This window comes from Phoenix dactylifera, chromosome 9 (assembly GCF_051530095.1).
Source record: "Phoenix dactylifera cultivar Ajwa chromosome 9, Ajwa_hap1_PhDact_Kaust_v1.1, whole genome shotgun sequence".
In the NCBI taxonomy this organism is placed as follows: Eukaryota; Viridiplantae; Streptophyta; class Magnoliopsida; order Arecales; family Arecaceae; genus Phoenix; species Phoenix dactylifera.
Window position 1 is genome coordinate 5,735,486 of NC_143198.1, and position 144,179 is coordinate 5,879,664.

At 39.3% G+C, this 144,179-nt stretch overlaps 8 protein-coding genes across 17 annotated transcripts; 1 reads left to right on the plus strand and 7 right to left on the minus strand.

The window, feature by feature from the left end:
- The first annotated feature begins 10,753 nt into the window (after positions 1 to 10,753).
- On the plus strand, positions 10,754 to 13,230 carry LBD4 (LOB domain-containing protein 4). Its single transcript, XM_008789110.4, has 2 exons — positions 10,754 to 11,032; positions 12,841 to 13,230. Exons 1-2 carry the CDS (start codon positions 10,856 to 10,858, stop codon positions 13,228 to 13,230), a joined length of 567 nt encoding a protein of 188 aa, XP_008787332.1. The 5' UTR covers positions 10,754 to 10,855.
- A 1,120-nt stretch (positions 13,231 to 14,350) lies between these two features.
- LOC103705409 (protein FAR1-RELATED SEQUENCE 12-like) lies at positions 14,351 to 25,776 on the minus strand. Of its 8 annotated transcripts, none has more exons than XM_088704065.2 (9): positions 25,629 to 25,762; positions 24,318 to 25,456; positions 23,995 to 24,072; positions 16,010 to 18,059; positions 15,780 to 15,901; positions 15,614 to 15,688; positions 15,476 to 15,541; positions 15,047 to 15,173; positions 14,351 to 14,918 (listed from the first exon to the last, which is right to left on the minus strand). In XM_088704065.2, the coding sequence occupies exons 2-8, from the start codon at positions 25,425 to 25,427 to the stop codon at positions 15,048 to 15,050; spliced, it is 3,627 nt and encodes a 1,208-aa protein (XP_088560191.2). In that variant the 5' UTR covers positions 25,428 to 25,456; positions 25,629 to 25,762; the 3' UTR covers positions 14,351 to 14,918; position 15,047. The 8 variants fall into 8 exon arrangements, with proteins under 8 accessions (XP_088560191.2, XP_088560190.2, XP_038971618.3 ...); XM_088704064.2 differs by having other exon boundaries at positions 15,011 to 15,173; XM_039115690.3 differs by having other exon boundaries at positions 23,995 to 24,093.
- A 2,494-nt stretch (positions 25,777 to 28,270) lies between these two features.
- Positions 28,271 to 40,840, minus strand: LOC103705411 (uncharacterized). Its single transcript, XM_026804007.4, has 5 exons — positions 40,522 to 40,840; positions 40,291 to 40,372; positions 34,242 to 34,372; positions 30,935 to 31,384; positions 28,271 to 29,226 (listed from the first exon to the last, which is right to left on the minus strand). Exons 2-5 carry the CDS (start codon positions 40,315 to 40,317, stop codon positions 28,812 to 28,814), a joined length of 1,023 nt encoding a protein of 340 aa, XP_026659808.4. The 5' UTR covers positions 40,318 to 40,372; positions 40,522 to 40,840; the 3' UTR covers positions 28,271 to 28,811.
- Positions 40,841 to 47,470: 6,630 nt separating this feature from the next.
- On the minus strand, positions 47,471 to 49,425 carry PSAF (photosystem I subunit F). The gene is made up of 2 exons (XM_008789153.5): positions 48,620 to 49,425; positions 47,471 to 47,650 (listed from the first exon to the last, which is right to left on the minus strand). The coding sequence occupies exon 1, from the start codon at positions 49,344 to 49,346 to the stop codon at positions 48,642 to 48,644; it is 705 nt and encodes a 234-aa protein (XP_008787375.4). The 5' UTR covers positions 49,347 to 49,425; the 3' UTR covers positions 47,471 to 47,650; positions 48,620 to 48,641.
- Positions 49,426 to 50,941: 1,516 nt separating this feature from the next.
- Positions 50,942 to 58,197, minus strand: LOC103705412 (uncharacterized protein At4g15545-like). 2 transcript variants are annotated; one of them, XM_008789116.6, is made up of 10 exons: positions 57,491 to 58,197; positions 57,321 to 57,389; positions 53,423 to 53,476; positions 53,182 to 53,245; positions 52,968 to 53,045; positions 52,633 to 52,890; positions 52,009 to 52,054; positions 51,846 to 51,924; positions 51,603 to 51,733; positions 50,942 to 51,239 (listed from the first exon to the last, which is right to left on the minus strand). In XM_008789116.6, the coding sequence occupies exons 1-9, from the start codon at positions 57,779 to 57,781 to the stop codon at positions 51,641 to 51,643; spliced, it is 1,032 nt and encodes a 343-aa protein (XP_008787338.3). In that variant the 5' UTR covers positions 57,782 to 58,197; the 3' UTR covers positions 50,942 to 51,239; positions 51,603 to 51,640. The 2 variants fall into 2 exon arrangements, with proteins under 2 accessions (XP_008787338.3, XP_008787337.3); XM_008789115.6 differs by having other exon boundaries at positions 53,182 to 53,248; positions 57,491 to 58,003.
- Positions 58,198 to 62,054: 3,857 nt separating this feature from the next.
- Positions 62,055 to 77,008, minus strand: LOC103705414 (membralin-like protein At1g60995). Of its 2 annotated transcripts, XM_008789117.5 has the most exons (14): positions 76,600 to 77,008; positions 73,380 to 73,442; positions 72,620 to 73,054; positions 71,313 to 71,394; positions 70,952 to 71,013; positions 70,608 to 70,702; positions 69,266 to 69,345; positions 65,762 to 65,845; positions 64,905 to 65,021; positions 64,703 to 64,788; positions 64,142 to 64,248; positions 63,606 to 63,697; positions 63,368 to 63,444; positions 62,055 to 62,788 (listed from the first exon to the last, which is right to left on the minus strand). In XM_008789117.5, the coding sequence occupies exons 1-14, from the start codon at positions 76,762 to 76,764 to the stop codon at positions 62,327 to 62,329; spliced, it is 2,007 nt and encodes a 668-aa protein (XP_008787339.4). In that variant the 5' UTR covers positions 76,765 to 77,008; the 3' UTR covers positions 62,055 to 62,326. The 2 variants fall into 2 exon arrangements, with proteins under 2 accessions (XP_008787339.4, XP_088560193.2); XM_088704067.2 differs by lacking the exons at positions 63,368 to 63,444; positions 63,606 to 63,697; positions 64,142 to 64,248 and having other exon boundaries at positions 62,193 to 62,788.
- Positions 77,009 to 103,203: 26,195 nt separating this feature from the next.
- On the minus strand, positions 103,204 to 103,796 carry LOC103705415 (uncharacterized). The gene has a single exon (XM_008789121.6). The coding sequence runs from the start codon at positions 103,597 to 103,599 to the stop codon at positions 103,390 to 103,392; it is 210 nt and encodes a 69-aa protein (XP_008787343.4). The 5' UTR covers positions 103,600 to 103,796; the 3' UTR covers positions 103,204 to 103,389.
- Positions 103,797 to 108,062: 4,266 nt separating this feature from the next.
- On the minus strand, positions 108,063 to 108,748 carry LOC103705416 (auxin-responsive protein SAUR71-like). Its single transcript, XM_008789122.6, has one exon. It carries the CDS (start codon positions 108,685 to 108,687, stop codon positions 108,316 to 108,318), a length of 372 nt encoding a protein of 123 aa, XP_008787344.2. The 5' UTR covers positions 108,688 to 108,748; the 3' UTR covers positions 108,063 to 108,315.
- Between the last annotated feature and the right edge of the window lie 35,431 nt (positions 108,749 to 144,179).

Here is a 144,179-nt window from a genome sequence, read left to right on the forward strand (position 1 = left end):
AAGGCATCTCACGGCTACTGTTGCTCGGCAAAAAAATTTTAATTACGAACTAAAGAGAACCAATATTAAGCTACTAAGAGCTCGATGTAGAAATGTGCTAAGAGCTCGTTGTAGAAATATTTCTTTTTTTTATATATAGGGTATAATTTGATCTATAGCCAATGAGACTGAGGCCTTCTGGTTGGCACCTCTCTTTTAAACCCATGTATCAGATAGAGAGCTTCAGGATTCTCATATAAAGTAAATGATTTTACTAATTTTGTTAATTTAACTGAAGATAAGTATAAGTTTTATAAACTATTAGATATAAATATATATTTTTTAAAAAAATAATTTATTTTAAAATAATATTACTTTGTGACAAGATCATTGCGGGGACTTGAGTAAAGTTAATGCTAGGGATCTTACTTTGTGGGTAGGAAAATTTCTCTTTTCCATAACGAGAATTTACATAAATTATAAAAAAAAAGAGTACATATAAAGATGGTTTAATGATAAATTATCAAATAATAATAATATAAAGTAGGGTTTGGCATCAAAAGAAGGGATCGGAATGATTCATGCAAGTTATCAGTAGGTTCTGATGTAAAGTGCCAACTCTTTTATAATAAGCGGTGCTGAAGTTTTCTCTCGGTACGAACACTGGCATCATAAAGTATTTCTGAGATCGGTAAAAGAAAGCTTGGAAAAAATAAACACGCTTTCGTGTGCACTGGCAGGAACCTCCAAATATTTTTCTCTGAGAAAAATGAGTGATGTTAGAGAAAGGTAGGATATGATGCCCATGCGGCAACCCCACACGGATATGGTCTTGGTTTCCTTAAAAAATAAACACACTTTAACAACTTCTCCACTCTTACGTGACATATAAGATTTTGACTTGGTCAAGAGATTTTTTTTTTATAGAGATTAAGAGATAATCTTTTCTTACGTATCTCTTTGGATGCGACCCTTTATATCAAAGAAATAGATTGAACAGGTCTTGTCACATTAAAGGAGATGAGGTCTTTTCACTCTTTAATACACGAGTCCTTTTGTGGATTCATGAGTCCTCTCCACCCTCTCCCATGTGAGGAGGCATAGTTTTTCCTGCTGGTCATGTGTATGTTGAAGCTACAAATGCATGCATGGCAGGAATCCATGAAAGTGTCCACGCTTTCCGAAGGGAATCTTGTTATTTTAGACAGATCTCTTCACGTTAAGACCGTAAAAATGATAAAGAGTACTGCCTTGGTGTTTGATAGGCACCCAACCAAATAGGCTACTTTAATAAAGAAGATTCTTCAAGAGAACTCAATGATCAAGCCATATGAACACCGTTATAGGTGGTCAAATTTGTAGGATAGATCCAAGAGCCTTTCTTACTTTTATAGGCGGTGAAATCAGAGCTTGTAGGATAAAACCTGCGAAGTTAAAGAGAGGAGGACGGCCGGTAGACTCAGGATCTTTTATGATGCACATCTTGAGTCATGCTGTATAATGCTCGGTGGCTGCCGTCAAAAGATGGACAGCTATCAATAGCAATGCATTAGAAATAATCCATAGAATTATTTTCTTCGATATCCATCTATTTTCATAATCTAATGATGTAACAACTATCACTACAAAAAAACGGAGCATTAGCGACGCTTTTTTAGGTAATTAGCGATGCTAAGGAACAGCAGAGAAACTATGCTCATGTAGTAAATGAGAGAGAGAGAGAGAGAGAGAGAGAGAGAGAGAGAGAGAGAGAGAGGGGGGGGGGGGGGGGGGGGGGGGGGGACAGCCAATTGGAGTAGACAGGCATGATCTTGTTGCTAGGAGCCAGTGAGAGGCTTAGTTCATTGTGGATAGGTCTCACAGGCTGACTTGTATGGCTAAGAGAAGTCTACAAACTCTTTATTCCAGAAAGACTTGGATTTTATAATCTTTGGTAGCTCGTGGAAGTAGTATCCTAGCTCTTTTGTGTAGTTTAGCGATATCAAAAACTGCCCCACGTCGTTGGTCTAAATAAATAAGCCAAACTCACATTTACTATTCCATTAGTGGAGCTTAATGATTTGGTCGAAGTATAAAGCCAACCACTTCCGATGATAATTTTCCCCTCAAAAGTTCTTTTGTCCTCACTCTCTGAGGTCGCTAGGATACGGCCTCTTGCGCACACTGATGGCCTCCGTTCGCCAATCAAAACCTTGCGGAGGCATGCAAGTTTCTTTACTCGTTGTACCATAGTTTTTAGAGTGAATATCATCAGATAAAGGCTTAACCAAATCTATCTTTTAACAAAAAGAAAGTAAAACAAAATAAAAGCCATCCCAAGCTCCAAATAAGTTTCTGATACTGATCATAAATTGCAGGAGGAACCTACCTTTAAGACTTGGAGCTTTATAACCTCGTGAAGATACAAGATTAATTGATATTTCTGAAGGATAGGGTGACTAATTTATTTTTTTAAAAAAAATAAAATGACATTGTTTTATTTTAGAAAAGGATTCCTTGATGCATCGATCTCTCTCTATCTCTCTTTCTCTCTCTCTACATATAAATATGAATATTCTACTCAGCATATTTAATTTAGTATTGCCACCGCACATGACTTCGAGAGTCATAATGTTATTACTGTGAAACTTCTTTATTAGAATATTTTTGTTTCTTCTTTGGGTAGTTAATGATAATTTTTCTGGGTCGTCTGAAAATCTGTTTCATGTAGGACTCTTTACAGAAAAATCTATTTCTGGGCCGTCTGAAAATCTGAAAAGTTTTGAGTCATGGACATAGGACCACCTATTGCTCATGCAAATTGGGATCCTTAATTATTTTGGTCAACGAACTATAGAAACTTTTACTCATGAGAATATATCTATATGTGTGTGTAAATATATATATGGACATGCATGCACATACATACATACATACATACATACATACATACATATATATGGATGTGTGCGAATGCATGCGTGGTAGCAAGGCTTGGCCACTAGTGCTCTGCCTCGTTGGGAAGTAAAAACAGGTACAAATAAAACGAATTGATATCCTATGAGAAAGACATCGAGCAAGAATTATTTAGCCTACACATATACTCGATCATTATACCGAATGTAAAGATACATTTGTTTGTAAAAAGCTAAGCAAGTAATGCCAAAATATACCCATAATAAGTCATAGCACATATTGTCGCAAGCACCTCCTATATCATACTCAAGGTGGATTTTTGAAAGATTTCAACACGAATGGCATTAAGTCATAAATTTCTTCTACCAATACACAGGAAATGAACAATTCAAGGTTGATACCACGCGGCACAGGAGTGACAAATTTCTAGATTCATTGTGACTTTTGAGCCTAAATGATTAGTTGAGATGCTAAAAAGCTTAAGATGCTAACAATATGATTCTTTACAGTATCTTTTCCTCCACCAACTTCATTGCTCATCAATCACATCCAACACGTTCTGTCCCCACAGTATCTTCTTACTAAAGTCTTTTGTTTTTTTTCTACTTCATCTTTAGTCTCGCTGAGATCAGCTTTGTATATAGTTTTCTCTTAAGGTTCCCAACTTCGCGCTGTCTAATTATGCCAAAATTAACATTAAGCATGATTTGGTGTCTAAGATAGTTTGGCAAATTAAGGCGAAGCTGAAACATGGTGAAAGATTGCAAAAAAGGGATGATAAACAATAGCATTGAGATTATCTTTCTATTTAGATTTTAGGGTTCACAACTTTACATCAAGTCTATTCGTGCCGAAATTAATATTAAACATGATTTAGTGACCAAGACAGCTTTGCAAAGGCAAGTTGAAACATGATGAAAGTGATTGCAAAAGTGAGTGTTCAGGGAAAAAAAGGCTTCTTGGGTCTAAATAGTTGTTAAATGGTGTGGCCTACCAACACAAATACATTCAAAAATAATAAGGCAGTTTTGCAAAGGCAAAGCTTAAACATGATGAATGTGATTGCCAAAAAAGGGTGGCTAAATTATTTGTTAAGTGGTAGGGCCTACCGACACAAATGCATGCAAATTAATTAAGATGATAAAATAAAGGAAAATATCCAACCTGCCAGATTCGAACTAGCAACTTAAAGATTAATCTACACAGCTACAGTCCTCCACACTACCGGCCGAGAAAAGATCAAAAAAATAATTATTGTAAACTTTAATTAAAATAATAATCGTGTTTTATATATATATATATATATATATATATATATATATATATATATATATATATATATATATATATATATATTATTTTTTACCATTCATTATACAATGGATGATCCAGATTTTCTTCATTGCAACCGATGACAGCCAGTGAGAAGCCCAGGTAAGCATGGCAAGTATCATAATTAAGGCCGCAAATAGGTCGAATTAAACCAAGGCATGCTTGACCTTAACCTGGCCCAATTTTCATGTATGTCTTGATATTGGATTTGGACCCAATCTAGTAGATGATCAGGTGGGTTAGATCGAATCCAAGGCAAATAATTTAGACCAAATAGGTCGTTCAGATCGGGTTGAGATCATGTGTGATCGGGGCCTAACACAAATTATTTGTGTTCGGGTCGGATTCAGTTCAGATCTAGGTCTATATTTGTTTATTAATAAAATTTCATAAAGAAAATTTTTCTTTACTTCTAAATTAAATTGAATTTTGATTGTCCCAAAATCGATTGCTAATATGATGAAAGCTTCATGAATTAATGTTTATCTAAAACTACAATCTGTTTCAATAAATAAACTCAAGAGAGCTTTTTTATCTTAATAGAAAAAAAGAAAGAAATGTCTTGAAAAACTTTCTTTGAGTCAATTTGGATTAGGTCAGGTAACCAATAGAAAGACCTAAAATAGATCTATATAGTATATAGATCGGGTCAACTCAAATCGAGTCGAGTCAAGGTTTTCCAGACCCAACCCAAAATATAGAACAGACCTAACATTTGATCCTATTAGCTCCATGTGTCATCAAGAACAAGTTGGATTGGCTTTAAACAGGTCAAGTCGGGTCGGGTCATAGGTCAACCCAACCCATTTGCAACCTTAGCCACAATTTGGGCAAAGTCTAAGAGTCACAATTGATACACTATAATGAAGTCCCCCTAGATGGTTTAAAATATGTGTAGATAATTTAGTAATTTAGGAAAATTTCAAGGGTCCTAACTGATACCCTATATCCAGTGGTTATAATTGATAACCCTCTTCCAAAATCCTTCTTCCTCCCCTAATGGTTTATCTGCTCCACCCATTAACACCTCATTTTCCTATCACTGGTTCCTCCCACAATCTCAGTTGGCCCTTGGTTTTCACCAACAAAATGGACCATGTCGAAGCTGTGAGATGAAAAGAGGAAGAGAGGAAGATTTGTTTCCAGTTCAAAAAAATTATTCATATACCCATATAAAATGGATGGACAGGATTATACTTAACTTTTTTCGAAAAATAATAAAAAAAGTAATGTATATATAGGAAGTTGAGGCTCCATTTTATGATTTGTTCGGTAGAGATCTAATTGCTCCAATCCATTTTTTATTCATAGTTACAAAAAAAGGATTTCGGTTATAGTTTTCCTTGCGACGGCCCAGGACGCGGCGGTACTTGTGATATTTCTGCTTGGGACGCATTTTTTTTGGCAGTTTTCTGGATGTTAAATACCAATGGATGGGTTACTTTTTATTGGCATTGGAAACACATCACATTATGGCAAGGTAACGTTTCACAATTTAATGAATCCTCCACTTATTTGATGGGGTACAATAGCAAGTCCCCAGGAAGATTAGCTAGAATTATGATTTGCTATTTCTATACAGCTAATCAAAATGGTAGGATCTTTTACAAACTTAGCACATTTCTGATTTCTCCTACCACATGTTGCTTTGTTATAAAATTCGATTTCAGATCATGCAGTCTTTCATTTCTTTTACTTTGTGTTGCTTGCTTGATTTTAATGTAACTGGCTGTGCTCATACTAGGATAATATGAGCAGCCGATTTACCAAAAAAATAAAATCTAGATAACTATAGTACATCTGCATTCTCTCCCTTTCTTTCTAGAAAAGAATTGCTTCCTCCCTATATTTTCATATAATTATATAATTTTCTTAGTTTTATTTGATATATGCAGGTCCTAGATTTATTGATTACACCTCTCTTCCTTCTATATAGACCTTGGCTTGAGAGTGTTACATGGCAGCAATAAAATATAGACAAGTTTGTATATCAATTTGGGCACGCAGAGTCTGCGAGAGAGAAAGGGAAATAACTTTTTGAGTTTATCATGGAGCACCCTCTCTCACTTGCCCTTTTTCTCAAACGATTGGAAGGCATGTGGCTGCTGCTTAAAATCCAATGGCTATCCAAGATTCTTTGACTCTCTTTTGTCTCCCCGTATGTTTTTCTGACTTGACATCGCCCGTTGCATCATGCCAACCTTTCACTCCCCACGTTTTATTGTCTTCACCATTTTTTGTCTCCTAAATTCCTAACTTAAAACATTGATTAAATTCTATGGAGGAAAAAGAATGGAATAGGAGTGGCTGGAAGAGGAATATCTTCCTAACATGATGCATCTGTTGCATTAGTTAATTTGCTTATTTGTCATGTAGAGAACTTATTGTGTCACTACTACTTTGAATGTGTTAATTTGTAGTACTGGGGCATACTTCAACCTTGTTCTTCAAATGCCTTCCATATTAATGTCATAAGATTTTCATATATTACAATCTCTTGCCTACTCAGTCTTGAGTTTGTCTCTTCCAATTCCAATCCATTCTATCAACCTCTTAGTAATATAATTGATGACTCCACAATGCCATTTGCATTAAAAAGATGCTTGAACATTCAAATAACATGGTGAAATTAATGGAAATCTGCTAACGCGTGTCAAAAAAAAAAAAAAAAAAACATTTTCATGAAACTAGATCAATTTTCGAATGAGCATGCAGTAGGAATGTAAATTAGGATAGAGATCTAATGTGTTGTAAAATTGTAGGATGTATTTTTAGTTTGCTATACTGGATAGATTAATGATTTTTATAATTTTATTCAGATCTTTCTTGTTTCCTGAATTGTATAAAGAATTTTATCTGCTGTTATTTTTCGTATTGTTTTTTGCACCATTTCCCAGCATGGTATTTATGATTTATTGATGTCTTTATGCTCTTAATTTTTTTTTAAAAAAAAATTGCTGTCCTTATATTTCAATTCAATAAAAGGATGTTTTTGAATTTTATTGTCAAGTATTATAATACTGTTGTTATTAACCTAACTATGAGGGACAATAATAAATATTGAGACCAAGCTCTTGAAAATGGCTCCTAATTTGCAATCGGTAATATAAGAAAGCTACGATTCTTATTGTTGTCCTGAGTAGGTTGTTTGAAGACACATACCAATTATGCATCATTTAGCTGCATAATGCAAGATCGTACTATAATTAGCATGTAATCTACATGATTGCATCCAAATATTGTAAAAATGGATATATAAGATGGAAAACCCATGTGTGGGACTTCCTGCATCGATAGTTGGATTAGAAATTAAAATAAAAAGATGTCGGAAAGAGATATGACAATAGTTGTAATGAAAATACATGATAGTGAAGGGATGTGATTGGTAGCCATATGATTTGAAATAATACACACCTATTTATAAGTGAGTGTTGATAGAGAGATATAATAGTGGAAGGATGCATCTCTTATAAGTGACTATTGGTAGAGGGACATGATGATGAAGGGATGCACCTCTTCACAAGAGACTGTTAATTAAGGGATGCACCTCTCCATAGGTAACTAGTGATAGTTTATAAAAATAAATGAGATTACATCCTGAGTCACTCACTTTTCTTTCAAACACCACAACTATTATTCATATTATCATTCTCTTCCCTTCTTCATCTTTATTTCTTTTCAAGAAAGTTTGTATTCCTAAATTCCTTAGCATATTCAATTAGATCATGGTCCAATTTTTTTCAAAAAAAAATCTATTGTTAAATAAAAAAACCTATGATGAAAAATTATGGAAGGAAAAAAAAAATCATTCCTCATCTATCATAGAACAAAATTTTGACCCAAGCTCTAGGTTTGTAGAGTGAACAAATCTTCTTCTTTTTTTGTCCATCTTTTCAAATATGAAAGAGGTTAAACCCATCCTTCCCTCACAATAAGTGAACTCTTATTTTTATGGATAAATTGTAAAAAGAAATACTTCATTGTATAAAAAAAATACTCCTTTGCTTTTATTCGGTGTTAGTAAATACTATTTGCTGATGTATGAGCATACAAGTGATTGTTAGACTGGTCCACTGAACCTAATCTATCTAATAATTTCTCTTCTTGTTCATTCCATATCCCTTACATGTGTAATCCAATAGCGATCCAATCTAAATTCGTGATCCATCTCTCCATTTCTCTGGGTTCCAAAATTTCTAATCCAAAGTTCCAAACCCAAATCTTTTTTTTTTCTTTTTTTTTATGAAACTAATGGCCTAAGATAAATGTGGAATTATCTAAAGGTAGGCTTTGTCCAACAAACCGCCAGCACTCTATCAAATGATAACCTTCCCCTCCTCCTCCTCCTCCTACTACTAGTAGGAGGGCCTTCCACCTTGTAGATGGATGCAGTTGACTGGTTTTCATGTTACCTCTTTAAAAGATTTCCCGACATAACAACGTGGCCCCCAAAAGGCCAAAACCACTCACCTATGCTACCTTTTTCTTTAGCACCGTTTCTAAGTTTTTCAAAGAAATTTTCTTTGCCATTGCTCACTTCACCAAATTTGATGTTATGTTATAAATTACAAATTATAAATATAACAAGAGGTTAGCATGAACCATGCATATGAAAAATATAAGCATGAATGTGTATGCTAATTCCATTTCCTTTGTATTATATTATTATAATTGAGATTCTTCTATTTCAATTCCATTTCATGATTCAACTCTGTTTATTTATTTGTTTATTTCCAGCCCCACATAGAGTTTCAACCCGGCATCTTTTTTCATCTCTTCTCAACATATTTATCTTCTTCTTTCTATCAAGGGCTCACGCACAGCACATGCAAAATACTAGTTATTGAAAAAGGAACGCTTATGTTGAACTCTATACTGAGGAGTAATCAAACTTTACTTTTATTTTGCTGCAAAATATATCCCTGTTAAAAAGTGCAGATCAAACTATCTTTGTAGGGCACGATCTAGTTTCTTTTTATTATTGTTATTTTCAAAGATCATGAACTCAATTTCTCTTTTTTTTTTTTTTTTTCTTTTCTATCCTTTTATTGTGGAGCTTGCTTGCAATATTATGTCCAAAACACTGGTCATTATAGTAATACAAAGTCTGTGCATATATACATCTTCATCCCTTGAGTTCTATTCTAATTAGGCCAACATTCCATTCAAGATCACCTCTCTCTCTCTCTCTTTCTATTTTCTTTCTGGTAAATCCTCCACCTGGAAGCCTATATATACCAAGTTCTCCATGAGCTGATGGCCTTCTCTCAAAAATCTAACTCATCTTGGACTCCATTTTTTATATATGTATTTAATGGAAGTCCCATGTTCTCTTGCATGCATCAAACATGCTAAACTCTAATATCTTAAATTTTATAAGGTGTGCTTTCCTTGCTTCTCTCCTTAAAAGTAGCACTAAGATAATAAGATAAAATAGGATATAGTTATTTTAAGCGAAAGCAGTTATAGTAGCGAGAGATGTAAATATAAAATTTAAGATAAAATAGGAACGTGGTCTTACATATAACGCCCTGGAGTTTGGATTCAATATTAAGTACATGTTGCTTACTAGCTAAGAGTGCAACTAAGATCAGATCATGCCTAGCTCCGTCCCACTTGACTAGGGTTGCAAGTCTGCTAGGTGAGACGAAATCTAAATCTAGGATGCTATACTTGGTACCTCCAACTAATATTTCTTGGACCAATTCAGATCCAAGTAGGTCACACACAACTACTTTATGAAACTTACGTCCAATTTGATTGGGGACCATGTCTGTCTTTGTGACTAATGCTTGATTTAGTCTTAACTTCAAAAATAGGTTAAAGTTAGAGTTGGATCTTGCTGCCGCCGAAAGCCGGCCGAACCAGACGAGTCGGTGGGGGTTTGGCCGGTTCATCTTATCAACAGAGATCGGTTCTGAAATGTAAAAGATCTAAACCTATGCGCTCTTACTCAGCCTAATCCACATCAAATGACTGAAAATGGGATATCTGTGACCTACTAGCTCTAAGTTCATCAGACCAGATTGATCAAAACTCAACGTAACCAGGTTCTAGCTAGCTCAAGCACCAGGGAGACAGGCCCTAGAAGAGACCTTCTTGTAGAGGTTGGTCAGTGCAGTCTATGGCCACCCGCCACCCCGAGTTTGTACTCTTTTAGGTACCATTGCAAAATTTTAAACACCAGAGATCGAGAAGTAGTAGGTACTAGAAGGAGATAGAGGATGACATGCAAGGGAACAAGAGGGAAGATTTCTCCTACGGAGTCCAGTGTCTTCACCATACCATGTCTGCATGTACAGTATATAATACACACACAAATATATATGTAGACAAAATAAGTACAACTGGGACGCTACAACATCTTGTCAACAGGGATGTTCTTGTCTTGCCAAATCTACACTAGCTCCCCCACCCACCCCTCGCTTTATCCTCCCCCTCTTCCTTTTGTCCTTGGCTCTCACTTTTTCCCTCTCCTCCTTTATTTGTCTTCTAAAAAGTTCCAAGGCCAAACTGCCGAGTGTGGGTGTTAAGGTGCAGTTGGCCTTCTAGAGGGGCGGCCAAAGAGTGCCCAATTGGAAGTGGAAAGGAAAGCAGAGAGAGAGCGTGAGAGAGAGTTAGGAAGTTGGGAGTTTTTGTGATTGAGAGAATGAGGGAGTTGGGGAGGAAACAGGGGACGGTGTCGCCCTGCGCCGCGTGCAAGCTGCTACGGCGACGGTGTGCGCAGGACTGCATCTTCGCGCCGTACTTCCCGGCCGACGAGCCGCAGAAGTTTGCCAACGTGCACAAGGTCTTTGGAGCTAGCAATGTCAGCAAGCTCCTGCAGGTCTCTCTCTCTCTCCCCCCTCCATGACTTTGATGGCTTTTCTGCTATTAAATTTTTTGAAGTGTTTACTAAGAGGTTTTAGTTGGAGATGTTTAACGGCAATTCTCGACGTTAGTGATAAGAAATACGAGCTAAAGAATTAGGGACATTGTCAATTGTCTTCATGGGTTTTTTTTGGAGGGGAACGAAGTATATTTGTGTTCAATTATGATTGCTAAGTGCAGTTATGTTTTAAGAGCAGGGATGACCGTTTCATTTAATTCAAAGTCATTTTCTATTTATATATATATATAGAGAGAGAGAGAGAGCAGAGATGGCCTGGTTTTGCATTTTTAAGTCAGTCTCAAGTGTAAAAGCCTTGAACTCGAGAGGTAGACTGTTAGAGTAGAAGAGGCGTTTTTGTGGTTTTTATTGTTTTCGAAGGGTGTTTTCGGGTTTGGAGGACATTTAGGCAACTTGCATGGTTTGTCGTATGTCACATATTTAGAACATTATAGAATAATATCTCGGTCGCTGTTGTTCTTTTAAGAAAATACACTCACAGATCTGTGAAGAGGGGCAGGAAACGTCAAAAGCTTTTGTCGGTCTTTGTGGAAGCACGAAAGATCTTCCTTACCATTATTTTTGCGTTACCAGAACTCCACCCTGCCCGTTCTTTTCTACGCTGCAGCACTGGGGGTGCTGCCAAGTGCTCATTATTGGTTATGTGAGCTAATGAAAGGAGGTGTATGCATGTATGTGTATGTGTATATTCTATGTATGCATGTATTTTTATATTTATATTATATAGGTTGGGGGATTGTTGAAGAAAATTGAGGTGGGATGTTGCGGCAATCCCATGCATGATCCTATAGTTGCCTATATATAGTTGCTAGAGATTTATTTGGTTCGCAAGGAGAAAAAGAAATATACATATATAGTCACCAAAAAATAAAAAATATTTTATTTAGTTTTATTTAAAAAAATAAAAAAGTAGAATAAGATTTTTATATTTTATAAAAGAAAATTATATAGGACATAAAAGATCTCGGGCCTATCGGTTGAAAATTGGGATAATTTTTTTTCAAAAATGCTCTTAAACTTTTAAAAAAAATAGAATAAGATCTTTCTTTTATTAAAAATATAATAGATATTTTATATATTTTTTTAAAAAATAAATGTTCAATCTAACATAAATCACTCTCTGCAATGTGCCACTTTTTTATGGTCAATTAAATATACAAAACTTAGTTTTAAAAGATTATATCCTCTAGAAAAAAATTATTAATTTATTCAACACTCATCCGCATACAACTATAGATATAAAACCAAATTAAACATTATAAATTAACAAAGCGGCGATTGCTGTTTCCACCTTTTATTGACCCCGGTGACAAACACACTTTAGAAAACAATACCATTAGCATAAATGTTTGTAGTTTGCAGAAATTTTAATTGTGTATGCTCGCTAACGTAACAATAATGTGGTCTTGTATTGAAAATTTCATTAAGATGCAACCTGATCAAATTTACCTGTCCTGGTATCTTATTTTTTTGAAAAAAAAGAAGTTGAAAAAGCTTGTAGGTTGAATAAAGTGGTAGTTTGTAACTTTGTATGAGACAATGTTGGTGCTTGGCTCGACCCAACTTGTTCAGGTCGCACCCGCGAACCACAATTTCTGTCAGCACCAAGAGCCATCCACCCATTGCTCAATATACCCTCATTGCGACGCTTATGATGCATGCGGGACTTCCCCAAACAATCTCGCTGCACAACTTGGATGCTTCGCAAAAATGCCCTGAAACAATTGCAAATTGTACAAGTGCAGGAGCTGCCGGCGCACCACCGGAGCGACGCCGTGAGCAGCTTGGTTTATGAAGCAAATGCTCGTGTCCGAGATCCAGTTTACGGATGTGTTGGAGCCATCTCCTCCCTCCAGCGCCAGATCGAGGCCCTCCAGACCCAATTGGCCATTGCACAGGCTGAGATGGTCCACCTCCGAACGCGCCACGCCGCCTACCTCGCCCACCTCAGCTCCCGGAGTCCCATGGTGGTGGGGATGACGAGCACCGGTGCCGGCACCGCCTCCTCGTCCATGTCGTTGCCCAAGCAGCAACTGATGAAGCCTGACCAACATGGACCCAAGCCTCTTTTCGCCCTTGACATGGTCATGGTCGACCAGACCAGCTTGGGCGAACCACCGATATGGTCTTGCTAGTCTGACCATCTCATTTCATTGTTTTTTTTTCCCCTTTGCTTCTGCTTCTGGGAGAGTATCTAAGTCAAATTATCAGCAAAAATATGCAAGTATTTTGTCCATGGAGGCCATATACTGTCTTACATGAAGCCATATATATATTATATTATCCTCGGTATTGTTCAATAGGTACCATAATATTTTACTTGGAAAGTTTAATTATGCAAGGCTTTTGTTGGGTCCAAAGTGGTCCTTTTTATCTATAAGCATGAGTTTGTCAATGATACCCATCACATGAGCCATGAAGCAGAATTTGTTGACTCTTGAGCTGTAGAGTAGAATCTAGTAGCCCCAAAGGAATTGAACACCCCAGGTGATGAGATGGGCTGCTGCATTTGGCAGCCTTTTCCATGGCGCATGTGTTCGAGTGCCACCTGCATACCAGGATGACAAACTGTATCAGTTGGATGCCAGGAAAACTTAAAGAGTCAGTAGATTGAAAGAACAATGTAATTTCTTAATAGTTTGTCTTTCCTTTTTTTCCCTGTCTCTTAAAGGTGCAACCAAAGAAGAGAAAATTAAGAACTTATTTAACGAATAAGGATTGCCTCCTATCTTCCTTCCCCAATCTGTCAATAAATAAGCAAAGTTCGCCAACAACCAAAATCATCATTGAGGAAGAAAAAAAAGAGCAGAAAAAAAATTGTCCAAAGTACCTGATTATTTGTTTTAAGGCAATACTTACTTGCTACTCCCTTAACATGCGCAAATTCATAAGTATCCAATGAGCTGGTCGAGCTCAATTTAGCCAACACCTACACAAGCTTCCACAATATATAAACGTGGAGTCCCAAACAACTTCACAGTTGGAATCTTGATTCACACCTTCTTGCCTTTCCAGAAATAAAATCTGCACCCAAAAATCAGATCCCCTCCATTTTTGGGTTGAAACTACTCTGACAGATTCCTCAATCCAGCAGCATCAAATTTTTATGGGATTCACATGCAGTGACTACCTTCCATCAGCAACAATTTTGACATTTCATGAATCAAACATTCAACACCCGCTAATATATGATACCAAAGATCTCCCAATCTCTTGCATAATTCGAAAAACTAAAATATTATCTGCACAGCTGCATTTCAGAACGTACATTCTCTACTGCATAGCACAACCCCAATTTATTAAGATTCAACATGGATAGACTACTTGAAACTAGATGATCAAGTAGTGAGAGATCAGCATCAGGCTCTATTATAGATATAATGACGACTGGAAGAGAATGGAGGAGAAAAATAATAAACAAAAATAGCACCAATGATTTGGTGAGACAATAGGAAATATTTATAATAACCGAAAACGCAGCAGATCGAAATCTTACAACAGCTACGAGCATCCGTCAACCTATAGGCCTTTCTTTTACTATTTTAGCACTCTTGACTGTTGATGGTTCTGATTGTTTTGTGCTTCACATCTGAAGTTGCAAAACTGTACAAAACTTTCAGTTGTGGTCATGTCAGATGTTCGTTATAGTAAGCCAAATGAGTCCTGAAATGACAGAAACTTCCCTGCGATATTGCTTGGCATCTTAACCACATGTGAAGTTGGGAGATAAATCATGCCTGTAGATTTAGGAGAATCACATTGCAGATCATCAATAATCATCATCGTCATCTCCCTAAAAAATCACACTCTCCTCCATTTGAACCTGAACAACCAATTGATCATTCATCACTGACTACAGTCTTGCTATGGTCCACCATCTGGTGCACTTATATCAATTAAGGAGACAAAAGAAACCTCTTGGGCTATGCTTCTCGCAGCAGTAGAGCTTACTTCATAGAAAGTCCCATACTGGTATTGAATAATGGCCCTGATCACTGCTCTGGTGGCCCAGTTGCGGATTGCTCCCAACAAATTGCAGGGAGTGCATGTCCGAAGCTGGGCAGGCCTGCACATCATTCTTTAAAAAAAAGAAAAGAAAAATGCCAGTTAACATATTGTTCATCAAAAACCTAATGAACAAGCCATAGAGTAGAAATAACTCATTACTAGTTTCAAACCAAAGTTGGCAGTTATCATGTCACAATTCAAACCAACACTTTGTATACCATCAATGCAAATGTCAGGCATCCCTTTGCGGAATCATTATCTTGACACACCATACACATGGCCTGATACTAGCGTCTGGCCTCTATGGGACTTACTTGAGAACAGAAAACTAAAAATCCAATTTTTGATGAATTAATTTGACAAAATCATTACCTGGCCTAACTCAGTGTTGCCATGGAATGGTTGTTGCTGCAGCACAGTGGCCGGAGACTCTTGCACCTGTCATGAAAACTATCAACTTTAGACAGGCAATATAAAACAGTTCGAAACACATGCTTCCATTAAACTTACCTGACTAAATTGTGTCATGTTATGAAAACCTTGAACAGAACTTAATCCAAATTGATGACCGGAAACATAAGATCCCTGTGCAATATTAAGAAAAGAGGATTCTAAATCAAAATTTCACAAACAAATGACAAGGAAATATTCAAAATACCCATAATCAAAAAGCTACCTGCATGAACTGACTAGGTGCAAAGAACTGATTTGGAGGATTCCTGGGTTGAGCCGGCATCTCATCTGATGGTGCAGGTGGTTCATCACTCCTAGTTGTAATTTCTGCATCACCAGATAGTCCTAGAATCCAGGCAACAATAACGTTATAAACAAAGACCTACAATTTTTTTGGTCCTAGAATAGCATTAAAAGAAAGAAGAGTACGGAAGCATCTATCTTTATGCAAACCTTGTCTTCCTTTTTGCCGTTTATTTGACTCAAACCCGTTCTGATTCTTACGACGAGCATCTCCATTCTTCTTCTTTTTCCCACCTGCCCTGGGAGATTCGCCATTATTACTTTCATTGTGAACCAGATTGTGTGGTTGACCCTTCGAAACAGTGCTTGGGGAAGACTTCTCAAGAAGTCTTGCTTGCAAAATATGCTCAACCTGTTCCAACAGCTGATCTGATTGGCTTTCCATGAATGAATATGCCTCTGCATTTTCTGCAGCTCTTGCTGCAAGTTTGTACAATATGCCGCATAACGAGCTGTAACGCTTAGGTAGAGATGACTTCGGGTCACCATCAAGTGCAAAGCTATGATTCTCTCTTGCCGACCCAACTTTTGCATCCTTTGTCCACCTCTTCAAGACATATTGAAGTGGGAGTTCTTTAGTATTTCTTAAATCAAGTATTTTCAGCACATGGAAGCATTGAACCCCAGCAAATTCAAACTTTTTGCAGCTGCAAATGGCCGAACCATCTGCAGAGTCAAATCTAACAAAATGCTCTTTAGTTTTACCCTTGACAGTAACCACATACTGAGATATTGTCCCGACCTCACCACAACTATAAACCATACAATTCATTATCAATTCAAATTCTAATCTAAACATTTCAAAAACTGCAGGAGTATAAACATTTGCAGCTTGCCACAGTAAGCGCAAAGGAGGTATTCTAGAAGTCCCTTGATTTGCATGATAATCAGCTTGTTGTTCTGCATATCGTCGCTCTTCCAGTAATCTATCATACTGCTTGAAAAAGGATAAAAGATCTGTCTCTAGTTTCAAGTATTCCTTTAGTACACTGTTCAAGTTTTCATTTCTTATTGTATTTGCAATGTCTGCACAAAAAATTTCACGTGCGTGCACCAAAGCCCACTTCTCCCTTTCCTCATATAACTTACGCAACCATTCATTGTCCTTTAGATCATACTTCTCTAACATTGTTTCCCATGCTGATAGGAACTCCTCCTTATCTTCACAATCATACAAACATCTACTAAAATCTAATGCAAAAGTTTCTGAGCCTTCAAAAACATGACTTAAGTTCTTCATGGCATCTTGGTGGATCTGCCACAAGCATAGGCGATGCATTGTGCCTGTCCATATAGCAGCTATTGCATCATACACTGCAGCAGACCGGTCTGTCAAAACTGTTCTCGGTTGTTTTCTGCACATTGCAGTCTTGAAAGTCTCAAACAACCATTTGAAGGATTCTACAGTTTCATCGTATAGTAATGCAGCACCAAAGATAGTGATTTGTTTATGATGATTAACACCAAAAAATAATGCAAAAGGCCTGTCGTAATCATTGGTTCTGTAAGCTGTGTCAAAACATACTACATCACCAAAGTAGTGATAGTCCATCATAGATTGTGCATCCGCCCAGAATATGTTTGTCAATTGATCTTCTTCATCAACTTGTATGGCATAAAAAAAAGATGGGTTTTTACTTTTCATCTTTTGCAAGTATTCGAGCAGGGCCCCTGCATCACCATTCTTCATGTCCTTCATTCGCTTTGACCTGAGATAGTTTCTGTAATCAGCAGGAATTAGACTGGTACTTTGACGGCCTCCAGGTTGAACCTTAGCTAAAAGTCTCTGTGACCTTAACATTTGAATATCCAATGGAGCTGCAAGCTGATGATTGTGGTCAGCTACAAATTCACTGATGCAGTATTTACCACTAGGTGTAATTTTGATTGCCATGCGTGCAGGACAACCAGTTCTGGTTTCTGGACGTGTTTTTTTTTCATCATTTGTCACAGTCTTTGGGCGGAATCCTTCTCTTGAGCACACATAAACTCTTGATCTAGTTACATTTCTTGAAGATTTATCCCACCAACCTTTTCTAATACTGAAACCAACAGTTCCAGCATATTTAACATAGAACTCGTAAGCCTTATCTTCATTTGCAAACACCATGCCAACATTTGGCTCCCCTCCTATATTTGTAGCATCTTCAGCAGGGACAGCTGGATCTGCTTCTGTCTTTTCATCCTGTCTACTAGATGTCTAGAAAAAAATAACGATTTCAGAAAAAAACAGTGTGCTATGAAATTAACAGCATAAGATGCAAGGAAAAATGTGTAGGTAACAAAAGGAAGAAGAGGCAAAGAGGTTCCGGTTAATAGTGGCTTGCACAACAAATCACTTTTATAGTTACTTGTATATTCTAAAATGTAGAGACTTCACAAGCCATGCTATGATTTCACTTTTTCCGTCCAGTTGAAGCCTTGAACACCATTTTAAGTAATAACCGAACTGTAACAGTAGCCATGGTTTAAAGTAACCAAATATATATCATAGCATACTTCTTTTCCGGGATCATCCAGAAGATCTCATATTAATATGAAATTATGAAGCAAACAGTACCAGGACATTCATGTGCAATATTATGTAATGATATGAAACAACTTTACTAATGCTTTCATGACAAGAATCCTGTTGGGATATTGCATTTTCTCAGAAGAGATCCATATAAACATAGTGCTAGTATTACTCAACCATAAAATAATTCTTCATAATAATATATGGTTCTAGATAGAGATATATCAAGGTTATGTTATTTTTGAATGAAAATGTAGGTCAAAATACAATAAATAAAAATAAGTTTTTTGTGAATTAGTCCCCATAATCTTCTTTATTTGCATATTAATCCTTCTCTTTTCTCTATTTGTAGTTTAATCCCTAAAATCTTGTAACTTATTGCTTATATACCACTCACGTTAAGCTAGCTAAAAGATAATGGTTTCTGGTTATATTCTTCTAATGGTGTTAATTTCATGTCTTCTAGATTTAGTTCCCCTGAGCTCTCACACTTAATCAATCCTTTAACCCATGCCCATCTACCATCGGTCTCCTAGAAGCCAAGTGCCAAGTAATGAGAGAGCAAAGCCAGCAAGAACAGATTCAATCTAAAGCCCCATTTGTTGTTAAGCTATGGGCATTTTTGTCCTTTTACAACCCTAGTTAACCTTAACCAGGGTTCGGTCAATGAAATCTAGTGGAAGGAACGATTTATATAAATAGAGAACTATACGAGGATTTTTATATAAATATGAAAAGGAAAGGATTAATATGCAAATACGAATGTTTTTAGGGACTAATATGCAAAAACTCAATAAAATGTTATCTTCTTTTTAGGATAAAAAATAAGATTATTTTGAAGAGAAAACGTGTAAAAGAGTCAACTTCTTGCATGCTGCATGGATTAAATATTTCACGATTTCAAACATGTCATGTTTACTGATGATCTTCACGTATATTAGTGATGGCTTTTGCATGTTTCTAAAGTTTTAACATAAGTATTTGTATAACAAGCCAAATAAAGAAGAGATATTCCTAAATGTCTGTATCATATGATTATTATTTTGCAAATCACCATACATGTAATATTTGAAGAAAAGTATTTCGACATCATCACTATCACTTTTGTTGTCAACATCAGTTAATTAAAATATGAGTGTTGTTAATGGTATTCATTTTAATTACCCTGATAGCATGTTTGTCTTCGGTTAAATATCCATCAAAATTGCTCTAACAAAAAAAGGAAACTCTTAGGCATGCACCCTAGGCTGGACAGCATCCTAGGTGCCCGACTTAGGATCCAAGTGTCTCAGTCACTAAGCAAGTGTCTGTGTGGCTGCCCAGGCTTATTACGGTTGAGTGAGGCAGGTCTGAACATTGCTTGGCAGGTTGGATAGTGTTGTCAGAAGAAACAATTACGTTTTAAAGTACCACTTCTTCCTGCATTAAGTATCTAACAGAATAAGAGAGAATCTAGAACAATTGCTGGATGAATTCTAGGACATTAGCAAGCGAGGTAGAAATAGATATTGCAGTAGCAGCCCCGAAATCTATATGCAAGCCTATTCCAATACTTCTAACCTTCAAGGATTAAAATACTACAGATCAATGCAATATCAAGAAAGGATGGGTACAGTATGCTAGCAGCAAGGATTGTACTGACAAAGGGTATTGATGGGTATACATAAATACGCCCCGAACAACCTTGGTATGGCTTTTTTGGCCACCAAACTCTAGTTTTGAATTCTTTTATCATGTTTTCTTACCAAATGCTATATTTTCAGAAAAACTATGATAAAGTCGAGGTTTCTTGGGTGTGTTAAAGTCTTCTTCTTCTTTTCTTTTCTTTTTTTTTTTTTTGCTAGACCTAAAGGGGAAAGGGGGAGGAAGGGACAAGCCCATCCCTGCATAGCAGCCCCCACTGGGCCCCCGCCCCGCCAGGAGAATGTTCGATGCGGGTAGAACTGACTGTGTGTTGGGCACGCCGGCCATTTTTACTCATACCTTCCCCACCCGTGGCCCGACTCAGTTACCCTTCTGGGCCCCGACCCGAACCTCCGTGTGAGTACGTCACACCCGGCACCACCGAGGCTACCAGCAGACCAATAAGCCCTCCCACCCCACGTGTCCGAGCGGGGGGCATCCGGTCCCCTCATTTAATCGACGCCCGCACGTTTCGAACTCGAACCGCACATGTGGAAGTAATGGCCCAGTTCCACTGAGTTACCACCTCAGTGGCTGTTAAAGTCATTAACATGCATAAATATCACATAACTTGCAATCCAAAATACATTTAAAAGAAAAGACGCATTAAAGTTAGAAATTGGAATGAAAGCAAATAAAGAAAGAATATTTCCATAACATCATTTCAATCCAAAATCATTCAAATGACTGTTACTATCATGACAATAGAGGAGGTAATTGTGTCAAAGGGCAAATTGAAGGGGTATAAGTGTATTTTTCCATTCAAAATTTAGGATAACTTCATGTCTTGGCTCGAGTAAAATCTAAGCGTGACAAAATCATTCCTATTATGGATCAAATTTTGGTGGCATATGCCTATCATTAGTACAAACATTATTGTAGATTAGATGATTTAGTGTGAAAGCCATTGTAGCAACTCATTTCTCTTCCTGCCACTTGTTTCCACTTTCAAATAGTACAAAATAAGAGAGAATCACACTGTAACCCGCTTCCCAAGAAATGCCCAGGTGTATCACTTGGTCCGATAGCAAGTCAAGGTCAGTTTAGGCGAAAACCGACCAAAATCCACCCCCAAACTACTCAATCCACCTTGATCTAGGCGGTTTAGTCATTTTCTGCCTAAATTAAGCCTCCCTCTACCAACACTTTTCTCACTCCCAGTCACGATACTGATTGAAATGGGTGGTACGAGATGATTCCGCAAAATTTGGACTAAAGCAGACCGGTTCGGCTCAAATAAGGAACCAAATCTCGATACTGCATCGGTACCTTATCAAGCCGATAAGGCAACACTTGGGAGATCATTTAGTGAATATATCCTCTAAGAAATCTACCCCTGCCAAGGTCAAGTTTTAGGACTGGTCAAATGTTAGATCCAACAAGGGATCAGGTTTTTCAAATAATTGAGCATGCTTCTAGGTCCTCTTCCGCTGCTTCGTTGTTTCCATCTGCAATATGAAAGTCTCCTTCAATTGCTCCATCTTGGTTTCCCTCTTCTGTTGAAACTTTTGCTAACAAGTTTTTGCCATGCCAGAATCAAAAGCTCCAATACCAAATGGCATATAGCTGCTCCATTTTATAGACTCTAGAGAACCCTAATAACTCCTGGTCATAGTAGTAATTGACTCCTATGCAATAACTAAAGTATACCTAAAAAGGATAATAATACAAAATTTCCAGAATAACAAAAAGTTTCTAAAGGATTTGGACTGTATCATAAAATCCCTTAAATGTGACTACTAAACCAATTAAGCTCATCTCCATCTTTAGCAGCCCCCTTTCTTCTCCAAAACATCACAAGGTCATATCAGTTAGGATTGTTCTCAATCATGTTTATTTGAACCTCTTCAACTCATCGCAATGTCTTCTTTCACCCCAAGTAGTTTACAACCAATCATTTTTGGTCAGTATCCCTCTCTCCACCCTAACTATGATTCATGCAGTTCTCTTTAACTATTGTTGTCCCTGCTCACTTCAGCTCACCAAGTATCATGCACTTAGTGTGTAGGCTTTCATTTCTTGTGACTAGAGTCTAATTCTTATACATGTACGATACTTTGGACCTGATAGGTATAGCTTGTTGTAAATATTTTCAAAATCAACCATTTCATAAAATAAAACATGAGTGCCAGTACTATGTAACAATCAACATGACATATCAGCCGAGGTCATTGTCAAAAGGGCAAATACTGTAACAATATCTAGCACCATTTGTGCATTCTAAATGAAGAAACTGGAAATGATTTTATTATATTTACGTGGTGCAGATCACTGTGTTTCCCTACAAGAAATGATTTTTGCTAACTAGTATTTAACTAAGGATTCTTAAAGTTATAAGAAATGGAGAGTTTGAATAAAATGTCATTTGCATGAGTTCTCATTTCCTAATATGATGCAGCTCTCTTAAGAGTATTGAATATGTAAACATAAACCAATTTCTGTTCACTGAAATTTCAAATTTCAGGTTTTATTGATCATGATAGGAATATATTAAAATTCTATGCAAATAAAAAAACTTGCATGTGCAAATATAATTCTAAGTTATAACTTATGGAAGGATGATTTCCAGCTTTGCACATGGGAACAGTATGTGGCATTGTTTAGCTTAGTTCACTGTTGGATCCTTTTTAACTAAAAGCTTAACATAATATGTGGTAAATCCTTAAGTGTGTTTAGGATAGGAGACCTTTCCTTTAAGATAATATATATATATATATATAATTTGTTGGAGTGAGATCCCACAACAAGACAAAAACCTCAAAAGCTCCTTTAATGGAAAACTAGAAAACTGCTAACATAAAAATCCAAATTAGAAGTGAAATGAAGCATGTATTTTGACTTACCCTTCAAACAACTTTACAAGAAATAAACCAGTATATTTCCATAAATATACAAGTAACCAAGCAGTACCATGTTCAGAACTGGCTAAATGCGATATATCCATTGTGAAAGAAGGGGACTAGAGAAATAGAGAAGGAGAGGGGAGAATGTCTCTCTTAAAGAATAATTTGTTTGAATACGTTCTTTGAGTAATTATATATAAAAGAAATATATGTTAATAGAAGTTTGTTATCAAACAAGTTAGGGGTGACCTATCCATCCCATCCCATTCCTATGAGAAGACAGGATTTGGGAGGGAGGTTCTTCAAAACCCATCCACGAGGCGAGAGAAGAAGAAAGAGGAAAGAGAGAAAGGAAAGAAGAAGCAAAGGAAAAAAAAGGGGAAAGAATGAAAGAAGAAGAAAATAGGAAAGAAAAGAATGATGGAAGAAGAAAAAGAAGAAGGAAGGAAAGAAGGAAGAAAGGAAAAGAAAGAAAAAAAGGGAAAGAAAGAAACGAAGGGAGAACAAAAAGAAAGAAATGAAAGAAGAAAAGAAGGAAGATAAAAGGCATCCCGTTCTGTAGAGAAACTAAGACACATCTATCCCATGAGATTTAAAACATTGATTTCGAACTTTTTTAACTATAGTAAATATTAACATAATATATTTATTAACTAACGATTGATTGCCAAACATATCATTGTTATGTTTCCTGTGCTACAACAACAAAAAATATTATTTTATATCAAAAAAGTTATTTTGAATAATTTAACTATAATTAATATTAAAATATTTCTCGAATCTCTTTCATGAGAGAAGAGAAGAAAAAGAAAAATGGTTAGGATGATTACTTTTGGGAGAGCAAGATCAGGAATAAATTACTCCACCCCTCCCAGTTGAGTAATTTACTAGGTGGAATCTGGGTTAATCAGATTAAATTTATGTACTATGGCAGAATAGCTGGGTTGACTCCTTTTTATCCTCCCTTACTCCATTTCCAAACATGGCCTTAGATGTTCGTATTAAAAGTCAAGAGTGCAAAGACATGGCAAGCTACTATTTGAACTATGAATATTGCATAAGCTTTGCTCAAGGCCTTAGGGGGGAAGAATTACCTGTGACTCATCTCTTCTAAGAAACCTTCCTCCAATGCCTCGCTGGCGCCTTTCAGCCAAAGCTCGTCGTGAAGAAACCTGCAAAGAAGAAGCGTATTGCTGTGCAACTGAAATTGAGCCACTGAACTATAAAGTGCAGAGATGCAGCCAAAGATACCAGTAGTTTAACACAAAATGCATTTCTGTCATTAACATTCTGATGTCAGAACTACAACCATCTGAAATCTACTCATCTTTCATAGATCCAAACAACATGTGTTTTTCTTTTTTCAAATGAAGTGCATGTATCTGACAACATTGAAGCCAAAAATTTGCATCTTTACCTTAACAGGCCTCTGTACACCCTGCCTATTTGTCCGCTTCATCATGTATCTGATAATAATATCCCTCCTTTCCTCTTGTGTGTATCGAGACACTCTTACACCAAGTTCCCTTAGCAGCCGAGACTCAGCAGTATTGGCTACTGGGATTGCCTTCCCATCATCTTTCTGCTTCTCACCATCCTTCCCAGCAGCAGCTGCCACTGCCTGTGCTGGCATACCAATAGATGGAATAGGAGGTTTCTGCCCCACATCCTTCTCCGCGACTGCTTGTTCTTTTACTGGAGGACCACTATGGACCTCGACCCCATGGTCGCCGCCTGCCACCCCTACCTTCTCTGTTGAACTCTCAACTTGGATGATCTCCCCCACATCCCCATCTTTCTTTGCTGCGGCTGTTGCCAACCTGCGAGCTCTCTTCTTATATGGTCCCCGCTTCTGTTTCCCTGCATTAGTACCTGTGAACTTTCTGTACATAAGATAATTCCCTCTCCAACACAAGAACCTCTGCATGATTAGAGCCCCACTGCCCGCCGACCGCCTGTTGGAGCCCGTCCGAGCCTTAAAGCCGGACTTCTCACCATACTCATAATAGAAAGCCTTTGCAGCCTCCACGGATTCAAACTCCATGCCCATGACCGGCACCAATCCTGCACCATCTTTACCGGCATCCTGGCGTGGCAAGAGCTCATGGTTGTGCTCCACGACGAGCTTTGACACTGTCCACTTCCCATGCACCTTCCCGACCACCTCCATCATCGCCTTACATCGGTGCTCCGCCGGCGACTCCCCCGCCGGCGGCCCCCTCCCGGAAACGGCGACGCCTGCCTGCCGCATATAGAGGTAATTCCGCATGATGCAGGCCACCCGGAGGGCGCACTCATTGTAGAGCGTCTGCCCCGCCGCCGACCCCTCCGTCCCCTTGGCCGGGGATTCCTTCACCTCTCCGGCGGCAGCCACGCTCTCCGCCGGCTCCTCCGGCTCCTCCGGCTTCTCCAGCGTGCCCTTCTCCTCGTCCACCTTCAACTCCTCTTCCGCTGTCTCCTCCTCCTTTCGCCCCTCCTCCTCCGCCTCGTCCGGTGCATCGCCCCTAATCTCCGAAATCAGCACCATTTCCACGAACTGAAATCGAAATCCAACCCCTGGAACCAGAAAGATTCGATCCGTTACACAAATCGAAGCCCTCCGAACTCTAGATTTCCGAATTGTGGGCAAGAGATTTGAAATTCGAAACCCTAGAGGTAGAAGACATCGCAGGAGATGAGAGAGAAGGGAGCAAACCCTACAACAAAGTTTGGAGGGAATGTATCTTACCGGGCTTTTTCTTTTCTATATTTTGTGTGTATTTTTTTTCTCTTTAAAATACGCGACCACGCTTGCGACGCTTCCCGCAGGGGATGGACGGACGAGGAGAGCTCTGCGCGCGGCGAGGCACAAATCAGCGGGGCGCGGCGAGCCGCCCGGAACAAGAGAGCAGGGCCGTTCCGCTGCTGGTGCCACTTGCCTACGTGGTTCGAGCGGGCCCCTCGCAATAACTATTTATTTATTTTTTTGGTACACCGGTTTTTTGCAACATAAATATATTATATAACCATAGTCCATAGCCAGTAAAGCTAAGGAAAAAAAAAAGTTGCCGTAGAAGAAACCTCTAAAATAATACGCTTCAAATGAAGCCGCCCAGTCAACTATTATATTTATCTTCCGGTAAATATAAATAGCTCTAAAAGAGCTATAGTTCTCATTATGAAGTAAAAACTGCCTGTCCGTGTGGTGCATCGTCCTCGAATTTTTTCGATCATGGTAGCCCAATCTCTTCTTCGAATACCTCTATTTATTCGAAGGGCCGATTTGTAGGAAGAACTTCTAATCTTGGTGATGAGTTGACAACGCGGATTAAGAGAGCATTTCTGGTGCCACGTCGTTAAGATTCGGATCGGAGAGAATAATGGTAGGATCCATTACGCTTTACGGGAGTAGCAGGAGTCTTCACGTGGATATCACGTGATGAAGGCGCGCAACGACTCGGTGCACTTAGGGGGCGTTTGGTAATCCCAACAGGATCACCACGGTGATCCGAATGCTGGGTGATTTGATCTCCAGTGATCTAAGATCAATGTGTTTGGTAGGCCATAGTCCAGTGATTAAAAATTTCTGTAACTTATTTAGTATGGTATGGGGATCCAAGATCACCGACCACATAATACCACAAATATCCCTGATATATCTTAGATGGATTTTTTATGTGTTTTTAATTCTCATGAATAAAAAATATAAGTCAATATGCTAATTCCTATAATAGCTCCATAATTTTGTCTCATATTATACTTTTAGTAGCCCTTATTATATATTTATTAATCATATAAAATATACTATAATAAAATAATTAATATGTTTATCAATATATTAATTAATATATTCTACAAAATTATATTTATTACTCCTATAAATTATTAATCTTATAAAAATATGTTATTTTTCATTATAGAATTAATATTTTTATTTACACTTATAATATATTTTTTAATACTAATAATTATTTTGATTAGGAAAATAAGGTAAATAGGAGTAATTCAATAAATATTTTCATTATATAAGTATAAAATATAATAATATATTTCTACTATAGCTTAAAATTATTCTTCAGTAATAATAGGATAATAATTATTATCAGTAATATATTAGAATATAATATATATATATATATATATCATTAATATAATATATAATATCAACATAATATTATATATATATATAATATTGATATAATATATTGATGGTATATTGATATATCAATTTTTCTGCTAAATTGAGGGGCATTTTGGTCTTTAACTTTCAACCCAGGATCACTGCCTTGGGATGATCTTGGATTTCCGACCTCAAGGACAGATATCCTATCACCGAGTTGGGCGGTGATTTGAGGAGTGGAGGTAATTTAGGATCACCGCTACGTAAAATCATCATGGTGCAACCAAACGTGGTGATCTCATCACCTCCATCCATATCACCCTTGATCCAGAGACAGTCACTCCATACCAAATGCTCCCTTAGGGTGTGTATTTTTTTTTATTTTCCCTTTCACGCTTCGCACCAAAGTCGCCTAGAAAAATTTTATGCGTGAATTTGAAGGCCTAAGCACAAGCCAAGATTTTATAGGGACCTGACCTTATGACAGAACAACAGAACCATGAAAGAAGCCCCAAGTCGCAAAGTTCTCAGACTGCTCGTGAGCTCAAACTAGATCCAAACTTTGATTTATAAATTCTTAGCCTCTTCAACCAGGTAACGAGCATTGAATAAGAGTTCTATCCTTCCACATTCTCCGTGGCACGCGTTAGTGTTCCAAAATGTTTGAGGCTGGTTGCCATAGTAATAGTGATAAAGGCCCACTCATTCAACATGGCATGGCCAGAGTGGTTCGACCCGAAAGGATTGATGGTGCAATGGAAGGATTATCGGCTCATCCGACTCCCATCTGTTAAAGATCCAGTCGATAAGGCCATGATTAAATGAGCAGTGTAATCCACAAATGCTTAAATGAACAGTGTAATCTTCAGCCAAATCCTGTAGGAATATCCAAATAAACTCTTAGTTATTAAAAAAAACCCTGAAACACTTAATCTTAATATCTAAAACTGATTCCATATGCATTTCTTCAACTTCAGATGTTAACAAGCCAGAAACTATTTTTTTGGTAACTGTCTTTCAAACTGATGAACTTCCAAGTCAGCTCCATTGTTTATGCCCTCAGCAATCCCACATAATAATCACGAGCAAATTCAAACACCCATCCCCTAGAAACCAAAAACAAAAAACATCACAGCGTAGTCACTTGGCTGATTTTGCTGTGGTGCTGATGTCCAAATCTGTACAAATAAAAATAACTCTGCACTTATGACTACTTCTCCAGAGACATTATTTCTTCCATTTTTTTACAAAATGCTGCCATCATTCAGATATTAGGAAACTGATTTATTCTAATCCGAATAATCCATACTGCAGAGCTCAAAAGCTTTGAAGATGATTCTTCCAGGACCACCAGACATTAGATAAAAACCTCACCTCTCAATAGCACAACATAAATTTTACATGGCAATCTTCACAAATTTTGACAAAGTACTTGCGTGTTGAATCCCAGAAAAACATTAACACCATGTACCCCATAAGTATCAGATCTGTGAAGGTCAGATCATCAAATGGTGTCATCACGTTTTCATTTCATCATAACAAGAGGGAAAATGAAAATTTTAACAATTAGAGAATAAATCAAATAACTGCCATAAAGAGTTCAGATACCTGAAAATCACATCCCCAATCATAACATCTCATTCTCAAGGAGGAAAGGTTTGTGTAATGAGGAATACCAGAATATCCAATCCTGCATCACTATTTTTCAAGCAAAATCGTCATAAAAAATCATCAGTTATTCCAAAACTTAATGGGCGTTCACGAAATACATAAAGATATGGTTACAATAACTGTATTCTTTGATAACCGCAGCTAAATAAGATGTGCTTTCTTCAAAAATCGGATAGTTCTGCAATAGTATGGCCAAATCGATTCGATGTAATCCAGATATTTCTCAACTGCCCACTCTTCAAGTTGTTTGAACTTTTGTCTGAATAGAGCTCTGTAATCTAAGTTTTTGATGACTATTATAGGCTTCCAGAAGAGGGCCCAGAGAAATGCTTTAAGCTTTCCCTCAGCAATGTAAGTATAGACCAACGAAGAGTAAATTGGTAGGTTCTTTACCAGGCTAACAGCTTGCATGAAGAGGAAAAAATACAGCGAACAGAGCCCTTGAATGATTTTTATATAGAAAGCAACAATTAGTGGCCCAAGAACCCATAAAGGTGTCAACTCCTTAGTGACTTCAACTCCATACACCAATTTGACTGTTAGGTACCATGGAATGCTGCAAGAAACAGCACATAAATCAGCTTTCTTTCCTAGCTAAAATCTAATTTCCTCTCACTGGGGACAAATGTTATGATAAGTAGGGTAGCTAAATTGTAGCAAGATAATCCTACTATGATAAGAAGCATAGAAAATCTTTTGCAATTCTTTGATTCATTGATTATATAAAGATAAATTACATTGCATTGGAGAACCCCACACCCTTAAAATAAAATAAAATAAAATAAAAATTCACATGCCTTTTGACAACTCAATGACTGTACTTACCATATATCTTTAAATAATTAACTAAAACAAAAACTCCTCTTATCATAAGCAAACTCTTGAAAACATTCAGGTAAAAGACAAAATAACTGAATAAAGTGTTGAAGTATGTTTTACTGTAGCCAAGTGTTAGCACACTTTAACTTTTCTCATGGTTGATCGTGGCTTAGGTCAAAGGGAAGCTTTACCAGAATGTCCAGGTTCTTTACTTTGCCTCTCATGCAAAGTCTTAAAATTCAATGATAAATTAAAGTGAAAAAAATAAAATACATAGTGAAGAGAAGAACTATATCCAATAAAGCACATGAATTAACCTTCATTCAATCTAAAGTCATACTTCTTTGATACCTTTAATACATAATATTGTTGCAAACAGCAAGATAAACTCCAGAGTAGGTCAGGCTTTCGCTCTAGAGAGGATCCTAATCCTAAGATAACAAGGCTATTAGAGCCCCATTCCCTGTTGATATCCCTGGAGACATGCAAGGAGCTTAGGAAGACTCTTAACTTTAAAAAGTATTCTTGCCTTCTAATGATGCAGAAAATTAGTTTGTTACAAAAATAACTACCTTCCCTGGGGTAGTTTCCTACATTGGTAACTTTCTCCTTGGTGGTTGCTCTTCCAAATAACTTACTTTTGGTAGTTAATTACAAGGATAACTACCTAGACCTGGCCTCTTGCATGGCTTCTTATATCAATGAAAAGTGACCGATCCCAATTTGTCCAAATATCATTTTATATTAACTTAATTAAAATTGATTAGTATTCATTACAATTGGTCAATGACCATTTGTTTATGTTAACAGTAGGTCAAAAGTCTAATTACACATAAAAATGTTAAGCCATCTTTAGAATTTATTATTGAAGGGTTGTAGGAATTGCCAAGCTGCCACAGTAGTATGACACCATCTGTATGGTTGAGCATATAACATGAAGACTTTAGAATTAGCTGAGACAAGGATGCAAAGGGCGAAATAAGTGATCAGAGAGGCTGTTAATAATGCAATCCCAAGATTTTATATTGGAAACAATTTTCAGATACATTGCAATTATCTCAATATTTTTGGGGTTGTGAAATCAACAGCCCCTCCAATCCTTCCTACTCCCTTCACCACCTCGTCTCCTTAGCCAAACAAGAAGCTTCATGATATACTTCCTGCCCATGCAGGGGATACAGAATCCACACAGCCCCTAACAAAGAACGGAATACACTATTAGAGATCATCATATGTGCATATAGCTACCATAGAAAATGTCCCAAAACATTATTGAAATTGTATATTATTGCAAGCATGGAGAAGGCGATCTTGAAACTAATGGCAATAATATGCAGCCGAAAAAAGATACCATATCAAGTTAATATGAGTATATGAGCACATTCAAGTGGAAAAATTGAACAGCAAAGAACAATTATGAGCAAAGGCACTATCTCAGAACTTACAATATCAATAATGGGATAGATATTGCTGCATCAAGTCTCAGGAAGTGTACGAGTGCAACCTTCAGCATATTCACTGCCCGCATTCTCATAGTTACATGTTGACCTTCAGATGTTACATTCTCGGCTGGTTCTCCATGGAAGTTTCCATCCATTCTCAGACTAGATGTCTGCATGCCCAACATGATCAACCACTTTCTGAATACTTCTTGTATTGCAAGAGATCCAGCTGTAGTTTCCTCTCTTCCTTCGGGTGCATACGACAGCAGATGCTTCTGCACATCATGAGAATCTGACAGAATTTCTTCTCTCTCTTGTTGTGCAGAGAGCTGAACTGGTGCCTTGCGAAATTTTGAGCCACTGTCTCTGCCTTCTCGTTCATCATTCTGGGCATTGCCTTTAAAAGATGAGACTTTGAAAGCTTTCCTCTTTGCTAAAATAATAGGTTCGTCTCTGGTACAGCAAGCAAAATAATGCAAGAGAATTTTCAGCAATGTGAAATTGCAAAAAATGATAAAACGACATGCACTTGATATACATGACATCACAGGAACAGCAGAGAGCAAGATTTCCAATAAAAATATACTAAACAAATGAAAACACCACAGAATTTCTGTTCATTCAATATATATTTCAGAAGATAATGAAGGGATAAGTTGAAGGATGTACACATTCTCTTCATAAACTGAAAATCAAAGCCTCATATGTTTGAAAAAGTCTTTTTATTGCAGTTGCACTAAAAAATTACATAGCACTTTTGACAAATAATCCATATTAAAATAAGATAAAGTTCTAACCCCAAAAGCAATATGCACCCTTTATTTGAATAGAAAATATTACCCACATCAAGGTACGCGGAACCGACTGAACCGACGTACCGGTGGGGGCCAGTACCAGCTCGGTATAGGTGGGAGCCAGTACCAGTTCCGATACCAAACCGGCCAACCGGAAAAAAAAAAAACAAAATTTCGCCACGCGCGCGCGCGGACGTGCGCAAGTCCGCATTTTAGCCACGGAGTGGCCCGTGGCATTAAATGCCCATGCGGGGCCGCGTGGGCTCGCTACCCCGCGCAGAAACTGTGCACGGTTCCCTGCGCATGGAATCGCGCGCTGGCGCGAGCAATTCCCCACTCGCGCTCGCGCAAGCGGGCTGCCCGCCGCGCGGAGCCTCTTTTTTTCCCCTTCCCTTCTTCCTCCTTCCCGAACCCTCTTCCTCTCCTTTCTTCCCCTCTCTCCTCCTCTCTTTCCCCCCCTCTCCCGCGAGCAAAGAAGAGGCCGGAACCGTGAGCAAGACGGGTGATCCTCGTCGGCCCGAGGGAGGAGGTCAGCCCGAGACGACAAGTAGGCTTCGTCTCTTCTTCTTCCTCTTCTTCCTCTTCTTCTTCCCCGATGCCAGTACCGGGCTTGTACCGGTTTGCACCGATACGGGCAAGGAGCCATTCGGTTCCGACCCCGAGTCGGAGCCGTTCGGTTCCGACCGGAATTCAATAGCTGTACCGTACTGGTGCTGGCCGGTACCGGTACGGTATAGGCTGAACCGGTCAATTCCGACCGGTTCAGTAGACTCTGACTCTCATAAAAAATTAAACAAATAGTAGAGTGAGACCCTCCAGAGTAACAAGACTGTCAAAACAAGCTTTGCTATAACACTTACAAGACTTACACCATCATAAAAAGCACCCAGAAGTGTATCCATCACATCAAATGGACTCGGATATCTATTTATAGCCCTCCAAAATATCAGTATTAAATTGAATAGGAAAACAGATATTAAAATAAACATGTTACTTATCAAACTTTTTAGATCATAACTTAATCTACAAAGCAAACCCCATGAAGATGGGATAAGGGTTTTCGATTTAGGTTTTAAGATTAAAAAGTCCTAATCTTACTAAATTCTTTATCAAAAAAAATGTCGACATAATCTTGATTTAAAAATTCCTAGTTTAGATAAACAAGATAAAAATAGTAAGTTAAGAAAATCTGCAAAGCCATCATTTGCCTCAGTTGCACTAGAATTCATCCCTGGGTTTTTTTAAGGTGACAATCAATCATCATAATTCTCTGGTTTTCCATTTCATATCTTCTAACACATTCATCTAGACAAGGAACCTATAAGAAATGAGATCTCGCTCAATGAAATTAAAGATGTGCTCTTCATTTCCTGATAAGATTGGAAAACAAAAGCTTGGATCTAGTGGTCGGCACCACTTTTTGTACCACAGTGCTGATGCTTTCATTATACAAAGGAATATCCAATTCCAACTTCAAAACTAAGAGAGCCACCTTAATTTCTTTTCAGTCGCAAAAGGAAATATCGGATACTACAAATACAATACTTATCGGAGAATAGACATCAAAGAATACATGACATAAAGGAACCTCTTTAGTAAATAATAACACCAAGATTTGCTTAAGTTTTGTTAAATATATGATGTGTTTCCCAATTCCTATCAACATCATGATCTATATAACTTTTTTTAAAACAACTCCAAATCTCATAACAATTATTCATTGACGATAAACCAATGATACAACAGTGATACAATAAAAAATGTATTTCTGCTCAAATAGCTTATCACTCTCAGACCCAGTTCAGCAAAGCTTTTGGCCCTCCAAAAAGCCTCTTCCTCGAGGGTCAAAAGCTCCTTTGGGTGATTACGAGGTATTTCGGAAATATTTGAAATAGCTTTCCACCTCCTTCAAAAACTGAAAAAGCATACTAAGGAAAAGCTCCAATTCGAAACTTTTGGACAAAGCTCTACTAAGACACGTCATGAAGCTATTTTAATTTTAATCTAAGTATCTGAGGAGATGAAAATACCTATACTAATAGTTTTTGATAGTACAATATAATATAATAATATAGATATATAATATTATATTATTTTGCTAGTACTATTATATTATAATAACACATTATAATAATATAATATTATTTATTATAGTAATAGAATATTGTATAAAATACTAATATAATATTATATAATGATATTATTATTTATTAAATTATTTAGATTAAAATATCAAAGCGAATAATCTATAAATTAAGAATACTTTATAATATTAATTTTTTATAGTACAAACAGTTGGATAAATGAAAACACTATATGATATCCTTTATTGTCGTTTTCTTATATTAAAAGCGCTTTCTCAGTTTGGTTACTAAAGTTCCACAATACTTCAAATATGTAGTTATCGGACAGAAAAAAAAAATTATTAAAAGCTCTACTGCCCAAAAAGCTCTATAGACAAAAGCTCTACTACCTACAGCCATGCCAAAGTGTGCCTTAAACTTTTTACCTCTCACCTGAAATGGAACCGAAGCTTCAATGGTATAAACTTATCTTTCCTTCCAATGAACTGAAATGCTACAAAAGATCTCCACCTCACTTCATGGGTCAATGCTTTAGCTCTCAAGGAATGGGTTGAATAAGAACCCTGCAGCAAAATACAAACATGGATAATCAAAGAATATTAGTGATCTAGTTTGGTACTACACATGGAAACAATACACATGACATAGTAACTAAGCCATCCACCAATATCGACATTCGGATTTTCCATATCTTTTTTTCAAGCCCAACTTCATGAAAACTCTATTCATGTTAAAAAAGGCAACAAGGTTTGCTTGAAGGGGAACCAAATCTTCCAAGATCTACTTTGCAGGGTATTAGCTATATTAGCTCTCTAGAAGAACAAAATTTTGGCTAAATTTTCTCTACCAATTTCATTATTACAAGAGATTAAAATAGAATTACATGACTACTGGTGCAATGCCAAATCACCACAATAAAATTCTCATTAACTTCAAAATTGTATAAGTTTGAGAATCCAAAATTGAGAATAAAAGAAAGCTACCTAGGTAGCATGGTCAGTTGTTAGCTCACATTTTCAGTAATATTTGCGAAAATAAATACAAGAAAAAAGCCTAGTAGGGTTATAACTCCTTCCCTTCTATTATGTTCATCTTCTTCCCTTAATTTTTCTTCTTATTCCCAATCCCTTCTCTACTGTCTCTGTGAAATTCTGAAAATGAACCAGTTTGTGGAAGCAGTAAGTGTTGTTAAGCATGGCTTTGTTTCACCCCGTCATTGACTTAGAAACCATGTATAAGGATATCAAAATTTACCAAAATTTATTAAATAAATTTATTTAAGACAAAAAGTTACAATTTTGGAAAAAAAATAGCATCCCAATATGGAATCACGAAGCCAAACCATCCCAAAAGTTGAGACAGTAGCATAAGTAGTTTGTGTTTTTGAAGTCTCTAGTGATGAACATCGGAAAGAAAATCCATGATATTAGAGTCCTATTGTTGAATTCCATATGAACTAACATAAATGGAACTGAAAGGATAGTGAACTGTGATCCTCATTATAGAATTTAGTAGGTTGGCTCCCTTGAAGCAGCAAGGTCTTCTTCCTCTTCTTTAAACTCCTCGGCCATGTGATAGTTTTGGCATCAGAGCTAGGTTGTTCCATATATGGCCATGGCTACTAGACTCTCTCAATTAGCAAAGTCAGTGAATTAGTTGCAAGAAACAATTTGCTTGTAACAAAAGGTCATCACAAAGGACTCATGCAACAACTCCATGTTGTCGTAGAGAACTATGAATCCTTGTCTCAATGCCATAACAAAGATCGAGGAGATGGATCAGATGGACACAATAAATCATCACTTCAAAGGCCAAAATTTTAAATCATTGGGTAGCAGTCAAACAACAACTCGCTTGAACTTCCCTAAGTTCGATAGAACAGATCTAACTAGTTGGGCTTATAGAGCAGAACAATTCTTTACATACCATCAAACCAACCTTCGGGATTGGTCTTTACTCGCCTCTTTTTATATGAAGCACAAGGCATGTTGATCATTCATATGGATGGATATCTGTTATTAGTTAGGATTCTTTCACTAAATTTTTGAAAACCCAGTTTGGCCCAACAGAATTATAGGATCTAGCAGCTGCTCTAGCAAAACTAAGACAAACTACAATGGTAGAGAAGTACCAAACCCAATTTGAAATCTTAACAAATCGGGTTAAAGGAATTGACAAAACACTCATAGTGATTTGCTTCATCGCTAAGCTTACGGATGATATTCAGTTGGATGTCCAAATGTTTAAATCCAACACTCTTTCGGCACATAATGGTCTGGCCAGGCTGCAAGAGGTGAAGTTGAACCTACGGAGGAGGCCTATATGCTTTAAAGGAGCATAAACCCAGACTCTCTGGTAATGTCAATGTTACTAAACCTTTGACCATTCCAATCAAAAGGCTTGCACAAGCAGAGATGTAAGAAAGATGTGATCATGGGCTGTGTTACAATTGTAATGAAAAATATGCCCCTGGAATAAATGCAGATTTAGAAAATTGTACCTGCTGGACAGTGCGGAACCCTAACAAGGGAGTGCAGATATCATGGAAATGCCTAACGATATTGTGAATAATGGTTAAGATGAAACTAGAAAAAACACTTGAGTTATGTCTTCATGCCATTGCAGGCGCTTCTACACCATAAACCACGCGATTGGAAGGGAAATTGGACCAACGAAGCTTGGCTGTGTTGATTGATTTAGGCTTGGCTCCTGATTTTCTTCATTCTACAGTTGCTAAAAAGATTGGCCTCCAATTCAATCTAGAGGTCAACTCCAGGTTATGGTTGCCATTGGGTTTTCAGGGGTAACACCAAATCTCCAAGGGCACTCAATCACTATGGTTTTTCCTCGTAGGTTTGGGAGGATCTGATGTTGTTCTTAGGGTTCATTAGCTATGGGCACTTGGAAAAATTGTGGGGGATTTTTCTAGCCTTATCATGCAATCGATTCGGGATGGAAAATTTTGGCTCCTGAATTGGCTGTAATGAATGATATAGAACTCCAAAAGATGGCAAAATGTGACATCGAATTTCATTTCTTCAATTGTTTAACCTTGCTGAAACTCAAGCATCCAATCTGGTGGAATCTTAAGAAATGTATTGGTGGAGTACAGATGGGTTCAACGAGCCAACATGACTTCCTCTATCACAAGCTTGTGATCACGAGAGATAGAGGTAGTTTGTGATGCTCTAGAAGCAAGGATAGCTGGTGCATTAAATCAAAAAGGGCCATCCTATTTCTTATTCTAGTGAGAAACTAAATAAGGTTAGACAAAGTACAAAGGTATTCCATTTGTGACAAAGAATTTTATGCATTTATGCATGCATTGAGATTTTGGACGCATTATCTCCTACCTAAAGAGTTTGTCTTGTATTTAGACCATCAAGCCCTTAAACATTTGGACTCTTGAAAGCAACAAAGGCCTCAACACATTAAGTAGTTGGAGTTTATCAAAGAGTACACCTTTCTCCTACCTGTTGACGCTCTTAGCATAGTGGTGGCTATCTTGCATCTTGCTTATGTCAAGACGGATAGATTTGAGTGCATCAGACATGAATGTGCCTCTTGTCAAGATTTTAACATAATTTACAAATCATTAATGAGTGATGGACATACCAAAAGTGCAGATTATATCATCCATGATGGTTATCATTTTAAGGACCGTCGATTCCGTATACCTAGTTCCTTTAGCAAGAATTTTGTCATTTGCGAGTTACATGATGTGGGTGCTGCTGGTGCACTCTTGTCCAGAGAGGTGTCCAATGGGTGTTATGAAGAAACTACAAGAGAAAAATGAATGACCCTATAAGATTCTCCACAAAATCAATACCAATGCCTATGTTCTAGGTTTACCTCCTAAGTTGGGAATTAGTCCAACATTTAATGTGGAGGATCTCGCCCTCTACAAGAAAGCAACTGGTGATCCCTTGCGTGTTGCTCCAGATCGTATCAAATGCTTTAAATGTGGAGGATTTTTCTTTCAACCACCAACAAAAAACTGTGGCAATGAGAAGGAACCCCAGGCTAGTTCCCAAATATTTTGGCCCATACAAGGTGATCCAATATGTTGGGCAAGTTGCTTACAAACTTGATTGCCAGAAAGTTCCCTTATACACCATGTTCCATATCTCTTGCTTCAACAAGAAAGCGTATAGTGATATTTCTATTCATCTTACATTGCCTCCAATGACAAATAAAGGTGTTATATGGCCACAGCCAGCAGCCATTCCTGACCGCCACATGGTCAAGAAGGAAAGTAGGCTACTACAAAAGTCCTTGTACAATGGGAAGGAGTTGGAAAGGAGGGTGCTACTTGGGAAAAATATCACAAGATAATGAAATGCTTTTCTAATGCCAACCTTGAGGACAAGGTTCTTTAAGGAAAGGGATGAATTTTTATGTATTTGGACTGTTATGCCACTTTTGCTTAGTTTATTATGTAAAAATCTCTTATGTTTGTTACCTTATGGTTGTTATATATTTGTCATTTGTGGTGTTGATAGGCGTGTGAAAAAAATGACCAAATCACAAATCCGAACCAAACCGACCACTTTGGTTCGGTTTAAACCAATTTTTTCATAGTCGATTCTGTTTTAGTTTGAAAATTTTTCAAAATGAAAAAATCGGTTCAATTTCCATTAGGATTTTGAAAAATCAACCCAAATAAAAAAATCGACACACACACACACACACACACACATATATATATATGGAGAGAGAGGTACACTTGGCTACATTTGAGTAGATCTCTACTTAAATTCGTTCAGATTTAGATCAGATAATGAGACTCTTCCATTAGTAGTGCGAACTATTAGATGTAATCTACTATCTCTAAATTGCTTACATACCAAAAATTCTTTGATTTGTAGACTCCTAACCTATGCTCTCAAAAAATTAGACAGTTTAAAAAGCATGAAACAATACATATTCTTTTGACTACTTGATCCACAGGCTAGAAGTCTCTAAATCATAAAATTTTTTATATGTAAATAATTTAGAGATAATAGATCGCATCCAGTAGCTCAGATCATTGTTATGTGACCTCCATCGCCTAATCGGATATGAGTGGATATCCAGTCGAGTGTAGCCAAGTCTAACTATATATAGTCCCTTCAGCTGTTTCAGTCCTAACCTTAATCCTTTCTCACAGTTCTCCTTCCCACTCGAACAACCGCTCATCGCCCCTTCTCCCACCATCTCATCTTCTCCTCACCGCCATAGCCACTAGATCCCCCTCATCCCGCTAGATTGTTGCAACTCTTCATCTCCCATGGACCTTATCTTGCCACATCTCTTCCTCTTCACCACCGCGACCACCAAAGCCCCCTCATCCCACCAATCCAAGGACGACGAACCAATGGTGTCATTGCCTGGTGGCTGGTTCGGTCGTGATGGGCAATGGTGACATCTTTCTTGTGCCTCGGGGGGTATCCCATCTCTTTCAAGCCCTATTATTCCCTCATAAAGTTTGGCGCCAGGAATCTCCTCATCAGATCATTATCACTTTCTTAACTATTTATTTTTTAATCTTTTCTTCTCTTTCTAATTGATCACTTCACTTCCTATCCCAATGCCTTTCTTTTGATTCTTGGAAAGGGAAGTACGGTGAAGAGATATTTTGGAGTCAGATGTTTAGCAGGAATTGGAGAGCATCCAAAAGCTTTCTCTGGTCTACTTCGATTGTAAGTCCTGTTTTCTCTCTCCCCCCTTTTTCTTTTGGATTTGTAGATTTTTTTAGATGGATTTTTGAAACAAAATCTCCAAGAAAACTACCACGAACAAGCAATGCTCGGATATTCTTATCTTGGCACAACAATCCTCAAATTGGATCTCCTCAACCCGATAAACCAAACCGAATATCTCAGTTCAATTTCATTCATTTTTTATAAACCATCAGTTTGGTTACAGTTTTGGTTTTAGGGAATCAATTTTAAGCGGATTGGTTTCAATTTTATCCCTAAACCGACCCAATCCAAGCAGTGCACATCCCTGGGTGTTGAAGTAGTTTGGGCCTTTGCACTCTAAAGTGGTGAATGTGGGTAGGTAGTTATATGATATTGGAGTCCTATTTTTGTAGTCTATTGAAACCAATCTGGTCGGAATAGTAAAACAGTTAAATATTATCCTTATTCTCTAGTTTATGAAGTTGGCTCACTCAAAGCAGCCCAGATCTTCTTCTTCCTCTTCTTCTCTAAACTCTATAGCCACGAAACAAATAACCACTCAAATTGGTGAATAATTTTATTTTTCTGGGTCAGGGAAAGGGGTCAATGCCCCTAAAGGGACATAAATGGTTAAAACCAAAAACAATTCCATTGTTTTCATCAAATAACTCCTAATTAAGAAAACTTTAAATACATTTCCTAAAATAAATAAGAAAGAAACAAATTTCTCCAAGAAAAATATCCTCAACCAATCATAATTCAGTGGAACAAGACAAATCGTGCAAACAACAGGAAGCTGGATATCTGATATCACATACCTGCGCCTGATGTGCTAACAATGCCATGTTCCGAATTAATTTCAGACCTTCATTTCTCGACCCTTGAATCCCTCGAATTCCACTAAACAATTTTCACAATTAAAGATATCCCACCCATTTAATTAATATCTTTGAAAAATCAACACGAATATAAATTCAAAATTACAAAGCAGCAACAGCATAAAAAAGAGAATTTGGGAATAAAAAATCAAGCAAAAGGATAGGAGTTACCTTTAAAGAAGCTTTGCTCCCACCGCCCCCTGCCCGACCGCCACCTACTCCCCTCGTTCCCCACGCCGCCGCCGCCGCCGCCGCCGCCGCCCGCCGCGCAGATGCCGTCCTCCTCTCTCTCCCTCCCTCCCTCCCTCTCTCTCTCTCTCTCTCTCTCACGCTCTTGTGTTTCTCGCTTCTAGGGCATTAATCGTGCCGGAGCGCTTCTCTCTTGCCTCCCTCCCTTTCTCGCTCCCTCTTTCTTCCCTTCTTATCTGGAATTTCCGATATCGCTGCCCTCGGCTGGATAACGGCAGCGAATCGAACGGGAGAGTGAAGGCGGCTTAATTTGGGCCTGGCGTTGGCTTTCGGGCTTGCGGACTTCAGATTATCGGGTATTTGATACCCGACCCTCCCAGCCCGTTAAGAACTCAGTCACCCCCGGCTGAGAAACTTATTTTATTATTTATTTATTTATTTTAATGTTATAAAGGATCACTACCTTTTCTGACCAAATCACTAGTCACATTTGGTGTCTCATGAATGGCCCTACCTTCTTGTGAATTGCAACACCTTATTGTGAACCAAGCTCCAAGATAGTGATATTAATATTATTAGTCTGTTAAATACACCAATTTTGTTTGCTATTGCTTTTCCCTTGATTTACTTGTATTGTAGCTACAATCCTACAATTGTCTTTTGCTTTTTAGATTTGTCACACTAGCTTGAAGTTTTAAACTCACTGTGACAGAGTTAATATGACATAATAATACAATATCATTTACATTGGTCAACTTTGTCTCCTTATCATGCGTATGTTCTATCGTATTCTTGCCTTTTTGAATGTTGTAATCATCGAAAGTTTTTTTTTTGGTGGATCATGACATTGCGACAAGTAGATCATTTGATCTTTCTATTATGTCATTTCAATATTATGGACACAAAAAGAGGTTACTTTTGTCATCCTAAGAGTTTTTCTTTGTTTATAGAGGATAGTCTAGACTTTCTTCATTTTGACAACATTTTCAAGATATTTACAAAGAGACTTTTGCCTGTGTAATTTACATTAGAGTGAGTACTGATAAATAAAATGAAAGGAGAAATGGATCCTGATCATTGCACTGTAGTATGAGTTTTGGATTGCACATAAACAAACAAAAACTTTTACTAGATAACATATGTACCCTTGTTATTTAATTTGCATAGTTCTCCTCCTTCCTGTTTTACTTTTTTTTTTTTTTTTGCTAATGCTAGTGGATCATACATAACGGGTACGGATACATCCAATAAAGTCAAAAAATAGGATACCTCGGAGCACCAAGGGCAACTCCCCATCACTAGTCCACAAGGTGCCTCCGGAGTGATAAGCTACATACAGCCATCTAATCCGCAGCACCATTGGCTTCACGGTCTTGGCCTGAAAGGCCTATCCATCCCTCGCCATAGCCCAAATGTCACGAAGCAAGGGATGGTCACTACCGCCACCCTTTGGACCCCCCGAATCCAACTGATGACGCTGGCTGAATCACCCTCTAGGATGATGGACCTGGCTTGTAACACGCACCGGGCATGGCGAAGGCCCGCCCAGGCTGTTCTCAGCTCCGCACTAGGAACCGAAGTGTCAAATAACTGACTACCACCAGCAGCCACAACCCTGGCAGATGGGTCCCGAATAACAAAACCCGCGCCTCCTCTCATGCCACCATCCAGAACAGACCCATCAAAGTTGACCTTGAGGAAACTCAGGGGTGGGGGCTCCCAGGTAAAAAACACCGTACGGGATACTACCGAAGCAGAGTGAGAACCCCAGATGTCCCAAGCTATCAAAGTCCCTCCAACAGGGATGGTGTAACACAGCTCTGCCGCCTGAACGCGGGCATTCTCGACCACAAATCTCGGCGACATACGTCGTTCGCCGTAAGTACGAGCATTCCTGACCAGCCAGATCTGGTAGGCAGTGCAGCTCGCTCGAACAACCTCCTGACGAAACACCGGGGACTCCGAGCCCTGACGCATGGCCTGTAAGAATAGGTCCCTACAACTCCACACCACCTATGGGACCCCTGTCACACGCCAAGTACCCCTAGCCCATGTGCACCGAAACAGCGCATGGTCCACCGTCTCGACCACACCACAAACCCCACACTCCAATGGGATCCTCACACCTCAACCTCCAAGTACAGCTCTCGTAGGAAGACGGTCCCAGACCACCTTCCAGAAGAACAACGCGACCCTCGGGTGGAGTCCCAATCGCCAGATCCAAGCACAATCCGGGCCAAGCTCGTACTCCCGCCTAAGAATGCGGGAGAGATCGCCCATCCTAGCCCTGGATCTGGTCGAGAAACTCCACACTCATACATCTGGTCCACCACTCCGTGGTAAAGAGAGGGAGCGGACCCGCTCCGCCAGATGTTCCCTGAAGAAACGGGCCAATCAAATCTCATCCCAGCCGGCCACCCGGAGGGTCATGAGATCACAGACATGTAGACCCTCCCCAGCCTCGACACTAACCATAGTCGGCCAAAGATGCAGAGGAAGGCCATCGACCTATGGGTCTCCGGCCACATTGATGCTACGCCCGTCGCCTATCAGCCATCGGGCGTGACTCGACACCATAGACAAGTACCTCGCTATCTCACGCCATAGAAAGGAACATCTCCACCCTCCTCGGGCCCAGCCCTCTAGGCCTGCCCCCCACAACGGACAGTCATGATCCGGCTCCAAAACCCCTGCGGCTCCAGGATGAAGCGGGAACCATGCCGGGCAAGGAGCAATTCTCGTCTCTCCAGGAGAGACAACACCCCTAGACCACCCTCCCTGAAAGAGAAGCAGATACTCTCCCATGCCACCAGGTGCACCCCACGGCCCCCTCCATGTGAGCCCCATAAGAAGCCCCGAAGAAGTCGCTCGATCTTCAATAGAACTGACCTTGGCACCACCGTATTTGCCATAAGATAGATGGGCATGGAGCCCAATACAGATCGAATCAGCGTTACTCTACCCATCATAGACAGAGACGCTGCCCGCCAACCCTCTAGCCTGCTCTGGACCCGTTGCACCAGCCCGGTACACTCGAAAACTCGCAATCTCCTACCTGAGATTGGAACACCCAGATAGGTCCAGGTCCCATCCTGCTCGAGCAACTCCAGAATCCTCCGAATCTCCCGTCGAACACCAAGTGACGTACTCGGGCTGAAAGAGATGGCGGATTTCTGGGCATTCACTCTCTGACCGGATACAATGCAGTAGGTGGCCAAAACCCTCCTAATAGCCTGAGCATCCGCTACGCGAGCCTGAGTCAGGAGGAGGCAGTCATCGGCAAAAAATAAATGTGATATCGGCTGGGCCCCTGGAGCTGGGACGTAAGCCTCCAGCTCTCCGGCGGCGCACGCAGCCCGCAACGACCGAGACAAGACATCAGAACAAATGATGAACAAGTACGAAGATAACAGGCATCCCTGCCGAAGCTCCATAGTAGATCTGAAAAATGGGGATGGAGAGCCATTGACCAAGATAGAAAACCTCGGTTCCCGGACACACCCCAGAACCCACCCAATCCAGGTCTCATAGAAACCCAGACTTTCCAAGTCTAGCCTAAGAAAACTCCACCTGATTCTATCATAAGCTCGTTCCATATTCAGCTTGACAGCCATCAGGCTTCGCCGCTTCGAGGCCCGTCAAAGATCTCACATCATCTCTTGGGCCACCAAAACGTTATCGAAAATACTCCTACCTCTCACAAAAGCACCCTGCTCCTGACAGATAATGCCAGAGAGGAAGGGCTTCATACGATCCATCAGTATTCTTGCCACAACTTTGTATAAAGTTGTGCACAAACTGATCGGCCTAAAGTAGCTCAGCTCGGCCGCGTCCTGACGTTTTGGTATAAGCGTGACAAATGTGGCCTTCCAGTCATCAGGCATCCCTGCCCGACTGAAAAAACACAAGACCGCTTCCACCACTGCAATCCGGACGATACCCCAGTATCTCCGAAAGAAGAAAGGTGGGAAGCCATCTGGACCAGGAGCCCTATCCTCACCCAGTGCCCAGATTGCCTGGCGCACCTCCCCCTCCGTCACCGGTCGAACCAACAATGCATTCTCAGCCGCACCAATTTGGGAATCAGCCCTCGGGAGCTAGCCGGCAGCGTTAGACCCACTATCCTCCGTCCAACGAGAGCGAAAGAAATCGAGTAGGATATGGCTAATCGATGAATCGCCCTCCACCCGGTGGCCTTGCTCATCCCGCAAGGATCGAATCATATTTCTCTGCCTTCTGATAACCGTAGACCGGTGAAAGTAACTAGTATTCCGGTCACCCTCTCTGACCCACTGAATTCTGCTTTTTTGTCTCCAGAAGATCTCATGTTGACGCAGGATCGAGTGGTGAGTAGCGAGAAATCCCCAAAGGCTCATCATGTCGGCCTCGGGGAGCGTGCCCACCTGATCTTCTCTTCTTTGAAGGTCAGCAATCGCAGCCTCCACATCCTCCAACTTTCTAAAGATATCAACCACTACCTCACGGTTCCAACGCCGTAGCCGTCGCTTAGTCAACTCCAATTGGCGTGAAACCCTCTGCATGGCGTCACCGCGAACCGACAAACTCCAAGCTCCTCGGACAATGTTCCAGGATTGAGAGAAAGACAACCAAACCTTCTCGAAGCGAAAGGGGTACTGGTGACTAGAACCCGATACCATCAAAATCAATAAAGGACAGTGGTCTGAAGCAATCCGAGGTAGATGACTAAACCTGTAGGAGGAAAATCTGATGAGCCAGTCAGTGGAAGCAACAGCCCTATCAAGCCGCTCCCACACTCTGGCTCATCCGGACTGGTTATTACACCAAGTGAACTGCAGCCGAAAAACAGGGGCGTCAGGTCGCTCAAGATCGGGCGTATTCTTCTTCTTCTCGCGCCTGATCGCCGGCCTTCTTCCTCGGGTGCTGCCGGTTTGGGTTCTGGCCGAGGCCAGGGAAGCGAGGAACCCCACCTCAGTCGAACAAGAGGAGCTTTGGACGGGGCGTCCAAACCCCGTCTTCTTCTACTCTTTTGTTTTTTTTTGTGTCTTTCCTCTGTGAAGCCTGAGGCCCACAGGATGGCCACAGCCCACAGCAAATGGTGTTTGTTGATGACAGACTCTGCATTTGGCGGTGGCTCCTTGTACGGTTGTGAGCGAAGATCGCGGAGCTTTGGCAACGAAGGCAAAGCTCGTGGAGAGGGAAGAGGGAAGAGGAAAGAAGGAAGAAGAGGAGAAGAGGAAGGGGAGGAAGAAGAGCCAAGCTTCTCACCTGGCTCTGGCCATGGTTTCACACTAGGGCTTTTAAAAGAAAGGAGACTAATTTTCATTCATCATTCATCCATCTAAAACTCTAAACACGAACATGAACCCATATATATAGGGTCACAAAATTAACGAAATACCCCTACAAGAAAAACAATCCCATAAAGTGCTAGAATAACAATATGCAAACAAGTCCATAAAATAAAAAAAATAACATAAAATTAATCCAAAATAACTAGACCTTGTGAACTGGCTAAGCTCTGTAGCAACCGTAGACTCGAGTGATGGCTGACCTGGCACTGGTATCCGCACCACCTTTGCCATCATATACATAGTTACAAATCCACAAATGAAAAGAATTCTTTGTGAATGCAATATGGTTTGATTTTTTTTCCCAATTTATCAGCATATTATTTGATTTTGCAAAAGTTGGAATTTCAGCTTTCATATGTTGCTCTCTTTTCTCTCAAAGAAATAAAAAACATTTATTGTTTACATTATATTATGGACTTGAGTTTTAGATTTTCAAATAAACAATCAGAATCAATGGTATATAGATTCTTTCCCATTCAAATTGCACAATTTTCATTATTATATTGCTTTTACATCAAGTGTTTGGGCTGACATTAAGATTGAAGCTGGTTTCAACTTTCAAGACCCCACCTCTATGTGGCATAATCTAGATCTCATTGCTCTTAGCCATCACTCAAACAAAAAAGGGCGATACCCTATTTTTATTTTAAAGGATTGTTTTACCCACCAAATTAGAAGTGAAACTCCATTTTTCTCTCTTCCTAAATCACCTGTTCTTCTATTCCCACATTAAAGCTTCACCTCCACATATCTCCACTCTGAAGGAGCAAAGCTACCATGGTCATCATGTTCATACCCCTTGCCATCTCCATCTATTCTTCTTTCCTCCAAAACTGCGTGCCCTCTAGACCCTATTTTCTCCTTCCCCATTCCCCTCTGCTCTCGTATGCTCACCACTAGCAAAGAGTCATCTCCTTTGGTCTTCTTAAAATCTCCATTGCCTTTCCTCTCTCACAATGGTATTGACCTTTCTTATTAGCATGCCTTATCATTTCCATCCTTGTAATATCATTTCGGATGAACTTAAATTTGGACATCAGTGCATGGATTAGCATGCTAAGGTAATGGAACTGTAATTACTTACATAGCTTAATGCAATAGTACTCACATACTTCATCATCTACCTTAGCTCTCCACTATAACATAAACATAACCAAGCCTTGTCCTTGGAATGTAGAGTTTGATTCATACGGCAGATTTCTCTATTGGTTTCTAGGCAGAGCCCTCCAAAATTGACTGTCTTGAAATCTCGATGTGCTACTTCCATCTGAAGTTTCACTTTCACCTACTCTATTCTCATCTTCGAAGCTGAATTATGATAAAGAAACGCCCTCACCATTTTATATTCGTAGGTCTTCAAGATCTCTAACATTCTGCTCCATAAGGAAAAGAGCATCATATTTTAGTCCAATATTCTCCATTACAATTGCTTCTCATGATGCACAACCAACATAATGCTCTCCAAGGGAGGGTGAATCCAAGCATGATAATACTTTGGTACCAAGCTAAGTAACTTATAAAGTAATCGCCGATGCAGCTTTCTAACTATATACAGATGAATTATAAACAAACAAATCCTGAGGTTTGCTAGAGAATGATTACAAGAGTAAAATAGTGATTAGTTGGCTTCATGAGATATATAAAGTTACAGAAGATATATGAAATTACAGACTCAGAGTACAAATACAAATCTTAAATTCAAAACAAACTTTTCCCATAAAGGCTTGTTCCTGTGATAAAACCCAGAGAGAATGCCTTCCCCTTCCTTGGATACCCAACTGCAACATTAGAGCAGAAGAGACGCAATTAATTATAGCCAGCGACTTGTTAAACTGTAAAAATACACATAATAAAGACAGACCCTGGAAGAGCTTGCACCCTTTCTTTAAAATCACTGAGAAAACTAATGGTAGAAATAAATGGGAAGAGGATACCTGAACGAATGATTTAGGCTAGCACTTGCAAAAAGTAAAACCAAACAAAGCAAAACATTATCATTATTAAAAGCCTTTCTCCATCAAAATTGCCGAAGGTTATAGAGCTGAATTCTAGTCCTGAAGATTCTACAAAGGAAGGGAGAAGATTTTATAAACAAAGCAAACCATTGACATCTTAACCCATGCAGAAAACTTAAAATCCTTGAAAGATTGAATTACTTGCGAAGAAATAAAAATAAAACCTAAAGTCTCTAAATTTGAAAGAATGATGAGGAGACCAATAATAAAATCCTTGAAAAATTACAAAACTATATTTATACGGTGCTCAAACAAATATTACCCAAAACCAATTAGAAACTTTCAAGCAATAAAACTTGCAGAAACAGAAAACAAACAGAAAGCAGAATCACCATTTAATTTCAGATATCAAAGGAAAAGATTCATCACTATCAAGTAGGGGGCCAACAAAATTTAATCTTTGATGCCTAAACAATAATATCCATTATGTAATACAAACTGATCTCAAGTACTTTTCATCAAAAAGATCTTAACGAAAAAATTTGGACACAAGTTACAATAAAAAGGATTCAGAAGAAGTAAGTGAAAAAAAAAATGCCATTTTTTGATAATTCAGCCTATAGAGAAGCAGAACCAAACCTCAGAAAACAAACAAAAAAACCATCTTTGATGATATTTACCAGAAGAAGGACAATAAAAATCCTATCTTTGACAAAGAAACCTCAAAATAAAAGCAAAACCTGCAGATAATTGGCAATAATGGGTACCAAAACTGGAAGCTCAGTATCTGACCTCCATTCCAGCGGCTGCGGCCTCAGACGACGGTGACATCGGCGTCGTCGACGACGAGATCTCCATTGACGAGCTCCCTGTAGGCAGCCACCGGCCAGATGAAGCCCCTCCAGACGAGGCGATTGGCGAGGGGAACATCGATGATGATCTCCTTCTGCGCGGGCTTCTTCTCGTCCCTGATGGCAATCAAGTAGCTCCGGCCAACCCACCCGATCCATCCAGCGATGTAGAGGAATAGGAGGCCCGGGGTGATGAACTCGCCCCAGTGGCGCTGATCGCCGCTGACGATGAGGTGGGGAAGGCCGTCGGAGCCGCAGAGGAGGCCGAACTTGCCGTAGTTCTCGAACCGGCGCTTGGTCTTCTCCATGGTGGCCTTGATGGCGAGGGCCGGGGCGGAGTCCGGCGCGTACTTTTTGAGGGACGTCTCCAGCTTCTTGAGCGACTGCTTCTCCCGCTTCGCGAAGGCCTTGGACTCCTTGCACGGGGTCAGCCCGGCGATGTCGGCGACAGCCGGCGGCGGCGCTGCGGCAGAGGAGAGGAGGATCGAGGATAGAGCCACGGCGGCGGAGAAGGTCTTGAGAGACGAGGAGACGTCTTGGTTTTCTTGGGTTTGAGAGGAAGAACAGGAGATGGAGAGCCGGGGTTTGGAGTGGAGACGGGCGAGTCGGGGTTTCGAGGTGAATGAGTTGGAGAGGGTGGTGGAGTGGATGGAGGTGAGACTGGCCATTTTGCTCCTCTCTCTCTCTCTCTCTCTCTCTCTCTCTCTCTCTCTCTGCTCTTGTTTCAGATTTGTTCAAGAAGAAGGGAAGAAGGGGAGGGGGGGATAAGATGGAGGGAAAGGATTTGGGTGGGTAGGGGAGGGATAAGATGGGAGGAGTGAAGGGCTGAGGTGGCGGGTGGTGATAGGCTGAGGGCGTGTGGTGTGGGTGGGTACCTGAGATTCTCTCAGCCCTCATGGCTGTGGTGAACGGTCAATCCACAGACACCATGTTATCTGCATTTGATTGATTGTAAGTTCCTAAACTTTGTTCTATATTATGTATGTAGTATCTTATGAAGGATTCAGATTCCCTCCGGCTGCATGACTTTGAGACGTTGGCAATTGAATCAAGTCGGACTAGATATAGAACATCTCGGATGCGTTAAAAAATCTATCAATCTCAATTTAATTTTTTTATTAAACATGTCAAAAATTCAAATATAAATTTGATAATTCTTAATTATCCAGACAAAATAACTTGACCTATGATAGGTTAAAGCAAGTTAAATGGGTCGAACAGATTAAACATTGACATCTCTATCTTGATGGTTGTAGAGGTGATGTATTTATATAATAAAAATACCCCATAGACAGATGTAATAAAAAATGAAGAGAAATGACATGGTAAATCGTAAAAGGGCAAAATGGGCAATGGGGCAGATGGATTCATTCATACATTGAATCAGAACTTCTAAAGGAAACTGCAGGATCCAAGGATATATACATCACAGACACAATGAAACCTCAATGTAAAATCTTGATGACTAAAAACAAGAGTGAAAAACGTGTGTTGTTTCATATAAAATTCAAGAACATATCACAAAATCAATGTAAATAAGTGATTGTAAATGTCCTCTTAGGTCTACAATTGTTTGCTCTTTAGCATATTTGATCCATCATGTAAAACTAATTGTATGAATTGAAAGTGCTGCTTTTCTCATCTAAAAAATTTTCGTATCAATAGGGATATGACTCAATTGCTCACTCTATAACTAGATATAACTAGATATGCAATCAACTAACAATGTTCAACATCATGAAATTATTCCCCTGAATTTTCTGCAATTTTGTTGTATTATAATCTTTTAACAACAAATGATAACAGAGTTTCATACAGGCTGGTTAAAAGAAACAAATTAAGAGTTAAAAGAAAAGCCTGCTAATTGAATAGACTCACAAAAATTACAAACCAAGAGGGTACATATGTATCGCCACTGAATTGAGACAAGCTTAGAAGAGATGCAGAAGGATGGGAATTATATGTACAGAAAAGGGGGGAAAAAAATATAAACTCCAAAGTATTGGAGTAAGACTTGTTTACGTTTGATCATAGGTGAAAATAAATTTGTTTAGCAGGCAGGCTAACAGCAGAACCAGTGGTCAATGTTTCAAGAATAAAAAACAAACAGAGCAGCCTGCTCCAGGAACTGGGTAGTCCACACCAATAGACCGATAAGAGACATTTTCAATTTTTCATACCCTCAAGACTGCTGGCGCCATCTCTTAGAAGTTAAATAATCATCAGAATGCTTGGTCAAATAGCATATATACAGCTCACAAAATTTGAAAATAGCTAGAAAGCCACCATATATTTTCATTGAGAAGCTAGCAATGGAGTTCACAACTACAATATTTTTCCTTGAAAAAAATCCAACAACAAGACCATTCAACAAGACAGATAGGATGAAACTTGCTCTAGTTAACCATGTCATGCCCACAACTTTCAAAGGTTTTGGCATTAACAGCCAAAATTGCATCAAACAGCACCTTTTTCCTTGAACTTCTTGACATCTCTGCAGAGCTAAATGGAACTGAACTCAGTGGACAACCTTTGTGGAGAACAGAATCGAATTCTGGTAGCTGTCAACAAAAACACCAAATGCTAATGAGTGTTAACTTCTCATATATGGCCTATGAATTTTGAAAAATGGCAATTAGATTTTGCACCGAATAGGAAAGCCTTGTCCGATGAAAATTAATAATTATGTGAAAAGGCAGCAGGATCTAAAATGACTTCATAACTCGATCAACAAATGAGTAAAGACATTCCTCAAAAACACACACACACAAAAAAAAAAGTAAACAAATGAGTAAATACAGGAAGCATGAAATAACTTTTCATCACTCCTGTTGGAATTAGTCTCAAGGACATAACATCTAGCATATGGTTTTTGTGTGTGTACGCGCATCTCAGAGAGAAAGAGAGAGAGAGAGAGAGAGCACCAGTTTGATGTTACCAAATCTGTCTCCCAAGAGAAACTCTAACGCAGGCTACGATTAAGCAAGCTTTGAAAAGATACGTATAGATCCTTGTTATCTCTACCAAATATCTCTTCTGCTTTTTTTAGAGTTTCCTGCAAGTCAGTAGAGGGCATGTGACAAATCATCTTACCACTAACTTGACAGGTAAGGATATTTCTCACATAAGGAGTGATCTGCAAGCTGGCAAAGGATGCAACTACTTACTTCCCGTGACTGTTTGTGAGCATTGAGCTCCTTGATGTTCGCTAAAAATGCACCAAACTGCTCATACGAGAGTCGGCTCCTGAAATGCACAAGCATTGGAATAGCCTTATAACAAATTGGCATTAGGTAATCCACTATAGCATGTCCAGAAGCACACACTGACCTAGCTTGACGGAAGAATTCCTTTCCATCAATACGGGGAGTGCGTCCTGAAAATTTGAACCGCATATGAAGTAATTTATCATAAGCTTGGTATTGTAAATGATGCATGTTAAATATCCATATCTATAAGAGCAAAATGGAATAGTAAAATGAGTTGACTGTTTCGAAGCGGTTTCAGCCTGTTTCAGGCGAAAGGCAGATTAGCTTCAAATGATGGTCATTGACTCACATAAAACCCCATGAATTTATCTGAAAAAGATAAACTAGACCAAAAATATTTGGTATTATCAATATATATTGGGCATATATTGCCATCATCCATTATTCTACATTTTTTATGCATTTAGCTACTACTTTGTGAATTTTATTTAAAAATATTGTTATTACCTTTTAAGAATATTAACTACCTATCTAGAGTATACAAGAATACCATAATAATAGTAATTAATTTTAAAATATCTTAAAATTACTGATAATTGTTAAATTTTCCAGCTTTTCATGTTTCAAAGCTGTTCTCCCCTAATCTTCTAACATTAGAGTGTGTAATTCTAGCATTGACCCATTTCGATCCAAGACAGTAACCAAAAGAAAATCTACACCATGAATTTCGCTGGTAATCTTAAACCTGGCATAGAGCGTCCGCGAGGAGGAGAGCTAGCTGCTGAGGACTGCTGGCTTGATGGATACCATGGTGACATTGCAATGTGCCCTTCAAAGCGAGGTTTTGATGGTGAAGTCACACCAGACGTCAATTTTGGCGATCCTGCAGTAGAATGTTGTCTAGGGGACCCACTAGTTGACTGTATTTTTGGTGTAGCAGTTGGAGTTAGATGTGGGGTCATTTGCGGAGAGATGAAAAATTTCGATCCAGCTGGTTTCGTCGCTGTAACAAGATAGCTCAATTTCATCAACAACAAGTCATTCTGACAATGATCATAAAATATAAGGCTATAGATGTACCATCTTGAATCATATTTCCCATTTCTGCAGATACACTTATTAAATTTGATGCAGGGCGGCTAAGGGTCCCTTCATCTTCTGCATAAGTATGAAAGTAGTCATGCACACAAACAACAATAAGAATAGATCTTTTTTTTTTTTGGTGAAATAAGAAAGACTTCAATGGGGCAACACAAACAGTTAAAAGAAGGGTTCCCAAGCCAAAAATAAAAACCTTTCCAAGAAGATGCTTTGGCAACTGACTGATCGTAGGTCCTTATGTCAACGGTTTCTTGTGACTGCTAAGCAGAGCAAAAGGAAACAATATTAAAAGAAAAGAAAAGCAAAAGAAAATGAAATCATCTTAATTCATTAGGATATTAGAGTTTCAATGAGAATGGGGAGGATTCTGTGACAGAAAGCTTCTGAAGAGTATGCATCAGGAGTTTTAATTGCAAATGGTTGGATGAACTTACAGATGAATTATTATCATTCAGTGACTGCATCAAATGCCTCTTGAATGTTTCCAACTGCCAAAGGAAATAGTGTCTTAAACTTTCTAATGAAGAAATTGATATAGAACATGACAATTCCAGATAAAAATGGATAGTATTTAATGAAGCATACAGCTGGCATAAAATAAGTTGCATCAAAATTAATATATAACTTGCCTCAAGTCGTTAGGCATAGCCCATATCATGACATAATTTCTTATGCTATAACAATAGGCTTGCCAGAAACTTAGGTTACATTGTAAAATAAGACTGGAAAGGACAAAAGATACAACACTTACTGGACACGTTACCACTAACAGGCCATTAGTCCAATATTCTGACATGTCAATCAATTAAGAACCTATTGCATCGGTGACATCACATTTCTGTTCAAGAATGACCACTTGCATCATGTAAGCAATACTCTGCCAGTTTGGATGCAGATGATTTTGGTGCAACTTCTTTCAGCCAATCTTCATTTTTAACAGTTGTGCCACATACTCTCCACAGACCATTTCCTTAACCCTGAGTATGCAAAGCTAATCATTTTCATACGATAAGCTATTCCATATATATTCTTTTTTAGACCCTCAGAATCTTATGTCAAGGAGATTTGGTTTTACAATTGAAAAGTAATTAAACTTAATTGAACCAAGTAGAGAATGTTCTTGTATTCTATATTTCTATTTGAAGATCAAATTATTATCTCAGACGGCATTCTCTGTAAAAACTATTAAGAGGCCACTCAAAAGAAATTCATTGGTTCCCAATTACAGTAAACAGCATAACACAAAATTTTCTAAAAGAAACAAAGTTCATTAAAAGGAAGGTCAACTACGACTCACCAAGCAGTCTGCACTAATCTTAAGATTGCATCTTTCTAACCTGATGAAGGAAGCTTCTACTGAAGATGTTTTTTGTCTTTTTGTCACCATGTGCAGGTGTTCTTGTATTAAACCTAATGAAAATAGCAAACATGATTGTATATCATTGACCTATGAACCTAAATCCTTTTAAGTTTTAATAACATCTAAGAATTTACTAGCCATTTTCAGTCAGGTACTTCTCCTTCAAGACTTCCACATAGGTTGTTGAGAACTGTAAGTTCATTTGCAAAAACTTCTTCATCGTCTGAAAACAAGCATCAATGTCTAACATGAGACAGAGAAATCCTCCCTTTTTCAAGAAATCTTAGAGACAATGACCTAATTTGCCACTACCGATGAGAAAAAATGCACACCAATGAACTCTCATCAAGCCCATGATTAATTAGGAAATATCAAAACTGACTTCAGCCAACCAAAAGAAACTTTCTTATTGAAGAAAACATCCAACACCTCAAACCATAAATGAACTAAAAGTACGATCTGTTATGTCATTAATAATAAAGATTAAAGACAAAAGGTGAATATAAGAAACATCCAACATGTCATGTTCCTAACCAAAGAAGCACCAAGCATCATATTTTTGGATAATCCAATATCTCTCGTTTTAAATTCTCCACAAAAGCGGGCAAGGAAAATCCATTTTAGTTTTGCAAGATTTTATCCTTTCTTATAACTACGCAAGCTATATTTGTAAAAGTTGAGGCAATGAAAATATACAGCTTTTTAAAAATTCTTTTAAGACACTGGTTGTTGGTGGCTATCAAGGTGATTGTAGCAAGCCAACAAAATATATTAGTTGCGGCTAGCTCCATATTTATTGAATACAACTAGAGTAAAAATGTAAGAGGACAATATGGAAGCTGATGTGAACAAGCTGTACAGATTTCTTCTTCCAATTGTAGGATCTATGTGGACTACAATTTAGCCCAAAAAAAAAAGAAGAAGAAGGTCCTCTTTGTAGCATAGAATAACAGCAATAATGTAGATGTGCTTCACATTTCACTTTTAATAATTGATCAAAATCAATGCAAGATTTTCTGTACCGACCCATACCACCCGATAGCAGGCATATAAGGTATCAATATGGTACAAGGGCTTCATACCATACAGTAATGACACATGGTACTGCCTCTGTCCTGCCTCCAGCAGCATACCATATGTCGGTATAGGGGTGTACCATGCCAATCCAACCCATTTCAATAAGCTCCAAGTACATGGTCTGGTACCCAGACTAGAAGACTTGACTAGCATGTTTGTTTAAACTCTTAGTTAGGGCATTGATTGAATCATGCCAACAAAATGACTGGGGTGCAAACAAAATCAAGCAAATGAAGTCTCACAATTTTCAATTTTGTAATGATTTGTATTCTAGAACTCCGTAGAAAAATCAGTAGACGGTTCTACAAAATCAAAGTCAATCAAAGAAATGATCTTAGTCATGGATTTGGACATAGGATTTTATGTCGAAAATTTGTCATGATAGCAAGCCTCTCCTAATTATCAGAAAAAATTCTTGGATTATTCATGAATTTTTCATTGAGCATATGATTCTCCAACCAATTCTCTTAAGTAATAAACTAAACAGACTAATTTAAAACCATTCAACAATTCACAAGTGACTTAATCATGGTAAAGAAAACAAGCTATTGAAGAAACACTCACAGAGTACAAATCAGCAGTATTGTCACATGTTGTTGCTGTTGTATTATGTGGTGGTGGTGGTGGTGTCATTATTCATTGTTCTTACATCTTGCATGCTTGTTTAAACATGTGTGGATATATAAAAGTATTTTATAAGTTTTTATTCACATTTTTTTGTTTTATTAATTTTTAACCATCCAAAATCTTTCCAATCATTTGGCAAAACCTGCACATGATTTCAGAATTCTAATAATTTTCCCTCCAGAGAATTGTTCCTAGACCCTCTGTTACTAGCATCACAAGAACCCTGGCAAGATTTAAGCATTGTTTTTGTTTTGAAACCTGACAAGATTCTTCATTGTATTGTTCTTGAAAGATTCACCAAACGGGCACATTTCATACCATACAGGATGATAGCAGATGCATTAAATGTAGCTAACTTATTCTTCAAGATGAGCTCATCACTATGGAGTATTCAAGGCTGCCATTTCCAGTAAAGATGAAGAAGACATTACAAGCTATTTACTAATCTTTGCAGGAGTAAAAAGAACTAAGCTTGTCCTTTCTAGCGCCACACCACCTGATATGGTGCACAGTGACCTGGTGAATAGGAGTTAAGAAAAAGATGCCATCCTTTACCGAAGATCCTCTTACAATATGGCATCAAGTTTAATCAAATCTTTAGTTTGAAGCAAAAGAATATGACTTCAACATGAACAATCCAGTGTTCAAGCCCTAGTCAAACATATATCAACTAAAATGGTGCAAGAAAAGTCTCAAACTAAGATTATTTACTCTATATTGTTACAAAGGTTTTAAGCTTTGCCTTTCTGCCCCATAAACAACATTTTGTCCCCTTCCATGGCCCAAAACAGGCAGGTATAGCTAATTTATTTATAGTGCATTAAGTCATTTTTCCCTTTTCAATTCATGCAGGTATAGCTAATTCATGCTCACCTCCTTCCCCTTTTACTACCAAAAATCGGTATCCATTGCTTCCATCATCACGATCCTGAATGAAAATATGGATAAATCTAGCGCAATTCTACAACAAGAGAGTGAACAAATTCAGATTCCCCACAGAATTCACAAATGTGTTGCTTCAGTAAAAAGATAGGATTTTTCTATCACATATGTTCCTGATTTAAGCAGCAATAGGCCAATTCCTTTGATGGAGCAGGGCATCAGATATTCAAAACTAAATTATGTGTATTAGCTAAAACATTTAGCAGCACGCCAACCAAACATCAAGAACTACTAGAATTGCACGCGTAAACTATTAAAGCAACTTCACTAGAAACAGTTGGATTAAAGAAAAAGGAGAAAAAAGAGGAAAGAAGAGAGGATCGCACCTTTGCCAGATCACGAGCTAACTTCTTCGATGTCTGGGCCAGCGAATCGCGCTCCTTTGACAGCTTAATCTAATCAAAAACATCAAAAAGAATCCTTTTTTTCTTCACACCTAATTAACAAGCTACAAATAACTATCAAATGCAGCAAAAAAGAGGTTTCGAGGTCTCACATTCTCCTCGAGGGAAACTCTCAGCCTGGCATCGGCCTCCTGGAACATCCGGTCGAGCTGCGAGAGCTTGTCCTGGAGTTCCGCGATCACACGATCCTTCTCTGCCACCTTCTCCCGCAGCTTCCCGTTCTCCAAATCCAGCTTCGACACCCGGGAGGCGATCGCCATGGAGGTTACCTTCCTCGCCAGGTCCAGCTGCTCGTAAGGGTCCGTCGGGATCACCGCCAGGATCTCGGCCGGGAGATGGAAGTCCGCCCCGCCCCCGTACCCCCCGGTGCCGCTCTGCGTCATCTCCGCCGCCGTAAAACCCTAACCCTAGCTCCGAATCGAAAGATCAGAACCCTAGCGAAGGCTCAATGGGGGTTTTGATTTCAATCTTTTCGGGAACGAATCCGCTTCCCGCGCTGCCTCGCTCTCGAGTCCCTCCCTCTCCCCCACTAAATTTCTCTCGAGCTTCGACAAGGACGCGGAAGTGGAGGTAGCTTCGATGATATCGTCGCTTAGCCGTAGCTTATGATCTTGGGGGCGTGAATATATCAGTTTTTCTCGTGCTGTCCGCCCTCGGATAGTAGGTTCGGGGGACTAGCGAGACCGTGGAACAGCGAATTCGAATTTTCGCTTTCCCGGGATACGCTGTTCGGCGCAGCGAGTCCGCTTCCGTCCTCAAAATTCAAATTCGCCAAGACGTCGCATTATACTATCACACGCTAGAGAAATATTAGTACTATTGGGCCCTCAAGCCGTCGCCGCGGAACGTATAGTCCACTGCGGATGGATTAATTTACTCCTAATTACTTTTTAAACTTTTGAATAAATTTATTTTATTATACAGAGTAAAACAGTTTATTCCTGTTAATTTGTTAAGAAAACATTGCTTATTTTTCAAAATATTATTTCAATCTTGAAGTAAATAAATTCAATTATACTATTTTCATGGATTAAAATAGAACAAGTTAAAAAAAATATTTCATTTAAGTAATTTTCAACCTAGGATCGATGCAGACTTTTTATATTCATACATGAATATTTCACATATGCACTCCATGGTAGTATGTTATGAGGCGAATAAGCTGCCCGATGCAAGAATATGATTATTATTTATTTTTAAATTAAAATATAAAATAGTAGTATAATAAATTAATTTAAAATATTATATAGACTTATCTAAACCATCGTGATGCCATTATGATATTTTAATAGCCATTACATGAATTCATATAGTAAATTAATATGTATAAGCTAGAATATAGAATATACTAAATTTCAAGACCATAGATGTATTGATGGGTTTATGATTGACTTAAAACTAAATTATAAACATAAAATTATCATATATGATATTAAATATATTTTTTATAATAAATTAAAATTATATTTATTTTATCTATTTCCTTTTTGTTATATATAATTATTATATTATATTAAACAAATTGTGAATGTAACATATATTTATTTCAATTGTTATATGAATTTTTTGGTAACTGTTGTGATGTTCGTATAACAAATTAAAAATTATCATTTTATAGTCTGTAATTATTTGTTTACATTTTCAATATCAACTTTTTTTATCCCATTGATTTAATTAATACATACCTTTCAACTTACTAATAACATATAGAATATGAGAATAATTTAAATCATGTTATTCTCAGAGCCCGGAAAATATAAAGTAATTTTATGAAACTAATCTAACCAGTTTTTTTTCTTTGAAAATACGTAAAGTGCATCTAAAACAATACTCTTTCCAAGCATGCTTTAACTAAACATATCAAATGTAAGTAAGTGTATTATATACTATAAACCTAGTAAGTTAAATTATAAGTGGAATGTATAAATAATTAATGACCATTCCATGACACTGATCGACACTCTAATACTTCCAATCCCTTCGATCGTCTCAACATCGATTGGAAGGAGATTTTTTTGAGATTTTTTCTTATGGCAAATTTAAATAGGGCTAGTCAAATAATAATTAAGAAGAGTTTCTAAATTTTGTAAAATGATTAATAGGAGTTTATATGTTTCCTAAAATGACTAAGAAAATTTTGCCCAATTGGCATATATTCTTTTGAGAATTTTTTCACATTACAAAAGATATTCGTAAAAAAATAACTAAGAAGAGTTTCTGCATTTTTTAAAATAATTAATAAGCTTTTTGTATTTTCTAAATTAATTAAGAAATTTATAGGTGAAAGAAAATATTTTCTAAAATAAATAAGAAGCAGGCTTGTTGAAATAAATTTTACCTCTAAGAAATTTTTAAACGAATGGCTTCAAATAATTTTTTATCATAACTTTTCTTCCTAAAATAATAAGAAGTGCCTAATACTTGATGATATTTCGAACAACTTCCGGTATACATGAACTCTAAATGGATAGATTCAAATATTTTCTAACATTTCTACATTCCTAAAATAATTTGTGCATTTCCTAAATAGTGCTTGATAAAAATTAAATCATAAGAGATTTGGAGCAAGCTTCCTAAAATAATTCTCTTTCTCTAAGAAATTTTTGAATAGATGGCTTCAAATAATTAAAAAGATTCCAATGCATGGTGATATTTTCTAAATGCATTCTAAATGGATGGCTTTAAATATTTTCTAAAATTTCTGCACTTCATAAGGTAATTTATGTATGGGGATAAATAATTTTTACATAGAGACTACAAATGGATGTCTTTCTATTATTGTATATTTTTGAAACAACTTTAGATATTTCTTAATATATTTTCAATATACTTAGATAACTTGAAAATATATAGATACACTCAAGATACTTAGATAATTTTAACATATTTAGCTTCAAATATTTTCTAAAATTCTTGCACTTTCTTAAATTAATTTATACATAGGGATAAATATTTTTTCTCTTCAAATATCTCCTAAATTTTTTGTACTGCATAAAGTAATTTATGCATGAGGATAAATATTTTTTTTCTAAAATAATGTCAGTGTGGAGACTATAAATGGATGCCTTTCTATTATCGTATTTTTCTAAAATAATTTTAGATATTTCTAAACATATTTCTAACATATTTAGATAACTTTAACATATATAGAAATATTTAACATACTTAGATAATTTTAATATTTCTAGTTAACTTTTTTAAAAAAATTGCAAGATATTTATATAATTTTGTATATTTTTTGAATTTTATTGAATTTTGGAGAGGGTAGAGTTTTTTCTTTCCTTTTTGTTTAATAGGTATCCAGGTGGGTTGAAGAAGGACAAGGTTTTATATAAATTTAATATAAGGTAGTGAGGTGGAAGTTGTATGAGACTCGGTTTGGCTGGTATCTTCCTCACAAAAAAAATAATAATTCTTTTTTCGCGACGTCAACCTCCAAATTTCATCTCGCATGGGTCTCAAAGCACTCCTAACTTTTCTTCCTTTCATATGCATAGATCAACGATCCAATGGTTGACATCACCGAGGAAAGTGATTATTCTTTTGCATGAGAGGTACAATATGAACTATGATCTGTTGTACCGCTTGATATGGGTAAGAAAAGAAATCAAATACAAAATTTAACTTCAAGTTGGTATAAATTTCGCACCGCCCATACCAAAGTGGATCGACCTATACCAAAGCATATAAAAGTACATACCGATCTGTACCAAAACATACCAATCCACAATAACACATACTAAGATTAAAAAATAAAAAAATAATTAAAAAGCTATTTTAGTATAAAAATATATCATACTGATAAAGTATCCAACACCAAAATCTGAACCCTTATTTTTCTTGGCTACAAAGGCCACGTGCATAGGTCGAGGATTTGAAGATACAAAGGTGCTCGCCATGATTTCAATCCAATCTTAAAGATAAAGCCCTCTGCTGATTCCAAGATCTCAGAGATGAAGAGACAAGGGGTGGGCCTCAACTGGGAGGCAGAGATTTTAGTTTTTCATTCCTTTTCCTTCGTACACCCTTAAATCTCCAGTCCACTTTTCGCTCGGACCACCTGTATCTCTTCCCATCATGCGTTAATTGTTCTTTGATTAAAGTGGGAAGATATACTCCACCCAGATTTTATTGGAAAGATTATGTACAGATAATTACAACATGAGTTGCACAATTCCTTGACCTGGGAGGGACAGATTGTAGAGAAATTATTCCCTATACCACATGCTCCATATGGCCAAGCACCCGCCACCAATCACAACAGCTCATTCTTATGAGTCCCATTGGTGAATCACAACAGCCATCAAACGAGCAATTGTGATTGGTGGCATGTATAGCTGAGTAGTGCATACAGTGTAAAGAATAATTTCTCCTATTTGTGTTAGACTAGATAGGTTTTTCTTTAGCTGCTGACCAACTAAGGCCTCCTTTTCTCTTGCCACCCTTCTCAACTATTTTTGAGTCTTTAGAGTTGAGGTCATCTCCACGATGGCAGCCTTCTCTTCTCTTCGATAGCATGATGCCCAGCTGCCGAAAAGGGAGATGCTTTTGTTGTGTACTTTGATCCAGGCCGAGGCTTCAAATCTAAGTAGTCTTCCGTTTCGTTCTGTCCATATCAACCAGCAGATGACTGTAGCCGAGCTGTCCCATGCCATCTTTCAAAATCTTGCGTTCATTGTTACTATAACAAGAATTACACATACAGCCAATGATATAAACTATATCCCATACAACCAATGATGCATTAAAACAAAAACAAACTATATCCAAGCCATTCTATAACAAGCTGAAGGTCATCATGACCATGGCACCCACCCTAACCCTTTGAACACCAGCGTTGTACCTTCTCCATGATAAGATTGCGGGATGCTGCCCGGAGAGGAACTGGATATCATTTCCCCTTTAAACTGGACAAAAGTATAAGAACTTTATGTTCCAGTTTCATTTTCATGTCGGGAGTTTTCTGCAAAAACTTGGCCCTGGTCTGGCACATCTCTGAACATAGAAAAGAAGGGTACAATGCCATCAGAAGAAGCTCCTCCTAGGATCCATAGCAGGAGGGAACCGAATGGGTTGAGTAGGCTGGAGCCAGGAGCAGTTCCTGTCTGTCGAGGACCAAGAGCCTGAAAGTGGAGAGTGTTGCTTATTGAATCTGGCCTGTCCACTACTAACTGCTCTTGAGTTTCGGTGCTTTCAGCGGAACCTGGATGATCAGGCACTGAATGAAGTCTGGGTCCATCTCCAAGCTCATTATTTACTACACCACCGTTTCTCACATCTACTCTGGCAATATGCACCGTTGAGGTGTAGATGGTCGATGATGTGATCTGAACACCAGCCTGTTGCTGCATCTGACCTCGGCTCCTCATCACCCTCTGAAGGGCTGGGACCTAGGATGGGCATGCAGAGTAAGGTGATTGAGAAAGGCAAAAAAACACTAACAGGTCCATATAATTGTTCTAGTAGATGTCAATGGTACATCAGCAGGCTAGTAGAGTACCAAACGAAAGGGCCACATTCGACCCTTCAGTGCAGCCCCATTGATACAGGTAGCTTGTCATGCAGCAAACTCTTGAGACACGAGAAAATGCATAGAAAGAACAGAAGCAATGTAGAAAGAAGACAAGCATCTTTTGGATTTTATCATGAAAAAGGAAGAAGATACATTTGCATAAATTCTTATTAAAGGAAAATGATAGTCCTGAAAAAGTATCTCTTCTCGGGATCTTGGTTCAGGTTTTTTCAAACCAATGCCAAATTCAAGTTTCCTTAAAAAAGACTGGCAGTCATGACTTCTTAACATCGAGATCATAGACACAGAAAAGTAAGAAGAGTCTGGCAACAAAGGAACATCTACCAGAATCAATGAATCTAAAATCGAGTTGGCTATGGCTATTGTTTAAATAAATAGCAGGAATTTAGCAGAATAACAGAATGGTACTATCTTATGAAGCTGATAACACAATTACCTCAAAGCGGTTCCAGAAATAAAGAATTAAGTGCTGCATGAATGCAGCAGTCACAGAGAAAGCGAGATACGAAAAACCTGGGGAAGGGTGAATAAGGATTAGTTAGCTTGCAAAGGCATGTATAATTATCTGTGGTGCCTGAAATGTCACTTGTTTCTTTATCCAGGAAATTCAAAATATCAAGCCAGCATATCAGAAAACATTCGTAGAAATTGGAACAGTAGATATAGATACATACCATAAGCATACGAGAAGAAGTAGATGTGAAAAACCAGAAAGTAGAGCAAGAAGAAGCGAGGAAAAAATTGCCTAGATATCCATGTACGCACACTGCAAATCAAACATAGCTTAAAGTCAGGGAAATTTAGGGTTCAAATTCTGGCTAAATTGTCAACAGGAAAGTCCATTAATTGGGCAGTCTTTGTAGGTATTTGCATGTATTTTAGCCAATTTTTACAAGACCACTCCTGCTATACACACTTACAAGTTCATCGTACGCTACCTTTATGAGCTAACATTGCAACACGTGATTGGAAGCAGTCTTCAGGCTGCTTCTAATCATATAGGAATAACACTTCCAATCACGGGCTACAACATCTGCATGTGAAAGGAGCATGTGAGGAACTCTTGCATGAGCAATGCATTTTCCCTTCACGGGTGAACAACTTAAGTATGAAACCATCAACATGGTCCACATGGATCTCAACTGCTACTACTTTGCAGTAGTTTACAAGCATGCTACTCCTTAAGAAAGGAGGGAACTCAGGGAAGTACCTGATCATTGTAAATAGTTCACACAACCATACTAGAGTTAAAACCAGGAATGCGAGTAGCTGGTCGTCATAAAACTCAAATAGAAAAAACAGAATTCCAATCATAATCTGCAGTAACCAAGAATAATTTCTATTAGAAGAGAAGATGCACAAAAACCAACCAAAGCCACAGGATGATATATCAGAGCAGTTAACTAACCATATGACAGAAAAGCTTAAGCTGATAGGTAAAGGATCAACAATATATATCAGACATAACACCACCACTCTCCCTCCCATGGAGTACAGACCATGCACGTGAGGGATAACTGAGTTAAGACAATCAGAATTGGACTAACAAATAACCAGAAATAATTAAATAAATAATTGAACGAGAGGGATTCAAACTCATGGCCCTAACAAACCTAAGCTCTAATACCATGTTAACTAACCAATTGACCCCAAATACCTAAGCTAATAAGAAAAAGGTCAACAATGTATATTAGGCTTAACATATGTATGCCTTGCAAATGCTTTACGTGGTTTAACATTGCATACACCAACAAATTTAAAATTCACTCACCGGAACAAAAACCAAAGATTCAATCACATGCACAAAGATCAATTGGAATGTGGGAAGCTGATGGCGAGCATGGTGTTGGAGCTGCACTGGACAAAGTAAAGAAAAAGAGAGTGCATCAATTTTTCTGATAACAAGTTAACTGTTTAATATAAGCTTTCATTCAGCAAACCAGAATGCAAAGGGGACAGAAGAAGCACAAAACCTGTGAACTTAAGCATGCGAGATTGTGTTTCTCTCAAAGTAAATGAAACAGACATGATTGTTGTGAAGAAAACAAAAAGTGACATAATAAGCACGCCGCATTTTGTAACAAAGTAGTCTGCACAGGCCAAGGATCAAACTGTATTAGACAACATGGATGCAAGGAAACCCAGAAAGCATCTCTTCCATCCAAAGAGATATTAAAGAAATCATAATTTTTTTCATTAACAATTGATTCACAATATTCGATAAACCTCTCTAGGATTGGAGGGTACTTGTCAAGTAGCATTCTCCCATCACTGGTCAGCGGTCACTAATGACAATAGAAGAGAACCATGTACAGCCCAAAGAACCATTAAATAGGTCTGAAATAATTCAGAAGAGGAAGACAGTGGCAGCAGAAATCAAACCAAAATTCACTGTACCTTTCACTTAGTTGCTTATTGTTCAAATCATGAATATCTGATGGCAATTTGATTCATTGGACTGATATGAACAAACAAGATGGTACATAGGCACCTTTCACTTAGTTGCTTATTGTTCAAATCATGAATATCTGATGGCAATTTGATTCATTGGACTGATTTGAACAAACAAGGTGGTACATAGGCACCCAATATCATCCCATGCCTTAAATAACATCCAAAAATTTCAACATAGTTATGCAGGTCCACATGAGAAATAATAAGCAGTCCTCAATCATTAAAGTGCTTATACTTTATATTTGATGTGGTCAAATTATTTAATAATATAGCTTAAACAAGTACACTGATAATCCAAAAATATCATGGATCTACTTAGTAGTTAAACCTAGTGAAACAATACTTTTCTTGATAGAAAAGATTTGACTGGACAAACCTCCAAATCTGGCAGGGCCTTCTGCTGAGTCATGCCCATAACTAAGACCATAAAGTTCCTTTGTTTGAAAGTTATAGAGATATCCTGCAAAACGTTGCAAATCATTATGTATATAATTCAAAAAGCTTCCATTAAGCTTGAAAAAACATTTTGATCTATCCGTGCATTAAAATTTAAAACCAAGAAGGATGATGTTGAAAACAAACATATCAAAGGAAGCTAAGAAGTAGCATCGATTGAAAATAAAATAAGAAATAATTGCCTGATGGTTTAGACATAAGAAATGTAGGATAATAAAGCCATATAGGTAAAGGGTCTCAAATTCACGTAAAAGAGTCAAAAAAAAAAAGATGGGGAGGTCAAACAAAAATTCTGTGAAAGTAATACTAATAAGCAGTAGACACTTTCCATTTCAGCAGACTCTACATTCAGAAGGAATCAATAGCAAAATGGGACCCAAAAGCATAAAATTATTTTTATGGATGACATACACTATCTGAGCTGTACCCAGCATTAATCAGTAGAAGATATTAAAAATCAATATACGTGGGTAAAGATTTATCAGTAAAGCTAATAAAGTAATAAAATACTCTATTTTCAGTTAGAACAATTATAAATAGCTTCACCATGGTTGTCAATCCCACTGCACCTTCAACTGGTTCCAAGAAAGCAGGAAGAACTACACAAGCAACGGTTATGCACTATTTTTGACTCAAGGAAAAGATTTAAAACATTTTATATCAAAAAAAGACCTCACAATAATAGAGAACTTGCAAATACTTAAGTCGTATCAAGTAAATGTTTGATTAGATAGCATATGATGGTAATTACAAATGTAAATATTAGCAGGGAAAATAGCAGGGAGAACATAAACAAAAATGTGAGGTGGGCCGATTTTGAAAATGGAAAGTGTAGCATGTGTCCTTTTGAGAAAATGCAGAAAAAGTGAAGTCAAGCTTAAAGTTGTACCCATTATTAGGTTGAATCACATGGAATGCTATCAATGAAGGTAGCCAAGGAAATCCTCCTATGCACAAGGGAATTGTGCCCGTATGATGCTCGGTAAATGGTCAAAAACCGAAAAGGCCATTTTCTAGGAAAAGCATTAGAATATGAACAATGCAAGCAAAAGGATATGAACAATGAAATGAGCAGAGAGAAAAGTTCGACATTGGAAAAAAAAATTTCTTTTGCATCAGACTATTTGGGCAGGCTATGATTAACTAAAAACTGGCATAAAGAAAGAAAAGAAAACCAGGATATCAATCATATAGAATATGTTACAAATAAGAATCTTTGCTGAAAAAGTGAAGGTGACAAGAGGAAAAAAGTTATTGGAACAAACAGACTCTTTGGGTCTTAAATTCATAGACTCCTACTCAAAGAAGATATAAGTACACCAGCAGCTGATTCATAAAATCTTAGTTGAAATCTATGAAAAGAGTACAGAGGGACATTTATAAAAGCAAATATAAGATATCTCTACAGGCATTATGCTTTATCCTATTTGTTCACACTGTGATTCATAAGGGATTTTTGGAAGGGACATTTATAGAAACAAATATAAGAAATTCGTACAGGCATTATGTTTCATCCTATCTGCTCATACTGTGATTCATATCGGATATTTGGGACTGTATTCCATTTTGACTCTTTGACTTAGAATTGTGCCTCAAAGACGGGCATCTTTTTTATGTTGCCATCTTCCCTCTTCATCTAGGCCTTTCCCAAACCCAGGGGAGGTTCAGAGCACTGCTGCCTTATGGCATCGGCTTAACTTGATATGAGCTTAATAAATGCTTACATAGTTAGACATAGATGCCCTTAACTAAGGGTGTAAATAAGTTTGTATCAAAATAATTTATATGTGAAACATATCTAATTTCACTGGATAATTGTTAGATTTATGGAAAATGTCTCTCAAACTTGCCTGATGTAGCATTATGAGTAATGCATCAACACATAAGTTTCATTTCTCGCCATAATGTAACACAAGGTATGCATATAAATACATAAATATGCGAAAAAATATAGCCATCTCAAATATCTCCGTTTTAGAGTTCAAACACTCTAACAAAGTAAGACACCCATTATGAATATCAAAAGAACACCCTGACCATATCCGTAGAAAATAATTGATGCAATGAATTTCAGACCACAGGGATGAATGCTGAACTGAATTTGGAATAAACGCCAAGACGCTGACTGTATAGAAGTTACTTAAACAACACTGGCATATTTAGATCATGATATTAGTAGAAAAGGAAATGAAGATGCCTCTGCCACTAAAGGTGATGAAAACAAGCTGATGCAAGGAAGTTGAATACATGATGCGTGATCCTAGATTGTTGTCAGATCACAGCATGCTGATGAAACCAATAACACTCAAATGCAGCATGGATTTAAATGTTGTTTCACATAAGACAAATATGGGATATGCAAGGGTGTCGATCTGGATGTGTGGATATTGTAGGAAGAACAGAGTAAAAAATAATTATAAAGGATCTTAAAAGTTGTAGTGGTCAAAAATCAACTAATGACATATGGGCATGTGCATCAAAGGTTGTAGGTGTTTCAGTGGAAAGTGCTCATCCTAGGTAGGATGAAGGAAAAAGAAATAGAAAATTCACGATGAATTCCATTATACCAGGATAAGAATTATATTTATGCTTAATCATATTAAAAGTTGAAACAAGATTATGGAAATTGTTAATAAAAACTGAAATGTTTTGTAAACTATCTGTAGAAGTTGACAAGACAACATAAATATATGGGAAGTTAACCATAATAGCCAGTATATGACATGCATAACTGAGGATCTGTCAGTAATTTTCTGTAATTGATGTAAACATCTGATGAGCTGCGACCATATGATTTGTGCTTAACCAAAATCTAAAGCAATTTACTTGTTCACACACCATAAAATTGTTCCACAGTAACCTAAGTCTCAGCTGGCAAATATATAAGGGAACAAAGCACGTATCTGTGACAAAATTAAGAAATTAGGCTAAATACAGAAGCCATAGATTTTCTTGTAACCAGTCGTGATAAAAAAAATTAAGTATCATAGGCAGCCTCAGATCAAGATAGCGCCACAAGAGTTACTAAGCACTCGTCTAGGTCTATTTGTGTGGAATATCAGAAATACATAGAAATATGAGCTTAGAAAGCAAAATAATGGCACAAAAATACTATATATAAACTTATGTCAGGAAACCTTCACAATTGTTGAGGACCAGCCCAAGCACAAAAGGCAGAATAGTATTCACATCAACTCAAGTGATCACTTCAACTTAACACATACAGCAGCATAAACACTGATAACTCTATAAATGAAGCCTATTTGCTCTGAATGTAAAGCAACTTCAAATAGTATGCATAGTATACAGAAGTCTTTTAATTGTAATATTCTAAGTACCCTTAGTTCCACCTCAAGCATAAATTTCAAAGTGAAAATGCAAGGTGATAGTAAAAAGGGGAAAAAGAAAGGAGGAAAAATCTTACCCTGACCAGGAGAACTCAATAAACTATTTGTAAGAATTGTATCATAACCAACAAGACTGTTGATCAGAAGTTGTTGCCATCTAGAAAAACAAGAAAATATGTACATTTAATAAGTTGCCTACATGCACAAAAACAATGTCTATAGTTTATGATAGCTCAGAAAAGAAATATCGAAAAGTTTTCAAATTGTTCTTGATTTTTTCCTTGGTTAGGATTAAGCTGTTGTACCATATAACTTTGGGTCAAGTTGACTGAGTCCCTTACCTGAATCTACCTCAACATGAAATAAAAGTAAAAGTTTGCCACCATGATCTAAGTTGAAAACTTATTGGCCCATTTCTATGCCCAACTTCTTGTTTGAGTCAGACTGGGTCAGGTCTCAATCATCCCGGAACAAGTTGCTGACTTGCTGCTAGGCCACTCAATGAATCATCATATCCATGGTTTGTCAGTGGTCATTCTACAAGTCTACAGAGACAGTTTTTTAAATATATAATTGAAGTGCATTTTTAAGGAGGTCTGCTTGTAGTCCCATCCGAATTTATAGAGAATGTTGATACTTGATACCATTGTTATAGCCATTAGTCATTCCCTAGCATGGAGAAGTATTAAAGAAAAAAAATTTCATCTTTTAAAAACTTGTTTCAACTGGATCAGTCTTGCCAACTTTGATGCCTCACTTACCAAGATAATTAAATAGCATCACAACTAAGATGTATTGACCATGTTTACAGACATAATCCCTATATAGTTGAATTATAAGAAGAATGGTTGTGTTTGTGGGTTTGTTTTACATCTTCTTGCTCTTTTTTGAATTGCTCAATAAATCACAACCCAGATCAGTATGGAAAGTTCAAGTTTCCAAATATTATAATTCATTATATTCATCAAAATATAGCACATATCCAATTAGATTACAGGTATTAGTTCCAACATTATGTGTAAATTTTTCAGCATCTTGTATTCTCTTCCTTTCTTAAAAGCCTGTCTTCAGAACCTGAAATGCTTATAAATTAATTGAATAATAGCTCAGAATCAGAGTCAAATAAAGTCATAAAGATCAAGTTCTCAATTAGGTCACCTATTCAATGTATGGCCTGTAAGGAATCAGACTGAAATCAAAGCGCTACATGAAGAGTTCAAGTCAGCAATAATTAATATTCTCTATGTATATCTGTTGGGAATCAGAGCTGGTAATATTAAGATTGAAAGATCACAGCTTTGGAATGACAAGGAAGCTCAAGCAACCAGTAACAATCTACCTATGCGTAGGAAATCTACAAATGATTTCCTCCACCTACCACACAAGAAACAGAATCATAGAGGTAGAACCCAACCTAACCTGTTTCCAAAGCAGGGATTCTGAGAAGAAATTGAAATATTAATCATCCGGATGTTATGTCGAGATTTTGCTCCTTCAGGAAGCAGGAAAAATCCCTGCAAATTTAAGCAGCAGCCCAAGGTATCCATTATAACATCTAAGACATCACAGGCAACAAGATAGGTAAATAGCATCCTCATATCACAATACTATCCTCATAACAAACCTGCAACTCATGCAACACTCCAGAAGACATGTTTGTAATTCTTAAGAGCAGTGATGATAGCAAGCTTTTAGAAGAATACAGTTTTCTTTGAAGTTAATGCATGATCATTAAGGAAAAGTGAATAAGCAAAGCAAATTACCTTCTCCGCAGCGTATAGATATGTTGGCTCAAATGCTTTGCTTCTCTTCTCAAGCCACTGCACTGCAATAAGCATCACAACTTAGCCAGAAGTTAAACAAAATGAATGAACATGTAACAAAGGAACCACTTCCTATTTATGAACTCATGCCAAAAGACACAGTATCTGCAGCAACCTAAGAAAGTGAGTGACAAGAATAAATAAAATATGGTAGATTAACACTACATTGGTCCATTAGATGTGTAGAAGTGTCTTGTGAGGTCAAAAAAATACTATACACACACAAAATGGCATATTCTGAAAACATTCACCCAACTAACAAGGAAAAGGTTATTATAGATGAAATAATAATAGTGTTTACCTATCAATGAGCTAAGATGTTCCATGTGAAGCACTTGTAAGCACTTTGAAATATCAAAAGACTCATTCCACCTTGCAGCAGTCTGTAGTTCAAAAGTTAGACTTCAGAATAAAAAGAATATCCCGTACTCCGCAATGAAACAAAGATCAACTAGAACTAATGAATTCTACACTTTGGAAATTAAATGATATCAACAATAGAACCTAGCAATTTATTATTTTTGTCAACAACTGAGAACTTTTAATCTTAAGAAGGATATTGAAGCAGGAAAAACAAGAATTGTGAATGATTCATTTGAGTGAATTCAATTGGCATGTTAAAATTGTGGCACAAGTTATAGTCTCTGTGTGTACAAATCGGAGGTGAATTATGTGGCTGTCTATGCTTATTGGCATACCCAATAAATTGATCATATGCAAGAGCAACAGATCCTCATGTCCAATGTTTCATGCTATGCTCAAAAGGATTGTTGTCTCAACTAGTCAACAGCCATACAAGTGGATATGTTTTGTTATTTAATAACCCTAGACACCAAAGTTTTTCCATAAAAAGAGACAACAATCGCCATCGCATGCAGATGAACATGCAGGATAGATACATGCACGCCTTCTTATGAATATGTGCATACACTCGCTCATTCATGAGAACGCAAAAAGCAATCATGCAAGCATTCACATATACAGAGAATATTTGTGCCAACAGAGGCATGTCAGCATGAAAAACAAACCCAGTAGCATCTATATAACCAATGATTCATATCTTGTGTAACGGGGCATCCCAATTTTTTCCATGTAACGAGATGCGCTGCAGTCCTGCATATCCCAACACTTAGGTCAAAGGGATGTCCTAGGATATGCCGAACAGGATGCCAAGATGACTGTCAGATGGTCCTGTCTTGACACTTAGGATGGCGCCCCATCCTGACATCCTGTGGGACATCCTACTAGGACTATAATCATTGTACGTAACCATATAAGTAATTCTAGTCAAAGCTTGAGACTGTAACATATGTTGACATTGCATTAGAATGAAATCAATTTAGATCAGAAGTATGTTATTTTGCATGGTATATGATTTGGAACAAACTTTTCACATAAGATGAGATATTGCTTCTCCACAATTGGACCTTTTGTCTTTTAGAAATAATTCTATGAACTTTAGATTGCAAATATTCTTTTGTTAACCAGCTGGTTTACCAGCTGGAATTAAGTTAGTATGCTTGTGCATAGTAATTTATATTTTCCAATCATAGGAAAGGATTTTTCACAAGATGCGATTCAGAGGAAACATCTGATCAAGGTTCTCACCAAAAATTGAAAGATGCTCTGAGAAAACTGCTTTACATTTTTCCAGAAGGAAACAAAACGCATGCGCCACTTAGTAAAGAAATGAAAAGGTGCTGCTTTTAATGACTCTCTAGCAGATAAAGGGAGGCCTTTATGACCTTCTGTACTAGCTTCAATATCTGTCTCATCCGAACCAGCTTTGCTGATGCTACTATCAGCTGCATTATCCAATTGAGGCTCAAGAAACTCTTTGTCACTCTTCCAAGATCTAAATATCAATTTGCTCCTTCTAGCACCTGAACCTAACCAGTTTGACCAAAACTTGGCTGTCAAGATTGTGAACTCATCTCCATTCACTTCTGGAATTTTGGAGTTCTCAGTCAAAGTATCCTGTTTCTGGAATTCCACAATGTTCCGGTCGGCCGCGCTCTGACCCCACAGACCCCCACTGATTATCTGCAAAGGGCATAATAACCGCATTTTATAGAAAGGTAAGAAATATAAGCTTCAGAAAGAAGAATACAAGTGCGAACAGCAGAAACCAAAAAAGCAAGAAACAATTAAGTGTCCACAAGGATGCATGATATTTTTTTGAAGGAAAAGCCTGTGAACAAGTGAATCTAGGAGTGCACCCTATAAAATTGCAAATGCAACATCCAGAGACAATGATAAGCACATCTCTACATAAATATGTGATCAAGCAAATATCAGGTGTAATGCTCGAAAAAGTACAATAAGAGCATAATGCTGAGACAGAAGGAGAATAAACATCAACATGTACCTTTATCTGGACAAGTTGAGCTTCGGTAAATTCAACTCCAGAAAACTCGCTTGAACAACCCGGCTTCACATGCAAAAGAAATCATATATTCATTTAGAGGTTCTTAAAAGTCAATTATGATAATTAATGACAATTATTAAGAATCATAATATTTTAAAGTAGGTATCTTCTATGCCTTAGAAGTTCACATAATTAGATAAATGTAAAACAAATTTACTATTATATAATGACATGTAACAAGGGTATGATTAGATTCATCATTCAAAGTAACTTTAGTAAAAGAAAATCACAATTAAAGAAAGACTGTATAAACACTATGATGCTTAATTTCAGTAGGTTAATAATATTTTTGAACAAACTGTGAAATAACACCCAAAGGGTTCACAAACTCTCACATCTTCCAATCCACCCGTGCACCTGCAGTCTCCTTCTTGTATTCAATATATTGACTTATAGGCATTAGAACTTGCTAAAATAAGGATATATTAAAATGGAAAAAAAGTACAGATAAAAATAAAGTGCAGAAATCTTAAGAATAAAGAGTAACAGGACATATATCATAATACCAACAAATATTATGTACTTTATTAAGAGAAAATCAACGTGAATCCAACTCATCAAAGATTGGACCTATCCAACTCCGGAATCTGAAAAAGAAATATTTCTACTGCAATTTCCTCATGACAAAGTAATTCACATCATAGGATTGTCCACAAAGTTATATTTTACCACAAACTTGGAAAGAGTCTTTCTTAGCCATCAAAATATCTTGTCTAATCCTTTTCTGAATGCAACAGAAATGCACAAAAATTCCACTTTGGCAAGTTAAATGCAAATAAGGATTATAAAAATAATGCTTTTTATACCTTGAATTGCTATACTTTATATAAAAGAAGCAACCTTTTGACAGTTATGGTAAATCAATGTTATCTATTGTGTGAGCTGCTACGCTCAAACTAAATCCTCAATTTTTGAACAGATCTCCCAGTTCTCCATCTCATCTCGTATACTAACAACACAAGTATTTATTTAAGGGAAAAATGATCTGAACAATTGGACATTTCCCTCATGATCTAGTCATGTATAAAGCTAATGAAGAAAATTTCAAGCAATTAAGTGGGACCATGATGTCAGAATATTGGAAATTTCTATTACTGTACAGCAAAATATCAAACCAGTTAAAGATATCTCTATCAACAAATGGGGAATGATTTTAGAGGCAAGGTTTGAGATACTAGTCAATGCATTGCATTCCTATTAAACCATACTAGATTGATCCCTTGGCAATACAAGGGGGCACCAGTTTGGAGAATGCCCAAAATGCACCTGAACCACTCAAATTGAGATTGGTTTACCCCAGACCAATAAAGTGGCCTGGGGTAGATTAAGATTGGATTAGCCTGAACCTGACCCAAATCAAGTGGTATGAGATGACTAAAACAGCCCTTTTACAATCATTCCCCACCATTTGAAGGTGGGACAAAGTGAAGGAGAAGGAAAGTTTGCCTATGGAGATTGGCTTGCAAGATCAAAGCACCGTTTACAAATCATTCTACCTAGGTAAATCTTCTACCTCCTTCCTTTTTCCTTACTTCTTCAAAAATTCAAGTGGATTTTTTGTGTTTAATTAAAAACAACAGGAAAATTTTGCCAATGAGGATTAAATATTGTTTGATCATCAGATTTATGCATTAGAGTATGAATACAAGATCAAGATCAATGATTTTGTGATATTTTGGATGGAACTCCAAAATATATACACAAAATCATATAAATCTAAAAATAACCAAGAAAAGGTCAAATCAACAGCATGTTCACTGCATTTACCATACGCAATGATACCCTTTGTCGGCACATACTCAATATGGTGCATACTATAGCCACCTCCAGTAGGTATGGTAAATAGAATTGAAACTTGCTTAGAGGATGGGCATATAACTTATGTTAGAGACAATTTCAAAATAGAAATCCTTTATGTGATACCATATAGACATGTTATGACAACAAGTCAGACTATTTTTAGTTTCTAGAAGTTACTCTATGAGGTGAGCACAATAATTAGTCCTCTATGGAATGTGGAGGCAATTTGAGCTTCGAAAGGCACATTTTGGATCATAATGTGTCTCTAGTTGCATTAATTCATATGGCTTCAAGACGATAATTGAGTTCAGATAGGATTTGTGGTTAAACAACATCTGTAGGATTTATAGGTTTCTCACTAAGGACAGATGATGGAAACAGCAGAACAGTAGCATCTCTTCTCCTCCTTCCATGGTATTTCATCGTCTTCTAGTTACCATTTCTGTCACTTATGACAGCAGAGTGGAGATTGTGTTAAATATAAGTGGATAGTAATCTCCTATATGAATAACTACATAAAATCAACATCAACTATTTTACTGTGTTGCTAAATGCTAACCGAAGAATCTTAGTACATTGGCTCTACATGAGAAAAGAAACCCATGCCACCTGTATGCAACTAAACCTAATTTTCCATTTCAAATGGAAATGGATGGATATGGTCATTATATATGTTTATGTAGTCTGTATTCCAATAAATCAAACAACCATAGAGTTCTCGCTGTGATATGAGGTCTGAACACCACTAAAACAGTAAGTTATACTGATAGCAGACCTATTGACTTTGGTGAAAATAATCATTTTTAATAGTTGTTAGTTGACACTTCCTCGATGACATTTTTTAAAGAAAAATACAAATATATATTTATTTCAAAAAGAGGCAGCATGGCTACAACCTTTATTTCAAAGCAACTAGAATCACAAATTAACATTCAAAGAGGCATAGAATAATTCATTTCATTGATAGCTTAAAATTTCTACCATCAGTTCCTCCAAAAAAAAAAAAAAAATCCCTTCGAGCATTAGGATGGAGAAAGGTCAAGAGAACAGCAGCTTCCAAGTCGAGCCAATTACGGCTTTAGATCAAAGAGCAATATGTAGCGCTTTCTAGGAGATCCTAGAACTGAAACACGTTCATAATTACACGAAAGAGTCTATAAAATATGTTTATGTAAGATTAAAACAATGACATCTCAACGCTATTCACCTAACTTTCCAAACAAGAAACCATCTTCCTACCAAAAGTACACGAATTCCGCAAGAAAATGCACTAACCTACACCAAAATGTCATAAAAAGGAAAACCGCAGGAATCACGGAAAATGGCAATAGAACAACCTCAAAGAGCCCTCTTTCCTCACCTGCTGCACGAAATTAACGTGCATGACGGCGAGCAAGCAGAAGAGCGCCACGGCGATGGCCAGGTACCCATACTCGAGCGCCAGCCGGATCCTCGGCGTCAGGAGCTGGGACAGCATCCCCGAGACCCGCGCGTGGACCCGGAGGAAGGTCTGCTCGGGATCCATCCACCCACCCCCTTTCAAAACCCTAGAAGTCCTACGGTTTCTTCCCGCCGATCTCCCTTCAGATCGATCGAAGAATCCCAAAAACCTCAAGCTTCAAGAAAGCGCGAGAGAGAAGCCAAACCAGTGACAATTCGACCATGTTCCTCCCTTTGCGCCTCTCCCTTTTAATTGACAACCCCTCACCCTCTCACCCTCTCTCTCTCTCTCTCTCTCTCTCTCTCTCTGGATCTCTCGAGCGAACGATATTTACTATGCCGAGCTGGGGGCGTTATCAACGGCCGATGGGTGCTGTCGGGTGCCGCGCGAGGTAGGATAACGGATGATGTTTCGCGGTAAGTCTGCATGCTTACGGTCCGGCCCGTTTAGGTCCGACCTAATCTATTTTGGAAAACCTATAACACCGGATCAGATCTTAAAATTGGACTCACTTTATTTTTTGAGTCGGATTTAGATTTACTGAATTCTAACCCAATCCAACTCGATTTGATCTATTTAAAATTTGGATAATTTTGAATTTTCAATCTTATGATCCGTTCCTCTTCGATCCGATCTAAATTTGTAAAATTATTTAGGCTCGCAAGTCGCAGCCCATAGGAGTGAAAACAAGCTCTGAAGCCATAGATGGGTTGACTCAAATCGAATTCGACCTGAATCTAAACTGAATCCGAATTTTTTAGGTTAGATCTGGGTTATACATAGATCCAACTCTAATTCGGATCCGATCCAACCTAATTAATTTATTGGATCAAAAAATTATAGTAATGGATCTGATCTTCTATTGAGTTAGGATCTAAATTTAAAATTAAAATTTGAGAGTTAGGTCAGTTCACTCATAACCCGAACTGATCCGTTTGCACCCTTGCTTAGGAGTGAGCTCCAGATGCTTGATGTGGGGGAAGTGGGGTGATTAAATTGGTCCTGCGGAGGCGGTTTGCCAGTCTGGGTCGAAGTGGGGCGCCGTTGGGATGAGCTGACCCAAGAATAGCGCCGGGCCCACCAATAGGGAAGCGCCGTCCAATCGGAAAGCGACACTGGGAACGGCGATGACACGTTAATTGGAGTCCAAGCGGCAGGCTTTAGAGTACGCGGCAGTTTTCAATTGGTTTAATAGTTTGGCCTGTGGGGCCCTTCTACGTAAATTCCTGAGTTTTTGGAGTGCATGCTATCAAAATGCTAAATTGTTGAAAATTCAGACAAATTGGGTTCTGTGGTGGGTTCTCCGGAGGTTGTCCAAGTTAGGCGTGCATATATTATACCAGAATGGTTGGTTTCAAATTGTATATTAAAATCCACCACATTATTGAATTGGAGAGATTTCATCTTATTTAGGTTGTAATGGGTATATTGTCTTGATTTTTGCAAAAAGAAATAGGTTGATCACTCTTGGTGGATAAACATTAAACACACACATTGCATATAAAGGGAATATGCATGGTTATGTCATGTATTAAGCTTTCTTAGTTAAGGTGATTGCTCTTTTTCCAAAGATTTTATAGATTCCTGGACTGCTGCTCCATTTTTTTTTATTTTTTTAAAATAAAAGATGTGAGTTTATAAGAGCATGTTTAAATGTTCAATGTCTTTCAAAATGGTTTGCTTCATATATTAATATAGACTGAAAATTAGGATTTGTCCCAATGGCTTCGCCTCTCTGTTTGGCAGTCAGAGATTCTAAATGCGATTCTTAGATCGTACACCAAAACATATGAATATAGATAATTATAGCGTGAGTGTGTCCATATCCCTTTCTCTCAAAACAAATTTTTTTAAGCCAATCTGCAACACAAAAATTTTATGCAAAAAGAGTTATACATAGGCATGTTATTTGTAAATTTGCTCCTCCACTAGCATTTGTACTTGATGTACATAGTATGATAATCGGTGGTAGGAGCAAATAGACATGTTGGACCTTGATCATTGGTATTTTTTGTATTTTTTTATGCAATTATACATGAGTTGACAAATGCTTCATCAAGGCAATGCACCTACCTAATTAAAATCATGAAAATTCATACATATATATATGACTGAGAGAGAGACTTGTTTGTCTTAACTTGCTAGAATTGTTACCCAAACTTTAAAATAGGTGTTTTCATTGTAGAATAAGTAGAGGATAAGACATTAGCAAGGTGAGAGTTAAAGTTATTGTTAATAATATTGATGTTTGAAAAATAGTTTCAAGTGTGAATTTTTCATGAATCATTGAAGTCAATTATACTTTGACAACATTGTCAGCAGTGGTTACTAGTATCTCCACAGTTTCAGGTTGTACCTTTTACATAGAAGAATAATTGATCATCTTTCACGACATTGACCATTAGATTGTGAGCCATGCAAATCTTAAAGCACCGCGAACTTCGGTCATCCATTTACACAGCTCTCAAAGCGATCATTACAGACAAGATAGAACCCTGGTCCATCTCCATTCCCAAAAATAAGACATTTTTTCTCAACTATATCACCTCTATATGTAGAATCCTTTCCCAATACAAACATCTCAATTTCTTTTTCTAGCATGACTCCTCTGAATACTCATCAATGTGTATCTGTATTTCCCATTGCATTCCAATAACCTTATTTTTCAAGCCGCATGCATCGCACGGCAACTCCAGTGAAGAATAATTATTGTAGCTGAAAGTATTGTGCTTCCTTGTGTTACTATGGCCAGTTACAGAGTAATGGCTATTTGGAACGATGTCAACCATGCTATGTTACCTTGGAAGGCCACATCAACAAATTCATGGAAACTCCATTAGTATTATCTAATGTTTCATCCAGATGCCTGCCCCTCTTAGTGGAATGCTATATATCCTTGCCTCTTGGCATCTAGTTCCTTCTCCAAGCATTGACTCCACGCATCTCCCACATCTACCTAAAGTAGCTTTCATAATATTTAGTGGCTCAAAGGGCAAAAGTAGCTCCTCATCAACTAAAGAGATCAAAGTTTAAAGCAAACATTGGAGAGTGGTCAGGTGTGGGTCGAATTTTCTTTCTGTCAAGCTGTTAAGAAATTCTCACAAAATCATGAAGAAGGAGCTATCAAAAGATTAACCAATATGTCATTCTTTGAATGGCTATTATGCATGCATTAACAAATATCAGTCAAGTGCAAATAATATATAGCAATAATTGCTTAAAATTCTTAAATAAAAATGTGTCAGATTTTTATCGATTGCATAGTTTTGGTTTGAACACAATAAACAAGGATGCCGGGGTTTTTTTTTTCTTTTGATGAGAAGGGAGGTATGACCACCCAGAAATTTACTGAATAGAGTTGATAATGTACAAGGAGAGCCCTAAGGATGCATGCCCATATTTACAATGAGGCATCGTTTACGTGGTGCATGTGTGGCTTTGAAAAAGAGGAAATTTATGTGCAGTGGGTTGCACCACCCTTAAGCTAGCGATCTACGCAATAGGTTATGTTGACTGAGATTTTTGGAGGCCTCGTGTCAACCCTCAGACAAAAGTCTGTGGGAAAATGGTTACTATGTGGGCACTGAAACCTGAAACCCTCCGGTTTTTTTTTTTTTTTTGTTATACTACTACTGTTTTCAGTGGTGAGATCATGTCTCGCAAGCATTGCATGCTGAGCTTTCCCCTTGTAACATGAAGTCTAGTTGTTCAGGAGAAAAATTCTCCGTTGGTAAATCATGTTCTCTGAGAGGGCTTCAACATGGAGCAATCTTCTGTTTCTCTCTTTCCATGGAGCTAGGCAATCCAAGCACGCTCTCGGATATGCTGGTGGGTAGATTTTTTCACCAATGATGCCACGTCATCGATCGATTGATGTCCTAGGGTTAGGGATATGAAGTTTCTCCCAAATCTTCAACCATATTTTCATTGTGTATCTGCAAGAGATAAACAGATGATTTGTGGTTTTGCTTTCAGAACAACACATTGGACAGCTTTGTGGTCTTTGGATCTTCCTTGTTTTTCAGGTTTTCTCCTGTTAGGACTTTGTTATGAAATAGTAGCTAGTTGAGGATTTTTGCTTTTTCTGGCAATGGCATTTTCCAATTAGCTTTGACGAATTATGACCAAATTCTGTTAGAGTTTTAATTAAAAAAGATTTAAATTTTCTTATCCCCTAATATTTAGTTGTTTTAAATATTTTAAAATATTTTTTTTGTGTGTTGCCTCTTTCAGAAGAGTTTTGACTCTTAATATGGTGTCTCCGAAATATCACGTATCTTCGGAACCATCACATCTCTTCGGTCTTCGGATAAAGTCTATAAATAGACTCCTCTGGGATTAATCCTAATCGAATTCAATCTCTCTCTCACTGGTGCTCTATCTCCACAGAGTTTCTTCCACACGCAGAGTTCTTTTATTTTTCAACTTTCAACTTTCTATATTCTTTTATTTTCTGGGCAACTGAAAGAGTCGGTCAGGTCAAGCCACCCTAGCGATCATGCTCGGTAGAGGAAGATCGGACTGAGCCGGGTTGTTATATCTCGGGGCGAGATCATTGCAAATCCATATGTAGGGAACGAATCATATTCTTAGGGCAGTGTATATCATACTTCTCGATTCAGGCAAGCTCTTTTCAATCTTCTGAATTTATTTTTATAAATTATTTTTTTATAAAATTATATTTTCTCTTGCATAGACAAAATTGAATAATTCGATTGCTAAGTAAAAGAATTTGGACTAGCCTACTATGGATTGCCAATCATGGGCCAAATCATGATACTTTGATTTACCACCACGGACCGAAATGTTGGTACTATAGATTGCTAATCATAGGCTGAATCATGATATTTTGATTTCTCATCATGAGCTAAAATATGGATATTATGATTTGCTGCCACAGACCGAAGCATGAAATTATATTTGTAAGTTACGGGCCAAAGTGTGACTATGGATAGTTCGGATCAGAAAAATAATTATTGATTGAAAATATGGATAATAATAGAGAATAAGATATATGAAACCTATGTTGAACAAAAAATTAAGACTAATGAGATATGTGACATGTTTTTTTGAATGAGTTGTATATTTTATGACATGCATTTTAGTACACTTATTTATATGGATTTATTTGAGCTATATTGATTAATTAGTATAAAATTTTATAATTTTTGTCTGCATATTGATATAGTTCATAGTTAATATTTATTTTAAATTCACTATATATATTGGTGTGAATGTAGAGAATTTTTACCAGGCTATAAAGCTTACACCACCTCTCTTTTTTTTTCTTTTCGAAGTTACAGGATGAGTAGTCTCGATTGGGTTGCGTGTGGAGTTCGAAAAATGAAGTCATTAGTTAGTTTATTTTTTGATACCAAAATTAAATTTGAATATTTTATAATTGAATGTGTTTGATTATTTGATTATGGGGGATTTATTTGGTTATTAAACTATTGATTTAAATTTTTGGAGTTATTGAAAACTTTGTTCATATTATGGCCTTATATGATCTTTAGGACATTGCTTTAAGATTTATGCAGCTTGTCATATGGTTGACCAGGTAATGAGTTCGGGGCGTGACAATATCAATTAAATTTCAACATGAAGCACTTGTAAACAACAAAAGTCAGACGCGCGCGCGAGAGAGAGAGAGAGAGAGAGAGAGAGAGAGAGAGAGATTAACTAAGTTTTTTGCCATGAGTTTGGTTTTGAGATTGGGGTTGTATCAATTTTTAGCTTCATCAACATTGGAATCTTACTGTTGTTGATATTTTGGTACACCATCAATAATCGTCAATTATAGAAGAAATTATATCCTGCATCACATTCACCATCGTTTGGAAGTAGAGGCGTCGAAGACAGCAAGCAAGCATAGGGGCTTCGGGTGAAAGGACTTTCTGAGTGAAAAGGATAAGGGCATCGGGGGAAGAAATGAATAAGGGGTCGATCACCAAGGTGCATTCTTATTGGCTAATCTCCAAGAAAAGCATATGATGAATGGGACTCATAAGTGTAACAACCCAGAACCTCACCCAAAATGGCTAGCCGGAAGTTACTATTTGGGTTTCTTGATCCTGTATAAATACCCAAGATCTACCCAGCGAATAATCAATGTGGGACTAAACACACGCCCGCACAAGTCCTCACATACTCCTTCCGTTCAAGCCCTGACATCCTCGTCAGGCTAAGCGTTCAAATCCATTCAAATCTAATCACAAACACCACGATCCGCTCATGGTTAGCCCCAATGGATCCATACTGCAGTGTCTCCTAGTCTATATAGATTATGGGCCGAGTCCGCTTTGATACCATTTGTAACAACCCAGGACCTCACCCAAAATGGCTAGCCGGAAGTTATTATTTGGGTTTTTTGATCCTGTATAAATACCCAAGATCTACCCAACGAATAATCGATGTGGGACTAAACATACGCCCGCACGGATCCTCACAATAAGAATGCATCTCGGTGATTGGTGTGGCACATAGCCACATAGTGCGCACAGTGCAGAATATGATTTCCCTAGTTATAGTAGAATAAAGTTGTAATCTTATTAACTTTGACAAGAAAAAAGAACCATGGACTGGCTTCTTTTTATTGCTTATACAAGCATGATTTTGCTCTCATTTCGTTGGTATTTTGTCTGAACTAGAATTTTTTTCAACTTCTTAAAAATAGGAGTTCTAAGCCTCCTCAAAACTCTCATGATCTTCACTTTTCATTATACATTTTGTCCTCCTGGCATTTTTTTGTTTTAAGGGTTCATAGCTTGTGATTGAAGTATTTCTTTCTTTTATACAAGTATACGAGAGCCATAATATTGCAAGGTATCATCTCATGCCTTTGAGGAGTTTATACCTTGCATTGTTTGGCCTTTGTCAACAAGTTCCAATGCAAAACATGCATGCCAAAAAAAAAAAAATGAAGTCCTTTTGATGATTATGATTTTAGAGTCTATTTGGGGTAATCTGGCATTAAAAAAATAAATTCTATGTCAGATTACCATATTCGATATGAAAAATAAATGAGAGAAATAGTAAAATAAATAATAGGTCTCATGTCTAAGTTTTTAAAAAATAATGTAAGATAGATACCACCAAAGGGGTGGTATTTCTTTTCCTATGCAGGAATATTATCGAATTGAAGGAATATAAAATTATCATTTTTATAACGAAAATGCCCTCACTTATATTATATTAATATTATATTAATTATATTATATAATTAATATGAATTATATTCATATATATTATATTAATATTATATTAACATATTATCAATTCATCAATATATTGATTAATAATATTTACTTAATATATTCATATATTCCTTAATAAATATTTATTAATTATCAATAAATCTAACATAGAATTTATTAATAATTATTATATTTATTTATACATCAAAGCATACTAAATTTTATTTAAAATCAAAAATATTTTTAATATATGTATAATTACTTTAAAAATATTTATTAACTTATATAAATATATTTTAATATTCAAAAGTGCTAATATTGACAATATTGATGTAAGTAGGCTAGAAATAGCTAATAAATGGAGTGAGAAAAAAAGTTATTACTTGAATAATTTATTCAAAAATATTGTTGGAAATTTTACAATATTTCCACATAATATTATATCCAACCAAACATAATAAATTTTTTTTTTCAAATCTATTTTCTGAAATAATTTTTTTTACTAAACAGATGTGGTAAAATTTATTTTTTATATAATTATTTTTTAAAATAAATAATTTTAGAAATTTAATCTAACGTAACCCAACCAAACCCTTAAAGCCTCAAACTTCGAGGTTGGGTTTTCAGAAGAAAATGGTAGGATTGCTGGCTTCTCCCTCTACTTTCATTCCCAAAATTCAACTATTAGAAACTAATTTCAAGAAGAAATATTACCGTTGGCACCTCCCGTTCTTCCAAATCCTCTCCATGCACCGTTCTGTTTCTTTTTCTCTTCTGTCATGACTTCCTCTCCCCCAGTCAAATCTCTCTCTAAGGATGAGGACAAGGAGGAGGAGGAGGATGATTAGGATGACGATATCACACAGGGATCCGAAGTGATCCTCAAACCTATGCGAACAGTTACCAATCTCATGAAATCTGCTCCAGTGCATCCTCCGTGATTGGAACTCTCAAACAATTCTAAGAGGATTTTATTGTTATATCTGACAACCATGCATAGCTCATATGTTGTTATCGTCGAGCACTATTGTAGAAAATAATATTCTGCATAGGTGTCAAACGTTAGGCAGTTATGGCACAGCATAATTGTCTAACATTTTAATTCCACAAAATCTGCTCCAACACATCCTCCATGATTGAAACTATCAAACAAATTTAGGAGGATTTTATTGTTATATCTTACAACCATGCATAGCTCATATATTGTTATTGTCGAGCACTATTGTAGGAAACAATATTCTGTATAGGTGTCAAATATTAGGCAGTTATAGCACAGCATAATTTCAGGATTGATTCAAGTGAATCACTTGTATATATACATCCTTAATATCAATGAAAGGTGTGTGAGCCTTTACAAACCTGTTGTTTGTTTCGCTCTTTATGGTATCAGAGCAAGACAACCTCTTCTCCAACGAGCCTTTTGATCCAGCTTTTGCAAATGGTAGAATCCGCATCCAATACCATGTCTCCCAATACTCAACCCCCACCCACCTCCACTGATACTCCCCTCATTGCCATCAATGCCTTCCAACAGGTCACTGCCAGACTCACACCAATCAACTTCCCTTCCTGGAATGCTCAACTCGAGTCTCTACTCCTCGGCTACAACCAACCTATTTGGCTATGTTGATGGAACTCTCAAGTATCCCTCCGTGCCTACCTCTTCGAATCCCGATGCTGCAGCCAGTGCCTCTTTCAACCACTAGTTTCGTCAGGATAAGCTCATATTAAGTGCTATCCTCACATCGGTCTCTAATGCTATGATCCCTCTCATAGCAACCTCGAAGACATCCCACGATGCCTGGTGCAGACTGACCAAGCTTTATGCCAGTCGCTCCCGCACTCGTGTTATGCAACTTAAGGAGGAATTGACACTCATTCAGCGCGGTACCCGCACCGTTACCGAGTTTCTGTAATCTGTAAAAACTCTTGCTGATGAACTGGCTCAAATTGATGCTCCATTGTCCCCTAATGACATTACATTATACGTTCTCAATGGCCTTGGTTCTGAATATCGCGATATGGCTGCTCCTATTCGTGCACAGGAATCATCCCTTTCCTTTGAAGAGCTTCATGATTTGCTCGTCGGGCATGAATCCTATCTTAAATGCCTAGAATCCTCCTCTCAAACGCTGGTAGTCACTGCTAATACCACGCAGCGTAAGGAGTCCTCTCATCAGCGTTCCTACAAGAAGCACTCGTCTTTCTCTCGCGGCAAGTACCAGAAAGGAGACTCCAAGCCTCGACACTCCAGGCAGCAAAAACGACCGCCCAAATGTCAGTATTGTGATCAATTTGGTCATGTTGCAAAGCACTGCCCTCAAATTCATCCTGCGGAGACCACAGCCAATTGCACCACGACAACTCCGAGTATGGACAAGAGGTAGCTTATTGATTCTGCTGCTTCTCACAACATCACCTCCAAGATGTCTAATCTCCACCTCCACTCTGAATATGACAGTACAGATAAAGTTGTGATTGGCGACGGGTTAGGTTTGCCTATAACACATTTTGGTTCTCTAACTCTTTTCTATCCCAATCGAACATTTCATGTTAAAGACACCCTTTGTGTTCCTACCATCCAAAAAAACCTACTGTCTGTTCATCATTTCCCAAAGCAAAATGATGTTTTTTCTTGAATTTCACCCTACTTTTTTTCTTGTGAAGGATCGAAGAACGGGGAAGATTTTTCTACGAGGACCAGAGCATGGTGTGTACCCCTTACCGGCTCCTGTTGGCACACCACCAAAGAATGAGGTGCTTGCTTTTGTTCATGTGAAGACCTCTTTAGATGGATGGCATAGTCATTTTGGTCATCCGTCGTTCAAGGTTGTCTCTCGTCTTATTACCTCTTCTCTCTTTCTGTTAGTCGCACCAAGCCTTGTTCTCAACTTTGTGATTCTTGCACTATCAATAAAGCTCACAAATTACCTTTCCACAAACATGGCATGACAAGCAATGCACCATTTGATCTTATTTACACTAATGTTTGGGGACCATCGCCTATACCAAGTGTTAGTGGTCACAAATATTATGTCATTTATATCGATCATTTGACTAAGTATATATGGTTCTTTCCTCTACACCAAAAATCGGATGTCCGAACTATTTTTCCCCAATTCTATAAACCTACTGTCTGTTCATCATTTCCCATGTTGCCCAGATAGACAACCCAAGAGGGGGGGTGAATTGGGTTTTAATAATTATTTTGCAATTAAACTTTTGTGGATGACTAATTAATGCTTTTGTGAGATGATTAATTAGTTGTTATGTGCTGTGAATGAAATGAGAGAACTAGAGAGAGACAAACAATCACAAACACAATGTTTTATAGTGGTTCGGAGCTAACCCTTGCTCCTACGTCCACTCCCCAAGTCTCACTTGGGAATTCACTATAACCCCTTGGATTACAGTCGGTTGTTTTACAAGCTCACAACCCAACTTGTTGTTTTACGAGCTCACAACGAACTCGGTCGGTTTTCCCAGGCTCATCGACTAGAACCACCCCGATTGTTTTTCCGGGATCACAATCGAACCCTTACACGTTGGTTTTACACTCGGCTCACCAACCAACCTCTACACCCTTGATTCAATGCCTTGAACTTCGGGTCTCCTCTTGAATGTCTGGTCGACTTGAATGCAGGAGGAGATCTCTTTCAATGTTTGGGAAGAGGTAGTTGGATGGAGTTATGGCGCTCTTCCCTCTTTTCGTTGAAAAACTACTTGCAGAGAATGAATGCTTGATTTCTTTGAATGGAATGGTTGTTCTCTGCCTTGTTACAGTCCTCTGTGGCTATTTAAGCCATCCCCCACGGAAACTAGCCGTTAGACACCTTTTTCTGCCCGTTCTGCACACTCTGCACAACCTGACAATATGTCCGTTGGGGGTCGGAGTCGACTCGCGCGATCAGGAGTCGACTCGGCTGTAGCGGGAGTCGACTCATGCTTTTCTGGAGTCGACTCGGCAACTGTTCCGGATTTGAATTAAAGTAGCCTCTTCGACTGGGAGTCGACTCGTCTTGACCCGGAGTCGACTCGCCAACTTCTGGAGCTGACTTGGCATTTTCGGAGTCGGCTCATCTCACGAAATCCATGGAGCTAATTTTCAACTTGGCCCACTCGAGTCGACTCGACAATCCTGGGAGTCGACTCGGCGCTTAGAGCCCGAACTTCCGATCTTCTGTCTTTTGGCTCGTCCAGTCTTGGAGTCGACTCGAACTTCTCCGGAGTCGACTCGAACTTCTCCGGAGTCGACTCGGCTCTCAGTTTCCGAAATATAGCCTTCTGCCTTTTTGGTGTAGCGCTGCCTTGGAGTCGACTCGAGCTGTCTGGGAGTCGACTCGACTCTCAGAGACAGTAAATCGGTCTTCGATTTTTTTGGGGTTGCGCTGTCTCGGAGTCGACTCGCGTATTGCGGGAGTCGACTCGAATCTCAGAGTCCGAAAACTCCTCTCTGACTTTTGCCTTGTGTACCACTGAGAGTCGACTCTCGCTTTCTTTGGAGTCGACCTGCCAACCATCGGAGTCGACTCGCGTTCCACAGGAGTCGACTCGAATCTCAGGGTCGAAAATCGCTCTCTGACTTTTCTGTCTGTAACTCCTTGGAGTCGACTCATACTACTCCGGAGTCGACTCGGTAAACATCGGAGTCGACTCGCGCACTTCAGGAGTCGACTCGCTGACAGGTTTTAAGCTGTGCCCTTCTGTTCGTCTGTCTGTTCTCAGTCGGAGTCGACTCATAATGGTCCGGAGTCGACTCGAGCCCGTGCCAGTGATTCTGATACGCTTGGAGTCGACTCGTAATACTCTGGAGTCGACTCGAGTCTCAGACTTTGGTTCAAACTGACTTCTTAACTTATCCAAAATATTATGAACCAAGTCTAGAAACACTTTAGACAAGATTTTCACTGAAACACTCAATTGAATTCATTAGTAAACAAGAGATATACTCAGATGCTTTGAGCTCATCAAAATCAAATAGGGTTATGATCAATCACTCCACAATCTCCCCCTTTTTGATGATGACAAAACATTGAGTATATGTAAGGTGAATTGCTCAATAAACAAGAAAATAAAATCCATAAATGAATTCAAGTGTCTGGTTATTTGATTTATCCAATCTTGAAAGGTGTGAAACAATAAATTTTGGAGTTAAAGCTCCCCCTTTCATTTGGAATTATATAAGCCTTCATATCATGCAATCAATTGTTTGGCTTATATATATTTAATGATTTATCTTTCTTAAAAATTCAGATTCTTCCCCTCAACATTCTACTTTGTTTTGATTCTCTGAATTTCCTTTTAATGCATTGAAGTTTTTGAACTGAAATTTTTGGTTTTTAGAGGGAAAATCTGACAATTTGTTCTTGAGTTGGATTCAACTAATCTCCGAATATCCCTTGAATAGATTCTGGAGATTACTCCATTAGGAGCCCCAACAGAGAGATAATGAGCCTCGAGGTACCAAATCCACTAAGAACAAATTATGTTTTAATTCTCATTTTGATTCCTTTTATGTTGATTCCATTTACATATCTATTAAGTATTTCTCTCCCTTTTTGTCATCATATCAAAAAGGAGGTAAGCAGAACAAACAATCACTTAGAGATCAAATTGCACACAATTGAAGAGAATATGTCTACTCATTGTATTGATGTGTATGTAAATACATTTGAGAATATAATAAGTAAAGCAAAAAGGAATACATGTCAAAATAAAGCAAAAAGCAGCTAAGGTCTCCTCGAGGATGTGGCTCCTCCTCTCAATCTGTTCTGCTCCATGAGGAGGGTGACCGCATCTGTAAGATGCCCGAGCTGAGAGATAATGGACGAAGTGGCCCTGCTATGTGTAGTGGAGAGCTCGGTCACCGACTTCTGAAGTGCGTCCAGCTTGTCGATGAGCACGTTCGACAAGCGCTCGGCCCCCTGAGTAGTGGTGCTCATGTCCTTCCGGATGTCATCGCGCATCTTCCGAGTGATGCCCGTGACCTCACTCATACTGGAGAATTGAGCCTGGATCAGGCTTCGGACGTTGTAAATCTCTTCCCGCACATGGGCCGTCATCTCAGTCACGGCTGTCAAGGAAGGGACCAACGCTGACGAAGGTGCAGGAGTGGGAGCAGGCACTGAACCCCGGAGCTCCCGAAGTAGATCATCTCGCAGATCTCGGACAATCTCCTGCCGCAACTCCCGGAGCTGCTCAGGAGCGATCCGGACCTCCATGACCTGAGGAGCTGAGGAGGAGGGTCCGGCTGAGATGGTAGGAGCAGAAGTGGAGGGAAAGTCAGGATAATCTGAGTCTGGCTCAGGACTAGGGGAATGTCTGGTGGTATGTATGGAGGTGGAAGACTTCCTAACCCAGGTCCCCTCTACCTTCCGAAACCCCATCCTGTGTAGGGTCCCCGGACGCATGCGATCTGTCCATCGCAATGCACGAGAGGGTTCCCCCTCAGGAATGGAAATCTCGGCCTTCCTAAACAAAAGGGTGAACATCATGCCGTAGGGGAGGGTGAGCCTAGGTCTATCTAGTGGCTCACATAGATATCTATAAATAAGTTTTGGGAAGTTGACTGGGGTGTCCTGGAGAATATAGAACATAAGGGCGAGGTTCCTCTCAGAAACAAAGTCGAAGCGCCCAGTCTTCGGGAAGAGGGACCTAGACAGGATGCTCAGGAGGATCCGCACCTCAACTGGAAGTGAGCTAGCAGATACCTCATCCAAGGGGGACTGGGGTGGATGCCCTAGAATGGCCGTAAGGGCCTCAGTCCTATCCTCAGGGTGTGCGGGTGCCACCCCAACTTGGGGAAGATGGAGGACCTGAGCAATGATATCCTCCGAAATGAATAATGAGACACCGGCTACCGTGCCCTCTATACCCCCATCGCCCCTATGGACGGTACCGAAGAACTCCCTAACTAGTCCAGGGTATGTGGGGAGATCTAAGGTGAGGAAATACTCTAAGCCCTGGGCCCTAAGTCTCTCTCCTATCGTAAAGCCCTCCCGGGAGAGATAGTCGAAATTGACGTATCTCCCGGTGGAGACTGCCTTCCCGGCGCACGGCCTCGAGGGAACCGCCCTCGGCGGGGAACGATCCGGAGGTTGTGGCCTCGCGGGATCGTTCCGAGCCTTGGAACGTCGCTCGGTGCCGGTTGCGGGTTGGGGCCTCTTCCGGCTTGGGACAACGGTTTTACGAGGCATGGTCGACCTAGAATGGAGTAAAACGCTAATAGACGGTGAAAGGTCGACGGGAAAAAGCTTAGGGACGGCCGGAGACGATCTAGGAGTCGGCTCTAGGGTTTTGAACAGTGGCGGCGGTGAAAATAAGTGTTTTCTAAACGATGGAGTTAGGGTTAAAAAGTCGGATCCCGACTGCGAGTCGACTCCTCTGAGTCGCGAGTCGACTCGACCTCGAGTCGACTCCAAAATAGGCGCGAGTCGACTCTCCTTATGTGCCTGTTAACCTCGAGTCGACTCCCGTCTGTATGCGAGTCGACTCCCCCTCTGCTGCCATCGATCTCGAGTCGACTCCCGCAAATGCGCGAGTCGACTCCCCCTTACGAGCCGACTCTGAAACTTGCTCGAGTCGTCTCGAACTCTGGCACGCACCTAAAAATCATGCTATGTTCGTGCCGAATGAGGGAAAATCACTAAATTATGATCTGATTTGATGATCATTAAAACGAAACTCTATATTAATCACAATCTAATTATCAAAATCAAATGAATCTAGTGGAAAATACCACTAGGATGGATCAATCACTCCTAATCCCCTCCTAAGCACACTAAATCTCTCTTCACTTAGGGATTTTGTAAAAATGTCAGCTAATTGATCATCAGTACAAACAAATTGTAGTGTCACATCACCATTCAGTACATGATCTCTTATGAAGTGATGTCTTATCTCAATATGTTTAGTTCTTGAATGCTGAATTGGATTCTTAGTTAGATTAATGGCACTTGTATTATCACAATTAATGGGTATTTTATCTTGTTTAATGCCATAATCTTCTAATTGTTGTTTGATCCATAAGATTTGAGCACAACAACTCCCGGCTGCAACATATTCAGCTTCAGCAGTAGATAATGCAACCGAGTTTTGTTTCTTGCTAAACCATGAGATTAAGTTTTCTCCTAGAAATTGACAAGATCCGCTGGTACTTTTTCTATCAAGTTTACATCCAGCAAAGTCTGAATCTGTGTATCCTATTAATTTTAGGCTATATTCTTTAGAATACCATAAACCTATATTCTTAGTTCCTATTAGGTATTTAAAGATTCTCTTAACTGCAATTAGATGTGATTCCTTAGGATTAGACTGATATCTAGCACACATGCAAACACTAAACATGATATCAGGTCTACTTGCAGTAAGATACAATAAAGATCCTATCATACCTCTATATAGTTTCTGATCTACAGATTTACCTGATTCATCTTGGTCTAATTTGCATGATGAGCTCATGGGGGTGCTGATTGACTTGTTCCCCTCCATATCAAACTTTTTAAGCATCTCCTTGATATATTTGGCTTGATTGATGAAGATGCCTCCTTCAGACTGTTTTATTTGAAGCCCGAGGAAGTAGTTCAGCTCTCCCATCATGCTCATCTCAAATTCACTCTGCATCAAATCAGCAAATTCTTCGCAGAGGCGATTGTTAGTAGCACCGAAAATAATATCATCAACGTAAATCTGCACTAATAACATATCTTTGTTTTGCTTTTTCAGAAATAGTGTTGTATCTACATTTTCCCTAGAGAATTCATGATCTAATAGAAATTTGCTAAGTCTTTCATACCATGCTCTAGGTGCTTGTTTCAAACCATAAAGTGCTTTGTTCAATTTATAAACGTGATTAGGGTATTGATGATTTTCAAAACCAGGGGGTTGTTCTACATATACCTCCTCATTAATATACCCATTTAGAAATGCACTTTTTACATCCATTTGAAATAACTTGAAATCCTTAGAGCATGCAAACGCTAATAATAATCTAATAGCCTCAAGTCTAGCTACAGGGGCAAAGGTTTCATCAAAATCTATACCTTCTTCTTGATTATAGCCCTTTGCTACTAGTCTAGCCTTATTCCTTATTATAATTCCATTTTCATCAAGTTTATTTTTATAAATCCATTTGGTACCTATAATTGGATATTCTGAAGGTCTTTCGACTAGATTCCATACCTTGTTTCTAGTAAATTGGTTTAATTCTTCTTGCATTGCATTTATCCAATTTACATCTTTTTCAGCTTCTTCTATGTGTTTGGGCTCAAAATGTGAAACGAAAGCTAGATGAGTGTTTAAGTTCCTAAGGGATGCTCTTGTCCTAACGGGTTGAGATGGATCATCTAGAATTAATTCCTTAGGATGCCCGTGAGCAAACCTCCAAGCCTTAGTTAGCCCATGATCTACTATAGTCTCTTGGCTTGATGATGCATCTTCAATTAATTTTTGATTGTTATCTTGTAATGTCATCTCATCAATCTTTTCTTCAAGAATTTCCATATCATCATCAAAATTAACTCTCTTACTAGAGGAGATATCACTCGAGTCATCAAAAACAACATGTATAGATTCTTCTATGACTAGGGTTCTCTTATTAAAGACTCTATAGGCTTTACTAGTTGTAGAGTATCCCAAGAATATAGCCTCATCAGATTTTGAGTCAAATTTTTCTAGATTATCTTTCCCATTATTATGAACAAAACACCTACATCCGAAGACATGAAAATAGTTTACCTTTGGTTTTCTGTTTTTCCAAAGTTCATAAGGTGTTTTCTTTATAATGGGTCTCAATAAAACTCTATTTAATATATGACATGAAGTATTGATGGCTTCTCCCCAAAAGTACTTAGGGAGGTTGCTTTCAAACAACATAGTTCTAGCCATTTTCTCTAGAGTTCTATTTTTTCTCTCTACAACTCCATTCTGTTGTGGTGTCCTAGGAGCAGAAAAATTATGAGTTATTCCCTTTTTACTACAAAACTCATCGAATAACTGATTTTCAAATTCGGTTCCATGGTCACTTCTAATGGCTATGACTGAAGAATCTCTAGCATTAGTTACTTCCTTATGAAACCTTTTAAAGACTGAAAAAGCTTGATTTTTATGTGCTAAGAACATAACCCAAGTGTATCTAGAATAATCATCCACAATGACTAGACCATATTTATTTCCACCTAGACTAGTGGTTCTAGTTGGTCCAAATAGGTCCATGTGTGCAGTTCTAGAGGTCTAGAGGTAGAGACACAATTTATAGATTTAAATGAGTTCCTAGATTGTTTGCCAAATTGACATGCTTCACATATTTTATTCTTTTCAAATTTTAATTTTGGCAAACCTATCACAGAATCTCTTTTAACTAGTTTAGATATTGTGTCCATGCTTGCATGACCTAACTTACGGTGCCATAACCAACTAGCATCATTATCCTTAGTTTCATTAACAACTAAGCATGGATTGTGTTTGGCAAGATCCTCAAGGTCTACAACATACACATTTCCACGTCTTATTCCTTTAAAAACTAAACTATTGTTATTTGGATTTGTTACGATGCATAGTGATGGTTTAAACATAACATCATAACCTTTATCACATAATTGACTAATGCTTAATAAATTATGTTTAAGACCGTCAACATATCTAACATTATCAATAAAAGTAGAAGGGGTAATTTGTACTTTACCTATACCAATGATGTGACCTTGGTTGTTGTCTCCAAAAGTCACAGCACCTCCCTTCTTAGCTTCAAGGGTGAAGAATTAATCCTTGTCACCCGTCATGTGTCTTGAACAGCCACTATCCAAGTACCAGCAATTTTTGTTGACCTTGGCTGCAAGACACTCCTACACACGCAGATCATATAATTTTAGGTACCCAAGTTTTCTTGGGTCCTTCATGGTTAGTCATGTTGGTTCCTTTTGGAACCCATACCCTTTTGATTTTTCTTTTAGTTTTTTCTTTCCTATAGTCACATACATTTGCTTTATGTCCTACAGTTCTACAACAAAAACAGGTTATTTTCTTAGTTTTACTTTCCCCTGCTTTAACAAAGAAGTTACTAAGAAGTTTTTGCTTATTTTTAGGTTTATATCCTAAACCTGCTCTATTGAATACAGCTCGTTGACTATTAAGTATCATATTCAATTTTTCAGAACTGTATGTAAATTTTTCAACCAAAGGTTTGTATTTTTCAAGTTCTTTAGTTAGTGTTTGTTTTTCCGTTTTTAGAATATTCAATTCTTTTGTAAGATTCTCTTTTAAGATTTGTTTATTGTTTTTAAGTTCTGAATTTTTCTTAATTAGTTTTTCATTATCTTTACTCAAAGTATTAGTTTGTTGACTTACGAGTTGGTTGCTTGTCTTAAGTTCTAAATTTTCTTTGGTGATAAAGTCCTTATCCTTAACCAATTTATCGTATTTATGTAGGTATGATTGATTAGCTAGCTTTAGCTCTTTATTTTTAATATTTATAGCCTTATATTCAATCATAAGTTCATTAAATGCATCATACAGTTCATCAAACGTAAAATCTAGATGTGTTTCGGATGTTACCTCACTGTCATTGGCCATGAAGCAGAAATTGGCCTTTTCTTCTAGTTCCTCATCCGATGATGACGATGATGCGTCGGAGTCCGATAGGGTGGTGACAAGAGCTTTCTTCTTCTTGTACTTGCTCCCCTTCTTCAGTAGGGGACACTCAGCTCTGATGTGCCCCGGCTTCTTGCACTCATAACACCCAATCCCCTTATTTTCCCTTTTCTTACCTTTATTCTTCCGATAGGAATTTGAGGGCCCTCTCCTCTGATGAAAGGTCTTCTTTTGATTGATGAATCTTCTGAATTTGCGCACGAGAAGAGCCTCATCATCTTCTCCCTCATGATTCTCTTCTTCACTGCTGCTACTGCAAGACAAGTCCTTGTTAGATGATGTAGATTTAAAAGCTATTACCTTTTTCTTATGGGAGGACTCTTCTTCGCTGTGCTGCTTCATTGTTAGCTCGTGAGTCATTAGGGATCCAAGGAGCTCTTCAAGTGGAAGCTTGTTCAAGTCCTTAGCTTCTTGGATTGCCGTCACCTTGGCTTTCCATGACCTTGGTAGACAGCGAAGAATCTTCCTGACAAGATCACTGTTAGTATAGTTTTTGCCAAGGCTTTTTAGGCCATTGATAATGTCAGTGAATCTAGTGAACATGCAAGTGATTGTTTCATTAGGATCCATTTTAAATAGTTCATACTTATGAACCAATATATTTATTTTGGATTCTTTGACTTGATTCGTGCCCTCATGGGTCACTTCAAGTCTATCCCAAATCTCTTTTGCAGAATTGCAAGTAGAGACCCTATTGAATTCATTCCTATCTAATGCACAGTAAAGCACATTCATTGCTTTGGCATTGAGTTGTGCTTTCCTAAAGTCATGGTCATCCCAATCCTTTTCTAGTTTGGGTACATTGACACCCTCTACATAGATGGATGGGATGTATGGTCCATTCACTATGATGGTCCACATCTCATAATCTTGGGCTTGGATAAATATCCTCATCCTAGCCTTCCAATATGAGTAATCGGATCCATTAAAAAATGGGAGTCTTTGGGTGGACTGACCCTCGATGTGGAAAGATCCAAATGGGGTTGTCATTTTGATCTTTGACTCTTAGGGTAGAAGAGTTTAGGCTCTGATACCACTTGTTGCCCAGATAGACAACCCAAGAGGGGGGGGTGAATTGGGTTTTAAAATAATTTTGCAATTAAACTTTTGTGGATGACTAATTAATGCTTTTGTGAGATGATTAATTAGTTGTTATGTGCTGTGAATGAAATGAGAGAACTAGAGAGAGACAAACAATCACAAACACAATGTTTTATAGTGATTCGGAGCTAACCCTTGCTCCTACGTCCACTCCCCAAGTCTCACTTGGGAATTCACTATAACCCCTTGGATTACAGTCGGTTGTTTTACAAGCTTACAACCCAACTTGTTGTTTTACGAGCTCACAACGAACTCGGTCGGTTTTTCCAGGCTCACCGACTAGAACCACCCCGATTGTTTTTCCGGGATCACAATCGAACCCTTACACGTTGGTTTTACACTCGGCTCACCAACCAACCTCTACACCCTTGATTCAATCCCCCAATTGAACCAAGCAAAGACAAGATGGAAATAATGACAACAAACAGAAAAACAGAGCTTCTCAAAAGCAGATAAATAACAATATAAACTAGAGAGAAGTTAAGAGCCCTCAAACACGTTTGAGTTGGAGTAGAGTAGGGCTTCTTGAACTTCGGGTCTCCTCTTGAATGTTTGGTCAACTTGAATGCAGGAGGAGATCTCTTTCAATATTTGGGAAGAGGTAGTTGGATGGAGTTATGGCGCTCTTCCCTCTTTTCGTTGAAAAACCACTTGCAGAGAATGAATGCTTGATTTCTTTGAATGGAATGGTTGTTCTCTGCCTTGCTACAGTCCTCTGTGGCTATTTAAGCCATCCCCCACGGAAACTAGCCGTTAGACACCTTTTTCTGCCCGTTCTGCACACTCTGCACAACCTGACAATATGTCCGTTGGGGGTCGGAGTCGACTCGCGCGATCAGGAGTCGACTTGGCTGTAGCGGGAGTCGACTCATGCTTTTCTGGAGTCGACTCGGCAACTGTTCCGGATTTGAATTAAAGTAGCCTCTTCGACTGGGAGTCGACTCGTCTTAACCCGGAGTCGACTCGCCAACTTCTGGAGCTGACTTGGCATTTTCGGAGTCGGCTCATCTCACGAAATCCATGGAGCTAATTTTCAACTTGGCCCACTCGAGTCGACTCGACAATCCTGGGAGTCGACTCGGCGCTCAGAGCCCGAACTCCCGATCTTCTGTCTTTTGGCTCGTCCAGTCTTGGAGTCGACTCGAACTTCTCCGGAGTCGACTCGGCTCTCAGTTTCCGAAATATAGCCTTCTGCCTTTTTGGTGTAGCGCTGCCTTGGAGTCGACTCGAGCTGTCTGGGAGTCGACTCGGCTCTCAGAGACAGTAAATCGGTCTTCTATTTTTTTGGGGTTGCGCTGTCTCGGAGTCGACTCGCGTATTGCGGGAGTCGACTCGAATCTCAGAGTCCGAAAACTCCTCTCTGACTTTTGCCTTGTGTACCACTGAGAGTCGACTCTCGCTTTCTTTGGAGTCGACCTGCCAACCATCGGAGTCGACTCGCGTTCCACAGGAGTCGACTCGAATCTCAGGGTCGAAAATCGCTCTCTGACTTTTCTGTCTGTAACTCCTTGGAGTCGACTCATACTACTCCGGAGTCGACTCGGTAAACATCGGAGTCGACTCGCGCACTTCAGGAGTCGACTCGCTGACAGGTTTTAAGTTGTGCCCTTCTGTTCGTCTGTCTGTTCTCAGTCGGAGTCGACTCGTAATGGTCCGGAGTCGACTCGAGCCCGTGCCAGTGATTCTGATACGCTTGGAGTCGACTCGTAATACTCTGGAGTCGACTCGAGTCTCAGATTTTGGTTCAAACTGACTTCTTAACTTATCCAAAATATTATGAACCAAGTCTAGAAACACTTTAGACAAGATTTTCACTGAAACACTCAATTGAATTCATTAGTAAACAAGAGATATACTCAGATGCTTTGAGCTCATCAAAATCAAATAGGGTTATGATCAATCACTCCACATCCCAAAGCAAAATGATGTTTTTCTTGGATTTCACCCTACTTTTTTTCTTGTGAAGGATCGGAGAACGGGAAAGATTCTTCTACGAGGACCATGTGAGCATGGTGTGTACCCCTTACCGGCCGGCTCCTGTTGGCACACCACCAAAGAATGAGGTGCTTGCTTTTGTTCATGTGAAGACCTCTTTAGATGGATGGCATAGTCATTTTGGTCATCCGTCGTTCAAAGTTGTCTCTCGTCTTATTACCTCTTCTCTCTTTCTGTTAGTCGCACCAAGCCTTGTTCTCAACTTTGTGATTCTTGCACCATCAATAAAGCTCACAAATTACCTTTCCACAAACATGGCATGACAAGCAATGCACCATTTGATCTTATTTACACTAATGTTTGGGGACCATCGCCTATACCAAGTGTTAGTGGTCACAAATATTATGTCATTTATATCGATCATTTGACTAAGTATATATGGTTCTTTCCTCTACACCAAAAATCGGATGTCCGAACTATTTTTCCCCAATTCTATAAAATGATTGAGACCAGATTTAATGCTAAAATTCGAAGCCTATATTCTGATAATGGTGGAGAATTTATAGTGTTAAAATATTTTCTCTCTCAGCATGGAATCAGCCACTATACCTCGGCACCGCACACTCCACAACAAAATGGAGTGTCCGAACGTCGTCACCATCATGTGGTGGAAACTGGCCAAACTCTTCTTAGTCATGCCTCTCTTCCATTCGAATTCTGGTCCTATGCATTAGCTACTGCTACCTATCTTATTAATAGGTTGCCCTCTCCTGTTCTTCGTCACAAGTCACCCTTTGAAGTTCTTTTCAATCAGCAGCCCAACTATCTAAAACTTAGATCATTCGGCTGTCTTTGCTTTCCATGGTTGCGGCCATATAATAGCAACAAGTTTCAATCAAAGTCTCTTCTTTGTCTATTTGTTGGTTACTCAACTAGTCAAAGTGCATATATATCTCTGTCTGCACCTCCCCACTCAAGGGCTTTATGTCTCAAGACATGTCACATTTGATGAGTTAGTTTTTCCTCTCAAGGTCACCGCACCAGTGTCCCACTCTACTCTACCATCATCTGAGAGGCCGCTTATGGGCGGGCCAGTGCTATCCATCGTGCCAATGGGAGCTCCTGCTGCACCACACATCCTGCTCACACCGCCTCAAGAGGACACTTCCTCGCCTTCTTCGAGCCCCACCGTCGAGCCCCCATCGGAAACTAGCCCGTCAATAGTTCCGCAAGCTCCCTCCCCTGTGGCCTCCCCACCACCAGATCCTCCCCGCACTCGCACCATGACCACATGCTCCATGAATAATATTTACCGCCCAAAGCAACTCCATGTTGTGACCAAACATCCTCTCCCTAAGCCTGTAGAACCAACATGTGTTAGTCAGGCTCTCAAGGACCCCCGCTGGCGTCCAGCCATGTCCGAAGAATTCACTGCACTCCTTAAGCATGGAACTTGGGATCTTGTTCCCTCTCAGTCTGGACAAAATTTGGTCGGCAGCAAGTGGGTGTTCCGCATAAAATGGAACTCAGATGGCTCTATTAGTCGGTTCAAAGCACGGCTGGTAGCCAAGGGCTTTCATCAGCGGCCTCGTGTGGATTATTTCGAGACCTTCAGCCCGATTGTAAAACCGGCCACTATTCGGCTAATTTTAACTCTAACTGTGATGAACGGCTGGACTCTCAGGCAATTGGAAGTCAACAATGCATTTTTGCATGGGACTCTTGATGAGTCTGTGTTCATGAAACAGCCCCCGGGCTTTGAAGATCCCTCAAGCCTCATTATGTCTGTAAATTAAAGAAGAGTATTGACGGACTCAAACAAGCACCACGTTCATGGTACCAATCTCTCCGAGCTGCTCTTCTTAGCTATGGTTTTGTTCACTCCTGCACAGATATCTCACTGTTCATTCACACCTCAGACGTAGGGCTGTTAACGAGCCGAGCCGAGCCCGAGCCTCCGCAGGCTCGGCTCGGCTCGTTTCACCAACTCCCCGGCTCGGGCTCGGGCTCGGGCTCGGTACCGAGCCCAGTATTGGGCTCGGGCTCGGGCTCGGGCGGCACAGCTCAGGCTCGGGCTTGGGCTCGTGAAGCTCGTTTGCCCGAGCCCGAGCCCGAGCGGCGAGCCCCAGCCCGAGCCCGAGCCCGCCCCATCCCCATCCCCATCCCCATCCCCATCCCCGTCCCTGTCTCCGTCGACTGTCGGAGAGAAGAACGAGCAGCCGCCAGCCGAGCTCGGTTCCGGCGGTTCGTCGGAGAAGAATGAAGGAAGGAAAGAAAGAAAAGAAGGAGAAGAGAAAAAATAAGGTTAGAAAGAAAGAAATAAAAAAAAAAGAGAGAAAAATGACTCACCTCGTCGCGTGCGGCGGCCGCCGGCTTCGGCCGCGAGCACCGCCGGCACGGGCTTCGGCTGCAGGCACGGCCGAGGACGCCACGGGCTCGGCCGCGGGCGTCGCCGGCCGCGGCCCGACCCTCCCGTGCGAGGGACTCCCCTCCTCTGTGACTCTGTCGCAGTCTCGCCACCGTCGCCGGTGGAGGAGTCGGCAAAGAGGGGAAAAGAGAGAGGGAGAAACGGAGAAGAAAGAGGGGGAGGGACAACCCTATCCAGTCTCCGATCGAAACCTCCGGAACCGAGCTCGGCATCGGCGGCGGAGGGAGGCAACGAGGCATCGGCGGCGGAGGAGGAAGGCGAGAGGGGAGGGACACCCGGAGGGGAGGAGGGGAGGGACACCCGGAAGAGGGGAGGGGAGGGACACCCGGAGGTCCCGGACGCTTCTGGAGAAACCCAGAACTCAGAAGAAAGGAGAAGAAAAATAAAAAAAAAGAAGAGGAGGTGGGACTAATTAATGGATTGGGTTTGGGTTAACGGGCTAAGTCCGAACCCAAACCAATCCAATTCGATTTTGGAGCCCTCTTTTGGGCTCGTTTGGGCTCGCGAGCTGCTCGAGCTCGAGCTCGGGCTCGGGCTCAGATTTAAACGGGCCTCATTTTGGGCTCGGGCTCGGGCTCGTTTGACTAACGAGCCGAGCTCGAGCCGGGCTTTTACCGAGCCGGGCCCGAGCCGAGCCCGAGCAGCTCGGCCCGTTGACAGCCCTACTCAGACGGCATCGTGTGCTATTGTCTTGTCTATGTCGATGACCTTGTTATCACAGGCAATGACTCCGTATTTGTGTCCAAAATCATAGCACAGCTTGGCTCTAGATTTTTCGTGAAAGACATGGGCAATCTCCATTATTTTTTGGGAATTGAGGTTATTCCCACGACCTCAGGTCTCTTCCTTTCGCAGCATAAATATGTTCGTGATCTTCTCTCTCGCACCAACATGGATGGTGCCAAGAGCATCCAGACTCCTATGTCTACAAGTCAGGCCCTTGTTCTTAATGATGGCTCACCTCTGGACGATAGCACTGCATACCGCAGAATAATTGATGCCCTTCAATACCTTGGCCTGACCCGTACCGAACATTGCATTTGCTATCAATCGTCTCTCTCAATTTATGCACAAACCAATTGATACACACCAGGCTGCTGCTAAGCGACTACTCAGGTACCTGAAGTATACGATATTTGATGGTATTCTTATTCATAGGAAAAAATGAACTCAAGCTGCACACATACACGGACGCGGACTGGGTTGCTAATACTGACACTCGTGTTTCCACCACTGCATTTATCACCTTCCTTGGGCACAATCCTATTTTCTGGTTGGCCCGAAAGCAGCGCGCGGTGTCTCGCTCTCCTACAGAAGCTGAATTTCGTGCTTTAGCCGCTGCCATTTCTAAAACCATTCGGCTTCACTCGCTGCTTACAGAACTTGGTCTCAAGCTCGCACATGCCCCCCAAATTTTCTGCGACAATATCGGCGCCAATCACTTTAGTCTCAATCCCGTGCAGCATACCCGTATGAAGCATATCGAAATTGACCTGTTATTTGTCCGTGTTCTTGTACGCAAAGGAAAAATTAGTGTGCATCACATCCACACTCTTGATCAACTTGCTGATATGCTGACCAAGCCATTAGCTTGCCAACTATTTCAACTACTCAAATCCAAGATTGGTCTTGCTGATGGCACGTCCATCTTGAGGGGGCATATACGAACAGTTACCAATCTCATGAAATCTGCTCCAGCACATCCTAACGTTTGACACCTATACAGAATATTGTTTCCTACAATAGTACTCGACAATAACAACATATGAGCTATGCATGGTTATCAAATATAATAATAAAATCCTCCTAGAATTGTTTGACAGTTCCAATCACAGAGGATGTGCTGGAGCAGATTTCATGGGATTGGTAACTGTTCGTATAAAACCAAGTTGAGAAGCAACAGCATACTTCTTATGTTTTTGAGATCAAGCACATCGATGATACTTGATGCCTGTAATACTATTTTGAAACCAAGATCTGATTCAAACATGGGTTTAATTTGAGAGGATGATGTTAATTCTTTCTGAGTCTATAAATTCAGGCAATTGATGCTGACAAATCTCCATTTGATCTCCAATGGAGATGGAAGTCTTTCCCAAAGTCCGTAGATGATAAGTTCATAATCCACAATCTCAAGCTGTAGAACAACAAAGCAAATTACTTTCTCCCAAACGCATAGATTAGTAGCATCAATGTATCACAAATTATTGTCTTACGTCCCAAAACAATGTAACAAATTTTATTGTTTCATCTCATAATACATCATCCACGCTTCCGGCATATACAAACAAGAATATATAGAAGTAAACAAGGATTCAACCAAGTCCACACAGACATGAGAACACAAAACTATGGGAAACCAACAGCAGGTTGAGATCGGCTCTCCTCTTTCCTTGCAAGCTCTCAGACATTATCTGGGCCGTCCTTCTTCTCATGGGTTGGAGATGAGGACTCAATGGCGCCTGGTGGGGGCTGGGGAACACCATAGACTTGTGCACCCACGCCGGCGCGCGCTTCCTGCCTCCCCTTCGTCTTCCCAAGGAAGTAGCAGCCAAAGCCGAGCAAGATGGCAAAGATGATCAGAGGGAGGGAGATGACTATGACAAAGCCCATCTCTGCTCCTTGATTTCCAATAGGACTCAGATGGGAACAAGGAGTGCAAGGTGGAGAGGTGTTTATATGAAGGAAGGAAAGCTTGAGAGAAGTTGTGGAAGCTGGTGAGAGAAGGAACAGATGGGAGGAGGAAGCAAAGAGACAGATGGAAAGAGACAGCTGAGAGAGTCTTGGTTGGGAGGCGAGCTGTGCTTGCTTAGCTTCCGAGGCTAAAAAGCTGAATAAATAGACGAGGGAGCCCCTCCTTTCTGCTTTCCAGAATAATCGCATGTTGCTCGCGGGGCCCAGAGGCCAGAGTAGAGAATAAGACAAGTGGCATGACATGACCGTTTGCCAACGTTCGAATGAGTTTCAACGTTCGAGTGGGTTCGAATTGTACCTTTTTTTTTTTTTTTTGGTAGCAATAAATGGTTCCTCCACTTGGTCATCAGTCTGGAGAGAATAGTTTAGCTACGGTCTCCCTTCTTTGGTGCCTTCTCTGGTAAACTCTCAAACCCGCTCTACATTTGAGGTAGGAACTTCTCTCCCGCTTTTACATGGAAAAAAATTAATATTTGAGAGCTCATGTTGCTGGGTGATCTCAGGTACTATTTGATGAGTAAAAGATCGAAAGAAGGATTCATCTTCCTTGGTAAAAATCTACCGCCACCGCATAAATCTCAAAATTTCTAAATTTTACTAATCGACTGCTCCTCCAGAATGGCTGGTAATACCACTTAAGGGCGTTTATCTATTTGTATAGATCCCAAAATGACCAATAGATGGTCCAAAAAAAAAAACTTCTTTTGCATGAAAGATATAATTCGGATTTGCTCCTGAATCAGACCAACCCAAAAATCTCACCAATTTCCCTCAATCTTACTTTTTCTCGGTGCATTAAGCAAAACCAATTCCTCTATGTTACTGTTCGAGTCTTCCTTGTGGCCCAAACATCCATGATGTACGGTCTACTTGATTTGAAGGAGGCTGGCTTTACTTCTAATATTCATGCGTTTGAACTATGGACTTCCAAGGGTTTAATATCTATGGCGTCACCTTGGGAAGATTCTAAGAACGGATTACGTCCTCTGTGAAATTTCTTGGGACTAACAAATGTTTGCTTCTCTCCCTTTTACCGAGTAAACGAGGGATGCGGAAATACTTCATCCCTTTAAGCGAGTTAACTCTTCTTGGGTCACTAAAGATCCCATTTTTAACGTCCATAAGAGGCCGTGGCTTCTAGTATTTAGGCCAAACCCAGCCAGTCCTCAAGCACCGATTAAGAGCATGCATTCTAACCATTACAGGGCCAGGTTGTATCTTTTCGTGCAAAAGTATGATTTACCTTTTTTTCATAACATCAACCATTGGATCGTGCACTGGTCACTTAGATGCGATCTGACAGTTGATGCCGCAAGAAATTATCCCACCATAACAGAGCCAAGCGAAAAGCTAAGTGATTGCAACACTAGGTACAAAATGATTGAAGAAAGAAGAAAACCTATACATACAATTGTGCAGTAAATGAGTGATGCCTTGTGAACTGGGTGACTCTTTATATGGCGGAGCATTCCAATGATATTCTATAGGTTGATTTTCCATCTTTTTTTTTTCTCTTTTTCATCACATTTTAGTTTCTAATTTTGTACGATATATTCGTATTAGAATGGTGATGTACTGCAAATTCGGTGGCTTCTTATATGGCTCCGGTGGTGAGATTCTAAAATGGTACGATCCTTCTATTTTGTGGAGAAAAGAAAGAGAGAGAGAAATAGGCGATTCCAAGTTGGCCCTAGATGGAGATCAGTCTCTTTAACAACCAAAACTTGGGGTTCCGTATATCCAGAGGCCCAATAAGTTTTGGGAACAACGGTGGAAGCCCGACCGTCGGAGTGGGACTAAAAACCTCTAACCCAGCACAAATCTAGAAGATGGGAGTGCCAATCAACAAATAGAAATCCTGTTAGTTACCCACTCTATAACAAAATCAAGCTAATCGCATATGTGAGACACAAGTACGTAAGCCTCTCATAATGATTTTAATCAACCATCTAGTTTTAGACCAGGGGGATACTTCGGGTATCCTATTTTTTGATTTTTTTTAGATGTATTTGTACTAAAATAATATTAAATGGTACGAATTGTTCGTCCTAGTAAAAAAAATAAAACAAAAAAAAAAGTAAGGCTAACCAGAAACCTGATACATGATTGACACAAGATACTGGATAAATCATTTTTGGACCATGACAAAGAAAAGGCACATGTATGGTTATATACAGGAGTCACGCATTCTAAATCCATATAGAAAATGTTTAACAACGCCTCACGTTGTTATTTTAACATTTAATTTACCCCCATTAATAAACATGTATTTATTGTTTGCCATTTCAATTTACTAAATGATATGTTGAAGGAAGCCTCGGCGAAATAAGTAAGCTAGTCGTCCCCAAAAAACATGTTCGAAGAAGCGTTAAGAAATCCAAGAAGGTAATTATCTTCATTATTCGTTAATAATGTGATTTACTTGTTATTGATCATTTAATTTGATTATTTTTTTTTAGTTGTCAAACAACTTTTTAATATTACCCTCGAAAAATCGTAGACTCTCTATATCAATTGAGAGACCAGCTATATATCAATTTACTGCTTTCATTTCCACAAAATGAATTGTAAGAGATATGAAGATATTAACTTGAAATATCTTTTTCATTTTTTATCCAGAAAAAATGATGCAATATGTCCACTGAACCATCTGACTTTTGTTGGTTAAGTGATCCACTGCCCCCTTTATTGCAGTTGGAATGAATTGGCATGATTTGGCATCTCCTTAGCCGTTGGATGAGGCTTCAATGGTAAATGATGTGGGTGAAGCAAAACTTTAGGTTGTCTTCGTGAATGACCTATTCAAGGGAGTTCCAAAGCTTAGCAGGACATCATTATGCAAGATTGGTATATGCATAAAAATCTCCGAGTGTACATGGAGCCCATGGAGGGCTTCAAACGTCGACCATTCTAATGATTCCATCTTTGGAGCTAGACTTGAGACAAACTAAATATGAAGGACCCATTTAAATCTGACACAGTTGCCATGAATTAGGTGAGCTAAAGATGAGATAACTTGCAGTCTAGATGACTAGATGGAGTCTAGTATATAAACCCTAGCGCTATAAATGGGTCAAATTGGACCAGGACATGCTTTGTCATACTCGACCCACTTTTATGTATAACTCTTGATATTGGATCCGGATGCAATCTAATAGATGATTGGGTTGGACCGGGTCAGAACCATGAAAAATGTTTTAGACCTAACAGGTTGTCTTGTTCGGGTCGGGGTCATGTACACCTAGGCCTAACATAAAATATTCGGGTCTGATTTGGGTCTAGATATATATTCAAATACTAAGAAGATTTTATAAAAAAAAGTTTTGTTCATACTTCTTAATCAAATTGAATTCTGTCTATCAGAAATTTATTTACTACTATGATCAAAACTTTATGAATGGGACTTATTTAGAACTACAATATGCTTCAAGAGATTAATAACCTCAACAACGGGCCTTTCTTAATGTATTGAGATTAGTTTCAGTCAAAAAAAAAAAAAAAAACAAAAACAAAGAGAGAGATTAGTTTCAATACTTCTCTCTTAACAAAGTTAAAAAAGAGAGACTTGGAATACTTTCTTCAAGTCAATTTGGATCTTGTTGGATTGGCTCACATAACTAATAAGAAAATCCAAAATAAATCTATAGTTCGGATAGAGTCAAATTAGCTTGGGTCAAAATTTCTGAAATCCAGACCTAACTTGAAAAATAGAACAGGTCTAATATTTTTTTCTTTGCTTCGAACTTTTCTTTCTATTCTTTCTTTTTTTTCTCTCTTTCTTTTTTTTCCCTTCCACTTGTTTTTTTTATTTTTCTCTCTTTTCTTATTTTTTTCACATTTCTTTTTTTATCTTTTCTTTGATTTTGGAGCAGCGAACCTATCCTAGTCCCATTATGGAACAGCCAGAACACCTACCGACCGGAAGTCACCACACAAATTGAGGTAATAAAAAGTTGATGAGGCGTTGGTTATGATCAATATTTTAAGTTTTTGTGGGACGGTCACCGCACCGCACTGAAAAGACTCGATCAGGGTTGATGATATATTTTTTTATATCATTTTTTTTCTTTTGACTTGGTTGGCTATACCCATAAAATCTATATAAAATGCCGATTTTTCTTAAAAAAAGAAAAGAAAAAAAAAAGAAGACGCGGTCCTAGAACATGGGGAATACCGCACAGAAACCAAGCATGCGAGCAAGGGCAATATTGTAATTAAGTTAGAAAACATAAATAAAATCATAAAGTTCCAACTTTCCAATAACTAGGCGGCTGAGATCTGATCATGGTTCCCCTGATTTCAGCATACTATAAAATTAAAAATAACCCATTCCTTGCACTAATACCATAATGATCCCGGTACGCTGAACCGGGTCAACGCCGTAGAAAAAGTCCTCCAAGGATCGAGGGCAATTTGTCATTTCAAATATCAACTCTTTCAATACAAATTAAATAAAATAACAAAGCCAAAATCACTCCCTCCTTCCATTCCACAAAATTAGCTTTTACAAAAAAAAAAAGAAAAAAAATTGAAAAATAAGTTTCCAGAAAAGCCCCTCTCGTTGTGCTTTTGTACAACGGAACCAAGAAGAGAAAACCCGTAAAACAAACCCGTAATACGAACCTTGGGTTTGTGCTAGCTGCCGCCAGGGGCGAGGAACTCCTCGTCGAAGGAGCGGAGGAGCTCGGCCTCGGCCTCGGCGGCGGAGGCGGCGAGGAGGGAGCGGAGGACGCGGCGGAAGACGGCGACGGGGCAGGGGATCCGAAGGACGCCGCGCTGCTCGTAGCCGTACTCCTGGGCGGAGCGGCGGAGGAGCTCGACGAAGGCTGGCCGGCTCAACAGCTCGGCCCGGACCACGAACCGCTCCACCTCCTCCCCCTCGCCGACGTACACCGGCACGTGCCCCTCCGGCACCTCCTCCCGTGCCCGCCCCCCCTCCTTCCCACGCAGCGATTCGTATTGCGACGAATCCCCCACCCTCGACAGTCGTCGGATCATCTGTTTCATCTATTAATCAATGAACCAGATGAGAAATTTAGAGAGAGAGAGAGTGGGTACCGAACTACCGGGACTCCTTGGAGGCTATTTATAGTGGAATATTAATTAATTTTTAATTTTTTTAAAAAATAATCAATTAGTTTTATTAGTAAAATAAGGAGGTAGTGGAGGTGCACCAAGAGTACGTGGAAGGTACAGATGTTTGCTACCCGAAATCAAACATTTAACAGCCTGTTCATCGCACAGAATCCTGCCACGATTAAGGATACTAGGTGGGACCCACGATTACGTAGAACTTGGGGGTGGTTGAGTGGACCTTGCCGGTCTGCCTTTACACGGGAAAACAATTAATTTAAGTCGGCAATTGAACTGTTCGGGTGGACCCACATGATTTTGACGGTCCAGATCGCTTTCAGAAGCATCACAGGTACTCCTCTAGGTTTCCCGTAACTTTCACGAAGCGGTTCTGGGTTGAGCCGGGTTTGGATAAAATACTGCAAGCCGGTTCACATTAGCTTGGCAGCAAAGAGTGGATCCGGTTGCTATTAAGGTGGTAGCACAGTTGGAACGGAGCTTTGCTTCCATCGGTATGGTCCAAATTCAAAATGTACGAGCATCGATTACATATTGGAGACCGTATGGTCTCGTCTAGACATGATCGGTGGAAACGTTATCTGGTCCAACTGGCACTGAGATGGCGCTGGGGTGACATACTCATACGTGGGGTGACCCACGGGTCGAAGAGGGTATGAACAAAATTTTTACCTATATTGAACATTCTCTGATGAAAGAGGGTCCAGTAGAGGCTGCTATGCAGGTGAGGTTTTTTCTTCCTCCTCTTTTTTCTTTTTTTTATCCAAAAAAAAAAAAGAGTAGATCTGGTCAGGTCCGACTTGGTTCGGTTCGACATTGGACCGGAAGGTGGGGGACATTGCGACTTTGCGAGCACATCAAGGCAAGCTACTGGGCCACTTCATCCACATAATCCAGGAAAACATGAGTGGGTCCACCATGCACCTAATCGGACGGTGGGTCAACACCAGATCCCGGGATTAGTAGTGACATAAGAGTTCAGTGTTCCAACCACTCTTTTCTTTTATTATAACCTAATTCATAGAGGTTAATCCTGTGAACTACGATGGGATAAACTATTCCGAGCGACATTGCAACAGGATATATCCTTATTATCCATGGAACCAAAATATCTTTGGGTGTGGAATTGGTGCACATTGCACCACCAGATCGCCGAGTCGTGGGGGGGAAACATGATAGAAATTAATTCTAAAGAAGAGAATAAGATAGCTGGAGAATAAGAGGGGCGGAGTGGTTGTTTGGGATCGGGCTATAGCTTTCACAAGGAACAGGGATACACCTTGCTTTACGCCCATCAGCCATTGGATCATCCAACGCATAGATCTGAAAGCACTCCGAACTCACTTCCATTCGGCTACATGGATCTTGAAGCAAAATGGAAATATTCTTTTTTTGTTGCAGGGACGAAAGTATCATGCATAACATGTACGGATACAGTTAAAAAAATCAAAAAGTACATCACGGAGAGCACTTGGCAACTCCGCCTCTCCTATCCATAGATGGTCCTCTGAATGGTTGGCGACAAAAAATGCTACCCAATTCGCAGCCTCATTAGCCTCTTTAAACATATACTTCGCTTGAATAGCCATCCCATCACAACCATGGCCCGGATGTCTCTCAATAGTGGATGGTAATCGCTGATTCACTTGAACTCTGCAGAATCCATCCAACGACCGTCACAGAGTCACCCTAAAGAAGAACCTTGCTCACCTGCAAAGCACGCCGCACATAACCCAAGCCAGACTAGGCCGCCTTCAACTTTGCCCCTGGGGACCAAGGTGTCAAACATCTGACAGCCCCCAGCAGTGATCATTCTGGAGTTCGGGCTTCTAACAACAAAGCCCATATCTTTTTTTTTTTTTTGCTGCCTTGTATGATACATTTATCGAAGTTGATCTTAAAAAAATTTGGAAGTGGAGGCTTTCAGAAAAAAAATACCACGCTCTATGAGCAGAGGTAGGGTTCCAATTGTCTTGAACTATCGGAAATAAAGAAACATCCATATAATAATAATAATAATAATATTGTGCACCCTTCTCTAGCGAGGAGGATAGAGTTGTTTGGTCTGTTTTCCGTAGTCCGTTGAAGTACGGTCCCTTGTTGGATAGCCTAATGTGGGTCCCAGGGGCTTGGAGCATTTGGCGCCGCAAGATCGACAAAAGGGTGAGTCAGACCGGAGTACTCGTGTCACTTTCGGCTGCACATGTGAATAAATTCGTGAAATCCCTAACTTTATATAAAATGACCAAAAACATCTTGCTGACTCCGCAGATGATACATACGGTGATCGCTGTCCGGGAGAAATTATACCCCACACGAGTGTCCACCATATGGCCGGGCTCATCAATATACAGAGATGAGCGATTGATAAATAAAATTATAAACATAAGCATATAGCGTTTACCATTACATGGTACATATTGTTGGGAAAAAAAATGAATTGCCCCGAAGTACATAGGCACACCGCCGGCACGTGACACCAGGCGCCCGACCTCATGGCGCGCCCGACCTCAAGACGCCCGACTAAGCGCCCGACCTCAAGACGCCCGACCTTAAGACGCCCGACCAGGTTAGAGAACGAGGCAAACTCCTCCACTCCGTCGGGAACCAAGCCTTCCAGGGCCCCGTCCCGCGATCTCCACCTAAACGACTATCAACAATAAATGCGCATGCTCTCCACGGATCTCCAGCTTACTCAAAATCTCAGGCCATCCACGGCAACCAGTTGACTCATTCAACTCTGTCCAGTCACCCACAGCACTTCATTAATTCAGACGGCCACGCCCAATCATGACGGTAACTCACCTAATTCGCCTAGTTACATCACAGATAACCCTGTACCCCTCTTATAAAAGAGAAACCTCTCCCTCCGGGGGGAGAGGGGAATTCTGATCCTGACTCTAAAGCTCTTATACACAGTCTATCTCCTTCTCCAAAGAGAGCTCCCTCTGACTTAAGCATTGGAGGGCCGGCGCCGGAAACCCCGGCCACCGACTTTTTTGCAGGTCCTCCGAAGGACACAACCCGCTGACGTACCATAAGCACCAGAGCTCCCCCTCCTTAACCAGTGGTCGCCCCCGGGTCCAATTTCCAGCAACAATTGGCGCTAGAGGAAGGGCCCGAGTCGTGGCCATGAAGTTAAGAAGTAAGGGAGCCTCTAATGCCTCCCGACATTGCGTACCAAGTTCTGGACACTCAGTCCAGAACTCACCACCAAGACCTCCGGCGAATCCAGTCTCTCAAGTCCAACCGAAGCAGTTTAACATCCTGGTGCAGCAAGTTCAAGCCTTGGCCGCCGCAGTCCAAGGCTTGCAACAAGTGGAGGCCCCTCCTGTGCCGCCTCCACGGGTTCACGTTAAGCAAAGGAAGAAACTTTCTCCCGAGCCATCTAGAATCAGGCACGGCTTCTGCTGCAACGACGTGGGACGTGGGGGCAACCAATGAGAAGTAGTAGCTCGAGTCTCACGTCAACGAGTTGGAGAGGAAGAGAATAAAAGTTGAGGTCTGGAGGAGGAGAGTTATGGAGTTTTAAAATGAGATTGTAAGCCTCTGTGGCAAAGGGTACAGTCCCATTAAATCTCATTGCCCTTCAAACTCTTCTCTCTTGTTTCGCGATCAGGACGAAGGCTACGTGTCCCCACTTCCCTTGTTCGGATCATCAAAGCCTGCAGCAAGTAAGAAACCAGCATGTACTCCCTCCTCATGGGTGTAAGTCCTCAGAACGGCACCCGCAACGTCGCTCTCCTGCAGAGCGTCACTATCATCGAAGCTCCCACCAAGCTCAGAAGGCATGAGCTCAGAAGATCGAGTTCAGAAGGCCGAGTTCAGAAGACCGAGCTCATACAGGCCGAAACGAGCTCATGCAGGCCGAGCTCAGAAGACCGAGCTCATGCAGGACTAGCTCCAAAGGCCAACCTTAGAAGGCCGGTGCTGAGCCAAGTCCTGAGGGACTTCGAAGCTCGAGAGCCATCAAAATATCTCCAAAAGGTACAGGACGCTACTTTGGCTTCAAATAATTTCAATATTTTACCTATTTTCAGGTCGGAGAATCCAAAAAATGACCTACAGATATCTCTATCTCCAACGTCGCCCCGCTCCGAATAAGGGTGCACGATCGCCAACGGACGAAGTCCGTCTCCTGTATGTGTCGCCAATGATGCCCGTCCGAGCTCGGATGCCCCAACCAAGTTTGGGATGCCTCGCCGCGTTGACATCGAGCCCGATCTCGATCTCCATCAAAGACCCCGACCAAGCTCAGGATGCCCCGCTGAGTCGACAGCAAGCCCAAGCTCCCTCGACCTCGGGAAGCGTCGCGGGGTTGACAACGAGCCCGAGCTCCCTCGACCTCGTGCACGGTCCCCCGACTAAGGTCGGGATGCCCTGCTGAGTCGACAGCGAGCCCATGCTCCCTCGACCTCGGGAAGGGTCGCGGGGTCGACAGCGAGCTCGAGCTCCCTCGACCTCGTCCACTGTCCTCTGACTAAGGTCGGGATGCCCTGCTGAGTCGACAGCAAGCTCAAGCTCCCTCAACCTCAGAAAGCGTCGCGGGATCGGTAGCGAGCCCGAGCTCCCTCGACCTCGGGAAGCATCGCGGGGTCGACAGCGAGCCCGAGCTCCCTCGACCTCGTCCACGGTCCCCGACTAAGGTCGGGATGCTCCGCTGAATCGACAGCGAGCCCAAGCTCCCTCGACCTCGGAAAGCATTGCAGGGTCGATATAAGCTCGAGCTCCCTCGATCTCGTGCACGGTCCTCCGACTAAGGTCGGGATGCCCTGTTGAGTCGACAACGAACCCATGCTCCCTCGACCTCGGAAAGCGTCGCGGGGTCGACAGCGAGCACGAGCTCCCTCGACCTCGTCCACGGTCTTCCGATTAAGGTCGGGATGCCCTACTGAGTCGACAGCGAGCTCAAGCTCCCTCGACCTCGGAAAGCGTCGCAGGGTCGACAGCGAGCCTGAGCTCCCTCGACCTCGTGCACGGTCCCCCGACTAAGGCCGGGATGCCCTGTTGAGTCAACAGCGAGCCCAAACTCCCTCGACCTCGGAAAGCGTCGCGGGGTCGACAGCGAGCCCGAGCTCCCTCGACCTCGTCCACGGTCCCCCGACTAAGGTCGGGATGCCCCTCTTAGTCGACAGCGAGCCCAAGCTCCCTCGACCTCGGAAAGCGTTGCAGGGTCGACAGCGAGCCCGAGCTCCCTCGACCTCGTCCACGGTCTTCCGACTAAGGTCGGGATGCCCCGTTGAGTCGACCGCGAGCCCAAGCTCCCTCGACCTCGGGAAGCGTCGTGGGGTCGACAACAAGCCAGAGCTCCCTCGACCTCGTGCACGATCCTCCGACTAAGGTCGGGATGCCCCGCTGAGTCGACAGCGAGCCCAAGCTCCCTCGACCTCGGAAAGCATCGCAGGGTCGACAGCGAGCCCGAGCTCCCTCGACATTGTCCACGATCCTCCGACTAAGGTCGGGATGCCCTGCTGAGTTGACATCGAGCCCAATCTCCCTCGACCTTGAAAAGCGTCGCGGGGACGACAGCGAGCCCAAGCTCCCTCGACCTCGTGCACGGTCCCCCCGACTAAGATCGGGATGCCCCGCTGAGTCGACAGTGAGCCCAAGCTCCCTCGACCTCGGAAAGCGTCGCCAAGTCGATTAGCGGATCGAGCCTCCCTCGACCTCACGCGCGATCCTCCGACCAAGCTCAGAATGCTCTGTACCGCCAATCTCCAGCTCGATCTTCACCTACTTCAGACTTCTCCGAACAAAGGCCCGACCAAGTCTGAACGCCGACCTAGGCTAAGATGGCCTGCAACGACGACCTCGAGCTCTGCCCGATGATGTCCCGGCCGGGCTCGGAAATGCCAAGTCACTGGCCGTGAACTCAAGTTCCACCCAATGACGCCTCGACCAAATTCGAGATCAAGGAGCATGCAAGCTTCGACGGCGACTCAACCCCGGCCTACACTACTGAGCCCGAGCTCAAGAACTCGATAGGTTCTTTCTGAGACCGAGCCCAAGGACTTGGTAGGTTCTTTCGGAGACCGAGCCCAAGGACTTAGTGAAATTTCTCCGGAAGCCAAGACTAACGGGCTCGTTAGGACTTCCTCAAAGCCGAGCTCAACGACTCGGCGGAATTTCCCTGGAAGATGAGCCTAAGGGCTTAGCGGGACCACTTCAGAGCTGAGCCTAACGACTTAGCGAATTCTACCGGAATCTAGGTCTAAAGACTTAGCCGAGCTTGAAAACTTGGAGAAATTCGCCAAACAGAAACTCAACTTCGGCAATCAGAGATAATAACTTATTGGTTGCACGAGTGGAAGCACACGATAGAAGATGAAAAAGAAAGTTTTTCATTGATGAAAGCCCGAAGGCTAAGTACAAAATTTGGGTTCGGCCGTACAATAACTGCGAAGGACAACCGCACTTACAAAAAATAAAGAAAAAAAGAAAAAGAAACTAAGTCCTAAAAAGCAGCGGAGGGAGCAGCATCAGCTACGCGGTTGTCCACAACGATCACCTCGGAAGCTTCGGCAGGAGCTGTCCTGAGATCATCTGAAATGGCTTCGGTAGGGGCCCCGTCGATGGCCTCGGGAGCACCTTTGGGCTCCTCCTCGACAACGACCGCGTCAACCTCTCCAGGAGGAACACCCCGGGCAGTCTCCTCGGCTGCCTCGGCTTCGGTCCCGACCTCAGGGCTTGCGGGCACACTGTCGATCCTGTTATCAGAGCCCGCATGCTCGCCCTCGCCCTCGCCTTCATCCTCGTCCGCGGCAAGCCCCACTCTGGGCCGAATACCTTTGAGGTCGAGCTGGGGGCAGTACTGCTGTATCTGCCTTCGGAAGTTCTCGAAACCGCGGATGAATTCGTCCACGACCTCTTCTTCCATTAAATCGTGGAACTCTTCCGACTCCTGAAAGAGTTGCACCGCATCTCGGGCCTGCTCCAGTGCCTTTTGTTCTCGAGCCTCGAGCTGCTCGATCTTCAAGTGGAGGACCCCCTCCTCATACTTGTGACCGGCAATCTCGGAGCGGGCCTCGGCTAGACGCGCCTCGGAGGCGCGCATCTCCGACCTCGCCAAGGTATGCGAGGCCTCCTCCTCTTCCAGCTGGTCAACCGCCGATCGTCGCTCGACCCCGGCGGCCTCCATCCTCGCGACGGCCTCCCTCCGCACGGCCTCGGATTCGGCAAGTCTCTCCTCGGCCTCCTCCTTGTGCCTCTGGCTTCTCCGAGCATTGGTCTGGCAGTCCGACGCTATGAGCACCAGCATGTCAATCTCATGAAGATGCTGTAGAAAAAGATCGATGAGTGAAGGTCGAGGAGATGCAAAAATTGAAGCAAGGAAACAAAAATGAAAAATTACTTACTCTGGTCGACGAGGCTGCCGGGATCGACGGCTTCAAACTTGGCCCGGTCTGCTGGGAGCAACGCACGGCGAAATATCTCGCACGCGACATTGTTATCACGGAGGGCCGAATCGCCCTCGCCGGTCGGAGACTCCGAGCCGTCAGGCCCCCTCTCGGGGCGGCCTCCGACCCCGGACGAGCTCGGGACATCGGCCGTCGACGAGCTTGGCCTGTTCGAGCTCGGACCAGAAGGGTGCGAGGAGCTCGGGACTCTAAGGCCACGGCCCGGCTCGGGACCCGAGCGCCGTAGGCGGACAACTTGCCGACCCAGCCGCTGAGAGATGGGGGCTGGGCAGGCTGGGGCCGCCGAATCCCTTGCCCCTCGTGAGCCCGAGCCCGCGTGCTCGGCAGATGGGGTTTCATTCCGGATAGATCCGGAAGTCCCAGCCTCAGGACCCGCCCTCTCGGCTGGAGCAGAAGTTGAAGCCGATTTAGCCTTTTTTCTGGGCTCGGGATGAGCCTCGCCGGCCTCGACCATCCTCTTTTTAAGTCGAGCAAAGAGGGTCGTATTGCTGGTCACCATGTTGGCAGTATCTGAAAAGAAGAAAATCCCAAATGTCAGGTCGACACCAAAAATAATGATAAAAAAGAAGAAGGATTAAATGGGGCGAAGGATGATAAGACAAACAAGGAGCAGTGCAACCGCCCTTACCCTCGGGGCGCGCCGAGCTCAAGTCGACGTTCACCAGGGCCTCCTCGCTCAGGAGGTTGTTTAGAAGGATATCTCCTCCGAGGCTATGAAGAGCATCGAGAACCCCCTGCTCGTCCGCCGAAAGCTGGGGTAGCTTATTGACGGCCTTGAGCCGGGGCTGCCCCCCATTTTGGGTCAAATCCCCACGAGCACTCGGAGGAAAGAAAGCAAAATTTTCTCTTCCACCCACGAATGGAAGAAGGGGCACCTTGGAAGAATAGCCTACTGCCCCTCAGGGCGAAATAGAGCCATTCCCTATCCACCGGACTAGTCTTCAACATGAAGCACCGACGGAAGACATTCACCGAGGTTAGTATCCCGTGCGCAAGGTAAAGGGACAGGAACCCGATGATGGTCCTCCACGAGTTCGGCGCGAGCCGCGCTGTGACGACCTGATATGGCACCAGGAGCTCGTTCACGAACTCGTGTAGGGGGAACCGAAGGCCGGCCTAAAGTGTCTCTATGTACACCCCGATCCGACCTGGAGGAGGTCTCGTTATCCGATCCTCCGACCCCGCAAGCTCAAGATGAAACCCGCGCCAGAGGAAGAACTGGGTGCGGACTAGTTCCAGTTCCTCCTCAATCAGGCTAGACCCGACCTCGCCTGGACTGTGACCCTATCCAGAAAGAAAGGCAAGGAAGAAAATGAAGGATGAAGAAGGAAGAAAAAAGAAACAGAAAAACAAAAACCCTTGGAGCAAACGTGGGTAGAAGACCTACTATGGTTTCCACCGGAAATGCCGCCGACCTCGAATAAGAGACCAAAACAACCGCCGGAAATCGCCTTGGGGCACCGCCGGGAGGACTAAGTCGCGACTGGGAGAGAAAGAAGGGAGACAAAGGAAGAAGAAGAGAGCAATAGTTGCGGCGGCCAAATAAAAATTTTAGGGTCAAGTCTGGGGTTTATATAAACCCTCCCGACGGCCCAGATCGGCAGGACAAGATCCCGCATTTTGTCTAGATCGCACCACATATCGGCTCCAAAAATCGAAGCGGCGTATCAACCTGGATCGACGCTTTAAAAGCAGAATCGAGGCGCCGTCCTATCGGATCCCGGGGCCTCATCATGAGCCCATGGCCCGGAGCAACCTCGGGAAGCAGAAGGGCGTCGCCTCATCCCCTCGGACCCGCATTAAAGACGCCTCAAAGCACACGGAACGGCGGAACAATTTAAAGCTGCTTGGCCCCACCAACATGATAAAGGCAACTACTTCCTTCGCCCGAGCTTGTAAGCGCCTCGAGCTCGGAAGTCGGGGGGTAGTGTTGGAGAAAAAATGGATTGCCTCGAAGTACATGGGCACACCACCGGCATGTGACACTAGGCACCCGACCTCAAGGCGTCCGACCAGGCGCCTGACCTCACGGCGCGCCCGACCTCAAGGCGCCCGACCAGGCACTCGACCTCACGGCGCGAGTTAAACTCCTCCACCACGTCGGGAACCAAGCCTTCCAGGGCCCCGTCCCGCGATCTCCGCCTAAACGACTGTCAACAATAAATTCGCATGCTCTCCACGGATCTCCGGCTTACTCAACAATAAATACGCTTGCTCTCCACGGATCTCCGGCTCGCTCAACAATAAATGCGCATGCTCTCCACGGATCTCGAGCTTACTCAAAATCTCAGGCCATCCACGGTAACCAGTTGACTCACTCAACTCCGTCCAATCATCTACGACACTTCATTAATTCAGACGGCCTCGCCCAATCATGACGGTAACTCACCTAATTCGCCCAGTCACATCACAGGTAACCCTGTATCTCTCTTATAAAAGAGAAACCTCTCCCTTCGGAGGGGAAAATTCTGATCCTGACTCTAAAGCTCTTATACACAGTCTACTTCCTTCTCCAAAGAGAGCCCCCTCTGACTTAAGCATCGGAGGGCCGGTGCCGGAAACCCTGGCCACCGGCTTTTTTGCAGGTTCTCTGGAAGACACAACCCGCCGATATACCATAAGCACCGGAGCTGCCCCTCCTTAGCCAGTGGTCGCCCCCGGGTCCAATTTCCAGCAACACATACAATATAAGATATAATTTATTTTGTTACCCAAAAAGATAGGCTTTTGTTTTGCCCTTACCACTCTTTTAATAATTGCGCAATAGCTGTACCTCTTCAAATTTTGTCTTAAAAAATTCAACCTCAACATCCATATTGACTGCATTTCTATTATATGCTTTTACTAAATTAATAAAAAATAATTTGATCATTTTTTATATTTTTTATTAATCTAAAAAAATAAATTGTGTTTCTGATATTTTTATTTTGCATGCATCTCAATGTATGCTCAATCGTTTGCTTCCAAAATTATATAGTATAGCTCATAAGATTGATATCACGATAGTTATAACAAATATAAAATATCTATTTATCATCCTATACATTTTTTTTTTTCGCTTTTTTTAAAATACAAAATAGGTGAGCAACCACATCAAATACCATAATTCATGTTGGACTATGGCAACATCAAGAAAAATTGGTGTACTTTTGCTTATCAAAGAATTTTTTATCATAAAAATTGTAATATTTTCTTACACAATGAGAGCGCTGCTCATATAAGATTAATTAAAACTTGAAGTTTAGACTTGTTCTTAATCAAACTAAGTTAGATAAGATATTCCGTGCAGGTAGGCATATATTCCGGTCTGGTGTTTGCCCACTGCACGGCAGCTTGTTGTGATACCTACTTTTCAAAGGACGACCCGTTGGCTTCCGAGTCTTTATTATATGAGCTGCTTAATGCATTGATTGAGTTAATTTAGAACAAACTTTGGAGTGGAATCCAACCTAGATAGTATAAGTACGAACTCCTGATAACCAAATATGGTCAAGAAATGTTAGGTATCAGCACGGAAGTCCCAACTGAATCATGAACAGGATATGAAAGTGGAACAAAGCCGGCATGGGACCGGGGGGGGGACCGTTATCATCCCGTGGAAAAATAAACCGCCCCAACTTCCGTTACGAAAGCCGTTGGTAGAGAAGGTAGAGACCGGTTACGGGCCGGAGAGAAAAAGTTGCCTCCAACTTTTACGATATTTTATTTTCTGATTTTATTAAATATATTTAAAATATATAAAATACTTATTTTAGCGAAAAAAATTGGCTGCAGAGAAAAAGAAAGAAGCATGGCTGTAATTCTCTCCAAAAAAAAACAACAAATTTTGAATTAAATTTTCTATCGGACGTGTGTAAAAAAAATCTATTTAACTATGTCGCACATCAATTTAGCATCTTCCTCACTTGAACCCCATGGAAAGGGCAAAAATCTTGATAATTTTTTTCTTTCTACATGCAAATAGATTTATAAATTGACATTTAGGTTAAGACTTTGACGGATTCATAGAAGGTGCTAGTTGGATGGACTAATTGATTTAATTTCTATAGGAATGTTCAAATAAATTATTAATTTAAATATTTTTTTATCTAGAAATAAAAATTGCTGCAACACAAAAAAAATCTTATGCTAAATATAAAAAAATATTTAATTATAAAATTATAAAATCAGCAATCATGAACTTGACAAATTTTTCTTGCGTGCGTAGAATATTCTGAAACACTTTGAAGCAACCGAATTGTCTTGGAATATGACATCTGCTCATGGATTTAGCTCATGTCATGTTGATAAAATTGGTAAAAACAATAAAATTGATGACATATCAATTGTTCTTTATACCTGTAACCCGTGTCATTTTGAGATTTTTCAAATTCTTTTTTTAATATTTTAGAAGATCATTTGCGGCACATGGCACGTGCAAAGGCCATACTTCTTTGGCGTGCATGCAGCTAGAAAAATTACTTAAATATAATTTAATTTTTGAATGAAGTTATACGACAAAGTTTTTATTACTATTACTTTATTCAACTCACGAATTACACAATGAACCTGTCGATTCGAAATTACAGGCCCGATCGATGTCACAATCGATGAATCAAGAACTTTCAATTGAACTAAACTAATCTTGTCAATTGATTTTTTCTTTCCGTCACTGCTGTATCTGGAAAGCACGTGCCTAACACGTGATATTAAGATCCCCGACGATAGCATTCAGATGTTACCATGCAGTTGGTCATTCATATTAGATGAAAATTACATAGATATTCATCTTAGTTTGGGCCATTTAGACTTAAGTCCTAAAACGTTTAAAAAGTTGGTATACCGGGCTTGTGATCAGACGCCACGAGTCTTTGGGAAACACCCAATGTCGCTGCTCTCAAACTATTGGGTGTATGAACACCCTGGTACGAGGAAGTGTGGCCCCCATAATTTTTAGACACGCATTAGCAAAAATTGAGTAGATGTCACCACAGCCGTCCATTCCATGGTCTCATAATCAGGCTTTAAAATAACAGCTACCATAATACCTTATTTTATACTATGATCCCTCACAGCATAAAGAAAAATTATTATTTTGATTCGCTACCATTTATTTAAGTACTATTTTTATAGTGGTTGGAAAAATAACATAAATAATTTTTTTATTATAATCCTATTTATTTAAATATTAATAGTAAAGAATATATTTCGAGATGGTTCATAATAATAATTTGGTTCACCAAAAAAAATAATATTTTGATGATAATAATTATGGACTAACATGTTGAGCTCGGCATGCCATGAGTTGTGACCAACTCAGAAATTTTGTAGGCTAATCATCCCAAAACTTAAACTGCTTGAAGGAGCATGATCAGGACTGATAAATTTATATGGCATCTTTTTAATTAATTAATATAAGTTTATGATACTTGGTTTTGCTGTCCCTCGATAAGAGATCTACCATATCTTTTAAAGATGGTGATGCCTAATAAATTTGTCGCGACATCACTTGTTACCGGTTTATAAAACTAGCCAGCATTAAAGTTTTAATATATGATAGGTTATGCTTATATTCGTTATGGGTAAGCCGCTGATGTATAATATATATATATATATATATATATATAAAATAAAATTGTACGTCCAAGGATCATGGTGTACTTTTTGGGTCTGATTCTATCATTTAAAGAAATGAAGTACTTTTAGCGCAAAAAAAAAAGAAATGAAGTACAGCTTAAAACAGTGTACTGCAACGTGGTAAGGTCCAATCCCGTTAGCAACTCGTGAATGGACGGAAAGTCGCGATAAGAAGAGGCGGACATCCGCTTTAATTTAAATTATCTGAAAGATAAATATGTATATTTTACGCGAGGTGGGAGATGTTTGTTTGATAAGGTGGTCATTAATTAGCAAATAATAATCTTTGTAAGAGATTAGGATGGTGAGATAAACTAAAATTTAATATTAGATAAGGACATAACATAAAAATTTAACATTAGATAAAAGAATGTAAGATTTGCTTTGAAGGGTCTATCCATTATTTTGAATCTTAAAGGCCATCCAACCAATAAGAAGACATGGATTTGCTCCCCTACAAGGCAATGGAGAGATAAGGAAAAATTTTGTAAAGAAAAGGTCACTTATCAATGTTGTCATATAGTTGGACTCTGAGATGCGTTAAAAAAGTTGATGCTATCTTTTTTTGAGCCAAAGCTGATGGCTATATAAAATGATATATTATGAGTTTTAGGTCAACATTTTTCTTAAAATTTGCAGCATGAAGCAGATGGTTTTCTTCTTTCTTCTTTCTTTGAAGTTTAATTAGTTTGAATTAACATACATGGATGGCCCATAGGAAGAACCCTGCTTAGTTGTGCTTAATTAGTGGGCTAATAGTTTCACTTGGAAGGGTTTAGATTGCTTCTTTGAAAGTTGTTAGTATCGAAAATTTTCAATACAGTGAATCTGGTTTCAACTCTCTAGAGCATTGACCTTATTCACAACTCATCTTAGAATACAAGAATAGTTAGGTTTGGATTGATCTACATCATCTTTTCAAACTTTCCTTCATTTGAGTATAATAAGTTTGACGTTAAACGGTACTGCCTAACAATCAGAGTGTCTAGATTTGATTCTTGGATGGGTCTCCCCTTTTTTCTCTCAAAAAATAAGAAGAAAATCATGTGCTTGTAAAAGTAGGTATAGAGTAATGAGATTTTTTCAAACATTACTAAATTAAAAGTAGAATATATAGTAAAAGGAGAACGAATGCCAGAAAACAATGCTAAAAGCTTTGAAAATGTTTCATGTCGTGAGTTCTATAAGAAGCTTCTTCATTATTAATATATGGAGTACATTTGTTTCTGATGCGGGATTTGCACCCCGTCACCAGCATAGTCCCCACCGATCCGAGCAGCGAAAGAGAAAGTGTCCCTCAGAAGGTATTGTCCGCTTTGGGTCCGATTCGGGGGTCGAGCGTACCCGGAGCCCTCCTCACGGCGCCTCACGGTTTTGCCTCACAAAAGGCGCCTCCTGAGGGAAGGGTTATTGAGCCCCCCATTATATGGCACAGACCTTCCCGCTACACGGTCGATGTGGGACTAAATTCGGGGAACCCCCCGATAAGTTTTAAGAAGCTTCTTCCTTATTAATACATGGAATGGACTTGGTGACAACCTCATGCAAGATATGCAGCACTCACTTCCTTATTCCAATAAGTCATCATGTCTTGTTTGATTTAGATTTATTTGGGAAGGAGTAGACATTTCTCATTGATATTTTTTTTTTGGTCTTTTTTTTTTCTTTTTGAAATTTAATTGAGGAAAAGGGCCCCCAACTGCAAGATCAAGTGGCCTAGCAACCGTAACCTACTGCTTTCATCTTTGCTTTTTGCTTAGCAACTGGCCTCCTGCTTGATTAACTTTGTTGAATGTGTGTGAGATATCAATTACATAGTGTAGTGACTAATATGAGGAACAAGGAATCATTCAAAGTTAATATATACACCCGGCATGTATAGTTTGTGGATTTACCTTTGTAGCTAGACACAAGAATTTTAAGCGTTCTCGCATGTATAAGAAAATTAGAAAATAATAAAACATAAAGTGTTTCAATATTTCTCCTTAAAACTAATTTTCTTTCCTTCTCTTTTCTTTTATTTTGAGAAATTCCTCTTAGAAACTAGTATTGCTTAGCAGTTCTTGTAGGAAGTGGAAAAGACTCAGATTCCATTGGTCTTATGGAGAAACCTAGTTGCTGATGGGTGCTAGTATGCCTTCGATACAAATTCACGTAGGCTAGGATAGTATGCTAATAAGGACTTGGTACTATTGCTAATCAGTAGAAAGCTTGATCTTATCTGGCCTGCTCTAGTCTCTGATTAACCAAAATTCCATACTTCTGACTCTTTTGAGACTTTTGGAGTTTTCAAAGGAGAGAGATGGAAAAGTAGCATTTTCATGGAAATAATATTTCTATATTTTATGAAAAAGAAAAATCCATGAGGAACATGAGAAAGCTATTTTTCCACCAGCTGGAAATCGAGATTTTTTTCGAAAACTATCCTTAAGCCATCAAAATCTATAAATAAGGTTTTTTTCTTTATCAAGGGCATAATAGATATTTCACACAACTTTTTCAGAAAAGTAGATCCTCAATCAGACATAAGCCATTCTTGAATGGCTACTTTTCCATAGTCAACTAAATATGCTAAAATTATTTTTTGGGAATCAGTTTCTTAGAAAAAATATTCCAATAACGAAAAATTCCTCCCACGAACCAAACAAGTCCGAAGTCTTTGCCTGAAAGCCCAATTTTGTAAGGAGCTAGATGCAACCTTGAAAGTTTACCTCTCCTATGGCTTCCAGGATCCTCGAGTGCATTGTCTAGCTAGCCATGGTTATTGGGCAATGAGCAAGCATGATGGATTCGGGTTGTATCTTTCGCGCAAAAGAATAATTAATCTTCTTTCGTGACATCGTCCGTTGGATTGCATCCCGCACAGATCTCAAAATACTGTAAACTTCGTCATTCATTTGCTTGCGATGGTGGATTCGGGTGAAGGAATTTTCGCACGAAAGACCCAACCCCTGTCCAAGCATGATAGCAACATTAGACCTACCATGACAGTGCCATAGTCACCTTCTTGAAGCATGGACATATATAATCCATTTGCACTTCCAATGAAGAAAGTAAGAAAGTTTAGCCGCGAGGTAATTAATTAAGCCTTCTAAGGTGGCGAGCACAATTCCTAAACACGTGTTCCAACATGAGCAGGAGTTCTGGTACGCTATTTTAGATCAAGCTACATTGCATGCAGAAGGGAAGAAATACAAAACTGCATGCAAATATGGCTACCTGCTATTCCTGGTGCCAAGACATAATGCTTATATTTTCCCTTGTATTATTGGTCATGTTTTTGGATGCACGTTTATGTTATTATACAATCACATAACATTAGATTGCTCCAAAGGTCAAAAAAACATCAGGACAATGAAACTTTTGGACCCATGGTACTATGGTAGTTGAATGTTTGCATCCAGAACAAGCACCATTGTCTATCCCAGAGAGGTCAAAAGCTTGACATGGTGGGGAATAAGTTCCAATCCAATGCGTGATCCTCGTTGCATCAATGTCAATCCCATCCTTCATCCTTAAGAGCTCGTTTGGTTCGCGGAAAAAGAAGGAAAGAAAGTGTGGTCAACGAAAAAGTAATGAGATGCCTCTTGTTTGGTTGAAGTTTTCAAATAAGAGAGACGGAAAAGTTGTATTTCAATAGGAATATGATTCCCACATTTCATGGGAAAGAGAAACATGGGAAAGTTACTTTCCCATGAGGCGAAAATCACTTTATTTTTACTTTTTCCCAAAAAGACCCTTCAGCATTAAAAAAGCATTAAAGAGGCATTAAAGACCTAATTTTTATTAAAGGCATAATAGAAATTATACATAACTTTTCTAGGAAAGTGGATGGCCAACCAAACATAAGCACTTTGAAAATTTGTCATTTTCCCATGGTCAATCAAACATGCCAAAAGTAGTTTCGTAGACATCCTCTTCCTGGAAATTTGTTTCTCAGGAATCATATTCCTAGAAGGAAAAATACTTTCCGCGAACCAAACGAGCCCTAAGGATTTGTACGTGAATGCGTGATACTCGTGCAAACCCAAATTGGCAGCTAGGAAGGCAAAATTTCACCAAACTAAACATCATCATTTTTAGTCTGTGTTTTCTAGAGTACTACATGAGCAGCTTACTATTCCAGAAGGAGAATTGTCTAGAGTTGAGAAACTTTAGATGAACTGAGAGGAAATAGAGATTTAAATTAGATTATGATAGAGAGTTTGATTGAAGCATGAGCAACTAATTATTCATGCGTGAACAAATTCTATGATGTAAAATTTGCTAGCAAAGAAAGCATACCATCTCTAATTTGCAATCTCTACCTCACCTTGCATAGTCATTTAGCAAAATCAAAAGATATTTGCTTGAAGACATAGGACTTGCCATGCAAGCTATTTGTTGTCTGCTAGTGCACAATTCAAAACAAGATACAGATGTCCAATACCCAATTTTGACCAGTTTGGTCCTGAGTGTCTGCATGGTTACTTTATAATAATGCAATTAAATTTTTTGTCATGCACACCACAAACCTCATTGTGAATGAACTCGTAGTTTTTTTTTCCATCTCATTTTGAGAGAATGAGAAGAAGACTGGCCTAAAGCAAATTACTTAGATAAAACATAGGGATGTCAACGAGGATAGATACCCAAATATTTTACCCGTCCCTAAACCGAATGGGAGGGTTTCAATCGAAATTAAATAGAGATGGTTTCGATGATAGATTTAAAAATTGAAAACTGTTTTGTTTTGGATTTGGTTATAATTTTGGTGATTCTCCAATCCAAAACTGAACCCAACACTGAATCTGATATCGAACCCGACACCAAACCAAAACCTAACCTAAAACCGAACATATCTATATTTAATACCCTTAATGCCCTTTATATTTAGTGTAAATCCATATTATTAATTCCATGAGAATGGCTATTTAATAATTCTAGCCCCCTATCCCACTCAAGATATGTGAAACTTTTGAAATGAATAAAAAAATGTTAAACAATTTTCAATTTTTTAATTTTGTTTTCGGTTTTACAGTTTTTTTGGTGGCAGCTATGGTTTTTTTATTTCAAAAATTCTTCAGTTTTGATTTTGGGGGGAGATAGTGAATTTCAATTTTGATTTTTTCACTAACTGCAACGAATCTATTCCATTGATATTTTTAATCAAAGAATTTAGGATGCAATATCACAGTAGCTAACCGGCTTAATCTCAGCCGGTAGTCGTCTCTTAATTTCATATTCGAGAGGTTTAAGGTTTGAACTCTAGTAATGGTGCCTTTACTGTATTTCTAAAGAATTTTTATTATTATTATTATTTTTGCATACATACGCTCCTAAATATTCAAATTTGCGTGAATATCCTTCCAAAATTGATACTTACATGTATACCTCATCAATCACTTATTTTGTAAGTATAACTTTTTTTTTATATGTACTTATGTCATTAAAAAGTTAGCAGTTTAAAATTGAAATAATGAAAAGATCCTTAATAGGCAAACATGCAAAAAGATACATTTATAAAGGTATACATGCAAATAGCAATTTTGGAGAGTATTCATGCAATTTTGCATATTTAGAAGTGTATACGCGCAAAATAAAAATCTTGAATTTTTGCATAAATACCTTTCTAAATATTGGAATTTGCATGAATACTATCCAAATCGATATTTACTTGCATGCCCTCACAAAAAAATATTTTTATATAAATACCTTTGATATAGTGATTCAGCTGATGTGATTAGCCAAAATTATATTTATTTAAATTAAAAATTAATTAAAATTATAAAATTATATCTTTATTTCTGAAGCGGATAATAAGTTAATGTGTCTCGCTGGAAACTAATATCTCTACTTGTGAAAATTTTTCGATCTCTCTCGATTCTTTCTTTTATTTTTTTATTCGGAATCAAAATCATTCTCTCGACTTCCTTTGCCACCATAAACAACTCTTCATTTTATCTTTTTTGACATGAAGAAAGTCAGTTCCTACCTTTAGCTTTATGAATTATTTTAAAAAAAATATTGTGAGAGATTTAGAATATTTTTCTTTTAGTGTATGGGATTTGCAATGCTTATCTTATCTTTTAGAGCTGAAAAATTTCTCGTGTGCAAGCCGGTAGCCAATTTAATATTTCTATAACAAAATAGTCCTCATATACTGATCTTTTCTTTTTCTAGAAAATTAAAGCTTTAACGAAAAGTAGCATAAGGTATACATCGTAAGGAGTGGCCTTCTATCACAAGGCCGTGAAGGTTTTTGATAAGTCTGAAGAGTTCTAAAGTTCTTCAATGATTTTGTTTGGGGATGATTGATGTTGTTTTTCCACCCATGAGCATAGTTGAAGCAAGAAAGCTTGATTATTACAATCTATCGTGTGTCTTTAAGAGATTCTAATACTTTTATATATTCTAATATATGCTCTTATATATGCATTTATAACAATAAATATTATAAGATATGTTTCGACGAAAGAAGATATAGCGGTTGTTATAAATAAAAAAAATAAAGTAAAATAATCTCATAATTAGTAAAAAATTTACATAATTCTTTTTTCTAATTATTGAATCATTTTTTTCTTGAACAATATTTTAACAGAAAATATTAAGGAGCATGTACTAGACAAATCTGAGTGTTCAAATAAATTGAAACAGAAAAAATAAAAATAAATTTTTTTTGTATGTAAATTTTTAAATATATAAAATTGTATGAATATTTTTGAGAAATTGTTATTTATAAGAAGACAGCGTGGCAATAAAAACAAATGGCTAGCTTCCATCATAAGTCCTGGTCCTGTACAATAAAAACAAATTAAGTTGCAATCAAATCATTCTCATTGTTAGCCTCATTAACACCAGTAATGGGCTAGTCATCCATCCCAATCTTTTTGGATCTTGCTAGTTTAATTAATAGGTGCTGGCGACTTACCTACCGAAACCCTTCATCACAGTCAACTCAAAATGCCGACAGCTTCCATCAATGAAGTTGTACGTACTTACAATGAGAACAATTCTAATGGGGGGACTTTCCACCTCGTTCCCTTGGAAAAGCAAGAACAAAGTATGTAACGCACAATCTTTCCACCTTCTGCCTAAATCTCCGACTAAAAGCAATAATATTTCAAAAGCTAGCGACTGCATCCAGGAAACATCTCCGTACGATAAGCTCTCCCAGTCAAAGATGACCACGTTCTTCCCCTCGGCCGCAACTATTCCTCTACATTTCCTCCTTTAGCTCCAGTGTTTAAATCAAATGGGAGGGGAAAGATGGTGGGCTAGCTTGGAGAAGATAAGAGCAGAGACGTCCAAATGCCGAAAGGATACGTTCCGGTGCTCGTTGGCGAAGCGAAGGAGCTGCAGAGGTTTTTTGTGAGAATTGAGGCCTTCAAGCATCCAAGTTTTGTAGGGTTGCTGGATATGGCAGCTCAGGAGTTTGGGTACGAGCAGAAAGGAGTTCTTAGGATACCATGTGATATAGTATATTTTCAGCAAGTGCTTGAGGTGATTTCTAAGGCTATGTAGTATCAACCTAACAATTTTTTTCCTTGTCGAAGAGAAAACTCCTCTCTCTCTCTCTCTATCTCTCTCTCTTCTGTGCTTTTGTATAGCATATTTGTGTTATCTTGCAGAACTTGAAATTTTTAGTTGGACAAACACTTGTATTGCTCCTTTTTGTTTCTTTTTTTTTTGTGTCTATCTTTAGATGTGTTGGTTCGTTGTTGCACTGGTCCATCGCTGAGTTGGTGGACCTCATTTAACCAATAATTTCTCTTGCAAAACAGCCAAAGATGCCCCTAGCTTCTCAGAAATATTAACTTGATGTGCAGACTAGTATCATAGAAATCTCAAAAATTAAAAAGAGTAGTTAAAATTCTCATGTCCTTCCAATGATGGGACCTGTTTATTTCCGTGGAAAAAAAAATCTTTGCATTAAATATAAGCGGATAAAATTTATAAGTCCTTGAAATGATAAGACCGTTTCTTTTCTTGGGGTGTAGGAAAGAAAGAAAAAAAACCCTTGGTAGGAAGCCTTATCACCTGGTATGCCCTGCAGTAATACTGCATCCTCTGTTTTATAATGGATAGGTGTGGCTTTTATCCCCCCCCCCCCCCCCTCTTTTTTTTTCTCCCAAAAAACTAATCTTTACCAATATAGATTTTCTCTAACCATCTTCATTTTGAAGAATACTTATTCTGATATTAAGCTTGCTATTCCTTGCATAACATGTAGGTTGCGCTCCAGTTCAACCCATAGATATACCTAAGCTGACTTCTGGCTTCATTTAAACCATATTTTCATTTTATATTAAGATATGAAGTATTTTTTTAAAAATTCTCAGTGAGCCTAAATCTAGAAATCATACAAAGAATTGTAGCTTTAGTCCATGCGGATTCCTGCATTTTAGCTTAATGTCCAAGCTTTTTTTTTTTTTTTTAAACTTTCTCTCTCTCGTTTTTTTTTCAAAGAAAATCTTTTTTGATGTAAAGATGTATCATTGCTTCATAAGAAAATAATCTGCACAAAAAAATACTTTATAAGCAAAAATCTCAATGCCCATTTTTATTTGCTCCACAAAACTTGTAGTAGGTCCGAATTCAATCAAGAAAAGGAGCACATAAAAAGAAGACTTTCTGCTTTAATGTGTAGCCATAATTATTCGATCATTTCTCAACTATTTGGTATCAAGTTGATGGATTCTTCTTCTTCTGCTGTTGAAATAAGATTGGCATGTTACTAGAGTTGGAATCCTTGACCTCTTCCAGGGAAGAAGAATGGCAACCTGTTAAGGCTAGTTCACTAAGTTCTATAACTATTTTTCAGAAAAAGTAAACTTACTGTAAATAAGATTAATTATAGACATTTGTTGAAGGATTTAAAGAGCATCTCTAATAGGAAGGAAGGCAGGCCTATCCTTCTCATAGCTTCATGCAACCGTGGCTCCTTTGGACACCTGATTTGCCTTTAGACATATGGCATTACGCTCCATCCAGATGGACCATGCAGTAGCCACAAGTAGTTGGTCCCAAACGATGCAAATTGTTTCCGCTTCTTTCTCCGGATCATAGAGACCTTAAGGAGCCAGGCGATCCTCGAATTCTCAAAGCCCTTCTGCAAGGCAACCAAACCAGACTTGAGAAGGTGCATGAAAGAGAAGGTGGCCTGTAATTTCGCTTACTAATCTAGAAAGCATGCAACCACCGGTCACATTCCAGCCTGCCTTCACTATAACAGATTTGTATGTAGTTTGTTCTTTATAGCAAAGTAATAGGGGGGATTAGGGATAGATTTAATTTTTGATTTTTTTTTTTTGGATACAAAGTTGCTGCTCCAGAACTTGAATCAGTACTATTACACTTAACAGCACAAGCTTTTAGAAGATGCAGAAAAAAAAAGGGGTCGAACTGCAAACCGATCTGAATTGTTCTTTGATCCGATTATATTAGCTTTTGTAAATTCAATTTGGTGAAGATTTGAAAAAAGCTTGAACCAGAAAAAATTGGCTCGATTTCGATTTGAGTTTCTAAAAGACCAATTTAAACCAAACCGACCATATATATATATATATATATAATTTTTTTAATTAAAATAAATTTTTTATGTTTAGACTTAGCTGAATCCATTTAGCCTAGCCGATTGAATATAGACTCGTTAAATGGAATTGAATCAAATTGAATTTCTTAAGGTTGGTTTCAAGCAGTTTTTGTAAATGGTTGGTTTGGTTTCAATTTCATTTTTAAGAAACTGATTTAGACCGGTTTGATTTCAGGTATATTTTCAAAGCAACCCGACTTAATCTGTGCATATCATTACAAACTTCACTGTTCCAAGACCAGAACCCACGCCATTATACTTATCAGCTCATACTTTTACCATCGCACCAAGCAATAGCCCTCTTATTTTTGACAGCAAGCGGGGTAAAATATCTACACTTTCTCAGTATCGAACAACTCTGCTGAGCTCGAGCTATCTTGCATACAGCTCCACCTTGGATCAAAAACCTGAAGGAACACAAAAAAGACACCATGGGCTTCCAATCTCTCACAAATAATATCATGATCTGAGGATGGCCAGATATCGTCCAAGATTTCATTGAGATCAATGTATTCAGATATTTCGGTGATACTCATAGATAAGGCATGAGGTTCTATGTTTGGTCATCGGCATTCCAAACCTCTGCTACTAAAGCTCTTTTTGGCTGTTGCAATGGTTGAACAAATTGGGGAACAAGGATCCAAGAGGGATTTCTCCAGTCCAATTATCCCTCTATAACGATTAATTTTTAGTTGGACTAGGTCTACAGCTGAGCTGGTGGATCAGTCCAACTCTTTTTTTTTTTTCCATGCTGCTTCATGATTGGAGTGGCCACCAGCTTAGCTGAAAAGATTTAGGATCCTTTGCCCAAGACTATATTGAATTCCAATCCTGAAAGTGTTTTAGACTCTTTCTGAACACCCTCCCATATTTTTGAACTTCCTTCTATCATTAGCATTGTTCCTTCTTTTGAAACCTGTGCATATAAAACCCGCGAGGCCCATAGAATACCAAAACGACATAAGAGCTTCCAGCCGCACTTCGCAAGCAGTCTCCCATTGATATCAAGAAGACTGTTCACTCCTAAACCACTCTCTTTTTTGCTCTTACAAGCTACTTGCCAATTGACAAGGCAAGCAAACGCAGTAGTAGAAGAGCTTCTTCGTCTGAAGACTAGCGTCTAATCTGATCCACTCGCGCCTTAGGACCCATGGGGGAATGGCAAATACTGAAAGGAAGTAAGTGGGGAGTGCTGAGAGGATATCATTCACTAACACAAGTCTTCCCCGGAAAGAGAGAGAATTTCCTTTTCATGAGGCCAACTTCTTGTCAAATTTATCAAGGAGAATTCACCAGTCGTTCATAGAGAGCTTTCCATGACTATGGTAAATATTTAATGTGGAATGTTTCAAGTTGGCAGCCAAGTAATTCGTCATATTCTGCACCTTTCAGTGGTTCTCCTCCAAGGAAGATAACTTACGATGTCCAACTTGCAAGTTCGACAGATGCTTTCTTTTCTATTTTTCCTTTTTTTTTTGAATGAATTTAAAGGGAGGCATTTATTGAGGATTAGAGAGAAAAAATTACAAGGGAGAGGGAAAAAATCCTCATAAGTTACATTACAGTGGGTGGAGGAGACCAACCATAAGGGGGAAAAAAAAATAGAGGAGAAAGAAACAGATATCAAATAAATCAGCAGGTGAGGTAGCTGGCATTCTTCCTCCTGGGTCCAACAAAGGCTAACTTGGCGCTAGTATATAATTTTATTAAATAGTCCCATAATAATTGATTGCACTAATTCAAAAGCATAATCACGCTTTTGTTGTTTAAGAACTATACGTTTGCAAATCATAAAAATTTAGAAAACTGCAAATCAGAAGATTTTTGAGATTTTTTTTTGGATAACATAGATTATTAAGTTTTTTATATATTCAATCATGCTGAGAGATGTATCACAGAAGCGATAACAGTAAATAAACAGCAGCAAAAACACCCCCATCAATAACAACTAAAACATTATTATACGTGATAGCCGTTCCTTGAATTAGTTTCATGAATATATAATACAACTCACTTTAGCCAATTCAATTATCTTACAAAAGACAGAGAACAGTGGCCATTCATAGCCAAATTGGACAAAAAAAAAAAGAGAGGCCAATTTATCTAACAACCTCACATTCCAAAAGGTGGGCCAACTTATCATCCGAAGATGGTGGCCTCCTCGTCTTCGTAAGATAGTGAGAAGACCCAAGTTGCATGATGTTGTGGATGGCTCAGGAAAAAAAAAATGGAGGTCAAATTCTAATTCCAAACAAATAGCTAGTGCCATATGGGGACTTTTGAGAACTGGACTCCCCGAGGTAATCCTAGGCAAGGGCCCCTTTATGTCTCAGTAGGGCTCCTTAGGCCTAACATGCCAAGTTACGGTGCCCTATCCAACCAAAGGTACTCTAACATAAGAGCACGTTTAATAATATGGTAAGGGCTCATGTTAGATTTTCATTTTCTGCGCTTTTCTTTATTTCATTACCTACAGATTTTTTGGACATTTTTTTTTTATGTTGTAGAACTGGATTTATTTTATCAATCTGCTGAAAATATATTTGTGTGAACTAGAAAATAAAATATATAAAAAATCTCAAAGAATGTCTGGTGTAGCAATCTAGAGAGTATTTTCCATATAACTGGTCATATATATTGTCATCTAATCAGCCGCTCTATTAGCCCCCCCTCCCTCTCTCTCTCTCTCTCTCTCTCTCTCTCTCTCTCTATATATATATATATATATATGTATGTATATATATATATATATATATGTATGTATGTATGTATGTATGTATGTATGTATCATCTCATCAGACAGAAAAGAAGCAACCATTCTCCATCAATCCCACAGCAATAGATGGAGACAAGGTTTTAAATGACACATTATATTGTTGTAATAGATATCCACTGGATCTATCATTGACCATTATAATGGTTATTTCAAATCTTAATTTTGTTATAATAGCATTATAACAGAAAATAATGAAAGCATAATGATATTTATTTCTGTTCGCTTTTAATTGGATGGGAAATATTATTTTTTTGGATAGTACAATCACTTTAGAAGGAAATACGAAAAAATAAATTTTAAAAAAGTATTTTAGTTTGAGAAAGGTATATGTGAAAATTATAGCTATAATCTACTGCAATGCTGAATAATAATCTTTTTTGAAAAATGTTAAATATGAGTAGCTATTATTTTTTGCCTACTACTGTGTATATAATATAACGGGGAGGGCACACCTATGACAGCTATTATAATAATTTTAAGCTCAGGTTCAGATATTTCTGCAGGAATCAGATCCGTTGGTCTGCTTAACCCACAATCTTCTTAAGGCTTGTCCAAGTTCTAGCTTATTTCCTAGGTTCAGGAAGAAAAATGATCCAGTAAAATTGTTTTATAAATCCGGGCTCAAGGGGAAGGTCAATTTTTATGACATAAATTGTATAATTGTGTGGGTTGGAGCTTAGAAATTTCAACTTTTTTTTTTGAGGGGGCGCCAAAACGAGCATTTCATACATTATGTGTATGGAGACATTTAATAAAGTCAAAAAACAACAAATTATGGAGTGTCTTAGACAACGTTTTCTTTTCGGCCCACAAGATATATTCGGAGTGGCAGGCCATATAAGCATTCATTCAGTCTGTGGCCTCGTTGGTCTCTCTGAATACATATCTTATCTTCTTTTTTAGGTGGTTTTGGTTTCTAATTTTATAAAGAAGTTTTTGAACCACTGCAACTTATGTAATTTTACTCACCATTGTTTTTGAAAAATAAAATAACGCAAAAGATTAATTATAAACCAAAATACAACAATCCCCAAAATCCTCATATGTCCTCATAGTTGGTGCCATAATGCAGCCAGGCTCGTGAACCGTTCCATAAGGATTTTGCCTCGAGAAACAACTGTTCACCTCAAGCATCAAATCTTATTTTTTAATGAGTCAAGGGGCATAGCAACATATTAAATTGCGGGAGGCTTTTTTTATTTTAATGAAGCTAACTTTGAAGTTCGTGTCTCTGGCTACATCATCAAAAAAAAAACGTAGAAGGCTCCACGTCGCCGCTCCAACTTTTGACCACAGCTTCGGACCACCACCAATGTAGCAGCTGACTAAAAAAATTCCTCTCCAGTCAAAGGAGAACAGTGATTATTCACTAAAAAGATCTTAAATATTTATATAAAAATAAAAAAACAAAAAAAATATTTTTTAACTAGTTATTTTTGATGAGATTTTAAATAGTTAAAAATAATATAAGAGCAAACTCGACCCATATCAATTATTTGCCGAAAGAATCTTGGCTATTTATACCCATTTTATGCACGACCACGATGAGGGGATGAAGGTCAGGATTGATGACAACACTGATACAGGTGGAGGATCAAATTGGTTCTCCAAATCAGTTTGATCCTCCAAACCTTCGTCAACTCAGTAAGAATCGTTCAAATCCTCTACGACAATTTCCATCTTTTGTGGATGGCGAGAACTTGAGATCTTATTTTTTGGAAAGCACAAATTCTTTGACTCTTAAAATATTCAAGGATTGCTGGCCTGCTTCTTGTCAATTGGTCCATGATCAATTACAATTTGATTATTAATGGACGACGCAACTGCTGCATCTTTCAACTGAGTAAGCTGCGTGTTTCATGAGATCATAGATTGAAAGTTCTATGCTTTCTTTACTTTAAAAAAGTGGTTCATGACATGGCTTCAATTTTAAAAGTAGGTTGTTTGTTCAAAAGGTCATACAAAGTTCGCCAGGGTGAGAAGATACATGACTATGCATAATATCCAATCATTCAAAAACTATCAGACGTTGGAGTGGCAGTGCTGTGATAGTTTGTGTAGGTTTCTAATGACTAAAATATGTAGCTTAATCTCCTGTTATGAATATATATCTCGATATCAACAAGTCTCCTCCTTAAAAATTTTGATAACCAAACCTGCTCTAATAAATCTCTTGCTGCCTTAATTAAACAGTAAATGAAAAAATACAAGCTGGCTAGTGTGGAGGCCATCCGGACAGACGCGGGTACGAGCTAGGGATCTTCTTCTCATGTTCAGTAGGGAGTCAGGATGGCAGATAGAGAGAGGATGGATTTGGAGGATGTTGATTCATCCGCGTGTGGCGTTCTTCATCTGGAAGGTGGCATGGGGATGTCTACCTACCAGAAGTTTGCTGGTCCGGCGAGGAGTGTGGGTCATGCAGTGTTGCGTGGTGTGTACGGAGGTAGAGGAGACTATTGATCATATTCTTGTGCAATGCTCAAGGGCGAGAGAGATTTGGAGTAGATCACCGGTTCCCTTGCCCCAGTCGGTGGAGTCGGCACAGACCCTGATTCTTTTATTGAGAGCATCCATGCGGAGCCCCAGATCTTGGGAGGAGGGCATCTTCAGAGCATACCTGACTTACCATATTTAGTTGAACAGGAATGCTGGTATTTTTAAGGGCAGAAGGATGTCACCGAGGATTGTGGTTGATAGAGCTATATTACAGTCCGGAGAGATTACTGCAGCCTCTGCGTTATTCGCTGGTGAGATGGCCAGGGACATCTGGGGCACTTTATCCGCTGTCACGCGCCCAGGTTTGCCCTTGTTTCTTGGGTGCCCCCACCTCTTGGTCATCTCAAAGTGAATTTCGACGAGAGAATGTCGGTGGATAGTATATCTGGAGGGGTTAGATTTGTGATCAGAGACTCCTGGGGCAGGTTGGTGGTAGCAGAGGGTCAGCGCACGATAGGACTTACAGTTGTTGGGGCAGAGCTTCGAGCTGCATGGGAGAGATTGTCATTTGCGAGGAGAGTCCTCGGTGCCGATCAAGTGGGTGCTTCTTGAGAGGGACTCCTCTGTGGTGGTTGACTGGATCCGAGGTGTGGATAGATATGGGGATGGCCATCTCCTCATTAGAGAGACTCGGAGACTGGCTCAGGAGTTGGGTGGCTTCCAGGCTGCATACGTATTTTGGAAGGCGAACAGGGTAGCAGACTGGGTCGCCTCCTTCGTTGCCCGGCATTCCGGGGAGTTTTTTTTGACATCTATAGGAGATATTCCTTCCACTTTGTACTCTTTGCTTTCTCATGATCTGGCAGGATGTACTCACTTTAGAGCTATATAATTTGCCGTTTTGACCAAAAAAAAAAAAAAAATACAAGGTGAAGTATGTTCTCAGGAAAAGCCTAAGTAGAACATAAAAGCAGCGATGAATGATGTTGCCGACGGGGTTATGGAGTTCCCAAAGGAGGAATTCCCAAATGATGTTGCTGATGTAGAACAAAAGGCCAAAATATGGGAACCAACAATTAAGTGGTACCCTTTGCACTAAAACAACTGCAAGAAGTTTCAAAACACTCAATGAATTCTGATCCAAAACCCTTGATTTAAAATTCTGAATTGCAGTTTTGGTTGCTTGCTGCATTTTCTTCTTCCAGTACAGGCTAGCTAAATAACTTGAACCAGTCAAGAAATTTGCCAGTATGATTCGTCACGGTCCATGCTTCTTTTACGGAGAATCCATTATGATCCTGTTTTTGATAGCTATACGGGCTTAATAGTATGAGCTTGAAGGTGTTTTAAGGTTTTATTTATTTATTTATTTTTTATTTTTTGCAAAAACGGGTGCATCATACTACATGGGTACTGACACACCCAATAAAATTAGCAAACAAAATGCCACGGAGTTTCCTAGGTAGCTCTCCCTTTCGGGTCCATACGATACCACTAGAATGGCAAGCCACTTAAGCAACCACCCATTCCGCGGCTCATTGGCCTCCCTGAATACATGCTTGGCCTGGAAGGCTTCTTCATCCCAACCCATTACCTAGATATCTCGAATCAAGAGGTGGTCCCCCTACCACTCGGGCCATTCTGGATCCATCTAATTACTGTGGCCGAGTCATCCTCTAGTATGATCGAGCTGGCCTGCAGGGCATGCCGCGCATGGTGAAGATTCATTAACTATATGATCACTGTCAACGAATCTCCTTCAAAAACAATATGGGATGCTTTAAAATATTTTATTGTATATAGCAAGCCTTCCATACAATCCGCAGCTCAGCTACAAGAGCTGTTGTTTCACAAAGAGTAACTCCACCCACAGTCACTAGTGCACCACTCGGGACTCCTTATAACAAGACTGGCCCCTCCAAACTCACCTCTATTCTAAACTGCTTCTCCCTTCTTCAGATGCAGCCAAGGCTAATAAAATATACTGCCATCATCATAGGCTAGGGTAGCCATTGCTCTAAACCCAGGATCCAACATGTAATCTTAATTGAACCGATAGGTTTCATAATATGTTCGGTCATTGGATTATTCAACTCAGAGTGAACAATCCAATCAAAAACCTAGCTATCTTGATTTTTAGATGGACCAATGATCCAACTCCATAGTTGCACTTGCGAAGGTGTTTTATTTTATATAATTATGTCTAAATAATCATAATTAAGTATTATATATATATTTATACTTGACTTGTTTTATTTTTACTTAAACATTATTTTATATTTTTGCAAATTTTTATATTATTTATGTGTATATATTATGGGCTTACGAGTTAACTCGTACAAGTGACTGTTGCACTAGGATCATTGGAATTCAATTGAGCTTGTTTTTTCCCTCTTTAGTTCTTTCTTTCTTTCTTTCTTTTACCATGAGGAGCATTTGCATGCTGGATAACTAACTGTAGGCAGATATATCTTTAACTCTTGGTAGGCATCCCTTGATTGCTTATTACTGGGTTAGTAATATCCCTTGTTTTGTTGAAAATTGAGATTTAGTAGGTTATGGAGTAAAATAAAGAAGTAAGACAGAGTTATGTGGGTTAGACTTATTTTATTTAGGATAATTAAATAAGTTTGTTTGAGTTAAGCACGTTTTTGAAGCATCGACCAGGTGGACATAATATTCCATTTCGTATTGTTTTCGACTCCTTTCTTTCTAGCCCCTTCGGCAAAAGTTAGCTTCTCCTATCTCTTTTGTAGGAATCAAATAGCAATGCTATTTATAAATAGATTTTTTGCATGAATACTCTTTTAAAAATTCAACTTTATGTGAATACCTTCTTAAAATTTATATTTATTTATGTACCCTTATAAAATACTGTTTTTGCACAAATGCTCCTAATATAACGTTCTTCTAACACCGTTAATAAAAATCATATTTATTTTAATTAAAATAAAATAAAATTTTGAAATTATTTTTTTGTCCTCCATGCGATCACCTTATAAATGTTTCTTTTTGCACATCTACCCATTAAGGATATTTTAGTTATTTTAATTTGAAATCATTCATTTTTTAACGACATTAGATGGCGTGGGTACACATGCAAAAATAAGGATAAAAAAGGGGTAGAATAGCAAAAACAAGTGTTTTATGAGGGTATATATGCAAATATCAATTTTGAGAACATATTCATGCAAAATTCGATATTTAGAAGAATATTCATGCAAAAATCCTTCATAAATGTGCCGGCAACTTCGTCGAAGAGATCAATGAAAACTCATAAAAGTGGACGACACAGATCATCTCATGCAAGAACCAACTACTAAGCAGCCTTTGAAAGATTTACAGCGTAGTTGGGAGTCATGCCACGAACCACCTTTTATTCTACATGAACAAAAAAAGGTCACTATATATGAGATTGTTAAATTTCCGCTATTTGATGAAGAAGATGTAGATATTGTCTTTCCACAAGATGTCTTGCAGGATCTTGTTACTCTGGTGTATCACTTACCCCCCGCGGGTGGCTTCTTCCCTTCCCGGAATCACGAGTGCTGACGTGTCTGCCTGCTTGTTGTCTTTGTTTCAAACAGAATCGACGTACTTCCTTATTTATTTATTTTCATTTGATCCTGGTATGTTTTTCCACCCTCCACGAGAATTCTTTGAGTTTTGTCATCTATCAATTCTTGTTGTCTATAATGTTGTCCATTTGAGCGGCTGGTCAAATGTCTGTCAGTCTTATAGATTGCCCAAACCCAATTGAATCATAGCTCTCGTTTTTGGGTGGGGACTCAAGTCTGTGATCATGTATCAACCGGCCATCTTTCTTGACTTCTCGGGTGCAGATTGGCCCATCAGGTGAGGCTACGATGCTTAGAATAAAACTCGTTGCACCATTTTGATTCTTGTCTTTGTTTACCTACCTAACACGACTGAGATCTCCATTTCTGTATCCACAAAAGGAAAAGAGAGCTCAAAAGACGCAAATAAGACTTAACCTAGCGCGGCTTTTCAACTATCTGGTTGGTTGTCAGTCAGTGCCCGGCAAATTAGCCCCTTGCTGTTGTTATTCTTTGGTTTGCCGAGGATTGCCGTGTACCATTTTTTTTTATCCACCTGCGAGCACGAAGGAGTTAATGGTTTTCTTAATTTTTTTTTTTCAGAGAACAACTTCTTGGTAAAATTGTTTTGGAGAACAAATTGGTAATGAGAACAGCCAGTGCCCGGCACTGCCGGAACATGGGTTATGAATATGTGCCTACTTGTTAAAAGTACAAATCAAGACAATGCCATTGATGATCCATTATATATACTGAATTTTATGTTTCTTATATATATATATATATATATATATATATATATATATATATAAATAGATAGATAGATATATGCATTGTAAAAGCTACCATCAATGTTTTCATAAACTTTCTTCAGAGCGTGCATCGATGGATGGTGTGAGCTAGGAGAACTAAATTCAATTGATAAATATTTGGCATCAAAATTTGGATAGGTTCGGCTGGGTTGAGAGCCATCCCTAAACCAATTCCATGTCTATATTTTCGAATCCAGACTAACCTAGCCCTAGATTGCAGTTTCTTTAAACCCAATCCAACCTAATTTTGTACTAAACTAAAATTGAATTGAATCGGGCTAGCATTCCATTGATTTTTGATTAGACTATATTAATTGAATTAGATTGAATTGAATACAAATTTTAAGATAGGGGAATGGTCTAAGATATTTTGTCGGAATATAAAACCGCGGCTATCCTTAACCAGTAAAATAAAATGGGGCATATGGGTTACTTTGAGCTTAATCCAAGGCCCCTAGCTATAATCGCCATATATGTTACATTATGGTCAAGATAAGACAATAATAAGTTGAACCTTGATTGCTACGTCCGGAAAGCGTATCTAACTTGCAATCCAACATTAATTCTTTTTAAGGCATGGTGGATCCCACGTGGTTGGACCACAAAGTGGTCTAAATCCATTTCCTGGGAGGGAAAGGCTTTTTTCCCAGCGGATGCGGTGAACTCGCCCAGCTTGTGCCTCTATCGGTCCCCAAAGAGACTCAACCCTCTTCGCGATAAGGCTAGCGGCTGGCTCGTGCTCCGAGAGCCTTCGCACCGTCGACCAAGCGGATCCCAGTCAAATTGGTGAGACGAAAGAAAACACTCCACACGTGCGTGATGGAAGGTCAAAAACTAATGGTAGAACAGCATCCTCCCATGTTGAACGGAAGTCCAGAAAGAACGCCGAGGCCGTCCCATTCAACCACGTTTCAGGGAAAGAGCTGGTTACTTGGAAGGGGCCAGTTTTGGATTCTATATATACCGAGTAGCTCAGCTCTCAAGTTGATAATAAGTTTTTAAGGTCCGTTTGGTTCATAGAAAACTTGAACCAAAGCTTTCAGTTTGTTTTCTTCTTCTAGTTGTAACGAGAGAGAGAGAGAGTGTGTGTGTGAAAGCTATGGGTTGCAGAAGAAAGGAGAAGGATCCGGCGGTGCGCTACGAGCGTTTGAGAGGGAGAATTCCTAAAGGGTATGTGCCGCTGCTGGTGGGGAGAGAGGAAGAGGAGGCTGAGAGATTTCTTGTGCACGTCAAGTTTCTGAAAGACCCATGCATCGTTGCGTTGCTCGAGATGTCTGCTCAGGAGTTTGGCTACAGGCAACAAGGAATCCTTAGGATCCCATGCAATGCGCAGAAATTCCGGGATATGTTTCATCTGACATGAGAAGCTCGGGGAAACCTTTTTTTTTTTTTTGTGTTGCCCTTGAATTGCAAAGATGGGGGAACCAGATTCTCTAATTTTTTTTTCTTCTTTTTCCCTATTCTTTATCTGTTCGTTCTTTGGCTTACGGGATGTTAATTTGGAGCTTGGTGAGTACACATGATATATAGTTTATTAATTGAATACATAGAGAAAGTGCCGATATATTTCGTTTTCTCCCTCTCTTTCTCTCTTCCCTGTTTTTGGCTTTTTGGAAGTGTAAATGTTCATATATTTTCAGTGAATTGGTTGCTGGTTGTTTTTTGTAAACATCATGGTTTGGAAAATTTTCTCCCATACATATGTGTGAGTTGCCTATGTACATGGGTAACATAAAAGTCTTCAACTGTGTGATCAAGCTGCCGGGGCGGAGATGGGAAAGTTGGTTAAACTTGCATTGTATGAAAAATCACAAAAGTTGTTGAATAACGAGCTGAAGACTTGTTTACAAACCTAATTGTTTGTTTCTAGTTAAATTGCGATTTCAGTTTTCCATCCATGTATTGGATAATATATTTTTGTTGAAACTTTCTCTAAGTTTTCTTAGCTATAATGAGGATATATTAAAATCGGTTCCTGTAATCTGGGGAAGTTATAGAAGCATATAACTTCTAATTAATGTACTCAATGACCTGTATGTGATCGGCGATGTTTTTATCATTATTTAGTGTTATTTTTTTGTTTAAGAGGATTTCAGCTTCAGGACTTGTGGTGATTGAAGAATAGTGATTCTTTTTGCTCGAATATATATTGTTTTTTTTTCAGATAGAAATACAAGCCATTTCATTTTTTAAGCAAATTTACAACCTTTTTATTCACCCATGAATAATTTTATAAAAAGAAAAGCTTTTGCTTCCAAAACTAAAAGGCTGCACTTTATCAATGACAATAAACATTCTATCAATCTACCCACAAACATCAATGGTTTGTTCTCGAAGCTTTATTGTGAAGGAAACTTGTATCAAGAAAACGGATGTTGGTTATCCCGGTTCGCAGATATTCTATCTCTATCAACTGGGATAAAGCAACAACCATTTTCTTAGGTTTAGTGAAGAAAAAGATAAGCCAGATTATTTTTTTTAAAAAAAAAGATTAATGATTTTTTTTTTTTTTGCTAGTTCATTAGTGATTTTATTTGAGACAACATAACCGTAGTGTCATAAAGTTAGTGGTGATTGATGATTATTATATGTTATTGCTCCAAGTGCTTAATATGTCATTATTGCCAAATTAACTAGAGTGATTGCACTCACAATAGCCAAAATCTCCTGGTGCTCACAAATTTTTTTTTGAAATAAATAAGCCCAAAGTTGGGAATCACAATGCATCATGGTGCATCTAGAGCCAGTCCTATAGCCATGGGCACTTCAGAGTAGCTTCCGATACGCTTTCCTATTCTTAAAGTGATGCTCCTTAATTCCCTGTTAGCAAGATAATTACGCAAAAAAAAAAAAGATTGGTTAAGTAAGATAGAGCTCCAACATTAGATCTTAAGCAGTCAATGCGGCTAGGAATCTCTTAGTTGAGAAGGAAATCACTTTATTAAATATTAAACTTAAATGATCATAAGCTTTTATTTTTTTTAGCTGGTAGTTGACACTACGTAACTGCTAGCATGCAAGAGTATTTGGCTATGCAACTCTTGTACAGGAATTTTCTATCATGCTAGCACTGGTCATCAGAAAATCGAAAATACTTAATGGTTAGGAAACCGAAAAGAAGGTCAAAACTAAAATCAGATAGGGAAACCAAAAGAGTTATTTAGGAGAATTTTATTAGGATTTTTTTAGATTAAAAAAAAGAAAAACCAAGTTCCTTAG

Bases quoted from the DNA above. Each gene is read 5' to 3' on its own strand.
- PSAF (XM_008789153.5), bottom strand. From the start codon at position 49,346: ATGGCCAGTCTCACCTCCATCCACTCCACCACCCTCTCCAACTCATTC.
- LOC103705416 (XM_008789122.6), bottom strand. From the start codon at position 108,687: ATGAAACAGATGATCCGACGACTGTCGAGGGTGGGGGATTCGTCGCAA.
- LBD4 (XM_008789110.4), top strand. From the start codon at position 10,856: ATGAGGGAGTTGGGGAGGAAACAGGGGACGGTGTCGCCCTGCGCCGCG. The intron at 11,033-12,840 runs GTCTCTCTCTCT...GTACAAGTGCAG, and splicing joins ATGTCAGCAAGCTCCTGCAG to GAGCTGCCGGCGCACCACCG.
- LOC103705414 (XM_008789117.5), bottom strand. From the start codon at position 76,764: ATGGATCCCGAGCAGACCTTCCTCCGGGTCCACGCGCGGGTCTCGGGG. The intron at 71,395-72,619 runs GTGAGAACCTTG...TTTGAACTACAG, and splicing joins AGAGCATCTTTCAATTTTTG to ACTGCTGCAAGGTGGAATGA. The intron at 63,445-63,605 runs GTATGTATCTAT...ACCCTTCCCCAG, and splicing joins CTTCTTCTCGTATGCTTATG to GTTTTTCGTATCTCGCTTTC.
- LOC103705412 (XM_008789115.6), bottom strand. From the start codon at position 57,781: ATGACGCAGAGCGGCACCGGGGGGTACGGGGGCGGGGCGGACTTCCAT. The intron at 57,390-57,490 runs GTGAGACCTCGA...GTTTTTGATTAG, and splicing joins GAGTTTCCCTCGAGGAGAAT to ATTAAGCTGTCAAAGGAGCG. The intron at 51,734-51,845 runs GTAAGTAGTTGC...ACTGACTTGCAG, and splicing joins CTCACAAACAGTCACGGGAA to GAAACTCTAAAAAAAGCAGA.
- LOC103705409 (XM_088704062.2), bottom strand. From the start codon at position 25,427: ATGGTGCTGATTTCGGAGATTAGGGGCGATGCACCGGACGAGGCGGAG. The intron at 24,094-24,317 runs GTAAAGATGCAA...TCAGTTGCACAG, and splicing joins GTGTACAGAGGCCTGTTAAG to CAATACGCTTCTTCTTTGCA. The intron at 15,174-15,475 runs GTAATGATTTTG...TTTTTTTTAAAG, and splicing joins GCAACACTGAGTTAGGCCAG to AATGATGTGCAGGCCTGCCC.
- LOC103705411 (XM_026804007.4), bottom strand. From the start codon at position 40,317: ATGGCATTGTTAGCACATCAGGCGCAG. The intron at 31,385-34,241 runs GTGAGAGGTAAA...TTGCTGTACCAG, and splicing joins AAGCTTCGGTTCCATTTCAG to AGACGAACCTATTATTTTAG. The intron at 29,227-30,934 runs GTAAGTTCTGAG...TGTTTCTTGCAG, and splicing joins TCTATCCCATTATTGATATT to CATTCCATGGTACCTAACAG.
- LOC103705415 (XM_008789121.6), bottom strand. From the start codon at position 103,599: ATGGGCTTTGTCATAGTCATCTCCCTCCCTCTGATCATCTTTGCCATC.